We start from the raw sequence: 121,896 nt of genomic DNA on the forward strand, positions 1-121,896 counted from the left end.
TGAATGCAAACATCACTGTAAAAAAGAGTAATAGAAACCCTTATTATTTATCAGTATTTATAAGCATTAAAAACTCCATCTTTTTTTTTTTTTTTGGCAATCAGTGATGTGGCTTAATTCATTATATGACATATTACCTTGTGATTCCCACCAAATGATTTTGTTGTAATGATAGTGCTTCTTTACTTAAGCACATTTCTCAAAATCATTCTGAAGAAGAGGTACTGATATTCTTTATTACTGATACACATCTTTATGAGAAACAGCTTAGGTTGACTCTTCTCACAGACCTCCAGCATGAAGATTTGGTGAGGAGGAGGGAAATGAGGAGACAGGATAGCAGAAAGGAATATCAGCCTATCTCATTTCTCATCTTACATTAAGATTCCAACATGTTGGGCTGTGGAGTGGCTTAAGTGGTAAGAGCACCTGAATTTAAACTCCAATGCTGCCAAAAAAAATGTCTTTTTTCTTTCTTGTACATTTCCAAATGTTTCTATTGACTTCTCTACTCTCAGTAATTTATTTTCTCATTCAATTATTCTGATATTATAGTTCTTTTAGATTTCACAGTGTTCTGATTGCTAAATCATCTGTCCTGACATAGTCCATTTTTCCTCTAGCTTTCTTTATTTTTTTCTCTGAGGAAAACAGAGTATATTGATTTCTGGCAGCTGTTCTGTATCTCTCATTGTGAACAGTGAGACAAAGACTTAGCTAGCTCTGATACATCTGTCATTCAAATTATCCAGGGACTTTTGTGTTTAAACCACCATTTCATAAAACTTTTATTTCCCTACTTTCAGCTTTCATGTTTCTGACCTACTTTATCACTTATGATATATAATAGGTAACCAAGACATAAATAGATAATTTACTTAACTAAAAAAAAGAAAGTGAAGGAACACAAGTAGGAAGAGACACTCTTCTAAAACATCTAGCGACTTGGTGTTTTGTAAAATAACTGAAAGATTATCAGTATTTTTGTAGACAAAGATTTTCATAATCCTCAGCCGTTTACAACCTCCAGATCTTAGACCTTTTTTGGCATTCTGAGTTAATTATCATAACGCTTGTATTGACACTAGTAAATGCCCTTTAAAATGTTGGTCTAAGTAACTGTGCTGTACAGTCATCATTGTCAAGAAAAAATTTAAAGAAGAGCTTTTGTTGAAGTTTATATTTTGCTTAAGTTGACATATTAGGTCCCTGCCAACTTTCACTAACTAAGAAACTTTTCCTTATACAAATAGATCTTCTAGAAGAGTGTCACACACAGAATAATGTATTTGATGGTTAAGAAACATATTTCTTTGGTTTACTAGAGTCTTCTTCCATTATCTACCAATAAGGAGATCAGCCCTTGTAGGTTCCAGGGCCGCAAAATGGCAGCCATGGAACAAAGCTGTCATTTAAGCAGTAGGCTCCTTTCTAAAATAGAAAACCTCATTGTTACTTGCTTTATAATAGGGAAGAAGAGAATTCTTGGTGCAAATTTTGTAAATCTGTTAGATGATGATAAATTGTTTATCAAGACTGAGAGGGTTTTTTTTTTTTTTTACCCCAAATGAGCTCTATGAAATCATGAATACAAAACATGTAGAGAAATTTAGTTGCTGCTGCCATCTGGAAGGCAAACTAGGGAGGTCAAAATCATCTAAGGCTTTGAGAAATGTAGATGAGCAGATAGGATGAATAGCTGTTCCTTTTTCCAAAGCCGCTGACTTTCTTAACCATTAGCAACTCTAGACTTTTTATTGGATGCTTTATTGATTACAGTTTATAGCAGCATATGATGAAAAGATATAAATGTGCAGGCAGGTTTTGAACAGCAAATTGCAGGGGAAATGTCAAATTTTAAAAATAAATCTAAATGGGGAAAAATAAATGAGATAATTCATTTTGACATTCAAAACTATTTCCACATAATGGAATAATATGAAATTCACACTTGCCTCCATGTAATATGCTGTCCAGATTTGCATGGCTCCAATACAATAAGATTAAGAACATTCTATCATTATTTATTCTTTGTGATCAATTGTTTATCTGGTGTTAAACAAATATTGTGGGAAGAATAGATTGGAACAGGCTTCAAAACTATTCCTTGGATGCTCATCAACAGAAACACAGAGAGACAGCAGAGCTCAAAACTTGGACAGATAAAATCCAAAAGGAAAACCAAAAGAGAACTGACTAGAATTTTAAATCCTCAACAATGAATAGAGTCATGGGATTACTGGTATAAATGCAAACCTGATGCTGCAGAAAATAACTTTCAATTTTTGTTTCCAAAAAATAAATATATCAACTTGTCTTTCCAAGGAGATCCTTAATGATACATGTGCCAGGGTAATGTATGCATGTATATATATAATGTGTGTATTTTATATATAGTCTTTTTTGAAAAAGCAGGGGGGGAAAAAAAAGCATGAAGAACATATAACATATGGCATTCCCTATCGCCTCAGCTGGTGTTTGCCATTTCCTGCTTGTAACTTTCTTAATTTTACATCTTCTCCTCAATTTCAATATACTAGGCATTTAAATAAGATTTGCAAGTCGGCCCTCTTATTTTTTTCATTTGCTGCCCCTGCTCATGTTAATCTTTCAATTATATGATGCTTTCTATTTAATTTAAGGAAGAGCTAATAACATCAATGCCTAGGGCATCTTCATGAATAATCAATACAGAGTGATGTGGCTGTTTGGATAAGCTATGCTCACATGCAAGAGGCAATAAAATAAAGACCTATTCTTGAGACCTATTCTTGTAATTAAATTTTATAGGACTGATAGAAGTGATGCCAGTTCAAGTAAAAAGTATCCATGAGTGGAATAGAGGTAGCTTATGAAGCAAAAACAAAACTTACTTTGATTCACTTAAGCATTTTCCCTCAAAGTTGGGCCTCAGTTTTTCTAAATTCTAGCCCTGGCCCAAGCCAGGCTACCTAATAAAGCAGTCTTATTTAGGTATAGCAAGCAAGAAACAAACAAAAAAACTGGTCATTAACCCTTAGGCAAATGGGTTGAATAGTTTCCTTAAAACAATTCACTAGAATTCAAGAGCGTTGGGAGCCTGTCCTTAACTAGAAAAACCTTTCTTGTCAATCCCAACAGTCAAAAGTGAAAGAAAAAGAGGGAGAAGGAAAAGGAGGATGAGAGGAAGGAAGGAAGGAAAGAAAGAAGGTAGGAAGGTTGGATGGAAGATGATCAGGTTTCAATTAAAGTCTTGAAGATATTACTAAAATACATATAAAATTTGAGAAGAGAGAAAAAGATGCACACATTCTAGGCAGTCAGTTTTGATATGGTACTATACTTTGTCATTTCCTACTTATTATCTAGTTCTGGATCTAAAAGTTCATAGGTCATGAGTCTCCAAACACAGAACCAGGACTTCAATAAAATAACAAAAATCACAAGAGTCAAGCAATACAGCCAGAAGGAAGAAAAAAAAATCACAATGATATAAAACAGAGAATTATGATCTAGTCCTTTCCTTACTAAAGTATAGAATCATAGAAGAAATTTTCATTTCATGTCCATGAAAATTACTAGTGTATTGCTAACTTTTATTTCCTGTATGTCAAACAGGATAGATTATAGTTATTTAGTTACAGAAATTAAAACTCTTTTTGATGATCATAAATGTTCAGTTTAGAATTTTTTAACTTATTCATGAAAAGACCAATCATTACCTAATGTCAATGTAAAATTAATTTCTCTGCAAAAGAAAATCAACAAATTCAAAATTAAAATATCTCAGTGTCTCACATAGATCTGAGTTCCAAAACTGGTAGCGATAGTTGAGACTGGAGGTGTCAGAATGAAAATTTAAGTCAAGAGTTTCTTTGAATCTGTAAGAAACCATATTTAAATAATGTTAAAAATAGAATTTACAGTAATAAATGAAATGGGCAAAAGGACAAAAATTACATACTTAAGAAAGGTCAAAATTTAGCCTGTTTTCAATAAAATGTAACATTTCCATTTCTTGCCCTGTGTCTTGCCCTGGTAGAGAATCAATAGAAAATTAAGGCCTAAGGAAATTAGGTACTACCATCTGTAAATCACCCAGAAAATGATTTAAAATGTGGTATCAAAAGACTGACAAGAAGGAAGCTCTTATGATGAGAATTTACATCATTCAAGAAAAAAAAACAAAACAAAAAACAGTGAAGCCAGATGTCAAAATATGTATTTAGTGACTCATAAAATTTCATTGCCCTAAAGTGAAAAAAAGGAACGCCACAGTTAGGCAACACTTTCAGCAGATGCCCCTAAAATACTTCTAACTTGAAAATAGTTCTTCAAATCTTCTTAAAGTACTTTCTCTTCTTTTATATTTCTCTTATTGTACTGACATTTTCTTACCACTTTCTTACAAGATTAAGGGTGGATCCAAGAGTAGAAGAAATTGAGATAAACTAAATGTCAAGTTCACTATGCCCTGCTTATCCTCTTACTCAAACATGCTTCAGATATGTTGTCAGCTGTGGAAGGCTGGGGATAAAATGATTTAACCATATTCCTCTTCCCCATTTTTGTGAAAGGCAATTTACCAGATATATTCTTACATTTAACATTTTAACATTATTTATAAACCTTAAAAAATAACAGTGACTAATTCATACTGGAGAAGCTGAGGAAAACTAGAGACATGAGAAAAATCCCCTCCCCCTTTCCCCCATCCTCCCTGGAAGGCTGAGCTCATGTAAAAGTGGAAGCAGAAGTCCAAGTTTCTCCAGATATGTTGTTAAGAGGAATGCCTTTCAGTAGAACTTCACTCTCCAGTTTGCCACAATCTTCATCACTACTTTCTGAATCTCACGGGGCACTTCACACATTCAGCTGGCCTATTAGTCCCTATATGCATTTCAGATTTTGGCCCTACAAGTGAACAGTCATCTTCATCCACTTACATAAACTCAGCATTGGCAGAGGCCTTAACATCCATTTTCTAGAACAACCACGCATAATTAGATTCCCTAATACATTTTTACCTAGCTTTTTGCACATTAAAAGAAAAATAGATGTCCCATCTTTCACACGCTGATATCCATAAAATAGGGGGAGGGGGACCTAAGCATCTATTCAGGTGAATCTATTTGACGAGCAGTTAGAGTTATAAACTATTTCCATATTATATCTAATAATGAAGAACTCACAGTTTTTTGGATAACAATGTAAGAAAGTTCTTTCCTCAGGCAAATCTTAGTGCTCATACTGGAGGTAAAGAAGAGTTACCTGCCTCACAGGTGGTTTGACAGTATATCATAGAGCCTTGTCAAAACTCAGAAGGGTTTGTTATAGAAACTAGTCTTCACTTCTTCCTCTTCCTGCCATATGTTTCATTCCCTGCTGGCTGGATTCTGAAAAAATTATCTATCTCCATGTCCATGTGAAAGCTAAAGCTACCTATTCAGGTGTTGCAGCTGTCATCAACAATATCCTGGTGATGGGATGAAATAGATTTTGCTTCCAAAATGACGAAAAGAAAGTTGGTGTGCAGAAATGGCACATTATGAAAAGATGAAGTACAACATCTGGCTCAGAAGTGAGTCATACAGGTGCCATTAACAAGACAAACAGGAAGCTTCTTTATTAAATAGCACAGCTGAATTTCCAGCCTATTTTGGACTTTTTTTATACAGACCTACTAATCAATTCAATAAAAAATTTCAATGGACTAGACCAGATATTTGGCTGAATTAGCTGAAATAAGTGGTCATTATAGCATAGCAAATACTCATCTACAAAATTGCCCGTGGAAATTTAATAGCTATAGGTTAAAAAATATATTATTATTAAACCAAGTCAACATTGCATTGACACTTATACTTTCCAAAGCATTCACTCACAAATAATCCATTGAAATGTTATGTCAATTGTCTAATAGTAATCAATCATATTGAAGAAGGAGACACTCCTGTCATCGGATTTATCCAAATTTACTCAGTTAGAATCAGAGCCTGAATGGATTCCCAGATTCTCCAGACCTAAGGCCAATGCTCAAGCTCTAAGGATCATCCATCCTCAGGTTTTTAATCTTTAAGTGAAAGTTAAGTTATAAAAAAATCTTAACCAACATAAACCTAACCAAGATTCTGGAAAACACATGAGAAAATAGGAAGAAATGCAGGGGAGAAAGAAATGTGAGAAATATCTAATCCTGTCTGTCAATGCTAGAAACCTGTCAGTCTTCAACTGATTCTTAAGGTACTGCTGCTAAATAAACATCCACACACAATTCCCAGGCCCATCAGGAACTAACTGTCAAAGTCATAGACATAGGGCAGAGACCTGAAGAATGAGATCACCTTATGTTTATGCAGTACTTGATAAAACTACACAGAAGAAATGAGACCCATTTCCCTACTAGGTAGATACTGGCTAAGGAATGTTGAGGCTCTGAACATTTTGAGAAAGAAAATACAGAATGTAGCTAAAAGAGTTTTCTGAACCTCAGTAGCCATGATGCTTCCTAATGATCAGTCATGATAGGGAGGTTGAAGTGAGGTCCAAGGCAGATACTCTATCCAGTAAAAAACTAAATTTGAAAACATAGTACAGGCCAGCACAGTAGCTGACACCTGTAATCTTAGCTACCCAGGGGGCAGAGATCCAGAGGATCATGGTTTAAGACCAGCCCAGGCTAAAAGTTAGCAAGATCTATCTAAACAACAACAAAAAGGTGGGTGTGGTTGGTGCCCTATAGTCCCACTTATGACAGAGGCATAAGCAGGAGTATCTTGGTCCAAGATGGGTTGGGCAAAAAACAGAAGACCCTATCTGAAAAATAGCTAAAGCAAAAAGGGCTCAAGTAGTAGAACACCTGCCTAGCAAAGGCCATGCCCTGATTTCAAAACCCAGTACCACCAACACACACACACACACACACACACACACACACACACACACATACACACACAGAAGAAAATATATTATGCAATGTGTTGTTTGCTTCTGCCATATTCCATTCAGCACACAACGTTAAGACATGGCAAAATGAGGGAGAATGTCTCTTAAATATCAAAAAGATCTCAACACTCCAAGTGATTAAATCCCTGGATCACTAGGGTGAGAAAAAAAAATTGACAGTGAAAACAGCAGCACTCTCCCCACCAAAATGTATGGGAATGGAATTAGAGGTGGAGGGGCTCCCTCTTTCTACATAACTCCTTGCTATTTAGGGTATTTTACTAAAACTCAGCTATTGAATTATAAACAGATTTTAAATCTCTTTTGGAGTTTGAACCATGTAATTTCCTTTCTTTTAAGTCTCTAAATCTTACTCGTTTCCAATATTTATTTTAAGGAGAGGAGAGGAGCCGGGGATGTAGCTCAGTGGTACAATGTTTGCCTACTATGCACAAGGCCCTGGTTTTGAGCCCCAGCACTACAAGAAAAAATTAAAGAACTTTAAGGATGTGAGAACTTGAAAATGTTATATATCCTATGCTAATATTTCTTAGTAGGTTTTACTTGTGTGTGTCCCTAAATTAGAGAAAGCCAGTTTAATTATGCACCTGTGTATTCCAGTTGAAGAAAAGTCAAGGTAATAAGATTCAAAGTAATAAAATTAATAATGAGGGTGATTATCTGCCTTCATTAACTTAACAAATAGTTATCAAGCACCCACCTTATGCGTGACCTATGAGAGATGTGATGGTGCAAAGATAAGTACAGGTTGAGGATCCCTTATCTGAAATGCTTATGAACATAAATGTTTCAGATATTTGAGTTTTTTAGATTTTAGAATATTTGCATAGATTTTACTGATTAAGTGTCCCTAAAAATATGAAATGTTCTAGAATATGACATTTTTTAGCATTATGTTGGTGCTCAAAAAGCTCCAGATTTCAGATTTTCAGATTAGGGATGCTCAACTTGCAATATAAGACCCTTCTCTCAAGAGGTGTACCAGTGGAGGAGGAAGAATTAACTGTTATAGGAAAAAACGGTATTTGGTGTATCGTGGAGACACAAACCAATAGGTAAAGTTCATATGATAAATAAACTTGTACACTGTACTAAGGCATCTGTACTTTTTATTGTAGGCAAAGAGAGCCATTGAGAAGTTATAAACCATGAATAATTATTAAAATCATATTTTATAAAAAGCACTCCAGCAATAAAGAAAAAGATAGTTTGAAAGGATCAAGATCAGACATAAGGAAAACAATTAGGAGACTATTGGGTAAGTTCATATGAAAAATGGTCAGGACTTAAAGTAGAACCATGGAAGGGAAGATGGGTGTTAAGTATGGATGGAGCAGAGAGCAGGAAATGGGTGCAATTAAGGTACTTCATTAGATTACATTTGGGAAGATCTTCCTCCACATCAAAAAAATATCCTAAACTAGGGAACTCATTACCTTTTAAGTCAATAGGAAGATAGCAGTTTAAAATAAGATATTTTGATTTGCAAAATTTAGGATTACTTATAAAATTGAACTTCACTTCCCAAGAGCCAGGTAGAGAAGACTAAATAGAGTTTACAAGGACCTATAGTGTAGAGGAGATAAGACTCTTGCTATAGAAATTTTCTGACCCAAAATAAGTTCCTTCCCAAAATAGGGGAAGAAGTCAGCAAAAGAATAAAAGGAAACAATCAGACAATTTGAATAATTATTTCTCAAAAAAAAAAAGAAATGGCCAATAAAAATATGGAAAATGTTCGATATAACTCATCTTCATAGAAATGAACATCCAAACCACAATGAGCTATTACCTCATGTATATTAGGATGACAATTCTAAAAAAAGACATAAAAATAGCAGGTGGTCTCAGGAATATGAAGAAATGGAAACCCTTTTTCACTGCTATTGAGATGGTGGGGTTATAAAATGATGCAACTTCTATGGAAAACAGGATCCTTTAAAATTAAAAATATGATGTAGGAATCCCAATTGTGGATATACATCCAAAAGAACTGAAAGCAAAGGCATGAGGAGATATTTGTCTTCATAGAAGCATTCACAACATCTGAGAGATAGAAGCAAACCAAGAAATATAAAAATGTGATATATATACACAAGGGAATATTATCCAGTCTTAAAAAGGAAGGAAATATTCTCTTGTGCTATAACATGACTGAATCTTGAGGATATTATGTTAAGTGAAATAAGTCAGAAAAAGACATTCTATCATTCTACTTATATGAAGTATCTAGAAGTTCTCAAATTCATAGAAATAGTACAGTAGTGATTACCAGGAACAGGGGAGGAGAAGAAAGGGGAGTTATTGTTTTAATGGGTATCGAGTTTTAGGCTTGCAAGATGGAAAGGTTCTGGAGATCTAGCTCACACTGCCTAATTCTACCCTTAAAAATGGTTAAAATGATAAAAACAGATGGAGAGGGAGAGAAAAAGAGAAGAGGAGAGGGAATAGGGAGAAGGAGGAGGAAGAGAGAAAAGAAGAAGGAAGAGGAAGAGGAGGAGAAAGAAGGAAGAAGAAGGAGGAGGGAGGGAGGGAGAGAGAAGGGCAAGAAATTGGATGGGTAACAGATCAGATCAAATGTACTCACTCCTCCCTTACCTCCTTAGGGAACACCTCAGGTGGGTGGGCTATGTGATAGAAATATCCAAATTGGATGAAGGGAGTAACAAAGTAACAAGAGGCTCTTCCTGGTCAGACTGTAAATCTCTCAGCGAAACCTCACAGTTATCATAGAGCCTTATCCAACATACCCTTGAGCAATAGAGAAGTAATTAAATGAAGTGCCTGACCAGATGGACCTGGGACAGCAAAGCACCCTGTTCACATGGGCCAGCATGTGACTCAGCCGGTCACGGAAGATAGTTCACAATATTGGCTGTCAGGCTCATGAGAGGTTCATCAGTATCATAGATGAGGTGACTTCAGCAGAGAGCAACAAAGAAACGACTAAGCCAGGGACCACACAGATCCCAAAAGATTTGTCTCATTGTAACTACCAAGGTAAGGACCAAGTCAGCAGAAAAAGAATAGTGATCCACAATAGTTCTCAGAGTTACAGGCAGCTCATTCAGCAAGAACCTAGAGCACACTGCCTAAAAGGACAATTAGCATCTTCTCTTACCTAGAAGCCATCTTGAGGAGAAGGAGAGGGAAGGAAGACACTTGAAAGAAGGGGAAGAAAGGACAAATCCAGGTTGGTTGGTTTGTTTTTCTTTTAGTTGGGACTTGCACTTGCTAGGCAGGTGCTCTATCTAGCACGTGAACCACATCCCCAACCCTTTTCTCTTTAGTTGTTTTTCAAATAGGGTCTCATGTTTATGCACAGAAAGGTTGAATCTCAATCCTCCTATGTGTGCTTCCCACATAGCTGCAACAACAGGTGTGTGTCACCATGATCAGCTTTTATAGGTTGAAATTAGATCTCACTAACATTTTGCCTGGGCTGACCTTGAATTGCACTCCTCCCAATCTCGAATTCCCAAGTAGCTAGGATTTACAGGCATGAGTCACCCTTCCTAGCACAATCCAGGTTTTGCCATGCTTGAATCTTACACAATTTAAGGTCCTCTTTAAGAAAAAGAATACCAAATTGTACCCAAACAATGTATGCACATGTGAATAAATGAATTTTTAAAAATAGAAAAAAAAGAATATCAAATTGCAAGTAGGAAATTGCTCAGACCCCTCCCCAGGCCTTGAAAAGTTCCTGGGCAACTGAGAGCCCCAGAAACACAAGCTTCTCAAAAATATACCTACTGAAAGAGACCCTGAAATTTTGAATAACTAATGAATAAAAAACTGTTTTGAACCTGCAGAGATGAAGATATATGGTATTGATATAGTTAGTGCATTCTGCCATCAGTGGGAATAAGGTCTCCAGAGTATATTGAAATCAGTTGTAGAAAATATGAGTCTTAGTGTGCAAATTTCTACCACCTGCTACATTTTATGTGTTCAGAGATATTCTGAAGTTCACAAAAAGAAATAAACTGCTGAAAGTTAGTTTTGATTCCTACTGCTATGTGAGTTTATCCCAATGGATGCCCATAACAATGGGAGAGGAAACCACTTGAAAGTAATGCATGGAAGGATGATTCAGATCACCAGACATCCAGCTTCTCATGAATACTTTTCACTTTCCCTGGAATTATACATATGTATGTTGAGCTCAAAGCTACTCTATGACAGTGGTTGTCGGAAGGGACATGAGGTCCTCCCTTTTCCAACTGCACAGATGTGTGAAGCTGGTTTTTTAAAAATATACACTTCAACCAAAACAACATTTCACAACAGATTGAATGCAGGAGCAGGCATGTGAATCCAGCTGTCTTCTATTAAGCCAGACATTAAAGAAATTTGCAAAAATGTAAAACAATGCCACTCTCCACACTAAATTTTTGTTTTAAAAAATATATTTATACATGAAGGTATAATATATAAATCTATACTTGTGATACTTATGCTAGTAAACACATCACATGTTTCAATAAGTTAATAAATATGCTTAAATTTCTTGTATGGCAAATATTTACATAACCCACAGAAATCACAGATTTAGAAGTATCCTCAATAATTGTTAAGAATGCAAAGGTACTGGGTGTGATGGTGAACATCCATAATCCCAGTACTAGCAACATTGAGGAGGAGGATCATATGAGCTCAAGTCCACCCTGGGCTACCTTATAAGACCCTATCTCAAAAAAAAAAAAAATAGAAAAAAGAATGGAAAGGTATCCTGAGACGAGAGAGTCTGAGAACAACTACTTAAGAGAACCTAAGTGTGTGTTGTATAGCAAGATTTATTCTGTATTATCAGTAAAAAAAATGGTGTTCTACTTTTACAGCAGATGGAAATATGTAAGTAGATACCATATTAACAGTGGCTTTAGGCCTCAGCTTCAATAGCACTCACTCAAACTCTTCCTTGACAACATGACCTGGGCCTTCCCCAGTCTCTCTCTCTCTCTCTCTCTCTCTCTCTCTATGTCCCTCTCTTTCTTTCTCTCCTCACCCTAGTTTCTTCAGAACACTTTAAAAAAAACTTTAATTACCTTATTTCTTTGGTTTCTATGTGTTTATTTTCTATAGTTACTACTCTTTGCTTGCCAGGAACCAGAGGTTTTGTTAACTGCTCTGTCCCCAGCACTTAGACAAAGGCCTCACATCACACAGAAGAGAAGCTTAATTAATATTTGTTAATTGAATGAATTGAATAAATCTATTAAATACTTGATTCCAGCCTATAAAAATGAGCAAGACTGAGAAATCTAAACATTTTAAAAAATATATTTGCCCTTCTTTTCTGACATATGAAACATGTCTTGAATATTGAAGGAGCTGTGTTCTCCCAGTGGTTTTTCTTGTGTAATAACACAGTCTCACCCACAGCCAAGTCTTCTTTGTCCTCCATTGGGAGTATTTTCCAGCAGGAGAAAATGACACCCAAAACAGACTTAGGAAAACTTACTGGAGTACATCGAAGACTGACTACACTTGGTTATATATTTGTTTCTGACCAGATTTACTGCTGCTTTTTGTCTAAATTTTTTCTAAGAACAATAACTTAGTCTCATATTTGACCAGCATATCAAAAAGGTCCTCACCTAAACATACACACACACAAAGTACACACACACACATATGTGTATATGTGTACACACACACACACACACACATACATATACATATGACTGACCCTGACTATGATATATATATTTCTATCAAAAGGGTAAATCTGTGCAGGAAAATGTCCTGTGAGTGCTTTCACCTAAGCAAAGGACATTTATCAATGCATTTACAAGGAACACTTATCCATCTACCAGCATTTTCTTGAACAGAAATCTGATCTTTTCCCACAAATTTATGTTCGATCTACAACTATATCCCACTAAATCTAAACAGTATAACTGTATAACTATATCCCACTAAATCTAAACAGTATAACTGTAATAAAAGTATGCCTTAGCTATAATTCTTGGTACACATCCCTATATCTGCTCTAGTGAAGTCTGACTATGCTTAATCACTAAATTCTGTGCCAAGGTATTTCTATTTGTAAAACATAGAAAATAACACCTACTCCAGGCACTTAGCCTAAAAGTATGTTGTTAAAAGACATGAGATTAGTGATGGAAAAGCTCTTTGTTTAAAAGGTGCTATTTAAATCTCAGTACTATTATTAGGTCTCTCTTCAATTTTTCTACTAATGGATTAAGCGACAGATGGGACCAAGAAGACATTTAATGTTATTGATATTTCCTTTGTATTCTTTTTTTTCTTCCCACCTCTTTTATTTATTATTAAAAGTCTAGCTCCGATCTGTATAACAAGAAAAAAAACAAGGTTTTGTGTTTCAGCTGAATTTGCCAAGATTACTTTACCCAGACAGTGTAAAATACATTGCTTGTATGCATCTGAAAATGCAGAGTTCTGAACAGTTGGATAACTGACACAGTTAGATTAAGCAGTTACTGATGTGCTAGGATTTGATGTACGTGAGTGACTGTAAGTTACTGTCCTTAAAAAAAATTCTTTTTTAGAGTTGGCAAGGATATGGAGAAAAGTCAAGCCTTACACACTCTTGTTGGGGATATAAATTTGTATGGCCATTATGGAAAACACTATGAGGGTTCCTCAAACATTAAAAATAGAACTATCACATGACCCAGAATCCCATTTCTGCTGGCTATGCATCCAAACAAAATGAAATCAGTATGTTGAAGAGACAACTGTACTTTCATGTTTATTGTAACACTATTCAAAATAGCCAGGTTATGGAAGCAACTTAAGTGTCCATCAATGAGTGAATGGGAAAAAATGTGATATACATACACAAAATTCTTTAACTACAAAAGAATGAAATCTTGTCATTTATGACAACATGGATGACCCTGGGAGACATTATGTCAAGTGAAATAAGATAAGCATATAAAGACAAATACCCAATGATCTCATTCATATGTAGACTCTAAAAAAATTGAGTCTAAAAAAGTTGAGAATAGAATGGTGGTTACCATGACTGAGATGGTTGGGGGAGGGAGAGGGGCAGATATTTATCAAAAGAGTTGAAATTCCAGTTAGAAAAGAGCAATAAGCTCAAGAGTTATAATGTATCATATGGTAACTATAGTTTATGATAACATGTCATTTTAAAAAAACATGAAGATAAGGGGATGTTAAGTAGTCTCGCTGCAAAAATAACTATGTGAGGTAACACATTTGTTAATTAACTAGATTTAACTACTCCACAACATATATATATATATATATATATATGCTTCAAAATATCATATTGTACATGACAAATATATATAATTTTTATCTGTCAATTTAAAAATAAATAAATAAATGTTATTTTTTAGTGCTTGATGTTTGTGAAGTAAAAATGGGGAAAATCAGTTTAAAAGTCTGATCAGGGATGACTAATTTGAGCACTGCAGACTAAAGCAATTGAGTTCTGGTAGCGAATATTGATCAGTAATTCACAGTCCAATCAAGGAATGAGATCAGGAAGGCTCAGTAATGGGAGCTCTGGCCAGCAGGAGACAGGAGGTTTTGTGGGTTTAGATCTGGCATGTGGAGGTATTACCGAAAGGATAAAAAAAAAAATTTTTTTTTTAAAGGCCTGATTCATAGACCTAACACAGTCACAATACTGTGCCTAGCCTCCTCCAGTCCCAGCTTGCTTTCTGCTTACAATCACTTCTGGCCAAACCAATTTCACTTTGAAGATGATTTGCTCTTCCTTAAATGCAAGTTATCTCTGCAGTTAACTCACTGTCATGATGCAGCTTAACACTGAAAAGTATACTTTCGATTTGAAAGGGAAATGCCTTGGAAGACAATTACCTGGCCCTGATTTTGTTTAACCCAATTGCATGAGGAAGACACTGCTTCTGAAGGAAGCATCCAATGAGCAGGCAGCCCCTGGGCAGATTATGAGAGAAAGAACAGGTTGTGCCTGTTTATTTCTGCTTGGTGTTGCTCCCAAATAAATGGATGCTAATTGAGAGGGAGTGTGGCTTCATACTTTATGACACCCTGGGTATATGCTTAGAAGTCTCAGGAGAAGTGACTTAAATTAAAGCTAATGTTAAACTCTGCTTAATTAGCATTGCTATAGAGGAATTCACTTTTCCCTGCTAGGGGAAGAATGTGCTATGTTACTGTTTTCCTGTTGCAAAATATCAAACTATCTGATAGAGTTGAAGAAGTGATTTCAGAGCTGAATGACTTGTTAGCAAGGGAAAACCAGACAAGATGTCATTTTAGTAATTAAGATGAGTGGTGTACTAACCAGATGGGAGGAATACAGAGTGGAACAATGGAAAGAAAGTCTCCAAATGACACCATTATTTTGAAACTATTATAAATCAGCTAGCACTGGGGATCTATAAGCTATTTCCATAAAAAATAAGTCAGTTGGTCCTGAGCAGTATGTGGTAAAAAAAAAAAAATTAAGGGTACTGAATATGAAAACAATTGAATTCCAAATAAATCATCTGTACCTGATGCAAGCATAAAAGCATAATGGCTATGAGAAGAGGTCTTACTTTTGCCAAATACTACCAATCTACTGATTGCTCTAATGTTGACCTCCCTTAATCTCACACTCTGCCACTTGCCTTTGCTTTTTTCTCATTTATGCATAAACTGTGCAGACTTTATTCTTAGATCAAGTTCTTTCCTTGAGTTCCAGGGTAAGAGGTGCTAGGTTGGTTGCCATTCATTCAATCTCTTGGTAACTTCATCAGCAACAAACTTGGAAGTATGAGACTAGTTGTTTATGGACTTGCCACCATATACTATTCTCTGGCCATTGCATAAAGAATAACCAGGCCAGAAGAGCTTTCAAAGATTAATAAAGCAATAAGTTGACCAAAGAAAGAAACTCAAGCTTGTAGTTATCCTATAAATGGTTGGCTAAGTGAACTGTCCTGCTCAAAATCCCAGGAGAAAATTTCTGATATTGGCCAGTACTCAGCTGCCTACCTCTGCCAAAGAGGACTACTGTCAACTCAGAATAAAGAGATGATTATTCAGCTCTCTAATGCAAGTCAAACACATTCATATCTCCTGCTCACAAGGAGCCAGCATAAAATGGGTATTGAGCTGGGAGAACAGGTGTGTTTGTACTTGGAGAAAGCAGCTAGGGATATGAAAATGACTTAGCAGCTGGTGAAAAAGAAGATTGAAATTGTGCCAGGCAGAGGGTGTTTTTCCTAATTATGCAAAAGCTTTAATTTCATTGATCATGTTGTCCTCCTCTTTCTCCATCTAAATAATATGAAATCTATGTAACAACCCTTTAGGGAAGTCAAAATCATTTCCAAGGATGCTTATTAAAGAAATGAGGGTCAAGAAACTCTTTTTAGTGAATAATCTTGCTATTTTCTGAGGTTGTATGAACCATGGTAAGCCTAATTAGAAAAAAAAAAGATGTAATAAAATAAGATGTAATTATTAGAGCTGAAAAATGTCAATAGAAAGAGTAACCTCTGAAAACAAGACCCTGGAAACTTGATAAGCTATGTGTGTTTAGTTAATTGTTATCATTCATTCATTCTTTTCATCTGATAAAAATTTATCAAGTATGTACTTCGTGCCAGGCACTTAACTACACTTTCAGGATGCAGGATGAAAAATACCATGATTCCTCTGCAATGGCTTTCGATGTAGAGGTGAAAAAATGTCTCACCCTATCTCAGTTGCGGTGTGGGCAGCCCTTGCATAGAACTTCATTCTGAGACGGTTAGTCCATCTTTTCATTTCAAGTGCAAATTAATTTTTTCAGTTGAATCCTAGGTAAGTTCTTCTGATGATTTGTAAGAAATGTGGTAAACGGTTTGAATTGATGGCAAGGGCATTGCTTACCCATGTATGATCATCTGACCCATGCAGACCTTCCACCTTGGAGTGCTCTGATCCTATAAGTGGTCCTGTATGAGCATGTTTCCCAGATATGCTCATCTTTTATAACTCCCCAAAAGTAAAGAAAGAGAAAATAATAAAATCAGAACCACCGCTCCACAAACATTCACACAAAAAGAACAATTGCTTGAAATGTGTTAGTGACATCACCATACTTTGCCTCAGTTTTCTCCCATTCAGGGAAGCAATATGTGCCAAGCGACCAAGGAGTTGAGGCTACCTTCTCACTCTACAGCTTGTGGTTATGAACCAACATTACACATCTCTCCACACTGTCAAAAACTGTATCAGCAGTCCTCAGAGCTGGAAACAGCAGTCACAGAATGAGGTTCCATGTCTCTCTGTTTGACTTACAAAATGTCAATCATTGTGTGGTCTCAGATACATTGACTTGCTCACTGTTTGGTAACATTGCAATGACAATGTGTTTTAAATATATGCTGGAAGGACAATTTAAACACTTGACAGCAGTGAGAATCAAGACAGACCATATTTTCTTTTCCGAATCTAGTATGCAAGGGAATCTGCACATACTGCTAGTGTTTTATTGTCATTTACATAGTCTTCAAATGTGAAAGTGTTGGTTAAGCAGGCATTTTGCTGGTTGGTTTTACCTTGAAAGCCTGATATAGGGAGAAAGGTTACTAGTTGAAGAGAACAAAGAAGTTTCAAGCATGAGACTAGCCTATAAGTTACCTATTCATTTTGCTCACTCTCTGTACATACTTCTTCTTTCCTTACACTCACCAGGCTACTATTCTGGGATATGTAACCTTAAGATGGTCAATGCAAGCTGGGCACTGATGGCTCATGACTGTAATTCTAGCTACTCAGGAGGCAGAGATCAGGAAGATCACCATCCCAGGCAAATAGTTCAGAAGACTCTATCTCAAAAAAAAAAAAAAATCACAAAAAAGGACTGGCAGACTAGCTCAAGATGTAGGCCCTGAGTTCAAACCCCAGTACCACAAAAAAAAAAAAAAATGATGGTCTATGCAACACTCTAAAATGGTCATCCATTTTTATTAGGATAAAGGATCCAAACAGAATAAAAAGAAGAATAAGTCATAAACTACAATGAAGTAGTATAATTTACTGAAATACTAAACTGTATTTTATTCTCAAATTATTTTTCCCTCTTTAGATCCTTTCCAGAAAAAGAGCCAAATGTGCTTTGGACTCTCTGGCTTCAGAGTATTTACTTTCCAAAAATTATGAGCCTCTTAAAGATATTACACTATGGGGACGATGAGGAAGGACTTGGCCTCACAGAGAGAACACATTTCCCTCTCATCTGGGAGGAGAGTGAAGAGCCTGAGACCTCTACCTCTTTCCCTGGGGAGAGCTGTAGCAGAGATGCGCACACCCAACCTCACCGCAGAAGCAGCAGGGGACCACACTGACTTAGACAAAGAGTACGCCATAAGTGACCATAATGGACCAGACTAGCTCCCCCAATTCAAAGGAGCACAATGAACACAAAGATTGGATTTCCTATCCTCTCAGAACCTATAGAAAATAAAGTATAGGACATTTCTTATTCACCAGAAGTTTGTGATTCCAATTTCAAATTGGAAACAAATGCAAACAAAGTAGTTAACCATATTTGTTAGCCATTAGTCTACTCAAAAAGGTATCTTTCTCTCCCAGAAATTTGTGGCTTCTCTTATCTTCCTTGGTTGCACTTTGCAGGCCAAGTGCCATAAATTCACAATCAGAAGACCTAGAGTCTACTGAGAACTACTTCATCTTAATGTTATTCCACATTCTTCAACTGAGCACTATTTTGGGGTTGTCAAGAACAAGGAGGGCTATGATATTTTACAACAGTGATTAACTAAGAAGTTAGCCTGCCAGTTCCATGGACACTTCTGGTTGATGACTTGGGACTCTTGGGTCAAAGGCAAAAGAGTTTATAACTGATGGCATGGCAAGCAGCACAAGTAGCATGGTTTTTGTCAGTTCCCCCTTGTCCTCAAGTCTCCTGGAGCCAATGCAGATGGGCAAATACAGATGCCTACATATGCAATAGACTGAATTTCAGGAAAGGGACCCCGAACTTAAGGAACGCAGATCTTTTATATTGGACAGAAACTATGCCTCTTTGCTTCAGAGAGAGATGCTACTTCTGTTTTCAAGACTGTTTGCTATAAAAACCTCCTTGAAAATACACTCCAAGAAAAAGAACAGTCTGGGTTTCTGCTCATAAACCATGCAGAAATGTCAGAGACCTATGGAAAATTGTGCTAGGCCTGCTGTAGCATTTATAAAACCTAAAAAAGCATAACCTGAGCCCTTTAAGAATTCCATAAAAGAGCTCAATTTGCTGATGTAGGACTACAAGCTTTTCAGTGCTTTTCTTTCTATGATTATAAAATAGAAGTATCTGCCCACTCATTACTTATTTTGAGAAATAAAGGAAAAAGAACAGTTTGACAAATGCTTTGAGTTTCATGATGGACACTCTAAAATAGGAGAACATCGTATACAGACATACTGAGTCCTAATCACACTCTTATTTGATAAACATACATATATTTTATCCTGATAAGATGGAAAGGCTGATTTTTTGTAAATGCTTAGCATGAGTTTAAGCCATTAGTTTCATCAAGCTATAAAAATGATTAGATATGTTTAAATACTGTTTTTATTCAAATCACTGTTTAGATTTCTTTAGAATCAAATATTTTTGCTGCTTCTTTATCACATAACTTTGTAGCTGAAAAAGAGTACTGGCCTGTGATCTCTGAATCCCCCTTATAGTATCATCACCACACCCCTCATCATCATGGTTGGCATAGTTGGAAGGTTCCCAACCTTTGTGTCTTCCAGCTCAGAGCTGGGGGTTCTCTTCTTTCTTTCAGTCTTAGCTTCATCTCTGCTGTCTGGTGAGTTTTGGCATAAGTCAAACAAATCCTTAAGCATATAAATACAAGAATCATAGGACTATACAGGCTGCCTTTAAATTTTACCTGAATGCAAGTTAAAGAATGGCCATCATTCTATTTTTAATTCTGCTGGCAAGAGATATCCTGTATTTCCATGAAAAAATGTTTATCTACATGTACTCTATAGTCCCTCCATTCAGATGGCTAGGCTCAAACCTCAGATCATGTTAATTAAAACATCTGAAAGTTGCCCAGAAATACACATTTTAACAAACACCATAGCTGATTCTAATACTCACTGAGGTTTAAGAACCACTCATCTAAAATAATCACCAATAAAATCCCAGTAATATTTATCTTATAAATTGCAGAATATAAAACACAAGCAATCCATTCATTGAAAGGCAAATAGGATGATTTCCAAGATTAAGTGTATCTTTATGATATACACAAATATCCCTGATTTCCTTTACTAAAAGGAAATCCAGTCTAAATGGATTCAATAATGGGAAACAGTTAAATGTAGTAATCCACTCAATGGAATATTTTGCAGTTGTTATATATGATTGTTGTAAAAACTTTTAAGAAATGTAAGAGATAAATGATAAAAACCAAAAATGTAGAGTACAAAATTGCATGTAAATAATTGTAACAAAATGTATTATGTATTTAGAAAAAAATTAAAAGTTCATATGAGCATCTACATCAAAAAAACAGACCTCAAAGAAATAGCTTAATGATACAACTCAAGTTGTAGAAAATATAAACAGGTTGAGCCTAAAACTAGCAGAAAGAAAGAAATAATAAAGATTGTCCTGTAATCCCTGTATGTGGTTGGGTCTCCATGTTGCAGGGAAAAAAAAAAAAGATTAGAACAGAAATTAATGAAACAGAGACCAAAAATAAATAAATAAATAAATAAACTATACAAAAAAATCAGCAAAACAAAAAGCTAATTCTTCAAAAAGATAAATATGATTGATAAACCTTTTAGCCAGTCTAACCAAAAGGAGGGAAAAGACCCAAAGTAATATAATTAGAGATGAAAAAGAGAATATCACAACAAATACTAATGAAATCCAGAAGATCATGAGGGAATACTTTGAAAACCTATATTCAAATATACTGGAAAATCAAAAAGAAAAGGATAAATTTCCAGATGCATTTGACCTATTAAAATTGAGCCAAGAGAATATAAACCACTTAAGTAGACATGTAATAAGCCATGAGAATGAAATAGTAATTAAGAGTCTCCCAACAAAGAAAAATCCAGGGTCTGATGGATTCACTGCCAAATTATACCAGATCTTTAAATACTCCTCAAACTTTTCCATGAATTAGAAAGGGAAGGAATACTAACAAACTCATTCTATGAAGACAGTACTACATTCATGCCAAAATCAGACAAGGACACAACAAAAAAAGGGAATTATAGGCATGCAAAAATTCTCAAAAAAAAAAAAATACTTGCAAACAGAATTCAACAACATATTTTAAAAAAATCACACACCATAATCAAATTGGTTTCATTCCAGGGATGCAAGGATGGTTCAACATATGTTAGTTAATAAGTGTAATACATTACATGTAACAAAATCTAGGACAAAAATCACATGATAATCTCAATTGCAGAAAAAGCCCTGTGACAAAAGTCAGCATCCTTTTATGATAAAATCTCTGAAGAAACTAGTAATAGAAGGAATGTACCCTCAACATAATAAAGGCTACATATGACAAACCTATAGCCAACATCATACTAAATGGGGGGAAAATGAAATCACTTTTTCTTTTTGTCTCAGGTATGAGACAAAGATGTCTACTCTCTTTACTCTTATTCATTATAATACTGGATTTCTTAGACCAATAAAGCAAGAGAAAGAAAATGCTTGCAAATAGGGAAGGAAGAAGTTGAATTATCCCTATATGTGGATGACATAATTCTACACTTAAAAGACCTTAAGATTCCACCAAAAAAACTCCTAGATCTGACAAACACTTTTGGGAATGTAGCAGGATATAAAATCAGCATGCAAAAATCAGTAGCTTTCCTATATACCAACAATGAACAGGCTGAGAAAGAAAGAAATCAGAAAAATAATTTAATTCACAATAACCTCAAAAAAATACCTAGTTATAAAATTAACCAAAGAGGTGAAAGATCTCTATGATGAAAATTGAAAAACCTTGAAGAAAGAAATTAAAGAAGACATAATCATGGCTTGGCAGAATTAAAATCATGAAAATGGCTATACTACCAAAAGTAATCTGCAGATTTAATGCAATTCCCATCAAAATCCCAATGTCATTCTTCACAGAAATAGAAAAACCAATCCTAAAATTCATATTGAAACAGGAAAGATCCCAGATAGCAGAAGTAATCCTGAACAAAAAGAGCAATGCTAGAGGTAGCACAATTGGGAAACTCAAATTATACCACTGGGCATTGGTGGCTCATGCCTGTAATCCGAGCCACTTAGGAGGCTGAGATAGAGAGGATTATGGTTTGAGTCCAGCCAGGGTAAATAGTTCAGGAGATTCCATCTCCAAAACAATCAAAGCAAAATGGACTGGAGGTGTGGCTCAAATAGTAGAGCACCTGCTTTGTAAGGGAAAAGCCCTGAATTCAAATCACAGTCCCATCAAAACAAAAAAACAAACAAAAAAATCCTACAGAGCCATAGTAACAAAAATACCATGCTACTGTCACAAAAACAGACATGAAGACCAATAGAAAGAATAAAAATAAAGGTCCAGAAATAAAACTGCAAAGCTATCTGATCTTTGACAAAGTAGACAGAAACATACACTGTAGAAAAGACAGTCTCTTCAACAAATGGTGCTGGGAAAACTGGCTATCTACATTCAGAAGACTGAAACTACATCTGAATCTCTCACCCTATACAAAAAACAACTCTAAATGGATCAAATATCCTAACATAAGACCTCAAACTTTAAAACTAATGTAGGGAAAATTCTGGAAGATACAGGTATAGGTAATTATTTCCTGAATAGGACTCTAATTGCCTAGGAAATAAGAGCAAGAAAGTACAAATGCCTCTGAATCAAATTTAAAAATTTTTGCACATCAAAAGAAACAATTGCCAAAATCAAGAGACAACCCACAGAATGGAGAAAATCTTCACCAGTTATTCAATGGATAAAAGATTGATATCCAGAATATATAGAGTTCAAAAAATTAAATAGCAAAAGAACAAATAACCCAATTAATAAATGGGCAAACAAATTAAACAGACAGTTCTCAGAAGAAGAAATACAACTGGCTAATAAATACATGAAGAAATTTTCAATATCCTTAGCCATGAAGAAAATGCACATCAGGGCTAGGAGCATGGTTACTGGCAAAAAAAAAAAGAAGAAAGAAATGAAAATCAAATTATACTAAGATTCCATTTCATCGCAGTCAGATTGGCAATCATAAAAAAAAAACAGGCAATAACAAATGCTGGTGAGGATGTGAGGGGAAAAGGAACCCTCATACACTACTGGTGGGAATGTAAACTAATGCAACCACTATGACAGTAATGGGGTTTGAACTCAGGGCTTTGTGCTTGTAGGCAGGCACTTTACCACTTGAGCCTCACCTCCAGTCCTTTTTTCTCTGTTTATTTTTGAGATGGGGTCTTGCTTTTTGTCCAAGCTGGCCTGAACCATTATCCTCCTATTTTAAGTTTCCTCACATAGCTGGGATGACCGGCATGTTCCACCATGCCCAGCCTTTTCTGTTGAGATGGGGTTACACAAACTTTTTTGCCCAGGCTGGCGTTGAACCACAATCCTCCTGATCTCAACCTCCCGAGTAGCTGGGATTACTGGACATATTTTTGTTACAGTTGCTCTTCTTAAATTTCAAGTTAAGAAGAAAGAATTATTTCCTTGAACTTATTAATTGTAAACATATAAACCAGCCAATCTCAAAGTGAAATATCCATCTCTTTTTTTATAAGCAGTACTGTACCTTGCATCAAGAACACAGTGAGATGTTCAGGAAGTATACTACACAATAGCTGAGGCAAGAGGCAGTGTGGCTGGCAGCCAACATTCAGCCGGAACTCTGCTCAACAGATCTGTTCTGTCATCGATGTAACACCTGGAAGTGAGTATACAGTCCCTCACTGGGAGAAAAATAATCTGCTGTATGTTTATTTTTAAAACTCCTCATCTATTTAACTCATCAAAAATGCCTGTCCAGACATCTAGTATACCAGAAGATCTGTGAATCCATAATTGTTTCATTTTTTTGTACTTTCTTGATTATACTTGGGTGAGAGCCTGACACGACTCCTGGTGCTCAATTTCTTCAATGTATACAAGTGCACTAAAGAGTATGGCTCGTATATTCCTATTGAAGATTACAATCTTCAACTCTAGAATCTGTCCTATTCAAGCATAATTCAGGGGAGCTCAGAAACAATGATGTTAGTGTCTCTGGAAATGTTATACTTACTTCAGGATACAGAGTAAAAGATACAAGTTTGGCACTCTGTGGTTACAGTAAGTCCTCTCTATTAATGAGCTTATGTATATAAGTATCTAACATCATCATTATTGTCATTATTATTGTTTCTCTTAAGTAAATGCTGAACAAAGAGGGAACAAGTCCAACATTAAATGAGAGGTGGGGAAAAACCAAAGTAATGCATGAGGAAATTTCCGATTAGTTACAAAGTTGTATTTTCCACTTAGCTTACCAAGATTAATGAATGTTCACGTCATGCTCAGTTTTGAAAGCATAACTTGTGACCATCATATGTCCATATATCTGGCTCAGACCTCCTGAAGAGTGCCTCTTTGCTGCACCCATCTTACAACTATTATCAGTTCTTTAGTTATTGATTTTTTAAATAGTTGCTCACTTGTAGCACTTTCTGCACTTCAAGCCCAGTAAAAATATATAACTTTCTTTGTAGTTATTCAATATTAGTGTCCATCTTGTGAAGTTGCTATCAAAAACTTTCCTCTTGAATTCAGCCTTAATGATTCCACCAGTGTTGGAAACACCAAATTACAGAGCAACCCCCAGAATAAATCTGCTTTATTCAGTCCCATCAGTAATTTGGAAATGTAGTCTCAGGAGTCCATGGTCTTAACTGTTGAGGGTTAAGTCTGAACTAATCTTTGAGTTAGAATGTGGGGACTATAGAGGCAGGAAAATTCCTCTTCTCACCTATCACAAGGATCATGGCTGTGATGCTCAGAGCAGGTGTTACATCAACAAAAGAACAGATCTGGTGAGCAGAGTTCCAGCTGAATATTGGCCACCTCTGCACCCTGCCCCATGCACTCCTATAACAAAAGACAGATTAACAAAGGAGATGTATATAAATTTATTTAACAAAGATTTTATGTAATACAAGAGCATTCAGAAATGAATACAGAAATATGATTGAGGACAAAATGACCTGATCTACTGCTGGGGGAGGGCGGGTAGCAAGGCCTGTCTGTTCAAACTTTTCTTTTGGCCTGTCTTTCTGACATTCTTTCCCTTTGCATATATGGTGGAACACCTGTCCCTTGTGTCTTATGATCAACAATTAGAGGAAAAATGCAGGAGGTCGGTGTGATGAATGATCTTGGTTTTCAACCTAACTAGATTGAGAGACACCTAGAAATTTGTTAAAGCATAATTCTGGGTGTGTCTGTGAAGGTGTTTCCAGAAATGGTCAGCATGTGGGTCAGCAAACTGAGAGAAGAAGACCCACATGAATGTGGGCCAGTACCTCCAATAGGCTGGGGGCCAGGATGGAACAGAAAACAGAAGAAGGGAGAAGCTCTCACCCATCCATGCATGCTCAACACTTCTTGGGGTGCACTTTTTACTTTTGCCATCATCCATGGACATCAACTCTAGATTTGTCAGCCTTTGAACACTGACTTGCACCAGCATCTCTCCAGGAGGCTTCCAGGCCTTTAACCTCATACAAGGACTGCATCATTGGTCCCTCTTGTTTTGAGGTTTACAGATTGTTGGACTGAGCAGCTACTGGTTTGCCCAACTCTCCAGCCTGCAAATGGCCATTGTAGGACTATCCAACCTCTGATCATGTACACCAATCTAATAAATTCTCTCATAATTATATTGCATTCTATTGGTTCTGTTCCTCTGGAGCAGCCTGGCTAATACAGAGTGACTTTCCTACTCCTGCTATGTTCTCAGTTTTCAAGGTGCCATAGTTTAGGTTTTCATATTCTAAGCTTCAACAGAGCCTACATTCTGGTCCATCTCCACTTGGCTTTAACCTAAACCTAGGTTTAAATACCATGCATCTCTGAATTCTCTTATTCATATCCAGACCTAGGCTGTTCTGACTCTCCACCTAAACTTCCAAAAACTATTAGGCCAGGATCAGCAGCTAAAGGATTCATGGAGGATCTAGACATTGGACCAAGAGTTGGCTCCTCAGCTCCACAGGAAAAGAGGGAGTGTACTGCAGAATGGGAATAGCCAAACAATTAGCGGAAAGAGAATAATGGCAGATGAGAAGTGAGAGGAGACTGAGATCATGGCTCACTGTCATGATTTAAGACACAGCTACATATTTCTATCTAAGATGTATTTCATGTGCAACTCATTTGTTTATTCCTAAAGGGGTAATTGTCACCCATCTCATTATGGTCATAAAGAAGCATGCTATAGCAGGGCCATGAGGAACACAGCATGTGTATGAGACCATAGGCTCTTGGGACAGACATACCTGAGTTCAAACCCTGGAACTGCCTATTATTCGCTATGACCAAGTAACTTAGTCTCTGAGCCTGTTTTATTTTCTGAAAAATATTTTATTCACAGGGTAGTTGTGAAAATGAAATGAGAATACTCTGGTCCAGAATAAGCACCCAATATGTTATCTTCTTGCTCCTTTCCTTCATTGGAATTTGCAAACTAGTGTTAAGGTAATAAAAAGAATCTCCATTTGCCAAGATTAGCCTTTTGTGGAACTGCTTCACTTCAAGGCAGTCTAATTAACACCCATTCTTCACCTTCACCCACATATTCATCAGTTTCAACAACAATTAATCACTAGCAGGAGGTCATAGGGTGTATCCAAGCCTCCTGAATCCCATCTTATACTTCTGAGTATCTGTTTGCCACAGAAAATTTAAATAAAATGACAACACAACACTTTATTTGTAGTTTTAAAAATGAAGAGACCCTCAAATTCATGCTCTCCCTCACCCCAATTTCTAACACAATTAAAATATTTCTAATTAAATATTTACTGTAGTTTTCATATTCATTTATAAAGCATTTATTTATGTTATAATTGAGCTGATTTTTTGTGAGTTGTAAATACTTATTTTCCTCCTTTGGACCTTAAAGAAATAAAATGTCACAGAGTTTGCAATGCTGACTGTATAACAGTCAACAGGGGTAATTTTTTAAATGCTGACTCCTGAGGCATCACTTGTGCAGGGAGCAGGTGTGGGAAGGCAAAATCATTCACCTCATAGTCAGGAAGCAAAAGAGAGGAAGAAAAAGTGACCAGGGTTCTACCCTTCCCTAAGAGGGCAAGCTCCGTTGACCTGAAGATCTCCTAATAGGGAACCCTCCCAAAGGTTTCTGTCCCTTCCAGTAGTGTCACCCTGGAGACAAAGCTTTTAATACATGAATTTGACACTCAAGATCCAAACTATAGCAGCAGGATTGAAGACTAGTACCTACTTAAATCACTTTGTGCATAACATCCTTTTTGTGCTGTGTGCAATAAACACACAGGTGTCCCAGAAGGCCATTTTCTTTGCCTGTTTGCCCGATTCCATCTTCCTTTCCCTACCTGCTGGTCCACATGGATAGGTTCTCTCATGTCCAAGTTATGGCAATCATTGCTCCTATTGATTGACGAAATGCCAGGTTCTGGACAAAAAGAGCTTTCTATCTTTTCAATTTTTCTGAAATGTGAGTCTTTGATCTCTGTTGAGTTAGCACAGACAGCCTTCTGCGGCGTGGGCTGCATTTATGTGCAGCCTACGCACTATGAGCACCTAGAGTAGGAGCAAGTTTCTGAGTTTCTGTCTGGATTTAATTTTGCCATCTTTTAAGAAGTCATGTTTATTTTGTAGAGAAAACAAAATTATGCTTGTTCTCATGCTTTAAAACTGCTTTCAATGACAGTAAAGACAAAAACCAAAGAAAAGGCCTTTGGAATGAAGGACATATTAGCTTCTGAATTGTTTACTAGCAGGGAAGCTGTGAAAGCAGAGGCAGGGTCCTTCCTGCTGAGTTGTGACAATGGGATGAATCAGAGTCAAGCAAATTCAAAGCCACAGACAACAGAATTCAAAGCAAGAAAGGAGTGGGAATCAGGCCCAGATTATCCATTCAGGGTTGAAAACATGGTCATTGAAATCAGGAATAAAGCAGAAATTGGTCAGGAACCAGGCTGAATCTGGTCATTATGCCAAAATCAGGTACACAGAAGATCATAATTAGGTCATTATTTGAGAACCGGAAACCCAAAGACTCAGAGGTAGATGCATGTTAAGTAAAGCCTCTGATTCAGGCTTTCTCTGGGGGAAAAAAAAGCCTAAGAGACATTAAAAAAATCATTTGTAAATCTTCTCAGTTGGCCCTAGCCTACAAAATATGCCTCTGAGAACCACCCTGAAGAGAATGATTGAAAGTCTCTGACATTAATTCTACACACCAAACTGGTTCAACCATATTGACTGAAGCAACACCTAGAGAAAACAAGTCCATGCATCAGACTCTCTTGTTGTACTTATATATGTAGCCAGAACTAAACTTTGTGTTTGTCTCAGTGGTAAAATTACTGATCTTACTTATAGCAAGATTTTTCTGCTGCTTCTGATTGCCATCTGAAGCCCTAGAGTAGAGAACAGTATTGAGAACCTACATTATCTATGAGTTTCCTAAAGGGTCACCCAAAAAGCTGATTCCAAAATTAAATCCCTAAAATAAAAGGAGGCAATATAGCGAATCCTAAACAAGATTATCAGGAGGGGTTTTTCAGAGACAAATCGGAGCATAATGCATTCCTCTACCTATCTTATGCTGGTGTTAAGGAGAATACACACACACACACACACACACACACACACGCACACAAAACCCATCAAGCCAAATGAAAGGGAGAGCTTTGAGAGATCCTGTCCAACAGCCTGACTAGTATCCATTGTCCACTGAGGTTGGTGGGAGTAAAGCAGAAATAGTTTAGGAACACAGTATACACACTCTTACCTAGAAAAGTTTAAAGACAAGAAGCTGGCCTGGAGCTGACCCTAAAAACAGAGCAAAGATACAGGTCTGCCATAGAAGTGACCAATATTAGTTAGTAGCAGAGAAAGCTAACACAAGTTTTTCAGGCAGTCCAAAAGGATAGCACTCAGTCTATTTAGTCTTTTTTGGACTACTATACAAAAATACCCTTTATTAGGTAATTTACGAACAGTAGAAATTTATGGTCCACAGTTCTGAAAGCTGGGAAGTCTAAGATTGAGGTGCCACAGACTTCTTGTCTGGTGAGGGCCTATCCCTCACAGATGGTATCTTCTGGCTGTGTCTTCACATGGCAGGGTAAAAAAAGGCAGAAGGGACAAACAGGCTCCCCTCAAGCCCTTTCGTAGGGGCATTAGTCTCCTGACCTCCCGAAAGCATCACCTGTTTCTCTTCACTGCTGGGCATCAAACCCAGGGCCTTGTACATGTCCAGCCCATAAGATCACATCTCTTAGTACCAACCCATTGGAGTTTAGATTTCAATATGTGAATTTTAGAAGGACATGAATGTTGGGATCATAATGGCAGATCTAAATCAAAATCTTAAATCTATGTAGGATGTATTTTTGAAGCAAGGGCTAAGGAACAATAGTAAGAAATCAGATGGCTTGTGTTGCTCATGTCAGCAACAGGACAAGTGTTTCACAAACAGTTGAACATCTGTGGGGCACAAAGGTCTCCAAAGTCAGATTACTACTCCTGCCCACCAATAGTACATCTTCTGTGCCATGCCTCATCTCCCTCTTCACAACCCACCCCAAATCTAGATGGTCCAGACATAACATATTGAGAATGGAGATTAGAGAATAAAAGAAAAAGGGAAGAAAAGAATGAAAAGGTCCACCAGGTTTCCTTTCTGCCTCTTTTCTTCACTGTAGATTCTGAGCTCAGTTTTGACCCAAACTGGGAGAAAGATTAAAATTTGAGTTAGATTAGACAATTCTTTTTAACTTGAATAACTGCACATTAAAAATGGCAAGGGGCCAGCTGTGGTGGCTTATACCTGCATCCCAGCTACTTGGGAGATGGAGATGGGAGGGTCATGATTCTAGGCCTGTCTGGGCAAAATCACAAAACACTATCTTAAAAATAAACTAAAGCAAAAAGGGCTATGACATGGCTGAAGTGGTAGAGCACTTGTCTAGCAAGCACCAGGCCCTGAATTCAAACCCCAGTGCCACCAAGAAAAAAAAAAAAAAAAAACCCATCAAGGAAACAGAGACATTGGCATTTACCTAGAGTTCATCCAGGATCAAGGAAAACTTCAAATAGCACAGGTGAGAAAAGAAACTAAATAGCTTTCTGCTTGAACCAGGCCAAGTATGATCCATCTAATGTTATGGACTGAATTGTGCCCCACAAAATTCATGTGTTGAAGCCCTAATTCCATGTGGCTGCATGTGGAGGTGATCAAGTTAAAATTACACCACTGGGGAGAGATGAGGTACAATTGGACTGATATCCTTATAACAAGAGGAAATTTTGACACACAAGAGATACTAGGGCCATGCCTGCACAGAAGACTATGTGTGAAGATGCAGCAAGAGGACAGCTACCTGCTAGCCAAGGAGAGAGGCCTACAACAGCAACATCTCTTATGGCCCTCAGAAGAAATCAATCTGTCGCCTTGACCTTGGCTTGGATTTCCAGCCTCTAGAACTGTGAAAAATAAATTCCTGTTTTTTCAGTCTGTGGTATTTTGTTATGGCAATGTTACCAAATTAAAACATCTCATAAGTAGGTTAATAAAGGGGGATACTGCCTATTAGTTTAAATGTTATATACATTATAGTTGCACAAATTTTCTGAACCATACCTCTATCAAATTTTAAATTAACCTTCAGTTAATTTAGACTTTAATTCAGTATCTTTTAAAACATTTTACCATCTTTCTAGGAGAAAGAATCTCTATCTTCAAATCTTTCATCACATAAACTCTGAAATTTTGTAGCCTCTTTGTGAATGATATCATGTCAGAAATGTAGACAACTTGTCTCTCAACATAAAGATAAGTAAACTTTTCTCATTAACAGAAACATGTTCAGACAGGAGCACTACATTCAAGGATTTTGCCATGCTTCAGAGTTCATCACAATGGTTTGGTATCATTTGTTGAAAGATTCTAAAGCAAATGGTGATTAAGATACAAGTGTTAGGTAAAGTCTCCCAGGAGAATTTACTACCTTCAATGACTTTAAAGTTTAATGGTGCATAACAGCATAATAGTTTTCCTTTATGAGGTAATTACATTTTAACTGGGGTCACCATCTTACATTACAAATAAGAATTCACCTATTCAGTCAAGGAGGAGCTGGGGAGGACCAAGACTTTGATAGGGACTATACCTGAAAAGCTACTTTATGGTTAATACTGGTTTCACACACCTTCAAGTAATATAGCTAATATGCTTAAATTAAAGCCACTATTGAATGCTGATGTAACAAGGTCTAATGAAAACTAACCCCTGCATTCAAAAGTGTGCCAGCCAAAGGTAGATTCCTCCCTGATCCAAAGTCATCTTTCGTTGTCTCCTCTGCAAAAATGGATCAGGAAGATTGAAATATTTCTGCTTTTCAGTAATCATACTTGTAAGCTTTGTCACTATGGGGAGCTGAAGAGGCACTACAAAAGAAACAGGACTTTTCTTCCTGATCCTACTGTTTTCTGTTTCCTTGGCTGCCATATGCATATGTGGGACTTACCTAACTAGTGACATTTACTCTCAAGTTATAGTGTCATACATATGGATGGCTTCTCATCAGATTTCAGTGGTATCCCTATTGACAGTTTCACAATGAACCTCACAGGTATCCCTAGTCAGCCTCAGACCGCCTGCATGTAGAAAGGTGTTCACTGCTTGACCAGCATCTGTGAACCAGGTCTGACCTGAACAACCAAGCAAACATTCTGCAATCTAGGGATCCATAACCACACCTTTTCCAACATGGTCTGAGAAGGAAAAGGGTTCTTCCCACATTTGTTCCTTGCTTTGAAACCCTCCCAGAGATCTAGGGTATTCTTTTGAGCTGTCTTTACAATTTTATAGAACATCACCTGATGTAGTTAATTGTTTTCTATATTGAACTTCTCTGTCCAGATTACTATATGGTTTCTGCTTCCTAATTGAACCCTGAATGATGCAAAGGGTCAGAGGAGACCTTCATTCTTGAGGAATTAGCTTCTAAAGCATTTATTTGAAAACCCAAGGTATGCAAAGAACGAGAGATAGTTTGACTCTTTTCTAGAGTTATCTATTTCAAATGAGACTAATATCTTCTTGATTATAATAAATGAAACAAAAAGTAGTGATCATTCAAATTATAGAAAGATAGATTTTAATATTAAATCTCTATCCAAAAAATAAAATAAAACCCTCAAGCAAATTAAAAATTCAAATCTAAATATACAAGGTCCTTAACCAACTGTCAAACTTCAGTATTGTTTTGCCCAAATGAGTATCTTCTGTGTTTAATTTAAAACTTATCTGGGGAAAGCAGGAAAGAGGAGCATTTGTTTTGTGCAAAAATATTAACACAATATAGGCCATAAACAAGTGGTGTTGGAAGTAGGAGATCTGCAGTTACATACTTTGCACATGGTTTTCAAAGTCCTACAATTAACATAAAGGAATGAGAATTAAAATACCTGTCTTGGGGCTGGAGGCAGTAGAGTACCTGCCTAAACAAGCATAAAGCTCTGATTTCAGACCTCATATCTGTTGTAAAGGTCATTACTTAAGACCAGATTTTATCATATAGAAACTTCTCCATGAAAGCTATTTGTTGTATTCACAACTCCTTTTTTACTATACTGAGTGTTGCAGCAAGGGCACTGCAGCTGCCAGTAATAGAAAACCCAATTCAAACTAATTTAAAAGATGAAAGGGAATCTTGGGTATTGCATAATGGAAAAGTCAAGAGGTAGCGGGAGCTTCAAAAGATTGGTTCATCAGCAATGTCATGAAAGACCTGCCCCTTTTTTAGTTCTCTCTTTGGCCATCTCAGGGTCATGGCTTATCTTAAGTCTGAAGTCCTTTGTAGATTTAGGCTATATTTTATTGTTTACTCTTAGTAAGAAGGAGAGTTCTGTATTCTAAGCACAAGTCCTGGAATTCACACAGATTAGCCTGGCTTAGATTATGTACTCTCCTCTGTGCCAATAGCAAAAACTTGAGAGATGTAATGTGCCGATTGGTTTGAATTAGTGTTAACTTACCTGTGGACAGTGAATGGAATTAGCCTCTTAAACCATACATAGGGAAAGAGGAAAAGGCAATATGGATATTGTAGAAACAAAAAAATCTTGTTTAAATACTTTAATTTCCCTCCATGTAGTTTTCCTGCAATACTTATACAAATTCACATTTTGATTTTGCAGAAACATGAAGAAAGAAAATGTAGCAAGAAATAAAAAACAACAACAAAACCTTCTTATTCAGTCTCACCATATACTCAAGGTTTTACATATACTGATTAATTCCATTCACAAAATTTCCAAGGGGGGCTGGGAGCATGGCTCAGGTAGTAGAGTGCCTACCTAGCAAGCATGAGGCCTTGAGTTCAAATCTTAGTACAGAAAAAAAAAATCTTCCAAGGGTTTAGGCAAGTTAGTCAAGGGGTGGAGCCAGGATGTGAATCCTACACAATGTGGTCACAGCACCTCTATGCCCAACTCTTTGCAGGACTGGTTTTAACAAAGAGGTGGTCTTTACTTCCTCTAACATGCTATAGAAAGTACTGTTGAGCTCAGTTCAATGATTCCCTCCCCCTAAATATGAACGGCATACAGCAACTCATGAATGGAAGAGCAATGATTAAATGAATGACATGGGAAAGAGATGTTCCTAGAAGGGTTTTTCCATTCAAATAATATCTTAAAATCTCAAACCCAATGACCAAAGAGGAGACAAAGTGCCCAGGCCCTTCACCAATAGAATAATCAGAAAAAAAATTCTCCAATCATATCCTATTCGGTTTCTAAAACTTAACAGCATCTTTAGATTATAAAATCATAGATGACCAAGCACTTGGGAGCCAGGATCCCTAAAGCCACTGGAAATCTATCAGCACCATCAGTCATCTATCTGATCCTGAGAAAATCAAATAATCTCTTCCTGTATTAGTTTTCTCCTCTTTCATTACCTGAAGAATAGCATGCCCACACACAATTCCTCTTATATTTCTAACTTGTGATTTTACGGAGCTCATGTTTATTGTATCTTTTATATGGATCTGGCATTCCACTAAATACAATCAAATTAAAAGAGATCTTAACTGGTGAACCATGGAATAAATTACACACAAAGAACCTTGAACTCACTCTTCAAGCTTCAGTCTGTTAATCCTCCCACCGTTCCTCTGGAGTCAAGCTAAACGGTTTTCAAAGGTCAGATCTCATTGAGAGTCTGACTATTTTATTAAAGTCAGAAAAACCCAGAGTTCATGGATTATCTGTTTTGTCTCTTCTGTTTTTCTCTTCTCCTAATTTCTCTTTTCCTGTCATTGTGCTATAGAGGTTACAGAGGTACTAATGTATTTTTTTAATCTCCTCATTTTTAGAGAATTACAAGTATGAACTATTAATCCTGCTAATATTAGAAACTGTGTCAGTACCAAATCACTGAACTGTGTGTGCTCACAGAAAATTATTGATCACCTTACACTTCTCACAGAAATTTCATTTTCATAATTTATACATCTAGAAGAAATATATTTTGGGTAATACAGATTTGTTTTCAATCATTTATAAATTTTGAACCTCTGAAAAGGGAGTCCAGTAACTTCTATTTTATCCTGATAACTAAACCAATTTTCCAGGTTTCTCAGTTTAGAAAGAAAATGCCTATGAGACATATTATTTTGGCTGGGGTTTCTCATTAATGTTAGACAGGAGAAATCCCAGGACATAGATCAAAATAAAGGGGTTATTTGACAATAAACAAAATGGATTACTACCTTGCCCTCTAAAAGAGAAAACAGACTATATAATGTCTGAAACAGGTGAGATGGCTGACTCCCTGATGAAATTCTGTCTACTTACAGAGATCTTTTTATGGAAACATAGTTCATTTTGTACCCTGTAGAAAGTATCTGGATTATTTTATAAGACCTACTAAGCTACACAGAACAGACTAAAAAGGAAAAAAAATTGAAGGATGAGTAAATCTGCAGAAGTGAAGGTGCACTGTCACCTTCTGTAATTAATGCTCCAAGGCAGTCTTCTTTTCTACACTGCACCTGAGAAGAAGCAGTAAGTCTAATCTGCTCCTCTAGTTCTAACAAAAGCATCCCTTCCACATCAGACTCTTTTTCATTTACCATCCTCTTGCTCTCTCCAGCTGTACTATTCTTACATGCCTGTCCCAAGACCAAACTGGTAGGTAGGTAGGATGTTGACATTTCTATAATGAGCCAAAATTTGCTTTCCTTATTATTCTTATTCACTGGTATGAGGCCTACTTTCAAACCATAAAGAAGAATTTAATTGATATTTGAATTCAGTTATTTCCTTCCTGTTTTCTCTAAGATAAGCATCTACCATTCCTGAAATCATACAAATATAATATGGGTGATTATTTAATAACTAGATGATTATTTAATCATTTTTGGTCTTAAAGAGTAGTACACAGAAACATGAGTCAGAATGCAGGATGAGTGCATAGTTTGTTCTAGAGGGAATTCTAAGGTCCTATTAGTTTGAAGATTTTTTTTAACATCCTCGTATTACTACCTAAAGCAAAACTCATCAATTTAAAACTGCTACTAAATTGCATCTTGTCAACACTTTCAATGCTCATATAATTTTTTTTTCTGTATTTTGTTTGTTTGCAGGATGGTGGTAGGGACAGTAGTAACTATAAACTTTATAATTATTCCTGTTAAATTTCATATTAGCATTAAGCTATTAGTTGAGTTTGTCAAAATATTTTTGGATTTTGAGTCTGTTAACTTTTGTATCATCATATATCACTAAGTCTCCTTTCTTTTTTGATGGCCAAAAACGCATAGCTGTCATATGATGAGGAGGATGTAGTGCTGCAGAATTCAGGGCTCTACTTTTATTCTTACTCTCAAAAATCATATGCTAAGGATACTTCTTAATTGATCACTCTGTCTACCAAACAAATTTATTTGTTGAGGGTAGATGTCAAGAACATGAAAATGGTTTCTATCTCCTACCAAGACTATAAATCATCCTGTACAATGTTAAGAAGGAAATTGAGATTTTTCAGAAAAATTTTATTTATAGTGCTATGGAAACAAGCAAAAGGCATAAGTTAGAGTGGATTCGCCAAGAATGTAAAAAAGGATATATAAAAAAAAAATTGGATGGTAGTGGTTGAACTAAGGGACTCGAGTTTGTTAGGAAGGTGCTCTACACTTGAGCCACACCCCTATCCTTTTGCTTTAGTTATTTTTCAGGTAGGGTCTCACTGTTTTTTTGGCCAGGGCTAGTCGCAGACTGTGATCCTCCTACCTACAGCTTCCCATGTAGCTGGGGTCTCCCCAGTAGTTAGGATTACAGGCATGAGCCACTGTGCCGGTCTAAAACTACTTTTTAACCCTTGATCTTTTTCTTGTTCAGTCCCTGGGTGTCTAGGCATCCCTTCATGAGCAGCTTCAGCCCTGAAAACCACCTCTTTCTCCACACAACCTCCTATACATATCCTTACCTTTTTCTTTCTCATTGAGCATAGTAAAATGTTGTTGGCATGTGTCGCTTCCTTAAGATCATGAAATTTTCAAGGACAAGTAAGACATGTTAATAATCTCTGCATTCACACAGAATCTAACACATAATAAGTAATAAATATTTATTAAACAAACACCTAAGCATTAACTTAGATTACGGTTTAAGTGTAAGAATTATAAAGACATTTCCCCTAGAAAAAGGAACACTTATACAGTGTTGTTGGAAATGTAAATTAATACAATAACTATGGAAAGTAATATGGAGGTTCCTCAAAAAACTAAAAACAGAACTGCCATATGATCCAGGGATACCACTTCTGGGCATATATCTGAAAGAATGTAAGACAGGATACAATAAAGACACTTGCACACCCATGTTTATTATACTACTATTCACAAGAGTCAAGCTATGAAAACAGCCCAGATGCCCTACAACTGATGAATGGATTAAGAAAATGTGATATAAATATACAATGAAATATTATTCAGCCATAAAAAAGAATATAATTATGCTGTTTCCAAGTAAATGGATGGAACTGGAGATTATCATATTAAGCAAAATAAGCCAGGTTTAGAAAGACAAAAGTTGCATGTTTTCTCTCATATGTGGAAGATGGATTCAAAAGATAAATGTGTACACAAATGCAAACATGATCATAGATAAATAGATAGACAAATAGATATAAAACATATTTTCAATAGTGGTACTCTTTGAGGAAACTAGGGGGAGGAGGGAGAAGAAAAGAGAATGATAGAGAGTGAATAATACTGAATGCATTGCATCAATGTAGGAAGAAGGTATAACAAAATCCACTGAACGCTACTGAATAATAAAGAGTAGAGGGGAAAGGGAAAAGAAGAATAATAAAGGGGATTAGACTGATTAAAGTAGAACATATTCACTGGTGAATATTATGGTAAAACCCCTTTGAACAGGAATATGTCCTTAAATAATAAAGGACAGGAATGTAGAACAGGTCCTGTTAGCAGGAGGGAGAATAGAGAGAGTAAAGGAGGGTGAATAAGGTTCATATACTTTATGTATGTATACGAAGATAGAATATCGAAACCTGTCGACATCGTTTTAAGTCAGGGGAGGAGGATGAGAGAGAATGATGGCAGGGATGAACCTAACCAAGGTACATTGTAGGCATATATGGAAATGTCACAATGAAAACCCCAGTACAACTAATGTATGCTAATAAAAATGTTTTTTAATTTTTTAGTATGAGCCCAGAATTACCCTGATACCAAAGACAACAACAAAAGAAGACATTTCCCCTAACTTGCTTTTATTTCTACCATCCATTCATAAGAGCCAGAAAGTCTATTAAGTGGGGATCCCTTTAATTCTTTAAGACATAAAATGCAAGTATCTCCACCAAGGAAGCAGTACTTTGGTATAAATTTGTGTTAAGTTGCAAATAAGTTATACCAGCTACTCTTTCTGGGGCACAGTTTAGAAGCGGTCAAAGAGGTAGTAAATATCCATCATCCCTAAAGTTTCAAACCTCCAGTTTTATGGGGTTCTTACATCTTGGGGTCATCCCTCCTGTGGCCATGGGCCAACAAAATCCTGGAACATTAGTCCACCAGAAGGTGGGGCATAGAAAATTCTACTGTTCCCATAAAATGCCATGCTTGGAGCAGGGACTTTTCTTGCAAGTATCCACCTTGATAATCTAAACCAAGTTTCTAAATCAAACATCTACCCCATGCAGCCTAACTGTTTAACTAGCTTCTTGGCCAGAGTTACAGGTACCTGTGTCTCCCCACTTTCTTCTTCCACTTTCTCCAGGAAGACTACTATAAAAGATTCTTCTTTAGGAGGTCTTCATGCAGGCCTGCACTGAGAACCCTGCTGCACATCGTGGATACTGTTCTCAATTATATGATTAGAAACCCCCTTGACCATTCACCTCTGCCTGAATGGGAACGTGACTTTTACCTCCCACCCTTCTCCTTGAGTTTGGCATTCCTCCTGCCCCTCCTGCCCTGGCCACCATACTTTAAACCATGCCAATTCTGACTTGGTGCCCATTTGCTCCTTCCTCTCCAGCATATATTTCTGCATTTCTATCTGCCTTGGCCAAATGGTTTACAACTCTGAGAGGAAAAGCAATGTGGAGTAGGGGGCAGGAAATAGGAAAAAGAGCCACGAGGGACAACAAAGATATAAACTTCCCTCTGCCTCACATTCTTTGCCTAGAGCTTGAACTGGTCAGTGGCGTAGGTTTTAAATTTCATGCACTCAGAGAAAATTTCTCCAAAAAGCATCTCTAACTTTAGCTTCTCATCAGTGACCTCAGGAGCCTCTCTCCCCAACAAGCTGAGGCCAGCCTCACCAGAATAGCCAGTTCTGCAGGAGCTTGGGTGTCTGCCAAACTCAATCCCAATGCAAATAGCTGAGGGAGGGAGCACAGGATGAAGAGACCAAAGAAAGGGGCATTTCTCAGTGAACACAGGGCCACTGCTTTTTTAAAAAACTGTGTTTTTAAAATCTTGCTCATTCAAAAATGTAAAGTCTTGAGAAGTAAATTTGCCTTTTGCAAGTGGCTATCTCAGTTTTTTGTTTTTTTGTTTTCCCTACTTACAAGTATTAGCTAGGTATTATTAGTCTACTGGACACAAGAATGTTTAATGTTTCCTATTTCATCAGTAAGATAGTTATAAATCACATAATGCTGGAGGAAATTTTATACTTTATTATATATTCGATGAGTAAATGGAATGTTTTAATTGTAAGCTTATTCAGCAGTTTAGATATGTTTAAAATTATTTTTATAGAATAATTCCACCATAAGTAGCAATATTTCAGATTTATTTAACATATAATTTAAGAGAGGGCAATGTTTAAAATAGAGAAGAAACTAGACTACAAATCAGAAGTTGTAAATTCTAGTCCTCTTACTCATTGGAACTTTGTGTGCGACCCTCCTCAGACTTCTCATCTGGACAATGCAGGAACTGAACAAGGAGATTGCTCAATTGTTACAGTTTTTTCCAGTTCAATTATTTGATATGGGAGGGCGTAATACAATAAATCAGGTATTGAAAAGACTGAGACTGTAATCTGAGTATTGCTTCTAACTTTCTTTCTGACATTGAGCATTTACCGTCTCCTGTTTCCTCATCTCTAATAAAAAGGAAATGGAACAGATGATGTCTGAGGACATTTCCAACTCTAAAATTTTATAACAAAGAAAAATGTCTGTAGTGCATACGCTGCCTTCCATTTGCATGTAAAACTTGATCTTTTGCTCCAAGCAGCCTGAGAGAAATACATGCATTTGTAAAGCACTTCCCCAGAGTGTTAGATCATACATTCATCTACATGAACAGTGACCTTAGTTCTGAAAGGAGAAAAGCTGTCCAAAGAGCCTTCTTTATTTCACCCCTCTTTTGAGTACCTGAGATTAGGCTCTGGAATCCAAGGATAAACCTTATATTTATTAGGCTTCACCTAAGTGACCTGTGTAGGCCACGAAGAAAGGACAACTATAGTCAAATTTGCCTATTGTTTATAAATAGACTGCTTAGATCAAAATGTAACTCCTTTAAAGCTAGAAAGTCATTTATCAAATAAGCTTACTTTTAAATTTTTTACATGAAAATATGTTTCATCCAGAAACATTTTTGTGTTTATAATTTCTAACTTTTTGTTAAAATGTCTTCACTATTCAGGCAAAGTATCTTTGCTTCAAAAGGAAGTCAGAGTTACAGTCACGGGTGGTTTACAGAACATTTTCTGGTAGTTTTTGCTTCATTTCAATATCTGGCCATGATTGGCTGTTGATAGGTACAAATAAGGAAGTCTTCAAGACAGGGGATTTCTCAGTGGAAGTTCCCAGTTCAACAGAAGGGAGACCTCAGGACAGACAGTTTGGGAAGCACTGGTAGACCTGTGTGAATAGTGTCCAGAATGTGAAATGCCTATATCTTTAAGAAGAAATAGTCTGTGAAGGAAGACTTGTAACCTGGAGAAGAGGTAATCAAATTTTATTAGCTCTTATCAATTCTCAACCTAGCAAGGTGGCTAGGATGTCTTAAGTATTATAGATTTATTCCACTTTGTTAGCTGTGTAATTTGTGACATGAGTCAATAAATGCCTTTGTAATCATTGTCATAGTTAGAAATTTGGTCTTAAAAAAGCCAAGATTCAAGGAGAATTTAAAATACTGTGATACTTTTCCTTTCTAACTTTTAAGATAGAATCTATTATGTCTCTAATTGAAATGAGTTTTTAAAGTTATATCTGGAATATGAGCCTTCTCCAAAGAGTGATTTTTATAGTATAATGTAAGGCTTAAAAGATATTTGGCCTAAGTTGGATAGAACTTACTAGGCTGAAAAGTAAATTGAAAGTAAGTTTATTCACACATTTTTTACTTACATTTAAAAAAATCAATTCTAGCCCCATCCAGTGTGTCTATTCAAACAGTAACTTTAGTATATTTCTACTTCATGAGAAGCACATGATAATGAATGTTTCATGAGAGTAAAGTATTAACCTTATAGACAACTCTGCATTTCCTGTTTTAAAATATTCAAACTTATGAAATTAAAGTAATCAAGTCTTAGTCTGTGACCAACTGACCCTTTTATTTTCATAATTAAAAATAAATATTAAAGATTATGTAGTATTTTCTTATAGAAATAAAATAACCATAGGGAACATTGGTAGTTCAAAAAGATTAAACACCAAGACCCATTATCACTATTGCAGTATTAAGAGCTGTCATTTATTGAAAAAAATAGTCACAGGATCTTTAGTGGCAACTCTTAACTGGCAGAGTCAGGAAGGGCTTAAATGTAAATTCATATCACTATTTTTTCCATGGCTTTCTGTTACTACAGCCCGGCTTTCTTACAATATTGAAACAGTATATGGAGATGTTTTACCCAAGCTATAATATGAATAAAAAGGAAAATTATTCCACCAAAGTTACAGAATAGCCGTGGCATTCCTAGAAGCTGTATCCTTTCTCACTCAGCTGCCCTCCCTTTCCTTGTGTGCATAGTTGGACACACTGGTCAGCTTCTGGGAAGATGTGGAGCAGTATATTGGTCCAACCTGCCTGAGATTCATGCCAGCAGCCAAGTGAGGTCCTAGAGCAATGTCTAATTTTTTTTCTTAAACATTTGGAACCAGGAGAGATAGCTAACTGGATGATTCAAATAGAGCTGTTAAATTCCCCTGAAACTTAGGCACTAAGTTGGAGGAAATGATCATTCTTGTAGTATAAAACCTTCCTGTTTGTGGACATTCTGTGTGTTTCCATGCTTTAGAGTCTCAGTAAATGTAAAGTTCCTTGTTTAGTGTAGAATGCATTCTAATACGTTTTATTTTGTCTTCTTCTTGTGTATTGTAGGGATATCTTTCTTGTCTGTGTAGTAAGGAGATTCTTTCCAACACATTTCTAAATAATTACCGCTAGCATTTTGATTTCATAATTTTATATTTCATGCTGCCCTTTTGATTTTTTAAAAATTATTTTAAGTAACTCACATGTGGTGCCTAAATAGAAAATGTATAAATATGTCTCCTTCCTTTTATCTTCTCACCACATTGGCCAGAGTTTGTAAACAAAGCTTAATAACATAGGATAGCATAGCCAACCTTGTCTTATTTTTTAATCTCAGTGGGAATTTCCCTAGTGGTTAACATTGAGATTAACATTGGCTCATGGTTTGAGATGAACACATTTATCATGAAAAACAAATAATTACCAAATATCCTAGTTTGTTAAGGGTGTATTTAAGAAAAAAATCAAGACTTCACATTAAACTGTATTCAATGTCTTTTTTATACCACAAGAGACAACTGTATGGCTTTTATACTTTTACATAGTGTTCTACTGTGACACAATGCAGTAATTGCATTTTTACAATTCCACGTTACCAGGAGTCCTGTTACAAGTATGAGTGCTTCTGTAGTAAAGGAAGATTTATAATTGTAAACTATATTTTGTTATTCCTCAGATTAAAATAATAAATTAGTTGATCAAACTAAGCCAAACCTCCATATTTCCTCTTTTTCTCTTCAATCCACATGGTTAGACACCCTGCCCCCGCCGCCCCCCAATTATTTTGGCTTCACAATTCAGTTCACAACTCAAACTAACAGAAAAGAATGAAAACAATGTGGCAGAAGCCAAGGAGGCATATCCAGGCAGAACAACCAGATACATAAACAAAGCAGCTGTTCTTTGCTTTGTGCAAACAGCTTTCTTTAGTTACAACCAACAGTGGTCTGTAGAATGTGTGTCCAAATTAATTAATCTTGTACTCAATTTATATTAAGAAAATATGTGCTGAAAAACAAGTGTTTGTAATTTACTGAGAATTTTTGTATTCATATTCATAAGTGAAATTAGTCTGTATTTTTATTTTCTGGAGACTATATTCATGGGTTCTTTATTAAAGTTAGTCTAGTTTCATACAGTGAAATTATAAAAATGTTAAACTGTTTTATCTTCTAAAAAAAGTTTAATGGAACTTATCTGTCCCTTGCTATGTATAAAGAACAAAACCATAACACGGTTTGGCCTTGGTAGACCCCATTGGAAGTAATTCATTAAAAGATTTTCCAATAACCTCTATTGTTATTTATCCATTCTGTTTCATGCTGTTTTTTTCACACAGTTTAGATTATTTACTTTTGCTTGAAAATGAATCATTTAATCAAATTTTTCAAGTGTATTGGCATACGTGGCATTGTCTTACACGTTTTTAATCGTCTCCTTAATTATATGAATAACCCTTTTTCCTTGCTCATTTTGTTCATTTACATTTTTTTCTCTCTTGCTTGCTCTCTTTTTAAATTTTTTTCTTGTTGGTCATGTCACAGAGTTAATCTCCTGGATGAAAACTTTTATAGTTAGCTTTTAAAATAGTTTCTTGATACTTTTCAAGACTAATTTACTTATCTTCATTGGTGAGTTGAATGCTTAGTTTGTGTATTTTTAATTCTTGCCTTTTTTTAATGAAAATATTTAAGACTAGGAAATTTATAGTCCATTTTAACTACATCTTATAACTTTTTATATGTCACTTTCATGTTATTATATTACAGTTTTTGGGTTGTTTTGTTTTGTTTGGGGGGGTGCTTTGGTGCTGGGTATTGAATCTGGGGTCTCTCAAAAGCTCAACATGCATTCTGCCTCCCAGGGTTTTTGTTTGTTTGTTTGTTGGTACTGGAGTTTGAACTAAGGACCTTGAGTTTTGATTTCAAACTACTTGAGCCACACCCCAGTCCTTTTTGCTTTTATTATTTCTCTGGTAGTGTATTTATTACATTTATTCTGGGTGGGCCTGGACTGCAGTCCTCTTATTTATACTTCCTGTGTAGCTGGGATGACAGGTGCACACTATCACACCCAGATTTTTATTGGTTGAGGTGGGCTCTCCCCAACTTTTTACGCTGGCTGGCCTGGAACCACGATCCCCCTGAGTAGGATTATAGGCCCCAGCCCCGTCCGTGTCTGACAACCTTATAGTTTTTCATTGTGGTTTTATTTTCTTCTTGATTAATAAGTTATTTAGGACTGGACATGTTGGTACATGCCTGTAATCTCAGTTATGTGGGAGGCAGAGATAGGAGGATTATAGTTCAAAACCAGCCCTGGGCAAAAAGTGAGATCCTATCTGAAAAATAACCAAAGCAAATTATTTAGGTGTGGATCAAGTGGTAGATCACCTGCCTCACAAGTGTGAAGCCCTGAGTTCAAACCCTAGTACTGCCCAAAAAAACAAAATAAATAAACAACAGCAACCCCCCCAATAATTTAGGATAGTAAATGGTGTTTGTTTTAAAGCAGTTTTAGATTTACAAAAAAATTAAGCATTCACTACAGACAATTCCCATGCCATCCTGCTTTCCCTCACAACTCATTGTCCTCATTATTAACATCTCCATTTATATGGTAAGTTTGTTATTCTTAAGCCAAATCTTTTTATTTCATTGATTCTTTTATTTTATATTCTTTGATTTATTTCTGCTCTGATCTTTGTTAGTTCCTTTTTGTTAGTTCTAGATTTAGTTGTTTCTTTGTTTTCTGGTTCCTTGAGGTACAAAGTTAGGCTATTGATTGGTTTTTGCAATGTGGATGTTACTGCCATTCATTTCTCACTGAGCACTGCTTTCACTGTCTCCTATAAATTCTGGTATTTTGCAACTTTGTCTTCATTCACCTGCAACAAAATCTAATTGCCTTTATGTTTTCTTTTATGACTCATTGGTTCCCATATTCATGAATTTTCCAGTTTTCCACAAATTATTGATTTCTAACTTCATTCCATTTTGGTTGGAGAAGATACTTTGTGTGATTTTCTTAATTTTTTAATTTTTTTTTTTTTTTGTGGCCTATCCTGGAAAAGATCAGTGTTCTATTTACATCTATTAGTCAGAGCTGATATATAGTATTACTCAAGTTGTCTCTTCCCTTTCTGATCTACTGTTTTTCTAACCATTATTAGAGGGGCGTAATGAAGTCTCCAATGATTATTGCAGTACTATATCTCCTTTTAGTTTGGTCAACGTTTGTTTCATTTATTTTAGAGCCTTATTGTTTGGTGGGTATATGTGTATGATTGCTATATCTTCTTGATGAATGATCCTTTTTTAATACATTATGTTCTTGTTTGTCTCCTCTGACAGTTTTTTGACTTATAGTCTATTTTGTCTACTGCTAATATAGCCACTCATTTCTCTTTTGATTACTATTTGCATGGAAAATCTTTTTTCATCTCTTTTCCTTTCATCTATTTGTATCTTTGCATCTAAAGTAAGTCTCTTCTAGACATTTGATCATATTGGATTATTCATTCTGTCCAGTTCTTCCTTATTGATAAGGAAGGATTTACTTCTGCCAGTTTGCTATTTGATTTATGCATTTCTTATACCATTTTGCTTTCTTTTTAAATATTTTTGAAGGATAGCTTTGCTGGATATAGACACTTTTTCTCCAGCACTTTAAATATGTCATCCTACTCCATTTTAGCTTCTATGCTTTCAAAGCAACATTTAATTTTACTGAAGATCCCTTTCAAATAATGGGCTACTTCTCTCTTGATATTTCAAGATTCTCTCTTCATCTTTGTCTTTTGATAGTTGATGTTGAGCTCTTCAAATGTGCAGATTCAATCTTCTATCAAACTGCAAAGTTTTCATCTGTTGTTTCTACAAATAATCTTTCTCACTTCTCCTTCTAGACTTCCATCATACCTATGTGGGTTAATTTGACGATGCCCCACACATCACCCTTGGTTTCTGTTCATTTTTCTTCAATCTTTTTTCTAGTTCTCTAACTAGTAATTCCAATTTTTCTATCATCACATTCTTTGCCTGCTTAAATTTGCTGTTGAACCACTCTAATGAATTTGTATTTGTGATTTTACAATTGAGCACCAAAATTTCTATTTTGTTCTTTTTCATAATTTTTCTTTACTTATATTCTCATTTTGTTCTTTTTTGTTTTGTTTGTTTTTTGCAGTCAGAGGATTGAACCCAGGGCCTTGCACATGCTAGGCAATTGCACTACCACTGAGCTACATCCCCAATCCTGTTTTTCCTATGCAGCTCAAGCTGACCTTGAACTCACATAGCCAAGTCTGGCCTCAAATTTATAATCCTCTTGTCTCTACCTCCCTAGTGCTGGTAATACAAGTATATGCCACCACATCCAGCTATTCTCATTTCATACAGCTATTCTTATACGTCACTTCCTGATTTTCTTGGTTCTTTGTCCATGGGTTTCCTTTAGCTGTTTGGACATAGTTAAGTCAGTTGTATGAAAGTGCTTTCTAGTAAGTCCAATATCTAAGCTTCCTTATGGCCCTTAAATGTCCCTTTTAAAGACATTTTAAGTGTTAATCATGATTATTCATTTAAATATTGAATAACTTTTTTTTTCATTTTTCTTTTATTATTCATATGGGCATACAAGGCTTGGTTCATTTCTCCCCCCCTGCCCCCACCCCCTCCCTTACCACCCACTCCGCCCCCTCCCTCTCCCCCCCCAATACCCAGCAGAAACTATTTTGCCCTTATTTCTAATTTTGTTGTAGAGAGAGTATAAGCAATAATAGGAAGGAACAAGGGTTTTTGCTGGTTGAGATAAGGATAGCTATACAGGGCATTGATTCACATTGATTTCCTGTGCGTGGGTGTTACCTTCTAGGTTAATTCTTTTTGATCTAACCTTTTCTCTAGTACCTGTTCCCCTTTTCCTATTGGCCTCAGTTGCTTTAAGGTATCTGCTTTAGTTTCTCTGCATTAAGGGCAACAAATGCTAGCTAGTTTTTTAGGTGTCTTACCTATCCTCACCCCTTCTTTGTGTGCTCTCGCTTTTATCATGTGCTTATAGTCCAATCTCCTTGTTGTGTTTGCCCTTGATCTAATGTCCACATATGAGGGAGAACATATGATTTTTGGTCTTTTGGGCCAGGCTAACCTCACTCAGAATGATGTTCTCCAATTCCATCCATTTACCAGCGAATGATAACATTTCGTTCTTCTTCATGGCTGCATAAAATTCCATTGTGTATAGATACCACATTTTCTTAATCCATTTGTCAGTGGTGGGGCATCTTGGCTGTTTCCATAACTTGGCTATTGTGAATAGTGCCACAATAAACATGGATGTGCAGGTGCCTCTGGAGTAACAGTCTTTTGGGTATATCCCCAAGAGTGGTATTGCTGGATCAAATGGTAGATCGATATCCAGCTTTTTAAGTAGCCTCCAAATTTTTTTCCAGAGTGGTTGTATTAGTCTACATTCACACCAACAGTGTAAGAGGGTTCCTTTTTCCCCGCATCCTCGCCAACACCTGTTGGTGGTGGTGTTGCTGATGATGGCTATTCTAACAGGGGTGAGGTGGAATCTTAGCGTGGTTTTAATTTGCATTTCCTTTATTGCTAGAGATGGTGAGCATTTTTTCATGTGTTTTCTGGCCATTTGAATTTCTTCTTTTGAGAAAGTTCTGTTTAGTTCACTTGCCCATTTCTTTATTGGTTCATTAGTTTTGGGAGAATTTAGTTTTTTAAGTTCCCTGTATATTCTGGTTATCAGTCCTTTGTCTGATGTATAGTTGGCAAATATTTTCTCCCACTCTGAGGGTGTTCTCTTCAGTTTAGAGACCATTTCTTTTGATGAACAGAAGCTTTTTAGTTTTATGAGGTCCCATTTATCTATGCTATCTCTTAGTTGCTGTGCTGCTGGGGTGTCATTGAGAAAGTTCTTACCTATACCTACTAACTCCAGAGTATTTCCTACTCTTTCTTGTATCAACTTAAGAGTTTGGGGGTCTAATATTAAGATCCTTGATCCATTTTGAGTTAATCTTGGTATAGGGTGATATACATGGATCTAGTTTCAGTTTTTTGCAGACTGCTAACCAGTTTTCCCAGAAGTTTTTGTTGAAGAGGCTGCTATTTCTCCATCATATATTTTTAGCTCCTTTGTCAAAGATAAGTTGCTTATAGTTGTGTGGCTTCATATCTGGGTCCTCTATTCTGTCTGGTCTTCATGTCTGTTTTTGTGCCAGTACCATGCTGTTTTTATTGTTATTGCTTTGTAATATAGTTTGAAGTCAGGTATTGTGATACCTCCTGCATTGTTCTTTTGACTAAGTATTGCCTTGGTTATTTGTGGCCTCTTGTGTTTCCATATAAATTTCACGGTAGATTTTTCAATCTCTTTAATGAATGTCATTGGAATTTTGATGGGAATTGCATTAAACATGTAGATTACTTTGGGGAGTATCTACATTTTTACTATGTTGATTCTACCAATCCATGAGCATGGGAGATCTCTCCACTTTCTATAGTCTTCCTCAATCTCTTTCTTCAGAAGTGTATAGTTTTCCTTGTAGAGGTCTTTCACATCTTTTGTTAGGTTTACACCTAGGTATTTGATTTTTTTTGAGGCTATTGTAAATGGAATTGTTTTCATACATTCTTTTTCAGTTTGCTCATTGTAAGTGTATAGAAATGCTAATGATTTTTCTATGTTGATTTTATATCCTGCTACCTTGCTATAGCTATTGATGATGTCTAGAAGCTTCTGAGTAGAGTTTTTTGGGTCTTTAAGGTATAGGATCATGTCGTCTGCAAATAGGGATATTTTGACAGTTTCTTTACCTATTTGTATTCCTTTTATTCCTTCTTCTTGCCTAATTGCTCTGGCTAGGAATTCCAGTACTATGTTGAATAGGAGTGGAGAGAGTGGGCATCCTTGTCTGGTTCCTGATTTTAGTATAATGCTGGCTGTAGGTTTGTCATATATAGCTTTTATAATGTTGAGGTACTTTCCTTCTATTCCTAGTTTTCTTAGAGCTTTTATCATGAAATGATGTTGGATCTTATCAAAGGCTTTTTCTGCATCTATTGAGATGATCAAGTGGTTTTTGTCTTTGCTTCTGTTAATGTGGTTTATTACGTTTATTGATTTTCGTATGTTGAACCACCCCTGCATCCCTGGGATGAAGCCTACTTGGTTGTGGTGAATAATCTTTTTGATGTGTTGCTGAATTCGGTTTGCCATTATTTTGTTGAGGATTTTTGCATCAATGTTCATTAAGGAGATTGGCCTATAGTTCTTTTTGGAGGTGTCTTTGCCTGGTTTTGGGATAAGTGTAATACAGGCTTCATAAAATGTGTTTGGCAGTTTTCCTTCCCTTTCTATTTAGTGGAACAGTTTAAGGAGGGTTGGTATCAGTTCTTCTTTAAAGGTCTGATAGAATTCAGCAGAGAATCCATCAGGTCCTGGACTTTCTTTTTGGGGAGACTCTTGATTGCTGCTTCAATTTCATTTTGTGTTATAGGTCTATTCAGGTGATTAATTTCCTCTTGGTTCAGTTTTTGATGATCATATGTATCTAGAAATCTGTCCATTTCTTTTAGATTTTCAAATTTATTTGAATATAGGTTCTCAAAGTAGTCTCTGATGATTTCCTGGACTTCCATGGTGTTTGTTGTTATCTCCCCTTTTGCATTCCTGATTCTACTAATTTGGGTTTTTTCTCTCCTCATTTTAGTCAGGTTTGCCAGGGGTCTATCGATCTTGTTTATTTTTTCAAAGAACCAACTTTTTGTTTCTTAATTCTTTGTATGGTTTTTTTGGTTTCTATTTCATTGATTTCAGCTCTTATTTTTATTATTTCTCTCCTTCTATTTGTTTTGGGATTTGCTTGTTCTTGTTTTTCTAGGAGTTTGAGATGTATCATTAGGTCATTGATTTGGGATCTTTCAATCTTTTTAATATATGCACTCATGGCTATAAACTTTCCTCTCAAGACTGCCTTAGCTGTGTCCCATAGGTTCCGGTTGGTTGTGTTTTCATTTTCATTGACTTCCAGGAACTTTTTAATTTCTTCTTTTATTGCATCGATGGTCCATTCTTCATTAAGTAATGAGTTATTTAGTTTCCAGCTGTTTGCATGTTTTTTGTCTTTACTTTTGTTGTTGAGTTCTACTTTGAATAACTTGATGTATATATAACTACCTAGTTACAGAAATTCTCTATATTAGCCAATATTCCTAAGTTCCTCCCATAGGTCAAGCCCTGTCCATATATTATTCCATTGTCTGAATACAACTTGGTATTATTGTTTCAGAACTGGGATTTGAACTCAGGACCTTACCCTTGCTAGAAAGTTAGTTCACAGCTAACTTTTTGGATTAAAGCTGACATTTATCAACTTTGACTCTGTGGGTGCTGGGCTAAAGTGAGATCCCTTACATTTAATACCTATGTATTTTACTCTGAAAAAGAGAATTCCTGGTCAATCAGAAGCAATTAATAGCCTTCCCTCAAAAAATAAAAAGTATGAAAAAAATTAAACCCTCCAGAGTGAGTGAAGCATCCAGCTCTGTCTACTCAAACCCTTTCATTATTGGTTTTACATGCTTGGATTCAGAGCATCATACTCATCCACTCCCATTGGGATACTGTTATTTTCCAAATGATAGATCCAAAATGTGTAATAGAGATACAGATGGGGAACTTTAGAGCAAAAAAGGTATAAAATACTACATCCAGAACATACATAATACTAGAGTTATTGTCTGATACATAAGTAGGAACCTTGGTATCTTTCGGGCCACCAGGCTTGATGGCCTTCAATAACAAAGTGCTTGATCCATTCTGCTCTACCATTTTTTCAATTGGTAGAAAATCCTGTCAAATTCTGCCACAGTCTCATAATGTCTCTGTATGAAGGAGCAAAGACATTCCTGTGAGAAGACTCAGGATGAAGGGAGCAAGCCTTGAAAAGCGAGCACAGCTGTAACAGTGGTATTTATCATCAGTCCTGCCTTCTTCCTCACACAATGTTATGAGTGCTCATACTTTTCTGATTTTTCATACACATTTTAGTTAGAGAGTCTGAAATACAAACTGCTAGTTCAGATGTCATCTTAAATCAAAAGTCAACCATATTCTATTGATAATGATCTTTCACATCAAAGACAACTGAGATCATATTTGACATTTCACATTGTAGTGTTTATCTTGACAAGTTTCCTTGTTCCTAGATTTATATTCTGAACTTTCAAAATATTAAGCAGTTTAAGAAATAGGCCCCCAAGTATTTTTAGTAAGTCTGAAGTTCCGTTTTCACCCCACTGCTTACTCACCAAAGGCATATATTAACATGAGTGAAGGAAAACTGGGGTAAAATTACCTCATTCTTTTAAATGATTATTCCTCAAATAAATACCTAATCCCTATCCTCAATCTTCATTAAACATACTGTATGTCAACATTACAGGATGAGATACCATTTAAGAAAATTTCATCCATCTAAAATAATTCTATGAGCATTCATGCACATTTCACATATACAGCTACTTCATTCAAGATTACAAAGTCGTAGGAATGGAAAGAGAAAAAAAATCTGAGAAATGTGTACATTTAGACTTTTCTTTCCTTATTCAGTGTTTTTAGTACCCCCATATTTCAAAATGCCCATGCATTCAGCCTTACATTCAGAGTATCTTATTATTAAGTTCTACAATTTCAATCAGAAATCTTCAAAGCAGCATCTTCAAATGTACTCAGAATTAGTGCTGAATTAGCTAGACTTCACTGAAATTAAAAAAAAAACAAACACTCTTCTGCTCCTCAGAAGACATTGTCAAGAGAATGTAAAGATAAGCCACATATCTGATAAGGAACTGTTATCCAAAATATGCAAAAGAACACTTAAAGCTCAACACGAAAATAAAAAAAATTAAAAATTAGCTAAAAACCTTTGTAGACACCTACCCAAAGAAGTTGTACTGATGACAAATAAGCTTGTTAAAAGATACTCTACTTCACGTTAACAAGAGGAATTTGCAACTTAAAACAATTGAATACCATTACATAACCTTTAGAATGGTCTAAATCCAGAACATTGACCCAATGCAGGCGAGGATTAGTAGGAACAGGAACTCTCATTCATTGCTGGTGGAAATGCAAAATGGTGTAGCTACCTCAGAAGATATTTGACAATTTCTTACAAAACTAAGCACACTTTTAGCCAGATGACCCAGCAATTATTCCTTTGTGGTACACAAAGGAGTTGAAAAAAAATTTTTTTTTCTACACAAAAATCAGCACATTGATGTTTATGGCAGTTTCTCCAGCATCACTCTGCTAAGGGATGTTGATAATGTGGGTGGCTTGCATGTGGGAAGACATATAGGGAAACTTCAGGACTTTCCTTTCAATTTTGCTGTGATCGTAAAACTGCTCTCAGAAGAGCAGTGTTTTTTTTTTTTTTCTTCAAGTATTATAAGTCAATTACCCATTACAAGAAAATATTCAACTGGTTCAAATTTTATATGCTTGTTAAAAAATATTTTTAAACTATGTTTTGACTTTAACTTTTAAGAGTGAGCCCAATAGCCAAGCTAACCAGATACAACGTGGTGCAGACTGGCAGGTTTTTAAATCCTTGGATTTACTGGTCTAAGAAAACAAGTGTAAATGTAGTTCAGAAGTACGGGGAGAAACTGGAACAGCCAGAACCTGATCCTCTTCCTTTAACAGGAAAAAGATGCTTTTCTTCCTGTGTCTGCCTAAAATTTCTCTCTTGGAGAAAATTCAAGCATGGCTATTGGAAATTGCATGGGTAGTTTTCTAATAAAGTTCTACTTTCCATTTACTAACAAATGAACTTTAGCAAGTACGTTTATTGATTGTAGTAGTTGGGGAAAAAAACCAAATGCGTATGTGCGCGTGTAATGATTCTCAAACTGTGGACACGAAACCCTTTATGACGTGGATACGGGGGATCTTTTGAACATTTAGGTTCGCGGGCCTCACTCTAGCTCATCTGAGCTGGGAGCTCTCAGGGTTGATTGGTGGAACTACATCTTGAGTATCTCAGATGATTATTATACATTTTACAGGGAGATGGTAGACCTGATTATTTATTGCTTGGCCAAAATTCTAGCTAAGATTCTCAAATGACCTTTAAACTTAACATTGGGCTCCCTTCTGTGCTTGACGCTATTCCGGTGACGGCTGGGTGGGGTTGGGCTGGGCGGGACTTCTTCGGTGGGCGGGGTCCGGTGGGCGGGGCGGAGCCGGAGGGGTCCCGGCCTGGCCCTGGGCTTGGCGCGCAGGCGCTGCCCTCTGAACTGGAACGGAAAACAACTTCCGGTTGCAGTCAGTCTGCGGGGCGCCGGCGATCTGTGGCGTGAGAGAGCGCTCGGAATCCCTAAACTATAGTCGAAACTTGGTGAGCGAGTTGGTGTGTCCGACTCCGCGGGGCGCGGGGCGCGGGGACGCAGAGCGTGTGTGTGCGTGAGCGAGACGGACGCGTCTGCGGTGCGGGCGCCTCCGGGAGAGAACCCGACGAGCTGCCGAGGCCGCGGGTTCGCGGAGCCTGGAGGGACGCGGGGTGAGGGAAGTCGCGCGGGTCAGCGTTCCAGCCCGCCACCTCGGGGACTCAGATCCTCGGGCCCCAGGGGGCTGAGGGCGGCGGGGCGTGGCCGGCAGTGGACCTCGTCGCGAGTGTCCCCGACTTCCCTGAGGGAAGCCAGCACCGCCGTGGAGACTGTCCGGAAAACTTTCCCATAGGTTGTACTCTTGTTTTTCCCGGGGCAGTTGCACAGTTCCGCTCGCAACTTTCCTGTGGCGTGTCGTCATAGCCTTGTCAGTGACCAGTTGGGCAACTTCCCGGGGGGTCACGGCGAGAACGGGCGGCGCACCCCACATGCGGTGGGGACCCAGACGTTAGGTAGAGGCTCCGCCCGGAGTGACAGCCATAGAAAGTCGGGGGGGGGACACCCCTCCGCCAGGAACCTGTGCTCTTCATGCTGTCACTCGCGCCGTGAAGCCGCCTGGTTAAGTGCCACTGCCCTTGCTTTTGACCGGAAATGATAGTAAAGCGGCGAAGTGATGTGAAATTGGAGGGAAAGAAAGCCAGTTGCATTCTGTTAAAAAATTACTTGGGTCCCCCTCATTCGAGAGGGCCTGTGAGTGCTCCCATCGTGCAGCCTCTCCTGGAACAGAAAGTGCAGCCCTTCTAAGGTGCACGCCAACCATAGACAGCCCAAAGTCTTCCACGTGCCTTTCAAATGTGCCTAATAGGTTATTCCGCTTTCTTATGAAAATGGGATTATGCACTGTTCTGTGATCTGCTATTTCACATTTTGTAAGTAAAGTGGAAGGCTTGTCGTATCTAGCACCATTTGTTGTAATGTCACCAAGATACTCCTTTGTAATTAGTAGCTAACTAACCAAGAAATGGAAAGTCTTGCTCCTAGGATATTTTCACTGTCTCACAGACCACATCATTCCAGCAGTCACGGTAAAAAACAGTTTCCAAAAAGAAATAATCCCTTTAGGAGAGAAGTATTTGCTCAATTCCCCTAAAAATGATGGATGGATGTGCCCTATCCATATATTTTGCCCATTTTTCACAATTTTTTTGTTTGTTTTTCAGTAAGGTAACATTTTAATCCTTGGTGAAAAATATGGCAAATACTTTAAAAAGCTATCAGTCTTTTGGTTTAAAATACCCAGGTTCTGTATCTAAGAAGGCGGTTCCCCACTCAAAAATTATTAAAATATTCTATATTGTCTTTATATTTATGCTTTCTTCATTTAAACATCTAAAATATTTTTTGTTTTAATTTTTAATTAATTTTTCACGAATGGATAGCATTCTTCCATAAATCATTTGTTTAAATCAGTTCTTTCTGAAATGACGAGAAATACTTCCTTAATATAGTAAATTCCATTGTGTAGATGTGCCTTTTTTAGACTCATCTGTTGCTTTGATCTGTTTGTTGCTTCCTGCAGAAATACCAATGTGCTTTATGACATTTTTTAGTAATTCATAGGCTAAGTCCCTCTTCATTTTTCCTTTTCAAAACTTTCTTGGGTATTACTGCATTGTCTTTCAGATAAAGTTTAAGTAAACTGCTCATGTTCTATTTATATAATCCTTTTGGGATTGTAACCATATATTCACTAATATTTTATGACTTGTATAGATGAGTACATATATAGGTATATATAGAGAGAGAGAGAGACAGAGAGAGAGAGAGCACACTAAACTTCTAAATTTATTTGCTTAAATAAATTCTGTTGGGCTTTCTTGAAAACAATCATTTAAATATAATCTCATTTTTCCTTTTATGCTTTCTTTAATGAATTGCTACCATCTTCAAAACAAGTGATAAATAATAAGTAACAATGATTCTGGTTATCCTTACCTTGTTTGTTTAGAAATGTTTTTATTTTGTCATCATTAAATATGAAGTTTACATCAATTTCTAAATTTTTTTATTAAGGAGCTTTCCTTTCATATTTCTAGTTTATTGGGATTTTTACAGAGAGTGGATATTTAGATTTTGGCCAGATTAATTTTTTTGGCAGGCATGGTAGTATGTTTGCATTGGCTACCACTTTGAGAACATTTTTAAATAATAAATGTTGTGTGTTCATTTGGGGTGTGTATATGTATATATTTCTTCTTGTGTTAAGACGATGTCTTTTATTACTTCTTAACATTTTTATCAGGAAGTGAGATTGACTTTTGTTTAAAAAATTTGGCATGTATCATAACTTATATGTGCTTTTCTTCTTTGCCTAACTAGGATAGCAGATTATTGTAGTATATTTTTAGTTTGTGAGGCAAACACTTGGTCATAGTGTAATGTTTCAGCATATATTGTTTTTTTCTGGTAACATTTTTATTTAAAATCAGTAACTGAATTTCATCATTTTCTTTATTATCTGTGCCAGATCTTGGTGTCAGGGTTATGCTGGTTTCCTAAAAAAGAATTGGGAAGAGTTCCTTCTTTCTCTGCTCTAAAGTAGTTTAAGTGGCATGAAAACTCTGTTCTTTGAAGATGTAAAAGAATTCACTCATGAAACCACATGGGTCAGAGAGTACTACTGATGTTCTTAGGACATCAGTAATATTCAGAAAAATGGTTCGGAATTTATGCAAAACACTCCTTAGAGTAAATCCAAATAAATGAAAAGATTCCAGTATTATCAAGAGCAAAGAACTGCTTTACTGATCCTGCTTTACCACACATACACATACATACAACTCTTTTTTCATTGTCAAGGAAAAATGCTGTAGGTAGGCTGAGGCTGGTAAGTAAAATGCATTGTTATTTCTTTCCTCTTTTCTGATTATATTATTGAGAAAGGGTGTTGCTTCTACCTGGATTAAGTTCTTCTATACACTGAAATAAGCTGTCAGTTTCACTTTGTTGTCACCAGTTTCCCAATTTTGCTAGAAAATTTCTTACTTTAAAGGTAATAACCAAGCTGACATTTTACTGTAGCCAGATCCCACAGGGGGTTTCAAAATGAGTAGGTGAGAAAATACACATGCTTATACTTATTTAATATAAAGTGAGAAGTATTAGGTCAGTTCAGAATATGTGTGCATGGAGTAGGCTGACTTTTAAGGAATACAAGCCAACAAAAGTCTACCCTTTTACACTAATGGTTTATTGGTAATGCATAGATAAATAGTCTTAAGTAATCTTTGTTAGAATTACTAACTTTTATAAATACTTAGCCCAGACACATACTATAGTAGCTACAGCTTACAGTCTAGATGTGTAGTAGTCTACACCATCTAGGTTTGTATAAGTATACTTTATAATGTTTGTACAGTAACAAAATCACCTAATGACACATTTTTTAGAATGCATCCTTGAGGTTAAGCCTATACTATGGAGAAAATAAGGAAGTGGGGCAAAGCTAAGAATTGTGGGTGTGGTCTTTGTGAAATATTTTAGCTCTTGGGAAATAGGATCAAAATTTTCACCAAGTTCTTACATCCAGAAAAATGGAGAACTTTGGGCATGGTGAGTGGTATTGTCTTACTTTGTTTATCCCTGATAAATTTAGCCAATCAGCTTTTGGAAAAACTGTAAAATCTAATGCTAGATCTACGAATTTAAGTTTCTGTTTTATCAGCTGCTTATTGGAATGCAGAAGCAGTTTAGTGCAATGTGCTATGGGTATATCCTTAACCAAAATTTATAATCTGAAAGGTAAGACTAAAGACATTTGAGGAATTGGCTGCTTGTGTTATATAACACTTGAAAGTGATTATAAATGTTAGGAATGACAGTTCTCTCCCATTTTGTTTCCTCAAGTAAGGAAAATACACTTAGTTTGTCTTTGAAGTTAAGGTCGCCTTAACTTCTCAAGACAGAGGATATCTTATTTATGTGTATGTGGTATGCTGTTGACTAATTTTTTGCTTTTCGTTCCTGATACATTTTGTGAGAAGAGTTAAGATACAGAAAAGATAAAAGTTCTCACATTTATTCACCTCTTCCTCTAATAAGGTGGCAACTTTCCTGAGATAGACTGTGAACTCATTATTCATGCCTTGAGGGGATCGGAAAGGCTGATGGCTTTCTTTTCTAGGGCAAGATGGAAGGGGTAGCAGATATTCACGTTGATTTCTTTTCTCCACTCTGAAACTACTTTGGATTTGAATTGGCCTTTCACCACAAGTGTGAATCCTAGCAGAACATTTACCCAGAAGTAGAATAGGCTCAGCAGTAGGGGAAATCCAGCAGAGGGGCTTTCCTCAGTTCCCAGATCATACTTGTTTCTTACTTGTCAAAAAAGTAAGCCTTAAAGAATTACAAATCACCCCACTGAGGGGAAATCGTAGAAATCTTACCTTCAAGCTTGTCAATACCAATACGTATAATTGGTCAAAGTTCAACTATTCTGATAGAACTGGGCTAACTGAAGTAGAACATTGGTTAAAAACTTGTATGATATATATATTCCCAGTCTCACTGGAGCTACTGAAACAACACCACTTTTGTGTTTTTGTTTTTTTTTTTTGTAATACCATGGATTGAATTCAGGGCATCATGCAAGCTAGGCAACTGCTCGACCACTTGAGCCATAACCCTTTTGTTTGTATTTTGTTTTGGACATAGGGTCTTTCTAACTTTGCTTATGCTGCTCTTAAATTGGCAATCCTCCTGCCTCTAACTCCCAAGTAACTGGGATTACACGTGTGTACCACCACTAAAGCAACACTTCTTACCTCGATTTTTACTTTCTTTATCCAGGATTGGTTGACTATCATCTGGCAGCATAGTACTGGCTCCAAAGACAACAGGCTTAAGATTTTGTATCTATGAAACAAGAGAAGTTCATGTTAAAAGGGTAGGCAGATGGGAGGCTGAGGCAGGAGGGTCATGAGTTCAAGTTCAGCCTGGGCTTCATAGCCAGACTGTCTCAAAGAGAAAAGAAGATAGGCGGTATAGGGAGAATTAAGAGTACCAGTCCAGCAGATTCTACATCTAGATACTAGGACTCCCAGAAAGGAATGGAGAAAGAAGGAAATTGCCTGGAAAAAGGAATTTCAAGAAAATTTCTAAGAACTGAAGGATGAATTTCTAGATTGAAAGGGCTTAGCAAGCACCCATTGTAATGAATATAAATTCAGTAATACTGGAGACAAAAAAAAATCCCATTGGTTCTGATGAAGTCCAAACCCATTTTGATACCTGATATAGTACTTATCCTATTTTTTTTCCCTTTTTTTTTTTGGATGGGACTGGGGTTTGACTCCAGGGCTTCTGGCTTACAAAGCAGGTGCTCTACCATTTGAGCCATACCTCCAGTATCAGCCTGTTACTCTTAATCTGGTCAAACTTGTCAGTCAGTCTGAGAGTAGAGATATTTTCAGTTATGTAGGCTTCCAAAAGAAATTTTTTAGATGGTAATAGGATTTGAACTCAGGGCCTTGTACCTGCTAAGTGGACACTCTACCAGTTGACCTGCAACCCCAACCCTTTTGGTTTAGTTATTTTTCAAATAGGGTCTCACAGTTTTTCCCAGGCTGGCCTGGACAAAATGAAATATAGGACAAAATGAAAAATGAGGACAAAACCTCATTTTATACCTCCCTCATAGCTGGGATAACAGACGTGCAGTAGGACACCCAGCTTTACTGGTTGATACAGGGTCTTACTAACTTTTTGCACAGGCTGGCCTCAAGCTGAACTGTGGTCCTGGGTCTTCACTTTCCAAGTAGTTGGAATTACAGTGTGAACCACCATGCTCAGCCAGGGATTCAAAATTTTTACTTCCCAAGCACTCTTTTTCAAGAAGCTGGTGAAGATTTGGATCAGCAAATGGAGATGTAAAACAAGAAAAGAAGTTGGAATACTGAAAGTATATTCAGTTAGAGAAAGAGATGGGCAAGGGGATTTGCCAAATTCAAGGTAAAGTCCCAAGATGAGGGCTTTCCATTAGACATAAAGAGCAACCAATCTAGGAAGTCAGAAAGCTCAGGGAAGTTTCTCTAATAAGATGGGGGGATAAAGGAGAATGATGGAGGGGTGAATTCAACTATGATATATTGTAAGAACTTTTGTAAATGTCATAGTATACTCCCAGTAAAACAATAATAAAAATAAATAAATAAGAAGATGAAATTGATAAAATACCTGAAGCGTCTAAATATATTGAGGAGCTGTATTTGTGATAGTAGGAAGTAAAGCCAACAAATTTTTTTTCAGGGAAAAAGTTTTCAGGAAAGGAAAAGCAGCTACAAAATACATGGCTCAGTGTGAATAATATTAAATAATAAGAAGAAAGTACGGTATGTAAAAGCTCCTAATCCAACAAAAAATAAGATGTAACTATGTTGGAAAAATGAGGAAAATAGAGAGGAGTGGGTGTTTAAAGACAACTGAATTGTTATTTTGCATAGCAGGAATACAAGCAAAACTGAAAAATCAATAGTGACAATATTGCATATTATTTAGAGGTACGGAGGTAAATACAAAAAAAGAATCAGCCAACAGAGTTGTTGCCAAAGTGAAGCAGGAAATGAGAGAGGAAAGTGGAGAACTGTTGTTTTTCTTAAGCCTTATAGAACTAATTCAATCATTAAAATGTGTATATATAGCTTCGATAAAAAATAAAAACTAAATTGGGGCAAAAGAACTAAAGATTGTGCTTTCATATCGAAGAGACCTGGATCTTTCCATTTTCTAGTTCTGTGACCTTAAGCAATTTATTTACCCTTTCAAATCAAGGTCAGTTTCCTCCTCTGTGAAGGGAAGACAATATATTATCCTCTAGAGGGAAGATTAAAAATGAATTGGTTTATGTAAAGTACCTGGCATATGGGTGTCAGTTTCTATACCTGTCCCTAGTAGTTCCCTTGAAAAAATAGAGAACCACCCCGTTCAATGTTGGGATACTTTGTATTCAAATGGAAAACTTTGGATTTTGAAGACACGTATTTGGGATCTGTCTCAATCATCTATAGATACTTAAGAATTTAAATGGAATTAGAATAGTTAAGCACTGGTAGGGGAAACATCAAGTTAAAAGGGTCATTGCTCCTTAGTTGGAGAAGGGCTGTAACTTACATTCAAAATTCTCCACAAGAGTGCCATTAATAGTGAAAACATTTGTGGTATACTTTGATGAATTATGGGAGTTTCATAGAACCAAGATCAATAAAGTGCTGTCATTCTGGGCCATATGCCAAAGTATCAAAATATCTCTTTTTTTAAAGAGAAAATCTTCTACTTAGTAGATGCTATTTTTGTTTCCATATTCTATATTCTGGAATAAGTCAAAAAGCAGATTGGTGTGGGGGGAACGCACTCTGTGAAAACCTATTTTCCTGCCTTGGTTTCTATCTATAGTGTTTTCCAGTGCTTGACCAGCTATGACTTTACCCTTTATGACAGTGATTTTAAATGTCTCACATATCCACCCCCCCACACACAAAATTATCTAAGAAGTCTTGGGCAGGGTTTGTTGATCTATTTTTAAAACTACCCTAGATGAGTCGAATGTACTATCTACCTAGAAACTAGTACCCTGCAGTATGACTCTACCGCAAACACTCTAAACTGGGAAAGGTGAACTGAGGTCCATGGAAAGAGTAAGTGACTCATACACTTTCATCCAAAATATATACTGTAAACTACAGGTTGTCATAGAGAAATTAATTCATTTCATACAAAATGTAGTCTACTTAAAAATTAAGTTTGTAATCTTTTTTTAATGACATCTTTAAAAATATTTTTCAGAGACAAGGAAGTAAAACAGCAAATCAAAAATTTTAGTCAACTCTTGCTTCCCTACAGTAGGATGGTACAGTAAGTGCTAGAATTTACTAGATCTCAATTTTCGTATTTAAGAAAAACAGGTGTGGTCCTATAAAGGGGTAGAATGTTTGGCACAGATGAAGATTTGAAAGATTGCCAGTTTACTCAGGGATTTTGGGGTCCTATCTTTGGGAATATTCAGCAGTTGGAGTGAGTGCGGTGTTCATATTATAAACATCTTGGGTCTAGTTTTAAATTTACGTTATACATTTAAAGTCATATGTTAAATATCATGGGAATGACTGGAAATGAAGATGTGGAACTCTTTGAAGCCTTATTTATTTTCTCATTGGAATTCTCACAATTACTTCTAATAAAACAAGTTGTGACTTGCAAACATTTGCCCAACACAGCCTGTAGGTGTCCTCAGGGAAATTAAAAGCAGAGGTATGAAAGAGCTATGCCAGTGGTTAAGAGCACAGAGTGCAGCTTTATAATTGAGGCCTTTGTTGTTCCTATTTATCACTGGTAATATTCTCAAGGCTAAATGACTGCTCAGCAATTTTAAACTGTGATTTAAAAAGAAAGCAGGCTCTTGTGGAAAATCCTCTGTCTCCTGAAATTTCACTCTCTTTTTATAGAAGAGCTCTGCCTTCATTTTTTTATGATATAGTAAATGACTTTGGGATGCTGAAGGGGCATCTATTCTGCTAACTCATAAAGTTTTAGCTACTGTTTCAGAATTGACTTTGCCCTTTATGACTCTTGTACAGTTTGTAACATTTCTTACATTATTGCCTTATTTTTTTGGAGGGGTGGGAAACGACTTTTTAGACTACTGAAAAATTTGCATCTACAGAAGATACAAACTATTACCCTTTTGAAAAATCATTAGTACTACAACTTTATTGTCATAAATTTGATAGAGTAGAAGAGAGAAACTTAGGTAAAATCACACATTCAAACACCCTTGCCAGGGACTTATTTTTCCTGTTATTTAACTGTGAAAAGATTAACAGACCAGATAACATTCCTACTATTTGATTAATAGTCTCTTTTCAGATGATAACCGACTCAAACTAAAATAACATATCTTATGCATTTCTGAGTTTTCATTGTCGCATCTAGATAAAGAAGTGGCTTTATCCACCACCACCCCCTTTTTTTTGGTTTCTATTTAGGAGAACAAAAAAAGTGTACATGTTATACAGGGTTATACAATAAGTAACATGTACCTCTCTCAGCATTATTTCCTTATCAAAAATGTTTTTCCTGCATTTTCTTGGTAAGAGTATTTTGGCCTAGATGACAGTCCAAGGATGTCAGTATCAGAGGACATTCAAAGCAGACTAAGAATAGAGTAGGGGAAAGCATATTTAGCTTTCATTTCCTCTTGTATTATCACCCAGTTGGTTTTTCCTTCACAATATTAATTACATCTCTTCTAGCACTTTTGTCTAAAATCAAATTCAGTAACCCCCTGATTTCCTAATGTTTTGAAAAATCATCTGGTGGACCATCTACAACAAACCTTGGGCACTTTGCTAATTAAAATGCAGATTCTTAGGCCCCTTTCCTGTGATTCAGAATCACAAGTACCTGAATATTGCTTTTCCTATCTTTTATGTATATTCAGTTAGCCACTAAATTCTATAAATGTTTTGAAAATGTCTCTTGAATCAATTCATCTTTCATTTCTTTTGCTCTTATTTCAAGCCCTCATCTTCACCCAGAATACAGCAATAGTTTCCTATGAGGTGTCCCCACATTGTCTCCTTCACTAGTTTGTATTCCATTTTGACATTCAGTCTACCTTTCTCTTTCTTTCTTTCTTTTTTTCTAAATACATTTCCATTTTAAAATTTTTTGAGAAGATAGTTTTTCTTCGTCCTAAGGACTCAGTGCCCTCCATGGGTTTTGAAAGAGGTTGTGGGGCAGCACCAGCAGGTCTAAATTCAGAGTGGGGTGTTTGGTGCTTTGAGGCTTCATGAAATTATTTTTCTGATCACCTCGCTGTGAATGGCACAACTCACATGGTATTGTAGCTTTACGGATAACCTGGGAAGAACACAGTTGTTGAGGATGCTCACTTTAGAAGTATCCCTGATCATTGCGGCCTTTACTGCATTTCAGATGATGAACTTCTTAATGGTCTTGTTCTTGAGTACAGATCAGGCACAGATCATGCAGGGCCACAGCCCTGTCTGGCATGATGATTGTTCCTTCTTTGTCATCTTGGAATTGAGGACTTGAGATGTCTACTCTACCTTAGTAAAACATTCCTACGTACTGCTTGATTTTCCATCACCCCTAAGCATCAACAGGTTAAAAGTCTAAATTTCTTAGAGTGGCATTGAGTATATACTACAGTCTGCCCATAATTGAGTGTGTATGTTGCTTATGCAATTAATGCACTCTATAATTTTAGGGGGTGCCTTTCCAGTCACAATCTTTGTGAGTGGTGTGCACTAAGGTTTGTTTTTTTTTTTAAGCACAGCACAGTCATACATGGCGACCTTGTCTGTAACCTGTCTTGGCACCCTCATCTCTCTTAACTTCTCTACACTAGACCTGCATACATAGAATACTCAGTCCAGTCACTAAATATAGCATCCTAGTGTCTTCTGGTGCTTTGCCTTTGCCTTTTAGAATGAATGTTCTTTCCCCTCTCATTTTCTACTTGTTGAAACTCTTCCCATCTTTCAAGACCCATTTGAAGTGTCACATCCTCTGAAGCATTCCACAATTTCACTCATTTTTAACTGTTCCTTCTGTCGAGGCTTTATCTTGCTTATACCTTTAAAGGCTTTTTTCTTCTTTTGAGGTAACATAGCAAATTCACAGCTCTTTAGTGAACTATTGGATGAGGTCTTAAAATGCTTATACTTGTAGTACCTTGACCCCTATCAAATATGCTCATGCTTTCTTTTACATGTTTATAGTTGATCTCTTATTGGTTATTTTCTCATAGTTTGTCTCACTAAATTGTAAGCTCTAATTAGAGAAAAAGGCAAAGACTATGACTACTTGTCTTTCTCAGGGAGAAAAGCCACACATATTATATGTTCAGTACTGAACTAGCCTTGCATATTATTCTAATCAGAACATAGCTCTTTTCTTTTAGAAACCTACAAAATAGTGGTTAAACAAGACAGAATTGTTTCTTTTACATATAACAGTTCAAAATATAAGTTGTTCAGAGTTGACCTGGCAGTTCTACATGTCAGGGACCTAAGCATCTCAATTCTTGTTGTTCTAACCATTCCTAAAATGTTGTCCTCGCCATGGTATACTACTTGGTTTACCACAACATTCCATCTGGTTGGGAAAGGGCAAAAAGTGGGAGACGTTTTGGAAGTCACATCCATTTGCCAATGATCAGAACAGTCACATTGACAACACCAGCAAAAAATCAGAATACTTCTAGAGGAGAAGAAATATTGAGGAACAAATAACATATATTCTTCATATTTGATTCACTTAATCTTCACAAAAACTCTACAAACTATGAAACAAATGATAAGAAGACTAATGCTAAGAAAAGCTAAATAAATAGCTAGAAAATTATAGATTTGGGATCTGAATTTAAAACTCCTCTTTTTTTCACTTTACCTGCTAAAGTTTTAGGAGGGTATGTGTATATATATATATATTTATATACTGTATATTGTAGTATATAATGTGTATATCTTAAAATGGCTACTTTTAATGCTATAACAATTTATAAGGAAAAACAAGTTATATTTGCTAAGCAAAAGTTTGTATTTGTTTAGTCATGCTATATAATCATAAAGTTGAAGGAGATTGTATCATCCAGCCCCTTCAGTCTAAAAGCAAAGAAAGTCAAGAATACAGAACTTGTTCTTTATTTCCTTTGCACCCCTACTTATTTTTAAGCATCTTGGAAGAAGCCTTGGCTTAAGCAGTCACTTCCATTGAAACCATCATTTCTATACCTAAGAATTGTCTCAAGTTCTCAGGGTTGTCTTGATTAGGAAAGTCAAACTGAATAGATAAGAAATGCATATGATTGTGACTTGTTAGTTTAGTAAAGAAGGACTTGTTTCAGAAAGGATGACTTCTCTTTGATAATAAAATAAAAGAAATAGGTGGAGATCATTTGTACATATTCAAAACCCTATTCAAACATCACCTACCTCTCAAAACCTGTCCTGAACTTCATAAATAGACGTGGGTCCTTACTGCCCTTCCCCTCCCCCAAACTCTATGACCTTTTGGCTCTTTCAAGGTACTCATATGTATGTTTGAAGTTACAGCTCATTGTGCCTTCGCAAGAGTAGGTTTCACATCTGTTTTGTTATAACTGCATCAGTGGTACCAGCATACCTTTGATCATAGTTAGTACTTAGTAAATGTTTTATCAAATGAACACAATCACCATACTTTGCAACTGGCTTTAATGAACAATCCTTGAACTAAGAATTTTGAAGATTTAATCTAGTTTGTAACGTAGCTGTGTAGCTATAGGTAAGTAATTTAAAACTTTGAAATCTTATCTGCAAATGGGAATATTGCTAATAGGAAATGAAGAATTGGTGAAAATACCTTGTAAAAGAAAATAAATTTGAGGCGGTAGTTTCTCTTAATCCCTTGCTACCCCCACAGGGTGCTTTGACCAATAAGAAGAAAGCAAATATTTTTTTCTAATTGATTTAAATAATAATGGGATATATTTTATTAAAAAATCAAATTTTGGCCCCAGCAGTTGACAGATCTTTTTTGGAGCTGGGAAACTCTACTAAAGGAAGATAAAATCATCTGCCTTGCTCAGGCTGCCTCTCATTCCCTCCAGAATAATTAAATTATTAAAGAATCACAGACCAAAGAAAAAGCAGCTTGCTCCCTAGGGATTTTCTTGGTGCTTCCTGCTGAGCAGGCAACAATAGGCACTCTGTGGACTTGAGAGGTGGGATGGAAATCTGCTACTCTCCATTTTGTTTTCTTGCTGGAATCTCTGGTTTCTGTGTTCAGGAGGGGAAAGTAGTTACTGCTAGAGGGAAAAAGGTGGGAGGGTGAGTGAATATCCAGTCTTCAGGAGGATTGCCAAGGATGGGGCAGGGAGGTGCATCCAACTACTCTAGCTATCTTATGGGATGTAATAGTGTCTTAATGTTTTCCTCATGTAGTGGAAGGAACCCAGCAAACTAAACTTAGAAATAAAGTGAAACCATAATTAGAAGAGTGTTTCAAGACAGAGATTGCTTTAGCTTGGAACTCTTGAGTCTGGGAATAAGACTGTCCATGAAGCTGGAGGTGATGGTGCATGCCTGTAATCCCAGCTATTAGGGAGATGAAGGTAGAAGGACTGCAGTCTGAGGCTGGCCTGAACAAAAGTGGGAGACCCTATCTGAAAAATAACTAAAGGAAACAGGGCTGGGGGCATGGCTCAAGTGGCAGAATGCCTGCCTAGCAGTCACATAGGGCTAGAATTAAAAAAAAAAAAAAGACTTGGATTTCAGCATGTTTACTGTGAATAAAAAGCATTCCCCTCCAGTCTGGTAAATTTTGCAGAAGGCATACCAAAATGTACTTGAAATATAACTGCTTCCATTGTGGAATTAATTTTATACTTAACAAAACCCTTAAGATGAACAAGTGACTTTGAAGTTCAGAGTGTTAGTATTTCAAATCTGCCAATTTAATTAGCTGGCTTCCAGAGACTTTCCTTTTCTTCTGGTCAGTGTCACTGATTAACACTCATTTCTCTTCTTGATTATGAAGTAGGAATTAAATGTATCATTTACTTATTTGAATCAACCAAAATTTATTTCCTCAGTGTATATTGTTACTTCAGGAAATAGTATGCATCCATGTGGAATTTACTCAGCAGCTCCTCTTAGTGACATTTGTGTGATCTAACTCGAGGACCTCAAGTGAAGGCTCCACATGATTTACTTGCATATGATGCAGCTATTTTTAATGCTGCATTTATATTTTTAAAAGCAAGAATTCACCTTCTTGGCGGAACAGACATGCATTTTTAACTGACAGACTCAAGAACTATAGAACAAGGAAGTTTCTTAGAAATCAAATCCAAACATCATTTTTGTACTGGAGAGAAAAAAACTTGGGTCACAAAAGACTTAGTAGTCCTTAGCTAAGGTATCAGTCAGTAATAGAACAAAGCATGAAACTAGGGAGAGTCACAGTTCAAGCCCCTGATTTGTCCCAGATTTAAAAACACAGGAATGGTTTGCATTGGCATGACATGTGCAGCTTTTTAAGATGGTAACTTAACTACTTTATATTTCTAACTCCGGCGTTAGTGTATGTCAGCGTAAGGTAGTTCTTTTGACTACCTCTACTTACTTCCCCTAGTTGCATCCTAATTTTTAATCTCTTAAGTATTTTTTATAAATGGCTTCATAATTTTTTGAGATGATGAATGTTTTTGTTAGCTTAATTCTTTTATTCCACTTTTTATACATATATCATTACTTTGTACCCCAAAATACACACAATTATGATTTGTCAAGCTTCAATAAAGTAAAATAAGAAAATCATTTAGGTTTTTCTTTGGGAGATCTGTTGAGAGAAGGTAGGAAAACAGCATATCATCCCCAAATTGGCATAGCTAGCAGCAAGGTGGGCAAACAGGATTCAGTCTTTCAAGATCCCTGTATTTTTGCTCATGTCTTCCCCTACATTCTTTTCCTCCTAGGGAAAATACACATATTTAAGATACAATCTTTTCTCACCCTCTTCATTTCTCATCTCTTAATTCTTTAAAGAGTAATTATTGACCTCAGTCTTCAGAGGACAGTGGAGCTACTGACTTCTTGAGTTCAGAACAAAGCGTTGTTACCTAGGCAGACTGACCTAGAGGTGCCATGCACAACAAAATGTGTTGACTTAGACATCCTGAGCTTCAGTTAAGGGAGTTTCCTCTTCATTTTACCAGACACCCATTCCAGGTTGTTTCTTTCATATGAACTTGAGGCAGGTATGTGGGGGGAGCAGTTTCAGAGAATAATGTGTGGGGTAAGGCAGACTGTTTCTTCTGTAGTTAAACAGGGGAAATGGTCATTCAAGGGGAAAAAATAAAAACAAGATTGACACAAAGTTTTAGGCACATCCGTCCTGCAACTTTTGAAGTTTCAAAGACAAAAGCTGGCTTGGCCTTTTAAAGGAATAAAAAAGGTATACTTTGGTTTTCTTTTGCATAATTGTTTCCAATGGAAATACATTACTTGAAAAAAATCTCAAAATCATGACTGTGTGATAACTTTTTCCTATTTCCTATTTTCTGTTCTGTTAGTTTAGCATGACACATTCTGAATTCAAATTTGATTAAAAATTTTAATCATTCTGACTTTGTATCTTGAATTTTAAGAAACATATCTAATCATATTTGGATTCACAGAGATATAAAACATGAACATAAAAGTAGTAAGTGAAAAAGAAGAGCATTTTTTTCTCCTTTATTGTTGTGCTGGCTGGGGGTACATTAGAACCTTTGTAAAGGCTTCTTACTTTTTTTGAATGAGAAAGTGTCTGTATAAAATATTCAGCATACAGTTTGTATTGATGCTTATTGCATATGTTTCTATAGCATCTGCAGCTGGACAGAAGTCCCAGCAACATTATCATTTTCCTCTATCAAGTAGCATTGGAAGCTGGGTGCCAGTAGTTCACACCTGTAATCCTAGCTATTTGGGAGGCTAAGATTGGGAGGATCACAGTTCGAGACCAGCCTGGGCAAATGGTTTGTGAGACCCCCATCTCCAAAATAACCAGAATAAAATAGACTGAAGGAGTGACTCAAGTGGTGGAGCGCCTGCTTTGCAACTGAGATTGAGTTCAAACCCCAGTTCCACCAAAAAAAAAAAAAAAAGATTTTTGCTGCTAAAATTGAAATATCCGTATCTCTATACTTAAGAGCATTGTGGGGACTAGAGGGTGTAGCTCAGTAGTAGAACATGTACTTAACATGTACAAGTCTCTGGTTTCTCCAGCATCATATACACACACACACACATACACTTAAAGAAAAACAAAAATCTGTTGTGATTTTTAGTCAATTTCTACAAGGTTGCCAAGGCCATTCAGTAGAAAAGAGTAACTCTTTTAACACATAGTGCGAGGAAACCTGGATAGCTTCACACACACACAAAAAAAAATGAATCTGGATTGTACTTCATATACATAATTAACTCAATATGGATCAAAGTTCAAATATAAACAGTAAAATTATAAAACTCTAAAGGAAACAGATGAAAATCTGCATGACCTTGGATCAGGCAACAGTTCCTTAGATATGGCACCAAGAGAAAGCACAAACAGCAAAAGGAAAATACTGGTATACTGAAATTCATCAAAATTAAAAATGTTAAGTGTCAAAGTATGCTGTCAAGAAGATTGGAAAGAGCTTCTTCCAACAATGACAACTTCCCCATGAAAATAGGACTTTTGAAATGTATCTCCTTTATTCCTCTCCAGAAGAGAAAGAGGAAACACAAGAAGAAGCCCTAGCCCAGAGTCCCAACTCCTCCTTCAAGTATGTTAAATGCCCAGGAGGCTATAAAATCTCCATGGTCTTTAACATACGCAAATCATAGTTTTGTGCGTTGGCTTCCATTGTCTTCTGCCAGCCAGTTGAGGAAAAGCAAGGCTTATAGAGAGCTGGGCAAAGGATTTGAATAGAAAATTTTCCAAAGATATATAAATAACCAGCAAGCACATAGAAAGATGCTTGACATCATTAGTCATTAGGACGATGCAAATCCAAACCACAATTTGGTACCATTTCGCACCCATTAGGATAGCTATGATTTTTTAAATGAACTATAAGAAATGTTGGTGAGAATATGAAGAAATTTCCATTGCTAGTGGAAATGTAAAATGGTACAGCTACTATGGAAACAGTTTGGCTGTCCCTCAAAAAGTTAAACATAGAATTACCATCTGACCCAGCAGTTCTACTCCTTTGCATATATCTGAGAGAATTGAAACATATGTTCACACAAAAATGTGTACACAAACGTTCATAGTAGCTTTATTCATAATAGAAGCAACCCAAGTGTCCATCAGTTGAGGAATGAACAAACAAAATATTGTATATGCATGCAATGGAATATTATTCAGCCATATAAAGGAATGGATTACTGTTATGTGTTACAGCATAGATTAACCTCAGAGATATTATCTTGTGTGGGAGAAGCCAAACCTAAATGGTATTATATATCGTATGATACCATTTATATGAAATGTCAAAAAGAGGCAAAACCAGAGACAGAAACAGATTAGTGGTTGCTAGGAGATAGAGAGGAAGGAAGTTGGTACTAACTTTTAATAGTCTCAGAGTTTCTTTTTGGGGTGATAAAAATTCTGAAATTAGACAACTGTGATAGTTGTGCAACACAGTAAATATATTAAAAATAGTGAAGTGTATACTTGAAAATGGTAGATTTTATTTTATATGAATTATGTCAAAATTGCAAATGATAAAATATTTTTACAAAAGCATTGTATGCCCAAAGATAAAATGAAAGCTGTTGTGACATTAAAAATGAGATTATAAAGTATTTCCTCAAAAGGTGAAATGATTTGATACCCTGTATAACCAATAGAGAACTTGGTCTATTGTCTATGGCTTTTAAAGGATTATGAGAAAAGTTTTTGTGTTGTGGTTTTTATAGCTGGACAGGAAGAATCAGAGTCTTTAGGTAGCTCTCTGCTCAGAGCCAAGAAATGTGGTTAGAGATGTTATGCAAAGTGAGATGATAAAACAAAATTACCTCCTCTGAGAAAATCATCTGCAGTTCAGGAACAGCAGGGAAGTTGGAAAACTAATAGATAATGTGGGTAGGACTGAAAGGATGTAATTTTTCTTTTTTAATGTAAAATCCAACAGCAGCTCTCCCTAGATTTTGTGCTAAAATAAGAGCATTTTCACACATTTTAATTGCTATGTGATAACAACAGTGTGAACTCCATCCACAAACATTTATTATCTATTTAATTTTGCTCTAATTTCAGTGTAGCAAGAATTCACCTTGTAAGTGGGAGTAACTGTCCATTTAGTAAAAAGAAATCTCTTCCCACATTGCTGATCATGGTGTACATTTCTATAATAGAGTATTAATAATAAAATGGTTTTATAGTTCTCTATTTTTAGGTTACATTTATAGAGTACTATTCTCAAAGCATTTTTGTGAACTGGAACTCCACTTGATGAAATGGAATATTAGTAAAGAATATTGAAAAATTGAAGACAATTCATATTTCTGGCCAGGATTTTAGAGGAAATTTTTGCCTTTATAAACTTTTATAGTACTTGGTGCTATGTTAGGCTTTGTAGGACTGTCTTTAAGATGCATTTTAAAAATGAGATTAATATAGCTTAGTAACTATCTAAATTGTCCTGATTATTTTTCAGACCTGTCATTTATTCCATCCTTTATAGTGATGCTACAGGACAGAGAGGAATGGATAAAAACCTTGGTGAGCAACTCAATAAAGCATATGAGGCCTTCCGACAGGCATGCATGGATAGAGATTCTGCAGTAAAAGAACTACAGCAAAAGGTGTGTCATTCCTGTGTGTGATTCTGCTTTATGTAGCAGCAGTTCTGAAACCCTCTTGGTTAGAAGGCTGCGGTCATGGCACAAACTTCCATTCTTTTAAAAAAAAAAATTGTTCTTTGTTTTATAAATGGAATTTTAAAGCCTTTTGCAACTGAAAATGTAATATTGCTGGAAACTGTTTGGAGAACTATAACTACTAAAACACAGGGATATGTTTATGAATGAACTTGGAGGTTTATTTGTTGCCTTTTAGAAAAATACTGTGACCTGTGTGAAGAGTTGATGTAATGTGTTCATTTTAAAGTGATTGTGTTTATGAAAGATTAAGAATGTTGTTTCCCATGTGTAATTTTTAAACATCAGCGCTTACTTTGAATATAAGGAGGAAATAAATGTAGAAACAATTAGTTTTATGATAGACTGAAAGAAGTTTCACTGCCTCTTAGCTAGCTTGGGTTTTTTTGTTTGTTTTTTGTTTGTTTTGTTTTGTCTTCACTGTTAATTTGGCTGTCAGGAAAACCACAAATCTTAAAGTATCCTGGAACTAAATTTGTTATAAATTTATAATCTTCCATTATTTTTGACAGTTAAAATAGACTATTTCGATGAAATCTTTAATGACTTACTAAAAATTTCAGCTTTTAAAAATTATCCCTGTACATATAGCATTTCTACTTAGTACTTTCAGTGTCAAAAGAAAGTAATGTGGATAACAAAAATTATCTTAGCATTCCTAACCATGTGTTTTTAAGGTACAAGGTGAGGTTTTTCACTGATCTGCAGTAAAATGAGAAAAATAAGGTTACTGCAGTGAACTTCTTGTGATGCCAAATATATTCAGTTTAAAATTGTATCCTCTGTTCTGATAATGTGTTCCATTTTCTCTCTTATTAAACATTAGAAGTTTATTAACATACACTTTTGTGAAATAATGGTGTGAGGGCTGTTTGTTTCTTTGTATTTTTTGGCAGTACTGGGGTTTGAACTCAGGGCCTCATGCTTGCTAGGCAGGCACTCTACCTCCTGAACAACTCCTAGCCTTTTTTGTGTTGAGTATTTTTGAGATAGGGTCTTGAGAATTATTTGCATGGGCTGGCCTCAAACCTTGATCCCCTTTATCTGTGCCTCACAAGTAGCTAGGATTAATAGGTGTGAGCCACTGGCACTACTAAGGTCTCCAGTTCTACCTACAATTCTATAATTCTCTAGAAGAATTTACAGGACTAAGTACATAGTCATACCCATAGCTAAGATACTTACTACAGTGACCTGGTAAAGATATATAACCAGATCATTCATAGAGAAAATCATTAGGAGATAGAGTCCATGTTCAGTCTTCCTATGTACTTTCTCTCCAGCTTCACAAATTTTGTCACCTGTATGCAGAGCATCAGGAACTCCATTTGAGATTCAGAGTTCAGGGTTTTTCCAAGATTAGGGCTAGTTGCATAGATACTCTGTGTCAGTCATAATTCTAGATTCAGAAGGAAAGTAGATAGTCACTGTAAATCTAAGCAGGCTAACAAAGCAGCCACAACCTTATCATTAGAAAATCTTTTCAAAGGCCACGTTCCCAGGTGCGACCCAATGACTGACAGATCTTGCAAGTAGAACTTTCTGAAACCAAAAACCTAATACCTACTATGTTAAACTATTTTTGGAATTACAGTTAAAAATAGGAGATTTACATTGATTCTGTCATTTTTTTAAAAAAAGCTTTTAATAGCCTGTGAAATTTTAAAGTCTTAAGAAATATGCTAGCTATGCAGTTCTTATTTTTTTCCGTAAATACAATATAGCAACTACACAATTTCCTTCCTCCTTTCTAGTTGATACATCTACTGTTAACTGCTCTTACATACATATACCTTCCTGCATTCCTCAAAAACCATCATTATTCTCATTGATTGTTGTTTTGGTTTACAAATGAATACTTCATTATATAAGTGAACTTAATATTATGAATCTTCTCATTAAAAGTGGATAGGAGGAAGAGAGGCATGAAATGATGGGCTTTCCAAAATTATTGAAATGTAGTTTAGATTTGAATTTCTTCTTCAGTCCAGCTTTAAGACATCATTTTTGTTAAAAAAAAAAAAAAAAAAGGAAAAGAAAAACCTCCCAGCTTTTATTCTTCCTATTTTCAATTTAGATTTATTAAAAAACTTTGGCTAGGCATGGTGACACATGCCTGTAATCCCAGTTACTCAGGGGGTGGAGGCAGGAGGATCACCAGTTCAAGACCAGCCTCAGGAAAGTGAGGGAGAGCCTATCTCAAAAACAATACAAACAAAAGAACTCGGGACTTGACTCAAATGGTAGAGTACTTGCCTAGCATGGTGAAGGCCCTGTGTTCAATCCCCAGTACTACAAAAAAATAGAAAAATAAAGAATAAAAGAAAGGAAGGAAGGAGCTGACGAGTTTGTGTTTAGGAAAGTTTACAAACTTAGGAAAGAATATTGAGATGTTCTTAGGTTACGGCAGAAACAGGAACTTTTTTGAAGGTGGGGGTTTGCTAGGCAGACCCTCTACCACTTGAGCCATGCCCTTAGCTCTTTTTGCTTTTGTTAGTTTTCAAATAGGGTCTCACTTTTATGCCAGAGCCAGTCGGTATCACAGTTCTGCTAATTATGCTTCCTGCATACTTGGGGTGATAGGTTCATACTACCACATCCAGTTTTTTATTGATTGAGATGGGTTCTCACTAACTGTTTGCCCAGAATAGCCTTGAGCCTCAATCCTGACATAAGTTAGGAATTGACTATGAACAAGGAAAAAAACACTCCTCTCAGGATTGGAGGAAGAAGAGACAAAAATAACCACAAGCAAAGATAAGCTTATAAGTTGGAAGAAGTGATGGCAGAAAGGTAAAGAGGTTTTCATGTAAGAGTCTTATTTTTTTCTGTTAAATATAAAGTAAGGTCATCTGATTGTAGTGATTTACAGGATATTCTGATGATGCTAGAAAAGAATTGAAATTGCTTTGGGTAAGAGATAGAAGGAAAATACTGGATTTAGACTTTATCATGAATTATTGGAGATCTCAATTTATGTATTGTTGATCATCTTTTAAACAGCTGTTTTGGTATAGAAATGGATAAGTGGCTGGCCAGGAGCAGGAGATTTTAGGATTGAGAGTAAAAGAAGGGTAAGGTGACCAGAGACTACAAAAAAAGATTAAAATTACATATTTTGAGGTATGAGCTGAAATTATAAAGAAACTATTCTAAGAGAAATCTAATAGACTAAGAGCATAAAAAGCATTTATAAAGTAAGAGAACAAATTTAGGAGTAGAAGATACCAGTTTTGAAGAGAGATAATAGCATAATTAGTTTTGAATAAGTTTGAAGAAATAACAGTCTGATTGGCAATGATGAGCTAAGATAGCAATTACCTTTTTGGCTTATCTTTTTTTCTTCCATATCTTACTACTATTGTCCAATTCCTGTGGTTTTCTGAGACATTAGATAGGTTCATGTGAGGACATTGCAGAGGCATTTGTATCCTTAGGGGACAATATAATTATCTCCATTTTGAAGCGAGATGTGAGGCTTTTGATATTTAATAGCTACTTTATGATCTATAATATAATGAAAAAGTCATTCTGACATTGACTTCCATACTTTGATCTTATTTAAAATTAACTTTTATATGTAAGCTTTGGGGAAAATATGTATGCTTTCTTTTTTTTAGTATTTCTTGGAATTTTATTGTATGGACACTTGTTTTGTAAATTACAGAAATATGCTAAGTGTGAATTGCTAATTTACCCTTACTCATGTGTTTCAGGAAATAATATTGAACTTTGAGGTAAAACAATCTCTAAGTATTCCTTAATTACAATCTGTAGTAATAAGATGACATGTACATATTTTTAAGTTCTGTAATGAACTAAGAGCAAAAGCTCTGAAGTCAGATCTGAGATTTTAATACTGTCTGCCACTTTCAAGATTTTCAGTCTTGATGATTAGAGGATTGAATATGTATCCTCAAAAACAGAGAATGCTGATTTTGGTAAATGAAATAATTATTTCATTTGATTTGGATATTTTGAACTTAAGTGCTAGCAGGTCAGCCAGGGAAAGATAATCACCAGGCAGTTGAAATGTGGGTCTAAGTAAGATACAAGTTGGAAATACAAATTTGGGAGTCATCTTCATAGAGACGATATTTGAAGAGCTAGAAGAAGGCTGTACCACAAGCAATGAGAAAAGAACCAGAGAAGAATAAAACCAAGACAAACTTAGAGAAGTTGCCTGGCATTCTAATTGTACAAAAGACTCCAAGGGCTGGCCTTGTGAGTGTAATTGCTCTTCCAATTCCTAAAGAATTGGTCTGTTTGCCTAAGGGCATGGCTGAAATGGTAGAGAGCTTGCTTAGCAAGGCCCTAAGTTCAACCTCCTGTACCACACCTCCCCCCCAAAAAAAAAACAGAAAAAGGGGTGGTAGAGTGGCTCAAGTGGTAGAACACATGTCTAGCAAGTGTAAGGCCCTGACTTCAAATCCCGTAACAACAAAACCAAAAACAAAAAAACTAAGAATTGGTCTGTTGAATAACATTAACAGGTTGACACACTAGGAAGTTCCAGGCTTTCCTTCCCACGTGGAAAAAAAAAGTTATAATAGTTCTAAAACTCAGATCTACAGTAACCAAGTGATGAATGCTCAATCAAGAAAAAGCCACATTCAAAACAAAATGGTAGGAAATTTTGTGGCATTTCATTTGTCGTAGCCCCACCACCTTCCAGAGTATGTCATGATGTGGTTGGGAGGAAATGGCCTTATTCCTTGTTTTCTCCCTGAGGGAAGAAGTAGCATAGTGGAACTTGTTTGCAGTATCCTAACATGTCTGTCCAAGGAACTATTTTCTGTCTTCCCTGACTCTGGCCTCAAAGTTGGGAATGTTGGAAGGAAGTGTACATGAAAACTGAAGAGAAACTATAGGCTTACAAATATCTGGAGCATCAGATTTTATAGGAGAGTAGAACATCTAAGGCCCTAGACAAATCTGAGGTAAGATTCTTTGGGACATTAATAAACTTACTAGAAGCCAGGGACAAATCAAAAGTTAAAAAAAAAAAAAAGTATATACGTAGGCCCAGATAAGCCAGAGAAAACCTGAGACTATCTAAACTTGAATCATGGGCGTTTCTCAAGGGACAGAGGCCTGCTAATTAGTGAAGGTCTGCATCAGGCTGCAAAGATGAGGCTGTTTTTCCAAATGCCCAATTTTCAGTAGAAGAGCATAAGAAATACAAGGAAATATAAATATGGCCCATCCAAAAGAACAAAACAAATTTCCAGAAATAGTACCTAAAGAAAAACATACATTAGACTTAACCAGGCAAAGAGTTTAAAACAACTGCCTTAAATTTGCTCAAAACTCTAAAGTAATGAATAAACAAAGAACTAAAGTAAAGCAGTGATACAGAATATCAACTATAGAATATAAAAAAAAAGCTAAAGAAATTCTGGAGCTCAAAAATTAAGGAATTGGAAATTTTGCTAGAGGGATTTAACAGCTGACTCATATAGGCAGAAGAATCAGTGAATTTAAAGACAAGTCATTTGAAATTATTGGAATGTTCCCTGAATACTTCATATTGAGATTTAATTGTCATTATAACAATAGTAAGAGCTAAAACTTTGAACAGATTTAAGAGGTGACCTTATGAAAGGGTGAGTTCTACCTCCTCTTGCCCTCCTTCTTTGTCCTTCCACCATATGATGATATAGCAATAAGGTCCTTGTGCTGGCATCTTAATCTGGATTTCTCAGACTCCAGAACTGTGAGAAAAAAATTTCTATTCTTTGTAAATTACTTGGTCTCAGAATTCTATTATAATAGCTCAAAAAGATAATATTGATGCAAAAACTTCACCAATGTACTAGCAAACCAAATTCACAACATATTGAAAGGATTATACACCATGACTGAGATTTATTCCTGTAATGCTAAGATGATTGAACATACAAAATTAGTAAATACATTATACCACATTAATAGGATTAAAGAAAAAGAGACAGTCATCCCAACTGATACAGAAAAAGCAGTTGATAAAAATTCAACTCAGCTTTATGATTAAAAAAAACACTCAGTAAACTAGGAATAGTAGAAAATTGCCTCAACATAATAACATCCATTTATGAAAGACTGTTATACTCCAGGATGAAAGACTGAAAGCTTTGCACCTATGATTGAGAATAAGATAAGGATATACACTTCTATTCAACCTATGATAGAAGTACTACAAATCCTAGCCAGAGCAGTTAGGTAAGAAAAATAAATAAAAGGCATTAAAATTGGATAAGAAGTAAAATTATTTGTTTTCAAATGACATGATCTGCCTGTGGAAAAAACTATAGCATTTATACACACATACATGCCTTGTTAGGATAATTTCAGTAAAGTTACAGAATACAAAATCAACATATAAAAATTCTATATACAACTTAAAAAGAAAGAAAGAAATTTAAAAACAGGCTGGGTGTGATGGTACATACCTGTAATCTCAGCAGTCAGGAGGAACTTCAAAAACACTAGAATATAGAAAGAAATTCCAGGTTCATGGATTGGACCCTTACCTTTTTCCATTTTGTAAAAATTAAGACCAAAGCCCAAAGTGTAAAAACTAAAACTATAAAAACTCTTAGAGGAAACACAAGGGCAAAACTTGGTGACATTGGGTCAGCAGTAATATCTTGGACATGATACCAAAAGCAAAGGCAACTAAATTAAAAATAGATTAGTGAGGTACCACTTCACACCCATTGGTATGAGTGCTATCCAAAAAAGAAACCAAAAGTATTAGAAAGGATATGGATAAATAACTCCTGTGCATTGCTGGTGGAAATGTAGTGGTATGTCCACCTGAGCTACTCCACCAGCCCTACCACAGTTTTAAAAAATGTATTACAAAAATAAAAAAATTGTTCCAGCACATATTCTCTTACTAGCTATGTTTTATTGTTGTTTATCTGTCATGGACCAGCCTTTTACCATTAACTGTCCAAACACAAAGCCAGTATTTCCTGTAGTTTACTGCAATTTTAGAGTCAGTTAGTATGCCATATCTATTCAAGAGCACCCTGTCAAGCAATGCCACTCGAGTATGCTAAGTTGATAAGGACTGTAAAGAGAAATAGGGCAGATAAGTGATTGTGAAAATATTATTGGCTTTAATTACAAAAACATCTAATCCCTATTCACAAAAGAATAATTCAAGCTATACAGAATATAGCGATATTGCTCCCCAGGAACAATCATTGTTAGCAGTTTGATATGTATCCCTTCAGAGTATATGAGTCATTTTTCAAAAATGAAATCAAGAGAACTATAGGCCAATCTCCTTAATGAACATTGATGCAAAAATCCTCAATAAAATAATGGCAAACCAAATTCAACAAAACATCAAAAAGATCATTCACCACGACCAAGTAGGCGTCATCCCAGGAATGCAGGGGTGGTTCAACATATGAAAATCAATAAACGTAATAAACCACATTAACAGAAGCAAAGCAAACCACTTGATCATCTCAATAGATGCAGAAAAAGCCTTTGATAAGATCCAACACCATTTCATGATAAAAGCATTAAGAAAACTAGGAATAGAAGGAAAGTACCTCAACATTATAAAAGCTATATATGACAAACCTACAGCCAGCATTATACTTAACGGAGAAAAACTGAAACCATTCCCTCTAAAATCAGGAACTAGACAAGGATGCCCACTCTCTCCACTCCTATTCAACACAGTACTGGAATTCCTAGCCACAGCAATTAGATAAGAAGAAGGAATAAAAGGAATACAAATAGGTAAAGAAACTGTCAAAATATCCCTATTTGCAGATGATGTGATCCTATACCTTAAAGACCCAAAAAACTCTACTCAAAAGCCCCTAGACACCATCAATAGCTATAGCAAGGTAGCAGGATATAAAATCAACATAGAAAAATCATTAGCATTTCTATACACTAGTAATGAACAAACTGAGAAAGAATATATGAAAGTAATTCCATTCACAATAGCCTCAAAAAAAATCAAATACCTAGGTGTAAACCTAACAAAGGATGTGAACGACCTCTACAGGGAAAACTATAAACTTCTGAAGAAAGAGATTGAGGAAGACTATAGAAAGTGAAGAGATCTCCCATGCTCATGGATTAGTAGAATCAACATAGTAAAAATGTCTATACTCCCAAAAGTAATCTACATGTTTAATGCAATTCCCATCAAAATTCCAATGGCATTCATTAAAGAGATTGAAAAATCTACGTTAAATTTATATGGAAACACAAGAGGCCACGAATAGCCAAGGCAATATTCAGTCCAAAGAATAATGCTGGCGGTATCACAATACCCGACTTCAAACTATATTACAAAGCAATAACAATAAAAACAGCATGGTACTGACAAAAAAAACAGATATGAAGACCAGTGGAACAGAATAGAGGACCCAGATATGAAGCCACACAACTATAATCAACTTGTCTTTGACAAAGGTGCTAAAAATATACGATGGAGAAAAGACAACCTCTTCAACAAAAACTGCTGGGAAAACTGGTTAGCAGTCTGCAAAAAACTGAAACTAGATCCATGTATATCACCCTATACCAAGATTAACTCAAAATGGATCAAGGATCTTAATATCAGACCACAAACTCTAAAGTTGATACAGGAAAGAGTAGGAAATACTCTGGAGTTAGTAGGTTAAGGTAAGAACTTTCTCAATGAAACCCCAGCAGCACAGCAACTAAGAGATAACATAGATAAATGGGACTTCATAAAACTAAAAAGCTTCTGCTCAACAAAAGAAATGGTCTCTAAACTGAAGAGACCACCCTCAGAGTGGGAGAAAATATTTGCCAGCTACACATCAGACAAAGGATTGATAACCAGAATATATAGGGAACTTAAAAAACTAAATTCTCCCAAAACTAATGAACCAATAAAGAAATGGGCAAGTGAACTAAACAGAACTTTCTCAAAAGAAGAAATTCAAATGGCCAAAAAACACATGAAAAAATGCTCACCATCTCTAGCAATAAAGGAAATGCAAATTAAAACCACTCTAAGATTCCACCTCACCCCTGTTAGAATAGCCATCATTAGCAACATCACCAACAACAGGTGTTGGCGAGGATGCAGGGAAAAGGAACCCTGATACACTGTTGGTGGGAATGTAAACTAGTACAACCACTCTGGAAAAAAATCTGGAGGCTATTTAAAAAGCTAAAGATTGATCTACCATTTGATCCAGCAATACCTCTCGGGGATATACCCAAAAGACTGTGACACAGGTTATTCCAGAGGCACTTGCACATCCATGTTTATTGTGGCACTATTCACAATAGCCAAGTTATGGAAACAGCCAAGATGCCCCACCACTGACGAATGGATTAAGAAAATGTGGTATTTATACACAATGGAACTTTATGCAGCCATGAAGAAGAACGAAATGTTACCATTCGCTGGTAAATGGATGGAATTGGAGAACATCATTCTGAGTGAGGTTAGCCTAGCCCAAAAGACCAAAAATCGTATGTTCTCCCTCATATGTGGACATTAGATCAAGGGCAAACACAACAATGGGATTGGACTTTGATCACAAGATAAAATGAGAGCATACAAGGGAGGTATTAGGATAGGTAAGACACCTAAAAAATTAGCTAGCATTTGTTACCCTTAACGCAGAGAAACTAAAGCAATACTTTAAAGCAACTGAGGCTAATAGGAAAAGGGGACCAGGAACTAGAGAAAAGGTTAGTTCAAGAAGAATTAACCTAGAAGATACCACACATGCACAAGAAATCAATGCAAGTCAACTCCCTGTATAGCTATCCTTATCTCAACTAGCAAAAACCCTTTTTCCTTCCTGTTATTGCTTATACTCTCCCTTAAAAAATTAGACATAAGGGCAAAATAGTTTCTGCTGGGTAGCGAGGGGGTAGGGGAGGTAAGAGGGGGGGTTAAGGGAAGGGGTGGGGGATGGGGGGAGAAATGACCCAAACATTGTATGCACATATGAATAAAATAAAAATTTTTTAAAAAATGAAATCAAGGGCTAGGGGTATTGCTTAGTGATAGAGTACTTGCCTAGCATATATGAAGCTCTGGGTTTGATCCCCAGCACAGCCCCCTCCCCCCAAAATCTTACATTTAATACTGCATATTCTTTTTGTTTTTTAAAAACATGTCATTGGCATATATTTATTTACAACGTGACAAAGTGAGGGGTTTCATTGCGATATATCCAAACATACATATAATGCCCTTTGATCATATTCATCCCCTCTATTACTCTTTCTTATTTCTCTTGCCTCTAGCATAACCCCCCTTTTTAAACAAATTTTTAATGGGTTCATTGTGAACTTTTGATATGTGTATATATTGTACTTTGATCATACTCTGCTCCCCATCATCTCTTTTCCCCTGCCCTTTTTTTTTTTTAAGCTCTACATTCCCCATGTGAAAGAAAACATACAGTATTTTTCTGGTTTATTTCTCTTAACATGATGATCTCCATCATTTTCCTGCAAGCGACATAATTTCTTCTTTATGGCTGAATAATACTCCATTATTGCAAACATTTTACACACATTATATGCACATTTTTTATTCTTTCATTAATTAATAGGCACCTAGGCTGGTTCTATAACTTGACTGTTGCAAATAGTGCTGTAATAAACATGGGTATGCAGGTATCTTTGTTATATGTTGACATTCCTTCAGGTATATGCTCAAGAGTGGTATAGCAAGAGCATATGGTAGCTCTGTTTTTACTTTTTTTTGAGGAAAGAACTTTCATACTATTTCCATATTAGGTGCACTAATGTAGTCATGCTGACAGTGTATAAGTGTTCCTTCTCCCCCTCCCATTCTCGCTAGCATTGTTGTTTGTTTTCTTCATGATAGCTATACTGACTGGGGTGAGATGGAATCTCAGTGTAGTTTTGATTTACATTTCCTTTATGGCTTAAGGATATTGAACACTTCATGTGTTTATTGGCCATTTGTACTTCTTTTGAAACTGAATTGTTGTACAGGATAAGTTGCTGTTACAAATAGACCAAGAAATACAGTGCTTAAGTAATATAAAAGTTAACTTTTGTCATATAACAGTCCAGAAATGAGTATATAACTGTTTTTAAAAAGCAACTGTACCATTATTGTTACTTTTTTTGTGGTCATGGGGTTTGAACTCAGGGCTTCATGATTGCTAAATAGGCATTCTACCACTTGAGGCAAGTCTCCAAGCCCTCTACCATTCTTAAAATGCATCTTCTGAAATCACAGTGGCTGTTCCAGTCTACTTACTACCATTTCCCTGCCACTGAAAAGGGTGAGAGAAGAAATGAACAAACAGCTTTTTAAAAATGATATTGTCCATTACTTGTGCAGATCATTTTGTTCACATTCTGTGTCTGTCAAATTTACTAGTGAGAAAGGGTGGTAAATATATCCTCTAGGTGTCTGACCAAGTACTCAGCTAAAACTATATTACTAAAAGAAAGAAGAGAATGGACATGGGAAATAATTAGCATTCTTGCACATAAGTTGGCTGACTATGCTGAAGCTGCCTAGAGAGTTTCAAGTATCACAATAGTCCATATGTGGAATTAAATATTTAACAATTACTCACACCAGGTTGCCTTTCATTGAATTCTGCCACTGTTCTGTAAGAGAAACTGTATATTTTTAACAAGGACTTATATAACTTCTATTGCTTCTTTGAAGAATCAGAAATAACAGATATACCTGAAATTAAAAACTGATTGCCATGTATAAAAGATTAGATTATAGAAGACTTTCTGCAGCTGACCTTTCCTGCTTGTCCCAAAATTCTTTGCATTATGTAATTAGAAAATATAAATATGTTTGTTGAAAAGAAATATATGATATAAAAAATTGTCTCTTCTTGCCCAATCTTGATTAAAGGAGAAAAGCTGACAGTCTTATACAGAAAGAAACAATTTTCTTGATTCTAGGATAGTTCAGGTACTATGCTATAAGTTGTTTTTTCTTTGTACTGGTAAGAAAGGGAAAGAATGAATAATATTTAAAACCATCTAATTTTTTAAATACCGATACTTACTGACTAACCAGTGAGGCTGAGGTGAAGGCCTCAAACAAGACTAAATCTAGCTATGCTCTGTCTTTTTCTTCTTATCATAGGTACTCTGAAATGTTTTTCTGACAATAAGTATAAAGCAGTAAGGATGGTTTTATTGTCCCATTGCTTTCTTTAGAGTTAGTATTGACCTATCGCAAGTAAAAATCCTTAGCCTCAAGTTTTACTTCTGAAAGCTTGTAATCATGTTTTAGATGATTACATGAAGGCATAAAATGAGTACTACTTTAAAAAAAAAATTTACCTTCACTTTCATTTAAGTTGTAAATGGCCTCATTGTTTACTACCCTTTTTCCCCCTTTCTGTGTTCCCCAACAATATATCCTTTGTGTAAAGTGTTAATGAAGATAAACTATCTCATTCTGTTTTTTTCTATTGCAGCTACAGGTTTTAGAATAAAGATACTTCTGGTAGTTTCTGATTGAAGCCTTCTTTCTTCTATAATACATTGTCAGTACTTAAACATATAGTTTTCTATCCATCAGAATTTAAAATCTCTGTATCTTTTCTTTCAGATTTTTATTCCCAGAAATGGGTCTCGTCAAAACTTTTATGCATATGTATAGTATGTATGTCCAAGGAAATTTGTTAATAAAAATATTTACATTATGACATTTGTGCAAAAATATTTTGAGCACCTGTTGTGTATCAGGAAATACACTAAGTTGTGGATCTACAATGATAAAGCAGACATGTTCTCTACTTCATGGAGTGATGGCAGTCTAGCAAAGCATAGACTAACCAAACAAATGTGGTTTCAAACCTTTGTAAATATCAAGAAGAAAGGTAAACTGCTATTAGAATGACTAATAGGGACTTGACCTAATCTAGGAGGTCCAAGGAGATCATCATTATGAAGTGATTTTTGAAAGAGCACATAAAGATCCACTTTTCTAAAAGAACTGAAAGTATATGGGAAATAGTGCAATGAGAAGAGTCAGGGACAAGACTATAAGGACTTAGGAAGCCATATTAAGAACATTTGGTTCTTTATTCTAAGAGCAGTAAGAAACCATTTAAGGTTACTTGGGTTTTCTAGGGTTTGGTCAGGTGATAAAGGTAAGAGGAATGCACAGGTTCTTGTGATTAGATTTGTATTTTGCAGAGAATACAATGGCTACATTGTAGAGAATAAATTATCTGATAAATTTAAGGAGAGCAGATAGGCTATCAGAGCAGTCCATAGTCCTGGGTTTTGATGACTTGAACTGTGGTAGCTGCATTAGTGATTAAAATTTATGATATATTTGAGAGATTTCGAAGATTACTGTTACAGTTAGTAATGGATTGGCTATACAAGTAGATGTCAAAGTGTCAGGACAGACAACTGGTAGGTCCTTGGTCTCACTGCAGAAAATTTTTAAAACAGCAAGATTTTTTTAAGCAAAAGCTAGATTTTATAGAAGCAGAAGCAAATGCAAAGCAGTAGTAAATCCTCAAAGGAAAGTGAGAGCATGCAGCTTGACCAAGCAGTCAAGAGTGCCAAGCACCCAGATCTTAGGCATTTTTTTGGTGATACTAAGGCTTGAACTCAGGACCCACACCTTGAGCCACTCCACCAGCCCTTTTTTGTGATGGGTTTTTTTCAAGACAGGGTCTAGTATTTTCCTGGGCTTGCTTTAAACCATGATCCTCCTGATCCCTGCTTCCTGGGTAGCTAGGATTATAGGTGGAGTGAGTCACTGGTGTTAGGCATTTTTATGGGTTGCAGGAAATTATATGTGTCAATTTTATGTGCATAATTATGAGGACTTCTTTAAAGATTAATGGGAGGGCATTTCTAAAAACTAATTAATCTAATAAAGTATCCTCAGAGCCATGATGGTGATTTGAGGGTAGGTGTGTACATAGAACCTCAACTGTAATGAGATGTAGGTGAGGCTTCTGGCTAACCTCTAAGGTTGGGAAAATCCCTTTTGGGGTCATTGCTGGGTATATTGGCTGCTGTACCAAGAAGTCACTTTAACTGTAGTCCATCATTACTTTAGGACAATGGTGGAAAAGGATGTTTGGCAAAATGCACCCAGATGTGTTGTACCTGTTCTCTGGTTCCTAGTGTTATTATTCCCTTTCTACTTGCTTATTCCATATCAAAAGATGGTGGGGCTGGGGATGTAGTTCAGAGGTAAAGTGCTTGCCTAAGCAAACAGAAGACCCTGAAATTCAATCCACAGTACTGCAAAAAATTGTTACAACTTTCTGTATAGGTAGTGGTACTACATACTGAAAAGGAAAGGACTAGATCCATCTTGTGAGGCAATAGAATATGTAAAGTATAAAATTGGAAGTGCTTTAGTAGTTGGCCACACGGATCCAGAGATCAAAGGAAGTCTGAACCAGAAGGAGAAATCTGAATCACTAGCATATAGCCAGCCACTAGCACGGTGAGATTACCTAAGAAGAGAGTATATAGCAAAAAGTGGGCCCTGAGAGAGCTAGGTATATTCACGTGATATGACACAGGAGATTAGGCTTTGTGGTCAGACAAATACACATTCATATTCTAGCTCTTCTATCTACTGGAAAACCTGAGACAGATTATTTTATACCTTGTTGAGCCTTAATTTTCTCATCTGTCAAATGTGAGAAAAAATCTCTTTGGAAGGTTGGTTGAAGGATTAAATGAGATAAAGAAAACAAATTTCTCTGATTTGAGCACATAGTAATACTTACAATGAAATGATTGCATGATGATAATGTGTTTCTGAATTGAAAATTTTGGTTGCAGAACATTTCTCATTTTTAAAAAAAGTAAGAGAGAGAGAGAATGAGAATAGAAATTCTGAAAGTGTATGTCAGTAGTAGTTACCCCTGAGGAAGAATGGAATGCAAAGGGAAGGGTCTGTTATATCTGTACATAAGTTGTAGGTATATACCTTGCTTTTGTTGTGTTCGTGGTAATGGTCATTTTTTTATTTTTTGCATTTGTACACAGTGCAATTTTTTGTAAATTTTAATAGCCATTAATTGTTCTTTAATTTTTGTTGGTTTTTTGGGGGTGATTGGTAATGGAGTGTGAACTCAATGCTTTGTGCTTGCTAGGTAGGTACTTTACAGCTTGAGCCACATCTCCAGCTCTTTTTGCTCTGATTAGGGTCTCACTTTTTGTTCAGGCCAGCTTGGACCATGATCCTCCTATTTTATGCTTCCCACCATCACTGGGATGACAGGTGCCCACAACCACATCCAGCTTTTTCCTTTTGAGATGGGAGTTTCTCAAACTTTGTTGCCCAGACAGTACTGGAACCACAATCCTCCTGATTTCAGCCTGCCAAGTAGCTAGGACTACAGACATGAACCACCAGCACCCACCTCTTTAATAATTTTTAATCCATTTTGTCTCTTTGTAAACTTTGAACAATGGAATTTTTTTTGTGTGTGTTTCTTTGTTTCTTGATTGACAGAATATTTTTAACTCAATGGAGGTACCACACTGATGTGTTAAAAAGAAAATTCTGAGTCTTAAGCTGTAATGAACTGAAAAAAAGACTGAGAAAACTGTCTTAAAGTATGGGATTGTTATGTGGTAACAGTTCACTGGTAATCAGAGCTTTTATTGATGGATATATGCACTGTTTACTAGGTATCTAACTAGTTCATTTATGCTGCTTCAAAAATACCTTTGACTAGGTAATTTACAAATAATAGAAATTATTTCTCATAGTCTGGAGTCTGAGAAGTCTCATAATAAGGCACCAGTAGATTTGGTGTCTGGTGAGGGTCCAGCTTTCAAGATAATGGCAGTTGCTACATCCTGGAAGGGGGACCTGTGGGTGAATACTATGTCCTCACCTGCAGAAGTGACAGAAAGGTTTGAACTGTGTGAAGGCTCTTTTATAATGCCTTAATCACAATCATGAGGGAGGATCACTCCTAATTACCTAATCTCCTCCTCAAAGGCCCTACCTCTTAGTGCTACCACAATAAGGATTAAGTTTCAACAAAAATTTTGGAGGGTATACACTCAAACCATAGCATTCTGCCCCTGTCCCCCAAAAATCATTTATGTGACTTGCATTCATTCCATTCCCCCTAGAATGAGTTAAGCACCAACTTTAAACTCATTCTAGCATCAACTTTAAAATCTGCATCCAAAGCCTCATCTAAATGTCATCTAAATCAGAGATAGGTGAGATTCAAGGTATAATTCGTCTTGGAGCAAGTTCTTTTCTTTTCTAGCTGTGAGCCTAGGAGATTAAAAAAGTTCTGTGCTTCTAAAATACTATAGTATGACAGGTATAGAATAGGCATTCCAAATTCCAAAAGGGAACCACGGGAAAGAAGAAAGGGATAACTAAATTCAAAACTCAACAGAGAAAATGTTGTCTTGAGTCCTGAGGATCTTCTTTAAGTCCATCATATCCCATCTCCTATACACACTGAGGTGGAGATTGAGCTCCAAAGCTCTGGGTGATCTTGCACCCACAACTTTGCTGGCTGCAACTCTCCTGATTTGGAGTCACATGCCTTTGGCTCTCCCAAACTGAAGTTGCACGCTGGTCGCTTTACCAGTCTGGGGTCTGCCCCAACAACTCCACTAAACTTTGCCTTTTCAGGAACTCTGCAATGACCCAAACCCCATGGCTTTGCTGAGCATTTCCCTGGTGGGTACTCTGCAGTGGTTCCACTCCCATAGTTCTAGATATTATGTGGATGCAATGTTCAGCATTAAAGGAAAGGGGCTAGTATTCACAAAGAGCTTAATGTGTAACAGATAATTTATATATACCAGCTCTTCAATCTTTAGGTAAATGTTATTTTCATTTCATAGAGAAAGAAGCAGATAAATAAATCAGGACCAAAACAGGATTGTAAAGTAAAAATAGTTTGTCATAGCTTACTACTTGGCATACTGAGAAATTGGTGACAGTATTGTCACCTGATAGTAATCTAATTGGTAATTTGATATCTGTCAGATTGCATATTTCTTAGATAAATATTAGTATTTGGAGGGCAGGGTTTTGTGGGCCTTACAATGTAGTAGGCAGAGAATGGTTGAGGAGAGAGTTAGGTATATGCCAGAGTATATGATCTCATACTTTTGAAAGAAACCCTAAAATTGAAGTTAAAGCTTAGTTTACCAAAGTTTCAAGATGGATTTTAATAAATTTGTGTCTAAATTAATAGTTTTTTCTATTCCTTAGTAAGTCATTAGAAGGAAGCCACAGTATTTCTCAGAATATTGAGAAAGAAGAAGAAAAGAAATGATGCTTGACCTATTTGGAGTATTATTGATGACATAAGGCCATTTGAATTCTTCCCCTATATAGGAAATAAAACCTTGGAAATATTAAACATGAAAATGTTCAATATTAGCAATAGGAAAAAATCAATTTACAAAACTCTATCCTCATATTTATAAAACTCATGAAAGCTCGAACAATTCTATGTCCAAAATTATTGAAAATATGGTATCTTAGTTTTGAAAACATTAGAATTTTACCTTCATAAAAGGACAATTCTTAAGACAATGTCTTTGTTTTATTTATGATAGAGTAGAGTTGTATGGTCAGCCATTATTTTAAATAAATTTAAGATGTATACCACATCTGATCACCATTGTTTTAAGTTTTGCTTTGAACACTAAGATAGAACACAAAGCACCTTATGGCACAAGTACCTAAGTACCTGATTACCTTTTTAGATACTGGTAGACCACTTGTTTTGCTAGTCTTTGGAATTATAAGGAGTGTCAAATACACAGAAGCCAGAGTCATCTTGGCCAGATGGTGTTTGATACAGATGGATGGTTAGTTGTCATGCAGATCTCCTAGTTGGTAACTTGTTGCTGCCATCTGACTCAAAGAATCATTCACACACACTGGCTGTCAAAAGCATCTTCTCTTCTGTCTGTTTTAGCTGTCATGTCTGTGCTCTGTACAGAAGTGTTGACAAGACATTGCTGTTGTACATTTTCAATGTAGTTGTTAGTGATTTTTCTGTTTTGTGGCGTCTTTGATAGTACTGGAATGCAACTGCTTTGTAACTGTATTGTTTTTTGAAAACACTATGACTGTGCAACAGTTACCTGACCTTTTAAAAGGATTTTCAAGATACATGTTTATTCATATTTGTTCAGTAAATAAAATTTCATAAAAAGAAAAAAACCCTGTTTCACTTGAGTTTTCAAGCAGAGCAAATAAACTGAATTTTACTGGTTATTTCCCAATTTGATATAATATCTTCTGAATTTATAATCTTTGTATACTTTTCAAAATATGTATTTTTGTCTTTTTAAATTACTGTCTTTTTCTCTAACAGCATAAGTTTTCTTTTTGCCCCCCAAAAATCCAACTTTTGCATTTATTTTTCTTAAACTTAATTTTTTATCTTATTTACCTACTAACCTTGTTTGAATTTTTTTTTAGTTTTCCTTACAGAAAAATATAAGCAGAGCCATTTCTCCCTCCATTCATTCCTTCAGGTCACTTCTGAAGGCATATCTGTTTCTCTTGATACTTCATTAACAATTTAATTAGCTTATCTATTCAACTAATATTTATTGAGGGTCTTAATATAGGTAATACTCTACAAATGCAGAAAGAAATTGTCTCTGCCCATGAGATGCTGATCGTCTACAGGGAAGTTGTACATGGGGAAGACCAGAATTGGAGAACATGAATCATTGCTATTCTATTTCTTCTGCTATACTTTAAAAGTACTGAGTTTTAAAAACTATTGCAGAATTTACTTGAGCTTCATAGTACATTACCAAGTAGTTTAAGCAATAGTTTAAGACTTCCACATGAAGTGGCCATTGGTCTATTAATTTTTCCCAGCTATTGGACACATTTCAGCATTATTCATTTGTTATAATATGTTGTATGCAGATGTGCTGAAATATGTTTTTAAGCCAGAGAGTAAAAGGTGAAAATTTACTGACAGAAGCTTTCTGAGTTGGTTCCAAAAAAAAAAAAAAAAAACCTATGGTAAAGGAAGGACTGAGATTTGAATAATTTAGATATTTATTATGGGCCTATCTCTAGATTGCCAAATTTATTGGACTAGTTACTTAATCTTTGGACAGTAGAATGTTTATGTCTACCAAAGTATAGTGAAAAGATAAAAAATTACTGACTGATGGTCGTAAAGAACTTTGAGTACTTTGAAGAAAGTCCTAAATACGTAAGAAGTAGATAGAGAAGACCAGAGCATGTTTACTGAGGTAATTGTAAGGTTAAGAATTTGCTGTAGCCAAGCACCAGTGGCTTATACCTATAATTCTAGCTACTTGGGAGGCTGAGATCAGGAGGATCAAGATTCAAGGTCAGTTGGGCAAATAGTGCCCAAGACCCCCATCACCAAAATGACCAGAGCAAAATGAACTAGAGGTGTGGCTCAAGCAATAGAGTGTCTGCTTTGCAAGCTTGAAGCCCTGAGTGCAAACCCTACTCCCACCAAACAAACAAAAAAATTGCTGTAGGTGTTTGCATTATTCAGCTTAGATGTGAATTTATGTAGACATAAGATGTCTTATCCTGAGAAACTTGCTCTGAACTAGAGTATCTGGGACTGTTCTGAGACTCATTGTTACTGAACATGAAGTCCGAAGACCCATAAGATTCATTCTTTTGTTAATAAATTTACTTGGATTCTTCCTTTCCTTTTCAATAGCATGTATTTAACATGTTTTGCAGATTTCTGTGGGAAGTGCCAAATTATGTAAGACTGCCCTCAGGCAACATACAAAGACAGTGCACCACTTGTGTTACTTACAACATGAATAACTGTATTCCCATTGGAAGTGTCTTATTTTAAAAATCACCTTTTATTTGGGCAAATGTAGTATTTTGATTTAATTTCTAAAATTAATTTACATTTGAAAATCTGGGAATAGCTGTGTACCTTATAAAGAACTTTAGGCTCATTGGTGTCTGAAAATAATAGAGATTCACTAATTATAGGGGTCAAGTTAAAGTGAACTATCTAGTATATACTGAAGTCCATGCCAAGATTGTTAGGATCCCTTCATAGTCAAGGAATTTGCATTTTAGTCATTTATTTTTTTGTTCCTCCAGTGACAGAAATTAGTAAAGAACTCTATACTACTTTTAGCTAATACATTTTTAAAACTTTGTTAATTTGGTAATTGTGATACATTTTCAAATTTATTTGAATGTTTGTAACATCTGTATTCCCTAACCCCCACAAGTCATGTCTTTTTTCATTGCTTAATTCTCACAGTCATTGCAATAAAATAGCAAAATGGATGGAATAATACTATAAGAGAAACTATGGTATTTTAAATACATCCTAAGGATTATTCCTGGTGTTCTGTTGATTTACTAAAACTTAGAAAATAACTTTTTGACCAGTATGCTTTTGTAATTTGTGTTTTTCCCTCTTATTTTGATAGTTCCTTATAGTTACTTCTTTTGTTTTTGTATTCTAAAGAATGAATTCAGAAGTGTATTTATTTGAAAAGCATGACATTTTAATTTTTAAATTGATATTTTTAAAGGATAACTTTAATGTAACATCTGTCTTATCATTCATGCTTTTTCTTTTTTTTTTAAGGATTAAATTCTAAATTCTTATTTTTACCCTAATTGAAAGACCAAGAGACCATAATGTCAAACTTGTGGGTGAAATTTCTTTAAATAAGATGTTTTTTTAAGTGCTTTAAATCACTAATGTCTATAACATCTGCAAGTGTATTACTAGAGCCAGTTTGTAACTCATAAATAAAATTTCCAGTACCTGGGAAATGGCAATCCCTGTCTATTTATTAATGGACAGTAAATATATGTTCATGTCTGTCCGTAAATAGGCTAACTGGTTTTCTTGCCAGCAGACTGAGAACTATGAGCAGAGAATCCGTGAGCAACAGGAACAGCTGTCACTTCAACAAACTATTATTGACAAGCTAAAATCACAGTTACTTCTTGTGAATTCTGGTCGAGGTATGTTCATACTAATTTTTTATGTATTTCTTGAGCCTTTTAGAGAAAGGAAAGGTGGAATTTTATGTTTTTCTGTTTCATTTTTCTATTGTTTCTCAATAGTTCTGATACAATAAGTGCAGTTATCATAAGAAAATTTGTGCAAGTTCTCAAAGATGTATATGCAGGATATGTGTCACATATAATTTCTAATAATGAACAGTCAGAAACAAAGAAATATCAGAGCTCAAAGCTCCTGGAGAGTGATACACCCAAAGAGGGCATGGAAGCTCTGTGCTCCTTCCCACATTCCTTGCCCTATGCAGCTTTCCTTTTGAAATGTCCTTTACAATGAACTTGTAAACAATCCAAAAAATTTTTAAAAAGGAAAAGAAATGTCTAAAAGTTAAGTTACAGTGATTCAGATGAATTAGGCATGTAGCCAAGAAAGATAATGATAATAGATGTTAACTTACTAACAAGAAATATGTTCGTAATATACAGTAAAGTAAACAAAGGAGGATGCAAAAATACATATAACGCTATTTCATTTATACAGAAAAAAATCACCACTGACTTTGGGAGAATAAGGGTTTTATGTATTTAGTGAGAAGGAAAAATATCTAAATGAGCAACTTGTCAAGGTAACTGTTATTGAAATAATTTTTAAAAGTCATAGCTTAAAATCTATTCTTTTAAAAATACAGTTTTGATCATTTTTACTTTTAAGGTGATACCAAAAATAAGTGTTTCTGCTGATGTCCAAGAGGTTTTTGTCTTGCAGATAACAGTTACAGTTATGTTCCCCTGCTTGAAGACAGTGAAACAAGGAAGAATAATTTGACCATTGATCAGCCACATGATAAAGTGAAGCCAGGAATACCAAGAGACAAACAGTCAAAGGTAGACTATACGTCAGGTTTATTCCCTAAAAAAAATCAAGAAATGAGAAATTAGGTTTCACATACTTGGTGAATTATTTAGTCAGTATTTTGTCACAATTTGAGTGGGTAGCACATGGGTGGAAGGTAGACAAGATTCTTTTCAACCCTAACATTGTTTTTGCAAAAAACAGCATTTTTGTGCTGATACACATGACTTCTTCCTCAGTTTATTTTCCTGAGGTGATCCACTTGTGGAATTCTAAATGGTAGTTTTCCATATACATACATATGACATAAATGTTCCTAAGTAGAAGAACTATTTCCAAGTAAAATGTAACTTAGGTTTCATATTTCTTAGTATTCTTTTTTTTTATGTCATAAGAATTTAACAAAGAATGAAGGATTCAACAAAGAAATAAAAGTTTAAACTAAGGTAGATAGTAAAACACAGATGTCCTAGATTTTTAAAAAGCTTCCTTCTTTTCTCCAATTTCCTGTACGTAGTGTTTAAAAATCTATCATACTAGCTTAAGTAAAAGTCTTCATTGAAGCAATATGGAAAGAAATACTTATATCTGCAAGGAAACATATACAAAGGTGTTCATGCTACATCCTAAACATCCATCAGGAGAATAACTAAGTCAACTAATTTTTTCTTTTTTTTTGTAGTATTGGGTTTTGAACTTAGGGCCTTGTACTTGCTAGGCAGACACTCTGTCACTTGAGCCACGCCCCCAGCCCTTTTTCCTTTAGGTTTTTTTGTTTTTTTCCCACATAGGGTTCTTTGCTTAGAGCTGACCTGGACCATGATCCTCCCACCTCCGCCTCCTGATCACTGGCTTATAGGCTTGTGTCACCATACCCATCCCAAAATAAACTGTTTCAGTATCAGCATATCTGCATTTTGAAGCAGTGTTAATTAAAAAATGAGAATAATTCATATAATTTTAAAGCACAAAACAATGACAATGTGAAAACACAAATATATATTAAAAGTATAAATTATAGACAGGAAGACTACATATCTTCTTTAAAAAAATGTTCCTGTCTTGAATTAGAGAGAAAGGAAATTATGTAACATCTGGTAAGGGAATAAGAATGCTTCAGTTGTATCTGTAATGTCTCTTATAAAAAGTATCTGAAGTAGATGTGGCAAAATATTAACTTGTCAATCAGGGTGGTGGGTATAAATGTGTATTATTATCCATGTTTTCCTGAGTCATTGAAATTTTGTAAGTTTCAAGAGGAATTTTTCAAATGAGATGAGTGGGTTTTATGGTACATCTTTGAATAAAATAACTCCTACTTAGGATTCAAAATGTCAACAAGACCTATTTAGTCAATAGTGCTATATTTATACCTTTCCTATTAAATAAAATAGGGGAGTTTAGCTTTGTTTGTCATGGCTATTCAGTTTACAGCTCCCACAACTAAGACTGTCTTAACTTATTATTACTTAACATATAATCTCAGAAATCTAATTTCCAGATCTTTTTCAACAAATAAAAATTTTAGAATGAGAAATTCTCTGTGTTATCATTCAGTTCATTTTTAATTTAAGTCCATGTTTGCTTGAATCATTCAGTTTTCCTCACCCTGTTCTATTTTATTTATCTGAAACTTCTTGATAAGCAAGCACAAAAAAACATGGCATTGGAGTATTTAGGTTTATTTTGCAAAAGAGGAGATTAAGAAGCGATGATTCTGACTTTTGGAATAAAATTTTATTAAGCCTGATATAGAATACTATAAAATCATCAAACTACTACAAATACTGACTTATAAATTTAATGCTTAAGTAAACAATATTTATGGTCATTTCCTATTTCAAAGACTTCTAAACGCCACTATTTACAATTAATTTTTAATAATCAGAATTCTTAGAGTCATTCCATGTATAGCATATCTTTAAAGGTAATAAAATATCTCCAGTTCAGAATATATACAAGGTACTTTTAAATAGGATAACTTCGAACAGAGGGGATATTGTAAGGTATAAGATACATTAAATTTGGGTAATTTTTTCTTTTCTGTTAAAGATTTTTAGTTTTTTTCCAGTCAATAACTATTCAAGGAAAACATTCAACAGAAATCCTTTTAAGTTGTATTTGTTTTAATTTTGTAAGATAAGTACTTTATCTGTAAAATATATATCTGTATATATTACAGATGTTCATAGATATTCATATATAAACTATGTGAAATTGTTTAGGTAGCAGAAATCATGTCCAAGATAGCTTATTTGCAAAGAATTAATAATGTTGCATCAATTGTGACTATATTTGTAAGTAGAGGACAAGCCCCAAATAAGAACTAAAAGGACTATAAGGACTAAATCTAAATTCAGTGAGTTATCTTAACTAACATAGGAAAGGCTTATGTAATAGCCATATTTTAATTTTCAGTCTTCTTGTGATACAACCATTTAATAAAAATTAAAATTAAACTGTCTTGTATTTCATCTTTTTCCTCTTTTATGTATCTCTAGGCAAAAGTGCCAATGAGCACTGAATATATAAAGAGAAAGACACATGTTCTAGAAGAAAGGATAAGTTAATTTATTGAATAGTTGAGAGGTGGCTACATATTCAATGTAAAAAATTAGGCCTCATTTAGAAAAAAAATTGGCTAATCAAGCAATTTAAATTGAAATTGAAATCTTTATAACTGTTAAAAAGGAGGGGGAGCTGGGAGAGTGGTTAAGAAAGCGACGTAAATGGGATGGATTTGATCAAAGTACATTATATGCATGTTATAAATATCACAGTAAAACCCTTTTATATGATTAATTTATGCAATAAAAATTTTTAAAAGACATTAAAATCTTTTCCATTGGCATATATATTGATGTGTACTTAGTGAGTTATAAGTAAATTCACTTTTAGCCAATACATATGAGAAGTCCTTTCCTATAGAACTTTGAAATATTTGATTATATTATGTTTTTCCCCAAAATGAAAAAAATCCATATTGGTTGGTTGCAACTCTATAGAAGTATGCATTCATAGACATTCAGTGAGACCCAGAAAACATTATAGAGAAATGGTTACGATTGTGGTATTTTTTCCTGTTTTCAATATATTTTAATGTTATTAGTCTTCAGGAAAAACTAATCTGTTTCTAAATATTACATTCCTACTCATTGACTGAACTTTCTGTAATGAATTAGTAAGTTTTAATAGGAATGCCTTGAACCAAGAAGCCACTATTAACCTAACCCACAATGCTTTTATCCTTTTGTTTGGTGGGAGGCTTTAAGGATTTGTTTTGTTTAGGTTATCTGTTTCCTTTAGGGCTTTTTTTGTTGTTGGGATAGTCAAGAGGGGAAAGACTTGTGTACATTTTGGCAGATGGCAATTATATGTCTGCATTGGGAAATGAAGCAGTAGAGAAAAGAGAGGTACATGAAACAGAAAAGGGCCCTTTTAGAACATTTTACCTAAGAAACATGAAATTGAATTGGGGATGTGGCTTAGTGGTAGAGCTTGCCTAGCATGCATGAGACCTGGGGTTTGATCCCCTAGCACTTCCCCCCAAAAAACTCTGAAATTTATAATTCAGCCTCTGTTTGTATTATTCCTACACAGAAAGCATACATGAGTCCATTTTTCTTCTAAAGGGACTTAATGAGGTCAGGGTTACACAGCCTCTGTCATTAGATGACCCTTTGTACTCTATTTATAATTGAGAAACATGAGAGAAAATTGCTCAGTTTAACATTACTACCTGAGTTTCACCTTTTGTACACCACAATAGGTTACATGTCCTTTATATTTCCTATTCTATACCAAGTTACTCCAAACTTATTTTAAAAAGTTGACAGCTTAAAACAACAAGTATTTATTTTTCTCAGTTTCCATGGGTCAGAAATCCAGGAGTGACTTAGCTGGATGGTTTTGGCTCACGATCTTTCATGTTGTTGAAGTCAGAATGTGGGCAAGGACTACAGGCATCTGAAGGCTTGACTGTGGTTGGAGGATCCATTTCCAAGATGGCTCACTCACATGTCTGTTGGCAGAAGGCCTTGCCATATGGGCTGCATTTGAAACCTGGCAGCTAACTTTTCTCAAAGTAAGGGATCCAAGAGAAGAGAGCAAGGTGCTTTCTGTGACCCAGTCTCTAAAGTCACATACCTTCACTCCCATGTTTTTCTATTCATTAGAAGTGAGTTGCCAAGTGCTCCAGAGGCAAGGAATAAAGCTCCATCTCTTGAGGAAAGGAGTATTAACATTTTAGATGTATTTTAAGAGCAACGTAGGCATTGTAGTATTTGTGGTATGTAGAAAACTGTGCCAGGATCAAGGAGTGGTGGAAAGGCTGGTATTTAGTTCATGTTATGATAAATACTAATGAAAGATAAAGGAATTTGACAGAATATAATAGGTCAGGGGCAAAGGATATGGCTCAAGGCCTTGGCTTCAATCCCTGTCACCTCTCAGAAAAATTATTAGTGAATTCAGTTTCCTGAACCTAATCATCAATCTCAGAGGAAAGATACTTCATCACCTAAAAAACCAAAAATTATTAAGAATAATTTTTTAAAATTCTAATGTAAGTATAGACTTTACAGAAGCTGAACTGTGCTTAGAGAACCAAGAACCTATTGCATGTTTTACTAATTCTTTTCTATAAACAATTTTAAAGATTGAAAATATGTATAAATATTCAAATTATACAAAATACAGTTATCTTGATAAGCACTTTTCATCTTGTCTGCAGAACACTGTTGTCAGAAGTAGTAACTGTGTTCATAGTAACTGTACTTTAATATACCTGTAAATTATTATTGTTTACTTCATTAAAAACCAGAATTGTAATGGGTCAGAAATGAAAATTTTTATAATATTTACTTCTGGGAGGTAGTTCATTTGCCAAGCCAGACACTATCTTAGATGTCTAGAGATTAACAGAAATTGTTTGCCCTCATCTTTCTACCCCACTTTTTGTTTTCATAGGGAGTTATACAAAATTTTCATGTTTTGATATAAGAAAAAATATAGAGAGCATTAACATAGATCATATAAAAGAACTTAGTGATACTGTTTTTCTTCATTCATTCAATAATTCTGAATTTTTACTGTCTACCTGATACTGCCCATCACTGAAGAACAAAGAAATACTGTCCCTGTCTTGCATACAGTGTTGATTTAATAATCAAAATTGAATGTTGTAGTTATTTCAGATTATCTAAGATCTAAAATATGAGGTAAATGAGTTTATTTGAACTTATAACTGTTTAAATAGGCTATGTGTGCTTATGTCCTATAAACATTGATTTTATGCATTATTTCTGATTACATATATATATATATATATACATAATTTATTTTGCATACATGTCTTCAGTTTCTCATCTGAGTTATTAATCAAAAGTTTAAAAATTTGATGAGAATAATTGTTACTGAAAGATGCAAGATAGACAGTTTCCAAATTTCTAATGTAGCTACATTGTGATTAGATCAGTAGATATGGTAACTTTGAAGAGCAGAAAGATTTTATAAGTTTAAAATAATAAAAGATGGATGTAGTTGTGGAGGTGCCATCAGTCCTAACATTAAGGAAATATGTTATGCTACAGCTGGAAATTGCAAGTAAATATAGACACTGTGACATGTTTGAAGAATGCTGATGTCTAAAAATTTGCATGTCAATGAGACAAAGTTTTTTTTTTCTTTGTGGTACTGAGGTTTGAACTCAGGGCTTCATGCTTGCTGGGCAATTGTTCTACCACTTGAACCATACCTCCAGTCCAAGACAAGAAATATTTACTGAATTTCTATTTGCCCAGCCTTGCTAATCATTGACAGAGATACAGAAAATGAATAAGATAACATCAGTCCCCTTTAAGGAACTATAATCCAATTGAGGAAACAAAGATTTTTGAGCCCCAAAGCAATTAGCAAGTATTATGCAACAATGCCATAGGACATTTAATTCTGCCGTGTAATTTTTATCTTATTTAATCCTGTCATATAATTAGGAATAATTATATGACAAAACAAAATCCAATTATACTTTTATGGTACAGATAAAACATGAAGGACCTTCATTTAAAATTTTAAATACCTGGTGACCTAAGTTAGGCTTGAGCAGCTCAAAATTTAGTTCAAGTAGGGATAACAAATTCTTATCCCAGTGAGCTGATGGTAGGCTTGAATAGAGGCATAAATTTTAATTTAAGTGGGAAAAAGAAGACAAGTTTTTATTTAACTATACCTTGGTTATATATTCATGGATATGTAAACTTAAATTTTCTAGACTGGGTATGATAGCATATGCCTAAAATCCCAGCTACTCAGAGGCAGAGACAGGAGAACCATGGTTCAAAGCCAGTCCAGGCCAAAAAAATATAGTTAACAAGTCCCTATCTCAAAAACAAGTCAGGCATGGTGGTACAAGTCTATAATCCTAGCTACTTGGTAGGCGGAGGTAAGAGGATTTCAGTCTGAGGCCAGCTAGAGTAAAAGCTTAAGATGTATCTGAAAAACTAAAATCAAAAAAGACTAGGTTCATTACTCAATTTTTTAAAAATTGTCCCTATGTTCCTTTAATGCTCAATTCTTTTAATCTTTTATGAGACAGAAATGGTAATTATACATACTATACAATGGCATATGTCAACCTGGGGCTTAGAAAGAACTGAAAAAAAAAAAAAAAAACATGTTTAGCACCACAGGGAATCCATGCCTTTTCAGTCAGAGCAAATGTGCTATTCTCCCTAGTTTTGTCTGTAGAGACTGGACTCTCTTTTCATATCTAACACTTCTATATTACTCCTCTTAGGAGACTAGTATTTATTTATAATTTATTTATTAATTATTCTCTCTGGTAGAAGAATTAGAAAGAAAGAATTACCTTCATCCAATTTACCATTAAATTTCAGAGGTTTTTCCCAAAGTGTTATAATAAAGATATCATAAATTTTAAGAAAAATATATTGATATCCAAAGAAATGTTGTTTCCAAATCTGAATTATTAATTCCTTGTCTGCTGTAGGTCTGTGTTTATGAATTTAGTACATAATTGTAGGGTTTTGTTTTGCTATAATATTGGAGATAATTGGGAAAAAAAGAAGTAACATATCGCTTTTTAAGTTCTCTTCCCTAACTTCTATGCAAATTTGAGTATCTCTATTGTGGCTGCCTTTTCTCCCCTTACATCCCCATTTTGTCCCCTTTTTCATGTTTCCCTTTTATTTTTTTTCTTTCTGTTTTTGTTTTCCAAAGCCCACAAAATAGAGTTGGTATTCTATCCAGTCTTGATTTCTCTTGACCAAGGCATGAACGATTAATTTTTCTCTCAACAAGAGATAGTCCCCACAAGACAGTCTGGTTTCTCTTAGTATTATATTATAATCTGTTATCCTAGAAGTTCTCAGAATCTGTTTTGAAAATATTTTTCCAGTAGTATGCAATGCTTCTGCATTCAGTCTGTTGTGATTTTTTTTCAGTTGAACTGTATGATGAAGATCTGATCTCACAGATTTTGTCATTGGAAAGGGAAAGCCTTTTTAGCAATTGTGGATATTCTTTGATACTACACCAAAATTTGATAAGTGATGGTTTCTTAAATATTAACTATAGGATGGCATCTATAACCATATCAATGAATTTTTCTGCTACATTAAAAGCCATTGGTCTGTCAGGCGCCTGTGGCTCATACTTGTAACCCTAGCTACTCAGGAGGCAGAGATCAGGAGGATCGCAGTTCGAAGCCAGCCTGGGCATAAAGTTCATGAGACCTTATCTTGAAAAACCTTCACAAAAATAGGGCTGGTGGAGTGGCTCAATGTGAAGGCCCTGAGTTCAAGCCCCAGAACTGCTAAAAAAAAAAAAGCCATTGGTCTATCTTTTACATATGTATGATTTTACAGTGTCATGAATTGGTCATTTACTGAGTTACACAGATTACAGATCTTCCAAGTGACAACTTACTTCATTATATAATATTTTAAAATCACATTTAACATCACAGATATCATCAGAAAAGTCTTTAAGTATTGGGTAGCTGTCAAGTTTACTGTGACAGGTACAAGTTTTCCAAAATTTTAATTTTCACTTGAAAGCTTAAATTCTATCATTGGTAATCTTGTCACTTCTCATTTATTTTCCTTAAAGTGACAGGCTTACTTCATTTGCTTTTGAGAAAATGTCTGAATAACCATAGCCTTCATGTCAGTCACTTTCAAGTGAAAATAGCATTCTATTAAAAAAAAAAAAAGTGACTAGTTCAGGTTGCAACCCAAACAGCCACACAAGTTCTTTTGCCCAAGACAAACATTGTACTTCAGTATGTAGCAGCAGTGTTTTATGCATACTTCCCATTGTATCACATAGAACATTGAAAAGATGCTAACTTTCAGATCAAAATCTAAATAAAGTATTTTTACTGCTTTGTTAAGGATTTTTTTTAGGTGACAGTGGCTTGTTTTTTTGTCTGTTTTTCTTTTCAACTGAATGTGTAGCATTGAAGAATACATTCAGTGCGATTGGGTACCATGGCATTAGGAATGCTCTAACACCAGTTGTACTCACCATTGCTTTTGCATCATCAATGTAAATGCCAATACAAAAAAAGCAAAGTATAAATGGTGTCTTAATGGTATTGTGAAAATAGTTGACCTCATGGGTTGGATTTTATTTTATCCTATTTACAAATTAAGTTACCAGTTACTGTTTTGTGGGTGCTAGAAGAAAAAACAAACTGTACCAGAGAAAAAGGGCTTTGTTAGTCATAGTACAGCAAGCAGCAAGAACATGTTTGCTTTGTTTCCATCTGGGGGTGGTAGTGACACAGGTAGATCCAGATGTATGCCTGCAATGGATTACATTAAAGGAGAGAATTGAATTTAGGATATCCTTCACTTTATAGCAAGCAGAAAGCAAACTTACTTTTTGGGAGATAATTACCTTCTCTCTAAGATTGCTCTCTTTAAGCACAACCCTGAGAAATATCCAGGTAAAGAATAGTGAGAGCCTTGTATTCTTGACATGTGCAGGAACACTCAGAGTCCATGGCAAATGTCCCTTTCCCAACTTGGATCTCTTGAAAGGATTCTGGGATTCCCAGGGTCCTGGGACATATTTGAGAACCACTGGTTTAACTAGATTATAATTTCCTGTTAGAAAAATTTAGTTGTTTTTTTTCTCAGTAAAATATATACTTATCCTACTGAAAAATGTTCATGCCCTAGGAATACTGCGGTATCCCCTTAGGAACCTTTACGCATGAAGACCGTAGTACTTCATCATCAGTCCTTTTCACATTTATTGGATAATTGTTTTTCATTATTATACTTTAAATTATGATGTTTATAAATTATTCACAGTTATCTGTGTCTATTAAGTTTAAAACAAACTGAATTTTGACTCTTAATCTGTTAAAAGAGAGTGAGGGCTAGGGCTATAGCTCAGTGGTAGTGTGCCTGCTTAGTTCTGGATTCCATCTTTAGCAACACACACACACACACACACATTGTGACAGTAAGAATCTGTCTAGTGCGTTTTCCTAATGTCCCACAAAATCCTAGTTCTGTGAAATGCTGCATACTGTATACTCAGTGTGTGGTGATTTAAAACACAAGAATATATGTAGAATCTGAAATCCAACAGTGAAAAAAGCTACTTAGCTTTGTTTAACCACAAGATCTCTAGCTAACACTTTTCCAAATGTGGTGTTTTAACTTTCTTTACTGGCTTTGTAATACCTTCAAAGATACTCTTAAACTCTCTGAACTCTTGCTTGCTTAAGCAGACTTGCTATGTTACGAAAGTTTTTTCCCTGAAAGATGTTTCTCTTTACCAATTAGTCATCTTTCCATATACTTTTATTCAAAAATATGTATCTCAGAATCCTAACACAACTATGGTAAAGTGGTTCCCATGCATTCCATTTCATTAACCTATGATTTTTTTTTTCTTCCCTGATAAGTCCTTTTTTGAAACAAAATAATTCTAAGTGGGTATCTTTTGTTTTTCTCTTCTGTTGTGTTTATCAATTTGCAGTATGATTTTTGCCTTCCCAGTTCAGTTTAATCTAAGTAATTCCATATCTGTTGGGTTTGCTCACTGTTACTTCTATCCCTAATTGCTTTAAGAGCAGACGGTTTCCCTCTGTACTTATTTTATCCTAATAATACAACAGGGAGCCACTGACTTGTCTTTATCTCGTCCTGGTAGCATTTGGACTGTATTCCTGATAGATGTCCACAGAAGACGTTACTTTCCTTCTTTCTGATACTAATTGAGTATTCTCTCCTCCTCTTTATGCTACAGCCTAAGAATTCTCATTCTTATCCCCAGCTCTTGCTTATCATCTTGTCCTGAGGACAAAGCGATAGCTTTTATATAAACTGAATCTAAGACTCTTTCCTACTTTTTTGATATATTTTCATTCATTTTGACATGAAGAAGATAAAGTTGACAAGGTCCTCAATTTTGTTTTAAAATTTATCATTTCAGTAACACCTAATCTTGGTTTCTTTAAGAATTCTCTTACCCTAAGAATTTCTTATTTTAAGAAAATTAACCTTACATTAAAAATGAAAAATGGAGGTCAGGTGCAGTGGTTCACATCTCTAATCCCAGCTACTGGGAAGGATTGAGAGTCAAGGCCAGCTCAGGCAAAAAGTTAGCAAAACTCCCATCTCAATCAGTAAGCCAGGCATGGTAGTACACACCTGTGGTCCCACTGTCTCAGTTACATAGGCGGCCTTAGGTAGGAGGATCACTGTCTGAGGCTGGCTCCAGGCAAACAAAAAGCCCCACTTGAAAAATAATTCAAACCCCAGTAACCACCCCCCCAAACACACACACACACACACAATGAAAATTAGAAATCTGAGAAAATTTTGAAGAAAAGGTGGTTAAATGGTTGTGTGTGTTTTAAAACTCAGTGGTCTATAGTAGAAGCAGAACCCAAAACAAGTGAATATACATTGGATGGATTGAGAATGGCTATTAAGAGAGAGTCTAGAAGCCAGGCTTCGGTGGCTCACGTCTGTAATCCTGGCTACTCTGGAGGCAGAGAAGGAAGATCTCAATCAATCAATCAATAAAATAAATCTTAAAAAAGAGAGAATAGGCCTGAACCTGACAGACTTTAGGAGGTGTTCAGTAGAGCTGACATGAGAATGACTGATATAACTAAGGTAAGGAATGTAATGAGGAAAGAGTAATATACCCAGGTCTGAACCTTAGAGTTTGTCCACGTTTATTGCCTAAGAAGGAGAGGAGCCAATGGAAACACCAAAAGTTAAGAAGAAATGGCTTATTATTCTATAGGCAAAAAATGTGTCAAAAAGGAGTTGGCCAATGTTGTGAAATGCTACCAAATTAAGCAGGATGAGAGGTTTAGAAAATGCCATTAGATTATTATATAAGACATCTCTGGAAAATTATGGTGAAATCTCAGAAGAATAGAAGGATGAAAAAAAAGTTCAGGCGTTCAGCTTCTATTGTAGAGAAATTAGTACCTAACAACCCAATCCTCCATAGGTAACAGTTACAAACTCCAACACCATACAAGAAAACAACTACCTGAGGACATTAGAGACTGAACTTCACATATTTTAGAGAGGAGTCAAAACTGAGGATCAAGTAATTAAGAATTAATTTCCAGTTTTCTGTGGTTTTGTCCTAATGGTACCACAGTTGCAGTGGGAGGAACAGCAGTGGCTGAAATTCCAGCATTAAGTTCGCTATCATTCTGCCTAGAAGAATCATGAAGGAGAATGAGACTAGAGTAACCATTATCACTAGAGAGTGAAGGAAGGAGTGCCAGAGAAGGAGGACCCTAAACTGTGTTTAAACTCATCCCAAATCTTTGACTAACACTAAAGGTTAGCAGGACTAACTAAGAGTACTTTGCAGCTAAAGGCTTAAAGGACTGAACTGAAATCAAGCTGCTGTTTTCCATGAAAGTAACAATTTATAGTCAGCTAACCAAGTTAGTTGGCTGTAAAAACAAAAATGCCAATACTCTTCAGCACCATGTAACGTAACATATTGTCTATACAGTAGCTCAGTATCCACAATGTTTAGGATACAGTCTTAAATCACTCAATATGTGGAGAACCCAGAAAATGTTACCTAACTACAAGGGAACAGATTTTGAAATGATCCAGATATTGAAATTATCAGGCAAGGACTTCATCATCTACTATAACTATGTCTCGTCCTCTCTGGACAGGTAGTTGGGGAAATGAGAAGGGAATTTTGAGTGAGGATAGAATTTAATGTACTCCATTGTCATACTTTGTCCAGTGTTTAACATCTATACCAAGTTTGAGAAATAACTTTAAGTATGAAATTTTAGCCCAGAAATTATTGCCAAATTGCTTATGTCACCAAGTGAGAGGTTTGGTAGAACTTTAAGTCTAAGGTTTTTTAAATGTAAATTTCTATTGATACATCCCTGAGGGCAAAAAAAGACCATACCAAAGTGACCTGCCAGCAACATTTAAACATCAAAACTTGACCTAATCCCAGCCTCACCAAAAAAAAAAATCCACTTGATCTGTAACTACTCAGTAAGAAATATTTTTCATTGTGTGACAGGCAGGTCTTAGCATCTTAGAATGAGTTTTGCCTTTGTGCAATAAGTAAATGTTACCATTAGCTATTTCCCTACCCCTGCTGGATAAAAGGACTACTTAGCTTCTCCAGCAGCCAAGCACTATGATTGAGTAGTTAAAAGACTCGGTCAAAAGATTTGTGTTCAATCACAGGTACTCTACTTGCTGGACTTTAGGCAAATTATTTGATCTCTCCAAAGCAAACTAAGTTTCAAGGCAAACTTTATAATCATAATTATTTGAAATGTAAAATGATGTAGATTAAGTTAAATAATTCATATATGAAAATTGATTAAGTAATAGCTATTTTCAGGAAGATATATTTTGTTCATCATGGTAATGGTATAACACTAAATCTGTGGTTAAAGAAAAGGATTTTCCCAAAACAGTTCATTTTAAATGTAGTGTTTGGGGAAGGCGTGAAGGGAGTATGAGAAACCTTCCTTACTTAAATTAGCCATTTAAGTTATGCTGTTTCCATTTTGTATGAAAAGGCATCTGTACAATTAAATGTTTCTATCCCTTATGAAAATAAAATCAGATATATTCAGAAGACCCTTATACAAAGTGAAAGACTTAAAAAGATAGGTAATAGAAACATAATAATCTTATTCCAAGTTAATGTCAGTAGAATTGAAATCATAATAATTGAGGTAGTACTGGGAAAGCATTTTACCCTTTTTTAAGGAATATGTTTTATTGTAGCATTAAATTGATAAGAGATTTTTGGAGGATTTACATTAAACCAGAACCCTGTAAAGAACTTGGAAGTAATTGGGGTGTTTAATTTTATTTTTATATTGTTTATTTTCTTGCCACTTCCTTCAGAACTCTGGGATGGATCCCATTTTGCCCTGGAGTTGTTCCCGCACTGGCAAGTGGGTATGCTAGCACACTGTGTCATGCAGAGCAGATAAGGCTCCTAGAATTTTGTTCTTGCTTTGCTAGATTTTCAGGAATGTTAATGTGAGTGAAAGAACCATAGATATTACATGTCCATAAATTCATGTATATTAAATATAAGTTCCATGTTTTTCTGCCTTTTGTCTTCAAACTTATTTGTTCTTATCAAATCTCTTTTTGTAATTTTTTTCTGGTTCTGTTTTCTACATTAATCTTCCTCTTTTTTTCACTTACTCCTTAATCTGGTGAAGTCTAATACTTGACCTCACCATATCTTTTTCTCAATATATATAAATTTCTCTCTCTCTCTCTCTCTCTATATATATATATATATAGAAATAGTCACTGTTTGTCCTTTAACATTTAATTCATAAGCTTTAAAAATCTATGTGATATATGAATCCATATTTTCAGCTTCTTTTCCCACTACTTGTTTTTCCTTTTTCTGTAGTGAATTTTCTCAAGATAGTGATAGGCATTGCTATACCTCAAATGTGTGTCATCGAGAACTTTAAAAATTAGGCTTTCAGGACTGGAGATGTAACTAAGTGGTAAATTGCTTATGTAACATGTGCAAGGCCCTGGGTTCAGTCCCCAGCAGTGCAAAAAATAAATAATTAAAAATAAAATTAGCCTTTTAACGATTAGGTTTCTTACATCTGAGAGAATATACATTGAATTAATGAACTTAGTTCATCTTTAAAATTTCATAAATCAGTCTAACTTTACTGATTTTGATTGTTTTAAAATTAAGGAAAAACTAAGCTTTCAAATGAAATTTTTTTCATTCCTTTTCTGTATTTTAAAAATTGTCTTATTTTGTTCTTTTTGAACAAAATACTTTCACAGTACCAACTGTAACAAAGACAAGAATTAGAGGAAATATATATTCCTTTTTGTCATTTTTTCTTTTTGGAGAGAGAGAGAGAGAGAGAGAGAGAGAGAGAGAATCTTGCCCATAACTTGAGATCTTCCTGCTTCACCTCCTGAGGTACCACTACACCTAGCTTACATTTCTTTCTTTGAGAGGTTGATATCTAACAAATTCTGAAAGCAACACAAAAACATTTTCAATTTTCAAAGCCTTTTTCTTTTAATGGTGCCCAGAGCCTCGCATATAGTAGACAAGTGCTATACCACTGAGCCACATCCCTAGGCCAATTTTCCATTACTTTTGCATGAAGGATGAACCTGGTTTTAGACTACTGAAATAATAGCTACTTTTCTTTCTTTTTTTCTCCTTAAATATTACTGTATTTTCAACTGGCCCTGAACATGTATATTTTTATTTAACACCCATCTTTGTGAAGCTTAAATTGATTTATACAAAATCAAAATTCTCCCAATTCACATAAAAGGAAATTTAAGAAAACAGTTCAGAACATCTTCCAACAGTTTCAGATGGGTTTATCTTAATGGGTTTATTGAAAGATTTATCTAGTGTCACACTGAAAATGTATATGACATGTCTTACTTCAACATTCATTCCATAAAGTTCCACATTTCCAAACTAATAATTAGAATATTTTATGATATTAAGTATCTTAAATTTTAGTACCTCAAACTCATCTGTTGAATGCCTGAAATCTTCTAAAATAATGTTCAAAATTTCTTTGCTTTCTTATTTGAAGTTGTAATAATTTTTATCTTCCTGCAATACAAGTTCCACTTGGATAGTATTTGAGAATCGAAAGAAAAATAAAGGTTATCTTTTTCTAATGTTTATTTACTCTCTGGGATATTCAATAGAGCAATCTTCATTAAATAAAATAACATTGAGGCCATCATTTAGGAGGCTGAGGCAGGAGGATCTGGAGTTCTAGCCAGGCCAGAAAGAAAGAAAACATTGAAAAGAAAGTCTGAGTTTCTGGGAAAAGTGTTGAAGTTGCCATTGACTGTTCAATTCTAAATTCTTCAGAACATAAATGATAGTCTTCAGAAAATTGTGTCAGATTGCTACAATGGAAAGTAACATTAATATACTGTACCCATTCTAAATAAATGCTATGTCAAAACAACTCTCAGAAAACTGCTTGCATTTTTTCCCAACTAACATGTTGAGAGATCCCCTTTTGGAAATTTTGAGGGTCAGAGATAGAGGTATACACCTGTAATCCCAGCTGAAGCAGAAGAATCTCGAGTTCCAGGCCAGCTTGGGCTATATAGCAAAACTTTGTCCTCCCCCGCCACCAAAAAAAAAAAAGAGAAAAGAAAGTTTTCATCTGAAATATATTAAAAGATTATTTGGTGTAAATAATAGGCTTAGTGTATTGCTTAGTTATAACTGATAATACTTTAATAAGAACAAAAATAAAAGTAAACCCATCTGTATTCTTTACCCCAAAGAAGCTGATTACCTTAGTTTAGATACTTAATACATATTCTTTAATAAGTGAGTCCTCTTTTTACCCCCAACAGCACACCCAAGGAGTCTTTTTGCAACAAATTCACCCACACTAATTATCAACTGTAAACATCACAGAAGTAAGTTAGCACAAGCTAATTATAAAGCCAAACAAAAACTTAACATTTTCCTACCTCTTCTTTCACCTCTTCCCATCCCCATTAGTTTTTAATGTTCCTTTAACCTCAGATGCAATCATTCTTAGTTTATGTCAAAGTCAGACTTTGGAAACTAGAATATTGTCTTTACCATTTTCTGTAATCTGTCTTCTGTTTTAAACTAAAATTACACAGCACTTCTTTTTGATTCTTTCTAGCTTTTAACAAAATAATATATTAATTTTTAGGAGTAAAAAGAAGTCATTCCATTCAGTGTAACCACATATTATAATTTATTTAACTTTAAATTATCAGATGTTTCTACTCTTTTAATATGTCTCTTTGATTTTGTTGGTGTAGATTTAATAATAATAATCTTACAAATTTTGTTGTAGTGTTCTAAAATGGTTGGATAGCTGTAAAATGTTACCTTTCTTTCTCTTCCACACTAAAATCCATTGTGTGTTCTAATTGCACATAACACCAAAGAAAAACCTTGTCTACCACTTTTAAAAACAAACTGTGAATGTGAAAATGTTTTCTGATGTGTTTCTGCTTTGTTAAGCTCGATAAAGCAGTTTCAATCCAGAAGACATGGCCTAAATGTTTGTCAGTGTGCAACAATAAGATGACCTTTCTTTGCCTCACTCTCATAATATATAAAAATCTCGAATTGTTTTGATTGCCAAGATTTTATCTTAGTAATTCCAAGCTGCTATAAAATAATACTCTAGAAAGTTTATTTAGAAAAGGTGGGAAAGTACAGCAATAAATTAAATAAATTGGAGAATATATTAGTTTTACCAAAAACAGGCTGAAATCGTCTTTGTTTAAAGTACAAGAAACCTAAGAAATTAAAAAGAAATCTTTTGAAAAGGAAGATTAAAAATATATTCGGGTGATAAGTAAAATCTTCATTTTACTAATACCTATCAAATGACCTTAACTGAATAAAATCTAAAAGTCACTAAACATAAATGTCCTCTGGTTTAGATTTGGATTTAAGAATTACAATGTTTGGGTCGAATTATAATTTATAATTATATGGTATTAGGACTTCTTCAAATCTGAGAATTTGTAGGCTTATAGCTTCAGAAGTATACAAAGCTAGTTGAACCATAGAATAAATTAATACATTTTTTATAATACTGAGTTTTAAATGTTGGAGTAAGCGTAATACCACTGTAAGCCACAAGGTGGGAGTGAAAGGCAAGAACTTGTGATGAACCAGTTTAAATACATAATTGCATTGTCTTTATAAACCTTTGAAATATCTGCTAAATAAGAAGCTACAGCTTGGCTTTCTTCCTCTATTACAGCTGTATTCCTTAAGGAGTGTATAACAAAATACAAAGACATTGATTTGAATTTATGGGCCATTATTAATGAGTATCAGGAAACATTCACAGATTTTTTTTATTCTTAAATTTCTGATCATGATAACAGTACCAATTTTGATCAGTAACCGAATGTTAGAAATTCCTTCAGTTACCAGTACAGAAGATAGTAATTATAGAAATTTCCAAAAATACTTAATACTTTCTTTCTTCATTTTCCTTTATTTCATTTAAAGGAAAAAAATTACATTTTTTTTGTTTGTGTATATGTGTGTGTAAACTGAATCAATTTGTTTTTCAATACAGAAATTTTCCTATTACCTCAGTCCCATTTGCATTTGGAAGCAATTTAAAGTATAATAATTTTTTTGTCTCCTTAAGGTAAGAAGACAAGAGGTTTCTTCTAGAAAAGAAACTTCACCAGGGAGTCTTGGCATTCCTTTATTCCATGAAAGGTAGTTCTGTATCTTTTTTTGCCAACTCAAAATTATAAACATTGAAATATACAATATTTTACATTTATGTATTTAAATTTTCTAACAATTTAAGAAAATAGCTAACTCTTTTAGAACTGGAACAGACCATCCTAGAGCTTCTAAATATGGAAATGACCTAAATAAGTCATACAGTTAATAGCAGAGACGGATCTAAAAGCTGAATTTTCTAAAGCGCTGCTATTTCAATAGACCATGAAATAGCAGCCATATTCTACATGGATGAATCATGATGTGAACCTCACCATAGTGAGGAGTATTTAATATTCTACTTACAGTATTTATAGAGAATAAAAGCCGATGCATTAAAGTTTTCAATTTGAGAATAAGGCAGCCAGCATCAGTGTGATGTATGAATAAGTAGATATACTAATCTGCACTACATTTATGTATTAAAACTTCTAATTTGTTACTTTGTGCCTAGTTCCTCAAATATTAAAGTTATTTTGAGGATATTTTCTGCAAATTTAAAATAATTTTTTAACCTTTAACTTTCAGTGATTTATGGTACCTAAAAGGGTGCTAGGTAAACTTAATTATAGTCAAATAATATTTGAAGTTACAACGTTAACATTTTAAAATATTGATTTGTTTTTAGGGATAATACAGAGAAGACTTTTGGGGATCTGAAAGAAGAATTTCATAGAATATGCATGCTAGCAAAAGCACAAAAAGACCACTTAAGCAAACTTAATATACCAGACACTGCAACTGGTAAGATTTGATTTAGCTTACAGTAATTTTAATTTTATTGGTTGAAATTGATTTTTTTTTCCAATGTGAAAATCTTTCTAAATGTTTATTAAGTGCTAAGGAACTGCATCTTGTGCTATTTAAGTTCTATACATCAAGTAATTCTTGGCTTTTCTTTCTTGTCTTCATTGTACATGGCGCTATATGTTTAATTGAATGACCTAATTAAACAAGTTAATGAGAAGTCCCACCTTGAAAAGATACAAAATAATTATAGGATAAATCTCTCAACATTTTCATTTGTTATTTGGGGGTCATATTAAACATCAACTCATGTTAGTAAATGACCTTGAGCTAAGTAAAATTATATCACATTTGTTTTTAACTTCTGCCTGAAATTTCATTGAGCACTATGAGTAGTTTCTGATAATTTGGCTCAAAAACAAAAATATGGCATGCACATTTCCTGAATACCAGTTCTGTTGGAGGTACAAAATACAAATTTAATATAAAATACAACATAGGAACATCTATTTTGTACATAGCTTGCAGTATGTCTTTAAGAACTACCCGCTCCTAAAATCCCACACTGGCTTCCTGGTGTTTGCTAGGTAGTTAATAGGAAAATACCAAGGATTGAGTCTGGCAACCAAACAACACTTCTGTAAACAAAGGGAAGTACACTGATCATTTGTTATGATAAATTCTCCTTTACCCTTGTGATTTGAGATATTCTGCAGACAGTTCCTAAGTGATGTGATTTACAGTTTTCACTCTAGAGATACTGCAGCAGTGCTGACTAGCAGCCTTTTAATTAAAGATCACTCCCTTTTTTATAACTCTTAGATCTAAGCTATTTAAAAATCATATTATAAAGTTCACTTTTTGCAACTTCTAGCTTTTTATGAGAAAAGTTATACATCATAGTGAGGGAGAAACAAAATAATCTTTGTAAATAGACATAATTTGCTTCTCCCCCCACCATCTCCTCAAAAAGAACTCTTAATTTCTCCATCTTAATTTTTGTCATTTTCTTGAGAAATTGACCTGTTGTACAGACTTAAGATATTACATGTGTCTAGTAAACATTTTTATTTAAAGTCTGCTTAGCTATAGCGATGTAAACCTAGAATTCATAAACATGCTTTTTGAACAACATCTTATCAAAACGTTGTAATGGTGATATATTCTTTGTTACACAGAGAACATACCCCATTATCAATGGCTTAATACTCTGACCATCTTTAAATTGTGCAGGTCTAAATCTGAGTTATGTATCTGTCAACTAGAACACTGAGTGTTTAACTTCAATTTCTTCTCCACCAAAACTGCTTCCTAACATTATTCTTATGCTTTATTTTAACTGTGTCACAAATAATAAAACATTATTCTTGAAATGTTTTATTAGATCTTTTATGCTACAGACTCCAGTAAAATTTTTCTTGGTCCAAACAGGAAACAAAATATAAAATATTATGCCCCAACAGTAGTAGGTCAGAAGGGGAAATAACAAAAAATATTTTGGGAAAACATACTTATTCAGAGTTCCTAAGTGTGTATGCTACATTGCCTAAAAATACAAAGGAACTATTTTAAATACAATTTACATGAAATATCCAGAATATATTCCCTATTTTTTTTTATTAAAATTCAACTTTGAAAGAACCAGATACAATTCACGGAAAAATACTGAATTGGTCAAATTGTACATTTCATTTTCATTACTTTATTTTTTCTATTCATCCACATATGGCAATACCCTTGAGAAAGGATCAAGGTAGAAGTGTATGTTTAAGTAAATATGTCTTCAGAAAGAAAGTACTATTAGGGCCAAAAGGATGGTGCTGTTTCACTGGCTATTAGGAGAGAGGAGTATAGAATTAGGACTTACAAAATGCCATTAGGTCTTCTTCTTTTGTCATTATTCATGATAATTACAAGAGAAGTAGTCTAAGTCGATAGCCTGTACATAAAATTTGGAAATCTAAAAATGTTTCTCATTTTACTTATTTTTCTTGCAAACGTAAGTATTCTTGAAGCAAACAGAATAGAAAAGCTATTTGCTCACCTGATCATGTTTCTCACTCAGTATGGTATCAGAATGACAAGTAGTTTCAAGAACCTGTTTTGAGTTTTAAGGTTTCTAAACTCAAATTTCTGGTAGTTATGGGAATCTTAGGTTAAAATCATCTTTTAATAGTAATTCATTCTCACTGCATGAGCAGATTACGTCAAATTACTTTAATGTGGTTGAGATTATATACCAGCTAGCTATGCTGAAAGAAAATATCTGCTTTATTATAGCTGTTTGATTTCTCCATGTTTTCTTTGTAAGGGGGAGGAGGGTAGGTCAACAGTCAGGAACGTAATTCCAAGCATAAGTCTGCGAATATGAGGACTCCTTTCTATATATAGAAACCAACATGTTCAATTTAGCATAATAGTTCTGAGAATAGATTCTAGAGTCAGACTGCCTGGGTGCTAGTGCCAGATCTACCACTCAGTAGCCATGTAGCCTTGGAATTAATCTCTCCATATCCTTGTTTCTTCACATACAAATTGGGAATAATAATAGTGGAAGTATTCTAAATATTAAATGAATTGATGCACACATAGCCATTATAACAGTGCATGGAACATGGAAGTGCTATAATGTTAGTAGTCATTGCCTTTAGTTGCAACAGCAACAGATTCCAAAACATTCACCTTTTCTCCTGAAGATCATTTGCTAAATCTTTCCTCCTTCTCAGGTATTACAGCATTTGATTACTGTGTCAGAATTTCTTGCCATCCAAAAGTCTACTACCAGGAAAAATGGCTGCTTGAGTTAATGGACAGGCAAAGGGCTGGGCATGGTGATACATGCTTGTAATCTCAGCATTAATGAGACTGAGGCAAGAGGATAGAGAATTCAAGGCCAGCCTGGACTAAATAGCAATACCCGGTCTGAAAGAAAGCGAGAAGGAGAGGGGAGGGAGAGGGAGGCAGTCTGTATATAAGAGTATGAACTAAAGAAGTTAGTGGGATTATACATATCATATCCAAACAAAATATATCTGTGTTGGGATGTGCTGTGGCAAGAGATAAAATTATGTCATGAGACCATAAAGCTCTATAAAGGATTCCATAAAATAATACAAAGGCTTCCATAAAGGAAGACATTTGTTAGGTTCCTAGTGACGTGGACCAACACTGTGCTAGGTGCTCTGTATATCCTGTTTACTTAAACCTGCATCATTGGTAAAGTCTCTGTTTGTGAATCTACAACACTGATGACAGTCTTTTAAAATGCTAAGTTTTAAAATTTTTACTATTTATCCATTCATTAAAAATACATTACCAACCTTAATGCCTTTTTGAAGTGACATTATAGAACATAATTTAGCTTTTTCTAATGTCTCAGGATCATCAGCATAGAAAGTGTGTTGATCATTGTTGAGTTTTGTTTTTGTATTGTGAAATATAGCTCTTGTTGACCCTATGTTAGACTGTAGTGTTTTCTTAGTCCTTATATCTGTATTTTTTGTTTTTCTTGCCTCCTCACATGCTTTCAGCTGTTATTAATTTCTTATCTGCTTTTAACAAGTGATACTCCCTTTTAATTTGGTATTTCAAACTAACTGTGGGCTAAGAAAACATCAAGCATGTTATAATAAATCTAAAATGAGTATAGAAGCAAAATTCATGTATTCGTGGACCTTGTAGCTCTAATTCTAACTCCTCGGAAGTTTTACTTACTTTCTAGTGTTTCACTGTGTCCTAGGGAGCTGAATTTGATGGATAATCAGCTCCTACATAAATGAGCTTCAGAGACCTGATACCTAGCTCATACCTACCTGTTATCTACAGAGGCCTTTAAGTCTGAGGAAATCATATATTCACATGTATTTTTATTAGCATGCTTCCTAAAATTTCATCTTCCTTTTACTTCCACTGTCTTCTTTCTTCCCAACCCCCACCACCACTTCCTCACATGGACTGTTGAGAGTAGACAATACCTAAACTAGTGATACACTTGTTTTCACACTGATAATGGGGATAATAAATCACCTAATTCATGTAGTAAATAATACATGATTTTTATATTTATATATATATGCACACACACACCCACGCGTGCATACCTAGTAAGGATTTTTTACTTTTAACAAGCTACTTGTGTAAGCAAGCTCATAGTTGCAGCTTCCGTTAAAAAAATTTTTAAATGTATACACTACAAGCAATTTTTTTTTAAGTGTGGAGCAGTATGTATAACTGAACAAGTTGCAAAGCTTACTGCAGAAGACCTAGGAAAAGACAAAGTAGTTAAGCTGCAAATAATAAGCTGTGTTCTAGTTCACCTGCTGGAAACTGCTAGTATGTAAAATAGCAAATGTAAAATTCCCAGTTGTCTTCAGTTGCTATAAAAACCAATAGAAAAAACAATACTTATTTATCTAAAGCTTATTGAACAGATTTATTAAAGAAAATTTGAATGTGACAGTTTCCCTTTTGTATCTTTCTTGCAGAAACACAGTGCTCTGTGCCTATACAGTGTACAGATAAAACAGATAAACAAGAAGCACTGTTTAAGCCTCAGACTGAAGATGATATAAATAGAGGTGCACCGTGCATCACATCTGTCACACCAAGAGGACCAGGCCAAGATGAAGAAGACACTTCTTTTGAATCACTTTCTAAATTCAATGTCAAGTTTCCACCTATGGACAATGACTCTACTTTCTTACATAGCACTCCAGAGAGACCCAAAATCCTTGGTTCTGCCATTTCTGAGGCGGTGTGCCAGGACAAATTTAATGTGGAGCTCAGAGACAGCCCAGGAAACTTTGTTAAAACAGAAGAAACTTTATTTAAAATTCAGGGAATTGACTCCATAGCTTCAGCTATACAAAACCTTAAAACAACTGACAAAACAAAACCCTCAAATCTTGTAAACACTTGTATTAGAACAACTCTGAATAGAGAATCGTGTTTGCCACCTGGAGACCGTAATGCATTATATGTAAATACATTCCCACTTCAGGACCTGTCTGAAGTACCTTTTCCCTCACTGGATTCCCCAGGAAAAGCAATCCGTGGACCACAGCAGGTACTGTTTTGCATTAACAAATATTTTATTATGTGTGAACACACATTTTGCCATACGCATACAGATACGCATCTCTCTTAGCTTATAAGACTTCCTTTTTAAATTAGTGCCTAACCAAAGTTAAAGCTTTCAGTAACACATACAAGTCCTATAAGAAAGGACATAAAATTTTGAAAGATGAATATGAGAAAGCTCTATTATAAAATTTATAGCAGATTTTAAAATGCATGTAACCCTTATCCCTATCTAGCATGGTGTCATTTTCATAGTCCGTATTCAAAGCTTGTTTACTCAGCATCAATAGTGATACAGTTCATTAAATTTCATTAATTCCATAAAGTAAAACAAACGGTTTTTTAATTTAAAAGTTTATATTTATCATACTCATAAGAATTTTTCATAAGGCAAATAATTGCACCAAATATTCCTATTTATCAAAATAAATTAGTCTTGGTTTTGATTGCTAATCTGACACTGAACATGTAGCCTAATACATTTTTAATCTCTGCATATGTATGATTTCAATCAAGTATTTTATTTAATGTTTCTAAAGCTTAAAGACTATTTATAACCCACCAATCTACTCCTGCCCTCCCTTTTAGATTCAGGTTCTATCACAGAATGATTCTTTTTATTAGGAAAAAAAAATTTTGTTTAATACCGGGAAGGCAAATGAAAAATATATAATTGTTAAACAGAAGGTTGTGAAAATACAGATAGACGTGAATATATAACTTGCAAAGACTGCTTTGATTCTCTTTGCTTTAAGAGATTTATTTTTTTAAAAACCTTGATTGATACTCTTAGGATGTAAGTACTCCCTATAGGTTATAGACTTTTTCATCAGCATGCAAAGGAGGCATTTACTATAGCCAAGCTGTAGTATAGTTTAGAGGTAGGTAAATCTAGGGATTGCTGACAACAGCCTTAATTATAAACTCATTTGTGTTCTACATTGTACCTTATTTCATATTATAGCCTCAGTTACAGTTGCCACTAAATGAAACAAATGAAACAATTTCATTTATTGCCAGTAGAATTCCTGTGGAGCTGTGAACTGCATCAGTTCTAATGCTTGTTACTTGTTCTCCATTATATCTCTTGCTTGTTCTTTTACTAGTCTGTGCATTCATGTTTCAGTAGATGGCACCCTGCATTGTACATTTGCTTTCTATACTGCAGCAAGGGAAACAGCTGGTATGTGATTACAACTTGATGGAAAAGTATTCAGCTTAAAAAATGCAAGAGAATTGGTGTTGAGCTGTCATAAGACGTGGGGCATAAGGTTAGATAATTGATATTTTGGCAGAAAAAGCAATGAAATTAGTCCAATTTGAAAGTCATGTTACGGTTAGGGTTGCAAAAATATTTCTTAAAGTAAGTTCTTATAAACATCATTTTATTAGTATTAATAAAGCTTATATAATATATATGAAATTCTTGTTCATAATAAGACAAGTGAAATATTAGTTGCATTTTTCAAGTTTTTACTTTATGTTAATCATTACTACTAAACACGTCTTTTACACATTCAGCTATCATCACAAAAACTGGAATATACCAGCTTATTTTTGTTCTATATGATTTTCATTTCTTTCTTACTTTTGCTGAGTCAGCAGTTAGGGGTCCCAACTAAATAAATGCTATGAAGAGATCAAATCTAAACTATTAACTCTTACTGGAGGACTGTGAAGATAGTGCGAAGATTTGCCTACCAAATTTAGAAGCTAAATTGCTTCTAAGTTAATTTCACTGTTTTATATGGATATTAATAAAAATTATCTTTAAGGTAATAATCTTCTATTTACAGCCATGTCAGATTCCCATGAGTAGCTTATACTTTTTTGTTTAAACTGCAGATAACAAAAATTGATTGTAGCTAATTCTTAACTAGATTTTTGTTTATATACTCACAATTATTACAACTTTTCTTTTACCACAGAAGAAATGGTTTTCTAAAATATTTGGCTTCAAATTTTATAACATTATTTTAAAGAATATGATTTTTTGTAATAAGATTGCCACTGTTTCTTGAAAAGAATAGGATCCATGTTATTATAAGCCTTCTGTACTGAAAACTAGATAGACTTTGTATATTTATACCAATTGTACACAGCTGTCCTGTAAATTGTCTATAAGACAGTAATGTCCTGAAACCCAAATGCTTCAATTAGTAACATAGTGTTTACATAAATAATTTGTTAACTAGAATGAAAGAAGTTAGGGGATTGAAACTGTCAGGTGCTGGACTAGGCTGTGTTTCTTTCAAAACATGTTAGTAATAGGAGCATAAAGGAGTCTTAAATTGGTTTGATGAGGTGATTTTCCTCAAATTATCAGAATTTAGCTTTACCTAGATTGGGGTAATTTACCCATGTAAAGGTAAGAAAGAAAAAAATTTAATCATTTGAATTACACAGAAAATAAGATATTTTCTAGTCAACAGCATTTATTAAGCAATTACCTACTAAACCAAACCCTGTATCCTTCTAGAAGCATTAAAAAAAAAAAAGCTCAGTGCTGGCTTTTAAAGGTGTTTATGTGCTGGTGGTTATAATGGAGGCAGTTCTCTTAAATTATGATTTTTTTCATAATGCTTTAACTGGGCAACTCTTGACAGGTTTTACTTTATTTGGCCACAAGAAAGAGCAAGGGCAAACTATATATTACATAACAGACACAAAGTAAGAAGTCAGAAGAATGCATCTGATGTTAGCTTTTGTTAAATGTTAAAAAAAAAAAAAAAGCTGATCAATGGAATTTGTTTAGTAGTTTAAAAGAAAAATTTTCTTTTTAGAAATCAAAATGCTGATTTATGATTTCTTTATTTGTATTTGCTCATAAATAGTACTGAAATTTAAATTGCTTGGAATTAAGATGTATGCACACACATCTAGTGTATGATACATCAATAAAGGCCCTATAGTTTTAGATTTCTATTGTAAAATAGAAAAGATAGGATTTAATTAGAATGTCTAAAACACTGTTGTTTCAGAACTACTGCTGTTGAAGTAACTGAGTATTAAAAATTACTAGTGTTAAAGCTGCAGTGTTTTTAAGTATGTAAAGATAAAATTCAGGAATGTGTGTACCAAGTGATTTTTAAGCAAAGTTTGTCTGTGCCCATATGAAAAAGAGAACTGAGCCATGTCCTTATGCTAACAACGGAAAAGTAATTTTCTTTCATCTTAGGTAATCTCACATATAAAGTCATGTATAACTTGTTCAAATATTTGGATTTGTAATTCAGTGCAAGTTCATTTTAAACACAAGTAACAGTCAATATTTTTGTTTGTTTCCTGCAGCCCCTTTGGAAGCCCTTTCCTAATCAAGACAGTGACTTAGTGGTACTAAGTGGCACAGACTCAGAACTCCATATACCTCGAGTATGTGAATTCTGTCAAGCAGTTTTCCCACCATCAATTACATCCAGGGGGGATTTCCTCCGGCATCTTAATTCACACTTTAATGGGGAGACTTAAATCATATTTGAAAATGGATATGTCAAGTTCTATGTGATGATTTGGAGTTTGTAATACTATAAAAATACTTGATTGTAAGCTAAATTTAAAATCATTTATGGAAAAATTTAGTATCGCAGCTATTTGAATTTTTTCTAAACTTATTTTGTAACTTTATTATCTTTTAAAAGACCATTTTGTACAAAACTAATTCATTTTATTCATGTTTACAGTATTACCATAATTCAAAATTGTATTACAATTGCCTTACAGAGTTATATAATCATAATTTATGTTTTAAGTACCTAAGCTTATTGCTTGGATTACTATTGAGATCTATTGAACTTGGTAATGTCAAATGGCTAGAGGGTTTCATATAAAAATTTAAATTATTTATGCTACAGGTAATTTTTTTTAAATCTGTAATTGATAGAGATAGCAGACAACATAAACATCTAAGTAAATACCAAAATAAAGACATTTTGCCCCGTTATAATTATTTAAACACTTTAGATTGTTTTCAATAATGCACAGTTTTAATTTTCACTATGTGTATAGCTACACAGTGAAATGAATTAAATATTAAGAGTTACCTTATGTTGTGATTATTAAAGTGCTCTTTGTTCCTAAAATAAATAAACAAATCATATTTTGAGGGAAGTTATAAAATTCATGTTTTCTTTCTATTAACCTAGGTGGGTGATCACCAGTTATGATGTCACTTTACAATAAGTAAATCACTTTGAATGCTGAAATCATTTTTCAGCCTAAACATTCTAAAGAAACACTTGCTTTTGATGGGAGCAATTATAAAGCCCTGTAAGGATTATCCATATTTATTAATTTAGAGTAGAAATGTTCGCATTCCTGCTGAGAAATTTGTTATGCATTGTTAGCAGCCTGATTGATGGCCTTTGGAAGATGCTTGAGAAAGAGGATCTCAAAATCACAGTGCTGGAAAATTGTTTAAAATGAAACTTCTCTTTCGTTTTTCTTCCTTATGGTTCTTGCATGTTGGTTTCTCTTTTCCCCATTTTTTTTTTAGATGTTTGAAACATGGCTTCCATTTTATGAAGTAAACATTGATTTGTAGCTCTCAAACAGAAATA

General features: G+C 35.2%; 1 protein-coding gene across 5 annotated transcripts; it reads left to right on the forward strand.

Annotated features, from left to right (window-relative positions):
* Nucleotides 1–40,537: 40,537 nt before the first annotated feature.
* On the forward strand, nucleotides 40,538–121,447 carry Tank (TRAF family member associated NFKB activator). 5 transcript variants are annotated; one of them, XM_074070946.1, is made up of 8 exons: nucleotides 40,538–40,697; nucleotides 71,714–71,834; nucleotides 92,763–92,871; nucleotides 93,635–93,753; nucleotides 111,432–111,505; nucleotides 112,143–112,258; nucleotides 116,746–117,326; nucleotides 120,632–121,447. In XM_074070946.1, the coding sequence occupies exons 2-8, from the start codon at nucleotides 71,736–71,738 to the stop codon at nucleotides 120,806–120,808; spliced, it is 1,275 nt and encodes a 424-aa protein (XP_073927047.1). In that variant the 5' UTR covers nucleotides 40,538–40,697; nucleotides 71,714–71,735; the 3' UTR covers nucleotides 120,809–121,447. The 5 variants fall into 5 exon arrangements, 4 of the variants coding, with proteins under 4 accessions (XP_073927047.1, XP_020028875.1, XP_020028876.1 ...); XM_020173286.2 differs by having other exon boundaries at nucleotides 40,539–40,697; nucleotides 71,687–71,834; XM_020173287.2 differs by lacking the exon at nucleotides 40,538–40,697 and adding an exon at nucleotides 53,309–53,441 and having other exon boundaries at nucleotides 71,687–71,834.
* The last annotated feature ends 449 nt before the right edge of the window (nucleotides 121,448–121,896 follow it).

Source organism: Castor canadensis, chromosome 4 (assembly GCF_047511655.1).
Source record: "Castor canadensis chromosome 4, mCasCan1.hap1v2, whole genome shotgun sequence".
NCBI classification, from domain to species: domain Eukaryota; kingdom Metazoa; phylum Chordata; class Mammalia; order Rodentia; family Castoridae; genus Castor; species Castor canadensis.

Bases quoted from the DNA above. Each gene is read 5' to 3' on its own strand.
- Tank (XM_074070946.1), top strand. From the start codon at position 71,736: ATGGATAAAAACCTTGGTGAGCAACTCAATAAAGCATATGAGGCCTTC. The intron at 71,835-92,762 runs GTGTGTCATTCC...TCTTGCCAGCAG, and splicing joins TAAAAGAACTACAGCAAAAG to ACTGAGAACTATGAGCAGAG. The intron at 112,259-116,745 runs GTAAGATTTGAT...TCTTTCTTGCAG, and splicing joins TATACCAGACACTGCAACTG to AAACACAGTGCTCTGTGCCT.